The sequence below is a fragment of the Pipistrellus hanaki genome (genome assembly GCF_964339955.1).
Source record: "Pipistrellus hanaki genome assembly, chromosome: 9".
Lineage (NCBI taxonomy): Eukaryota > Metazoa > Chordata > Mammalia > Chiroptera > Vespertilionidae > Pipistrellus > Pipistrellus hanaki.
Window position 1 is genome coordinate 21,291,449 of NC_140511.1, and position 142,013 is coordinate 21,433,461.

The following is a 142,013-nucleotide window of genomic DNA, read 5'->3' on the forward strand; positions in this document are numbered from 1 at the left end:
CAATGGTCCCAATGAAGGGAGAGTTCTCAGCCTGACAGCTCATCAGAAACAGCGGGATGGATGCCAAAGACAGCCTCCCTCCCCAACGTTGTGAACAAGGTGCGAAGTGCTCATCATACGGACATGGTAATCCGGTCCATTTAAAAATGCACAAAACAATTGGAGAAATTAAATCAATTCCTGTTAGGGATGAGGTGATAGAATCGCCAGCATTCTGATGTATTTTATTTCTATTTAAAAATTTTAAATGTTTATTGATTTGAGAGAGGGAGAGAGCTAGGATGAGAGACAATCATTGATTGGCTGCTTCTCGCACACCCCACAGTGGTGATCGAACCCACAACCCCTGCATGTACCTGGTTCATAGATCCACGCTTAACCACTGAGCCACGCCAGCTGGGCTCTTACATTACTTTAAATGACTTTTTGGGTAGGACTAGGGATTTTTACTTTAGCCATATGCAGATAGGTTCTGATGAGATTTGACCTGCATTTAGAAATAATTAGGTGACAAATCTTTTAAATCCAGGTTGTGCATTCGGGATTGTATGTTAATTTTGGTTTGTTCTTAATTTTAAAGGGGTCACACACAGACTGGGCGCGTCCTTGTGGGGTTTCCTGGGTGTCGTGTTCGAGGTGAAAGAGACCAACATGCTCAAGAGCTGCCCATTAATGTCACCATCGAAATCTGTTGTCCTCCCTGACAGCCCCGGATTGACAGAGCAGCAGCCCCTCTGAGGGCCAGGCAGGAACCTTTCCCTGTGCTATGCACTTAGCCAACACATTTTTGTCAGTGGTATTTCCCTTCCAGCCTCCTCATGCTCTATTGCTTTACACGCCCTCTTCTCTCTGGCACCTATTCAGTTACTGGCCTGTTACTTTGATCTGCCCCCTGCACAGCCACAACCCTGGTGCTAGCCACCAGCGCTTTTCCGGGGACAACTTCCATGTAGTTTCCAACTGGTCCCCTGCACTACCCCCACCCCCATAGTGCAGTGTTCCACAGCAGCTAGAGCAATCTTCCAAGCACACTAGTGTGATCAATTACCCCCATTTGCGCCGAAACCGGTTTGGCTCAGTGGTAGAGTGTCGGCCTGCGGGCTGAAAGGTCCCAGGTTTGATTCCCTTCAAGGGCATGTACCTCGGTTGCGGGCACCTCCCCAGTGAGGGATATGCAAGAGGCAGCTGATGGATGATTCTCTCATCGATGTTTCTAACTCCCTATCCCTCTCTCTTCCTCTCTGTAAAAAATCAATAAAATATATTAAAAAAATTATCCCCATTTGTAAAACTTCAATGACTTCCTTTTTTAAAAAATTTTAATTTTGTTTTTCAAATATAGTTGACCTTCAATGTCATTTTATATTAGTATCCGGTATACAGCATAGTGGCTAGACAAAGGGATCCCCTGATAATTCAAGTACCCTCCTGGCACCATACATAGTTGTTACAATATTATTGACTATTCCCTATGCTGAACTTGACATCCCTGTGACTAGTTTGTAACTTTCAATTTGTACTTCTTAATCCCTTCACCATTTCCCACCCGCCTCCCCAAACCCCCACCCCTCTGGCAACCATCACTTTGTTCTCTGCATCTATGATCTTTTGCTGTTATGTTTGCTCATTTATTTGGTTCTTAGATTCCACATATAGCTAAAACTATATGGTATTTGTCATTGTCTAACATTTCACGTAGCATAATACCCTCTAGATCCATTCATGAACGTTGTTGCAACTTGGTAAGATTTCATTCTTTTTTTTATGGCCAAATAATATTCCATTGTATATATCTACCACAACTTTTGATCCACTCATCTATTGATGGTCACTAGGCTTGCAACCATGTCTTAGCTATTGTAAATGATGCTATAATCAGGCAAGGGAAACAAAAGAAAAATAAACAAATAGGACTACATCAAATTAAGAAGGTTTTGCACAGCAAAGCAAACCATTAGCAAAGGGAAAAGAAAACCCATGGAATGGGAGAACATATTTGTCAGTGACATATCTGATAAGGGATCAATATCCAAAGTTTATATAGAGCTCATATAACTTATCACCAAAAAACAAAAACAAAAAAATCCAATTAAAAATGGGCAGAGGATCTGAATAGACACTTCTCCACAGAGGACATACAGATGGCCAACAGACACGAAAAGATTCTCAACAGTACTCATCACGAGAGAAATGCAAATGAAAACCACAATGAGTTATCACCTCCCACCTGTCAGAATGGCTGTCATCAATAAATCCACAAACAACAGGTGTTGGTGAGGATGTGGAGAGAAGGGAACCCTCATGCACTGATAACTCATTGTAGGAATGCAGACTGGTGCAGTCATTGTGGGAAGCCGTATGAAGTTCCCTCAAAAAATGAAAAATGGAACTGCCTTAACAACCCAGCAATTCCACTTCTGGGAATAGATCTGAAGAAACCGAAAACACTAATTCAAAAAGATATGCGCACCCCTATGCTCATTGCACCTTCAGCGACTTTCCATCACTGTTAGGATTGAATTGCAAGCCGTCAGCATGGCTGGAGAGCCGGCTGAGCCAGCTCTGCTACCTCATGCTCCTCTCACTATGCTCCGATCACATCAGCCTGTGACTTGTTTTTGTTTGTAGTTTCTCCAGGGTGGATGGAAGCTTCTTTCCATTTGAGACTGTGGGGACATGCTGTTCCACCTGCCTGGCATGACGAGCTTCCGTCTCAGCTTCCCCTATCCTCCAGGTGTTGATTGACATGCATCCTCCTCAGAGAAGCCTCCCTTTACTCCCTGGACCAGGTTAGGACCAGGTTAGGTCTCTTTACACATTCCCATGGCTTCCAAACACGTTGAGTGAACATGATCACGATCAGCCGAAACCGGTTTGGCTCATTGGTAGAGGGTCTGTCTGTGGACTGAGGGGTCCCGGGTTCGATTCCGGTCAGGGGCATGTGCGTTGGTTGCGGGCACATCCCCGGTGGGGGAGGGAGGGTGCAGGAGGCAGCTGGTCAGTGTTTCTCTCTCATCGACGTTTCTAGCTCTCTCTCTCCCTTCCTCTCTGTAAAAAAATCAATAAAAATATATATTAAAAAAACAAAACAAAACAAAACAAAACAAAACAAAACAATGATCACGATCATAGTTAGGGAACTAAAAGGCTTCAGGCTGGCCTCTCCCTGAGGTAGTAAGCTCCATGAGGGCAGGATGGTTGTCGTATTCATTGCTCCAACTCCGCTCCCAGCAGAATACCTTATGCCTGATAGGAATTCTATACATTGACTAAGTAATAGTTTCTTCTATGTGGGTTGACTTACTCTCTGGTATTTATTTTACTCTCCCTCTACAAATTCATTGATCTTTTAAAAATATTTTTATTATTATTAATTTTTTTTTAGAGAGAGAGAGAAAGAAACATCAATGATGAGAATCATTAATTGGTTCCTTCCTGCACGCCCCCAACTGGGGATTGAGCCCGCAGCCATGTGCCCTTGATCAGAATCGAACCCTGGACCCTTCAGTTTGCAGGCCAATGCTCTATCCACTGAGCCAAATCAGCTAGGGCAATTGATCTTCTTTATGACATTATTCAGTCTCCTCCTAATTAGATAGACTGAGACAATTTCTCCAGAACTGTGAATGGTACTAGGAACAACACTGCTCCACTGAGGTCCTTCCTTTGTGGTTCTGCCACAGGCAACCACTGAGATCTTCTTTTGTTATTTAATATGTTTTTATTTCAAAGGGAGGGAAAGGAAGAGGGAGAGAGAAACATCAATGAGGAGAATCATTGATCAGCTGCCTCTTGCATGCCCCCTACTGGAGATTGAGCCCACATCTTGGGCATGTGCCCTGACCGGAATGAAACTGTGACCCACTGGTTCATAGGTCAACGCTCAACCACCGAGCAACACCAGCAGGACCCACTGTCTTCTAAAACAACCTGATTACATTGTCGTTCTGCTGCCACTGGTCTCCAGTGAGCCACACAGAGGCAGGGTGACACTGAGGAAACACTTTCCAAATGTCACTTCTGCTCATATTGGCTTGTGATGCCTGCACACTAGCTGGGGTTGGCACATCACTCAAGCACCGATATCAATCTTCTCGTGGGCAGTGCAGAGGAGTTTAGACTGGGTTTTTGCTTTAGCACACATGGAGGTACTACCCTTGGTGACGAGCCAGGCTATGACTTCAGTTCAACAATCCACCCCCTCTGTGGCCCTCCAAATGGGCTCACAGACTTTGACCTTTGAGTAGCTGTTCTTGATGGACTCATGAGATTTAGATTGCCCATAGATTTTCCTTGCTTGACATAATTTCACAAGTTGGGAATCTGCTCAGATACCAGTTCTATTTCTGTATGATAAATAGAATTATTTCTATTATATAGCAATTCACTGCCTGAGCAGGCAAGCTTGATTGTAATATTGGGGAAACAGGTTTGGTTGCCTTTGAAATAATCACCTCCCCTTCCTGTCTTCCATTTGCCAGGTAAAGAAAAAACTGACCCATAGTATTTTGGGAGTAAATCAAAGGTGCCCCCAGTTCACTGTTAATGTCTTGAAATGTGTATGTAGATATCTCTATATTTTTCTCTCTCTACCTGTGTGCCCAGCCCATTTTTGTTTCCCTTTAGGTAAGTGAAATCAATTTCCTTAAACTTTGATTTGATAGCATATTCTTTAAATAATTTTTGATAATATCGCCCTCTTCTTTAAAAGACCTTCAAAGGCTCTGGCTGGCATTCTCAGTGGGTAGAGCACTGGCCTGTGCATCAAAGGGTCTCTGGTTTGATTCTTGTCAAGGGCACATACCTGGATTGCATGATTTCTGACATGTTCCCCCTACTCTCACTCCTCAGGGTGTTTGGTTGTAACGGTCACTTAGGCTTTTATATATATAAATGGGGAGAGGTAAGTTACTTCGTGTGCAATACTGAGAGCAAGGCAAACACCAGTAGATCTCAAGTTTGAAGGGCAATTTTGAATTATTCAATAACATATATTTCTAAATAAGATAATACTGAGAAAAACCATGGACGTTAAAAAAGTTTTACTGTTAAAGTAAGTTTAACAGTTCACCAGTTACTCTTATATTTCATTTTGGTCTAAATAACCAGTGTTAGAGATTGTGTAAATTACACTATTTTTCCTTTACCCTTAATGGAATAAGCCTTATTTTCAAGGCACACAATAAATGATGGCAGTGAAACATCAACGGGACTGGGATAATTTGTTGCAGTTAGCAGGCTACAACTCTGTTGAGAATTTTGTTTTAATGACTTTGGAAGAACGATAGGAATTTGATCTACAGTTATTGGTTTTTTTTAGTTCAAATCAGTGTTACATTTCCTCAACAATATTCCAAATTTGGCCAAGGCTTACCACTCCACTCCCGATCAACAATGTGCCTTCAACAGGTGGTTCTGAACCGGTGCACACACACATGCCTGGTGAGCCACCGGCTGCTTTCTGATTGGACAGTTTATGGGCTCAGGCTGTTGTACTGAAAACCCATTGCAGACTTCTGCAGACATTCCTCTGGCCTAGAATGCAGGAGAACTACATTGTTCATGGTTTGAGTTGTAAAAGACAACCAATCTCAAGCCCACATTCTCCTTTGGCCACTCCCGTTGAGATTGTTTTAGAGGGATCAAGAGACTTCCTGGTGCCCGGAGAAAACACTTCAGCGAATGGTTTTCTTCCTAAGATATTATACAAGTGGTTTTGCACAGTGTGATTTTAAGCTGCTAGTATGATCTCTCCCTCCCCCCCCCCCTCCCCACCTCTCTCACAAAATCTAAGGTCTTGATTTATGGTCACCCCAGGAACCAGAGTCCTACAGTTACAATATCCTGACTTAGCATTCAGATCCTGCTGACCTACAGCCAGAGATGCTTCTGTTGAACCCTGGCTGCAGATAGGCTTAGCTTTTCATCAGTAGAAAGAGGTGACTAAATATGAGTTGCTATAAGGTTCTCTTAAAGAGAAATGATCTCTAGTCAAATTTCTTAGTTCAGTCATCACTGTTAGAGTAGCTGGCTTCAGCAGCTCATAGAAACAGTACTGAACTGAAATGCAACAGGGCTTTTCCCTCAGATTCTGCCACTTAACCCACAGCTTTGAGAATATGAATTTATCACAACTGTCCACACAGAGCATCATTTCAACCTCATGTAAATCCACTGTAACACAATAATTTATTTGTAACTGAACAAGTGGAATACTGAGGTGCGGTTTCTATAGCATCCCACAAAGCAAGTTATACCAAAAGGTGATGTTTAACTAAGAGAGTATTTTATATAGATTCTGAGAAGATCATGGAGACTATAGTTTCATCATAAAATAAACTTGGGATAATACATGAAGGAATATGGGTAAAGGTGTGTCATAACCCTAACAAATCAGTTAGCAGCCTTAACACGTTAAGCGCCATGTCAGAGACCGGTGACTGACACTATACGTTCCGTCCAGACCGGTCAGTCACTGGTGCCGCCAACATATCAGTGAAATCTGATACCGCGGGCTAACTGGAAAGGAAGACAAAACATGCTTGGCGCTTAACGTGTTAAATATGTGAAGGACGTCCTCCTGGTTTTGATCCTATTTGTTTTTTGGGTGATTTTTTAGAGAGGTTCCTTTTACTAAGAATCTAGCCCTGTCCACTCATTTATTTTTAAAAACCATATCAGTTTTACAAAGTTACAGTAACTTGTTTTTAATAGTTTTACATTAAAAACAAACATTACAATTACCAGATTACCTGTTCAGGAATTTTACAGTTAGACTAAGAGACTCTTTGGTCAGTTATCTCCAAATGCTGCTTTGAATAGCACATAGATATCAGTTTTGTTTTTTAACTCCTACAGGATTTAACTAGGTCACTGCATTTACAAGTTTTCTGTTAAAATATGGCAGATTAAAAAAATTCAGAGTACCTTTTCAATGCCATCTTGTTTTGCTAGTATCTTGATTCTGCAACTCTTTTCATATGTGGTAGCATTGAGTCTGCCAGGCTAAGGCTCTGCTTATGGCTGGGAAATTATCAATTTTGCTTATGTCAGAGCTCTTGTATCCAGGCAATGCGGCAAAAAATACTCTATAGGTGATTTGGGAAAACAACAGTTACTAAATGTCACAGGATTCTCATCTGACTTCTAATTCAATAAAATTTTAATCAGAATACTTAATCAAGTTTCTCATGGTGATTAGAATAAGGCGAGTAAATGCCAATGGTTGAAAGCAAGACAACTTGGCACAGACCCTGCTGGAGACACGCCTGAACCCAGCAGCACAGGAACCCAGTCAGAACTACCAAGCCAAGCAGGTTCGCAGTGTAACTGAACACGAACCGAATATAATGTACAGTTGCCAGGGTCAGGGATGGCCTGGTTGCCATTATGGAAGAAAACATGAGGGGATCCTTGGGGCTGCTCTCTGCACCCTCAGCGACAAGATGGAAACTGGGGGGAATTAAACGTAACTCAAGTCCTGCAGTTACCGCTTAGGTTTCCTTTTATTACTCGTTGTTATTCTTTCCCTCTCTCTGAAATAAACAACACGCAAACATCTGCTTATGCCAGCTGGCGATTCCTTTACTGAGCTATTTTAGTTTTGGGTCTGTCTTCTAAGAAAAACATCATGTACATTACTCAATATCAGGCTCTAAGTAAGATCACTATACTTCTAAATATTTAGAATGCCCCTCGTTCTCTCTAGAAACTTCTTCAATCCACATTAATGACCCACCCCTGTAAGCTTCCGAGTATTCTGCTGAACTACACTAAATCAGTTACCTAAAGGTTGTACACTTCTGGTCCACATAATCCAGAATGAAGGTAACTGGGCTTCAAGCCATCCAACGTAGGTATGGCCTGCAGGCACAGGTATAGTTTTGAACTAAAATGCATAGTCATACATTTTGCACAAGGCAAGGCAAATGATAAATTTCAAGCTACATGTTATTAGTGTTCTTCTATTGTAAAGAAATTGTAACAAAATATGAAGTTTTTAGATTAGCTTCTCTAAAACTGATGTTATCCTATATAATAAAACCCCAATATGCAAATCAACCTAGCAGCAGAATGACCGGTTGTATGACATGCACTGACCACCAGTAGGCAGACACTAAATGCAGGAGCTGCCCGCTGGTGGTCAGTGTGCTCCCACAGGGGGAGTGCTGCTCAGCCAGAAGCCAGGCTCACGGCTGGCAAGCCCAGTGGTGATGGAGGGATCCTCTCGCGCCTTTGCTGCAGGCAGGCGGTAAGGAGTAATGGGTCCCAGACTGCAAGAGAGATATCCAACTGTCGGCTTAGGCCTGCTCCCCAGGCAGTCAGACATCCCTCAAGGGATCCAGGACTGTGAGAGGGTGCAGACTGGGCTGAGGAACCCCTTGCTCCAGTGCATGAAATTTCATGCACCAGGCCTCTGGTTGAAGATAAAGCCCTAACTGATTTGGCTCAATGGATAAAGTGTAGGCCTGCAGACTGAAGGATCCTGGGTTTGATTCTGGTCAAGGGCACATACATTGGTTGTAGGCTCCTCCCCGGCCTAGGTCCTGGTCAGGGCTTATGCAGGAGGCAACCTATTGATGTGCTTCTCTCACATTATTGTTTCTGTCTTTCCCTCTCTTCCACTTTCCATAAAGAATCAATGGAAAAATATCCGTGGGTGAGGATTAACAAAACAAAAAAATAACTGACTATATTATATACAAACAGAAATAGTTTTCACCCTGGCAGGTGTTGCCCGTTGGTTGGGTGTTGTCCCATGCACTGAAAGGTTACTGGTTTAGTTCCTGGTCAGGGCACATGCTCAGATTACAGGCTTGATTCTTGATAGGAGAAATGCAGGAGGCAGCCAATTGATGTTTCACTCTCACATTGATGTTTCTCTCTCCCCCATTCTCTCTAAAAATCAATACATGTTTTTAAAAAACCATTAAAAAATAATTTTCAGAGAATCAAATCTACTTTTTAAAAAAATATATATTTTATTGATTTTTTACAGAGAGGAAGGAAGATAGAGCTAGAAACGTCGATGAGAGAGAAACATCGACCAGCTGCCTCTTGTACACCCCTGACCAGGGATGTGCCCGCAACCAACGTACATGCCCTTGACCGGAATTGAACCCGGGATCTTTCAGTCTGCAGACCGACGCTTTACTGCTGAGCCAAACCAGTTTCGGCCAATCAAATCTACTTCTTAAAGTTCAGAACCTACCACTTAAATTTGTGAGTTTTTTTATTTATAAAACATTAACTAATAATTTTCACTATTATAAGTGTTATATTTTTAGATACCAAGAGCCAATATTTTTGAGAAATAAAACCAAAGACTATTTTGAAAGAATATGTCAAGTTCTTCTGTTTCTTCTGTGTGTGTAGTAAAGCTATTTAAGAATGAAAGTGGCAATTCTGCTTACACACTACCATTGATGGGGATGGTCTACATGACGAGTGCAGAGCAGAAAACTCAGAGAATTCAATCTGTGCTTCACAAGTTCAAATGACAAGCTTACCTTACGTTCACCTCTGTACCAGTTACTACTGGAATCACCTTTTATTTTTTGATCACCAGTAGTTGTTATATTGGAAGTCGAAAAGCCAAAACATTTAAATATATTAATTGTTAAGAACAACAAAAGAAGAGTTTAAAGAATATATTTGAACCACATAAACAAACAAAAAGGTATTACATAAGAAAAAATAATGTAACAATTTATGTAAGTACCTAACATATGATAAGCATGCTCTTACATCTAAAACGAAAAAGGTAACATTGGTACTATATATATATATTTGACAAGTGTGCATTAAAGAATTCTCTAATATAAAACATTTAAAATGTGGAGGATACTTTCTCAAGATACAGAAACAATTGATAAGATAGACACACCCACAATTCTTATAAAAACATGCTGGCGGAAGATAAAGTTCATCTGAGCACTCACTTCTCAGATGTGCAAAAGCTATGAAGTTGTTAATCACTGGATATTGGCTCCCACTTTGCACGGTTTAAGTTTCAACACTGATTGGTATGAATTATGAATTACACAATTAATTACTGTTATTTTCAGTGTTTTTGCCAAGGTTCCATACAGAATACATCTATTTAATATGAATACTTAAAACAGCAACATTATTTATTTATAAAAGTCATTTCCTTTGTTCTTTTTTTTTTTTTTTAAAGGCACTATATTTAGAAAATAGTTATTATAGAAAATAGTGCTTTGGAAAATCTGAAACGCTAAAACAATGTGCTCCATCAACCGTAAGTAGATCTTAGCCCTAATTGAAAAGAACACAAATGTAAAAAGCTGATAAAATTTAAAGATTATAAAAACTGGTTTATTGTAAAAGCATTTCAAGAATACCCAGTTAAAAATCTTATCCCAATGCTACCCATAACAACCAAGAAGCAGTTAAACACTTTTACACTAGGAACAAGGACATAAAACAAGAAAGACCATACTGAGTCTGTGAAAGAGAAAGGACTCAGGCCTCCCTCAGGTCAGAACAGAGGGAGACAAGGTCAGAGTACTGTGCCTGTCTCGGACCACAGTGCTGCCACGACATTGAGGTATCACTGGGCAAATGAAAGTTGAGGGGAAATGAAGAACTCCATAGTCTCATTTTTGTGGGTGTGCTTAAGTGATTGAAATTTTAGGAATAGCTGCCTTCAATGACAGCAAGATGCAAGATACAGTCCTTACTGAAGAAAAGGTTATAAAGTTCTCTATCAAAGTCCCACTAAGTCTTCACAACCCCCTCCCCGCCCCTCCCTTACCTAGAGCTACTCTGCTGATATATACGATATGATCTTGACTTGCCGCTTACTGGCAAACTGTAGGCACTCCTTCCAAATAGCTTTATTTTCTACACGTTAAAAACCCAACATGCTATATCATCCATATACTCAATTATGCATTCTAAGTACAAATTCATTATTGCTCTAAAAAAAAAAAAAAATCAATGTATCTGCACAGTGGCCACTTTCCCCCAGACTTATTTCAAGATTTAATCTTTCTGGTGTTTTCTTAATAAAAAGCCTTAGAGTCAATTATTATGAGTGATTGACCTATTAATCCTTATATACAACATAGAGATTGCATTGTTTTTGAGCACTGAAAATACTTAATATGAAACTTTACTTCCAACTTTTGTACTTTTCTAAACTGAAGGGTCAAAATACTTAGATTTTGTAATTAGAAAAAAAAAAAATCTATCTTCCTAAGCTGAGGTTTTCATAACAGGTTTAGTCAGGAAAAGAGATTTTATGAATGTTATAAACCCTTGAAAATAAGGGTTACTCTAGGAACACTGAAAGACCCTTAGTCACAGAGGTGCTAGCTGATGCCACTATAACTCATACCCAACTATTCCTTCATAGCTTATACTGAAGAGTGGATGCATGCTCATTTTTTTTCCTTTAAAAAATACTCTTTGGAAACCATTATTACTCCTGTAGACACATACTCTAGTAATATCTCTTCCTGTAAAAATAAAAGTATACTCACGATTATCACTATTTCTTTGCTAAAGTCAACTACCAATATACATTTATTAATCTGACTACTTTATCAGCTAACGCATGACCGTACACGTACAGTATTATACTGTCCAGGGTCAATTCTCAGTATACAGAAGTAGGAGCAAGTCTTATATGAATAGTCTTGTAGGCAATATTTCGATGTAGTTAATGATCATTAACAAAATGACAACTAAAATAACTAGAATTTACTTCCAAAACTAAGGTAAAGGTAAAACTTCCAAAACTACAGGCAGGGGCATGACCACATAAAGCTTACTTCTGTCATGTACATTATGAACCTACTCAGTGATTGCCCATCAAGACTTAAAATTAGTTCGAGGGAGAAAGAAGGGGAAAATACAGCCATTTCCTGTTTGCTACTTTCAAATTCATCAGATAATATCCACAACAACAGCCTTTCTAGAACATGAAACTTCCTCAAACATCTGTGGACTGCCCCAACCAGATTTAAACTACCTGTGAAATATAAACTATCAGTCATGTATTCTAAATGCATAGATTCAAAACTACTACTTTAAAATAAATTGGAAAGTAGGGAAACCTAAAAAAAAAAAAAAAAAAAAAAAAAAATACATTCTGCTATCACACTATCATATAAAATTATGTGTGTAAGGGTGTGTGTGTATGTGTATGGTATAAGCATGTGTGTGTGTATATATATATGTACATACACACACACAAACATATATATACGGAGAGAGCAGATAATCAAGATTTAAATAAAAATGTAAAAAATCAGGAAATGTAGATGTAGATTTTACCAAATAAACTATAATAACCATCCCAGCTACAACTATAAACAGATTCACTACTATGGTCATTTGCCTCGGTTCCAGAAAAAAAAGCACACCCACAAAAACAAACAAAAACAAAAACAAAAACCCAATCAACCAAAACAAAACGAACCCACAATAAAACCCATCAAAACCTATACTAGAGTATGTGGCAATAATTAATATATTTCTATGGAAATTGTCTCATGCCTTATAAGCTCCTAAAATAAAATCAAAGTCAGTAAGTGACTAATGATATAGCACTAGGAGGAAAAAACAAACAAAAAAACAAAACAAAAAAACCCCACTGAAAGTAAAACAGTCTTCAGCCTTGGTTTCAGCTATCTCTCCAAATCATCATTAAGTACTTAATATCAGACACAACATATTTGGTTTATCAGACCAGTAAGCCATGTTTTTCCACTGGCCAAAAGCAGCTGAAGAAATAATTGCTTAAACAAACTAAATGTGGTGACATGAAGCATCTGACTTCCAGGTCTGTCTATTTAGTTAAAATAATTGGTGAACATCTAACTGGGCAAAAGGAATGGCATCCATCATCAAAACAGGCTCATTTCCCCTAGCCCCCAAAACAAACAGTAGTTATAATAGCAAAAGAAACAAAAAGTTTTGTGGCTTTGATTCTTTAGGGCCAACTATGAAAGAGGTCAGCAATATAGTAACAGCAGCAATGGACAAGGAAGAGCAAAATAGTGGATGAAAGAATCTTGCTGGACGTTTGTTCATCTTTTTCTGTATTAGCCAAGAGATCGCAACTGGCTTATTTGGAAATTTCTGGTATGTGTGTCTTATCTCCTTAGATCCTTCACAGATTTAGAATTCAGTCTACCTGAGGGCTCTATAACCATGTAAGGAAGCTTTCTTTATCTAGCTTGGTGGCAGCCAACACGGACTCCATGTCATTAAGGATGTCAGAACTCAGAGCTTCCTGCAGACTTGGCATCAATTCCTCTCCTTCTATGTTCATTCCATCTCCCTCCAGTGTTCCAAGGTCCACATTTGTCCCAGGAATGGCTTCAAGGTAGTCTGGAAAACGATTCTGTTGTGAGGGCAGCGTGCTTTGGTTGATAGTATCACCTAGTTGGAACAGAGAAAGAGACAGAATAAGGTTCTTGTGGAAAAGAACAGAGCTGTATCATGTGAGATCACTCAGAAATGCGTAAAGAAAAGCACTCCTGACTGACCTGAAATGATGCACAGCTTATTTTAGACCAAACAACTCATAAATAACAATGCCAAGGTTACCTCTGCGTCAACATTTGTCCACATATTTAACCAACAATTTGACTGCTTGCATATCACTATGTGCTGAGCGCTAAAGGAGGGGGAGGGCTAAAATAAAAGTAAAATTATATATAGCAAGGGAGAGGGAGCAAGCACACCACACAAGAGCGTTACTGCCTGATTCTCTTCCAGACATGAACACCAGCGTAAGAGAAAATAGGAAAAAATGATATAGTCCCATCTTTCCCTAAATACACTTTAGGAAACACTAAAATAAAGGACTGGATGAAAACTCTATTCCACTCTTGGAGATTCACATTTCATAATACAGCAAAGCAAGTCTCCCAAGAAGTCCTTGAATAAATAAACCCTCCTTGCTTTGCTTCTGGTTTCCCAAATTTGCCTGGCTACAAAACCCTTTTTGGGGGCACATGACAAAGTTAACATTCCTTAGAGCTCCAATTTTCAGAAAAATTAATATGAACCATTAAGTGCTATAGTGACTTGGAGAAAAGACAAACTGGGAACAGGAGTAAGGAAATGTGTTTGAACAAGACGGGTCTGAAGTGACTCCTAAGGATGACTGAAGATTTAGATAAGCCGAGACAAAGGGGGCAGGGGATTCTAGGAAGCATCACAGCCCTGAGCTGCACGAGCACAGGCTTTTACAAAAGACTTGCCGAACACTGTCAGCTGAGAACCCACTAGCTGAGAATGGCTGCACGTCCCTGCCAGTTTCTGCCCTCTGACAGCTGCCAAGTCCAGGGCAACCATGTGAGCCACAGGAGAAAGGGTTCCTCAATGACTCTGGGAGGCAGGTATTTCTCAGCACCTGCAAGACTCCTGTAACTGTTCTAACAGTAAAGCAGGCGAACCCCATCACCAAGCCTTCCCCACTTGGTTTTCTGAGCCCCATAACTTGGATAAGTTGGACCAAAGCCCTCAGAGAAAAGAGGGAGGCAGACACTGAATCACATATAGAAATCTCTCTCCAAAATTACAACTATAAATCTCTATTAATAGAGAATTCTAATAAGGTCCTGACTTCCCCTGCCAACTATTCACTACTTTAAATGCTAAAATAAGTCATGTCTTTGCCCGAGCAGGTTTAGCTCATCGGATAGAGCGTCGGCCTGCAGACCGAATGGTCTGGGTTTCATTTCGGGTCAAGGGCACCTTCCTCAGTTGCAGGCTCCTCACCGGGCTGAGCTCTGGTCAGGCCTTGTGCAGGAGGCAACCAATCAATGTGCTTCTTTCACATCGATGTTTCTCTCCATCTTTCCCTCTCTCTAAAAACCAATGTAAAAATATCCTCAGGTAAGGATCAAAAAATAAATAAAGTAAGTCATTCCTCATTTTGTTCAAATAGAGTTAAGATTCCATCACATTTAAAAACTGAGAAAAGGCTTAAATTACAAATTACCATAAAAGAAGGCACAATTTGAAGTTGAAAGAATTTTAACGGCTTCTTCTGAATAATTGTTGCTCACCGTTTATTAGCCCTGATAAAACGATGGTACTTGCCCGACAGTCACTTCCTCAGAGGGATATGGAATACCAACCTGTATCCATTTCATCAACACTGTTCAAGAAGTCATCCGGGGTTCGAGGGACACTGTAGCTGCTCATGCTCAGTCCGCTGTCTGTACTCTCATCTCGAGAGTGATAGGTGCCACTACAAAGAGAAATACAAAAACAAAAATGATTTCAAGTAAAAATGAACACCTCCTGAGCACTAGCAGGATTCTCCAAGAGGGTTAGTGAGAATTCCTGCCCTCCAACTGCTGAAACCAGCTCCCTCCCTTCAGGTTCCATGCACAGCCCTTGGTCTGTGCAGTGAAAGGGAAAAGGTCATCCTAATAGAAGCTGCAGCTCTAAGGGGCCAGCGTTTCTCTTAAATGTCTGGGCCTGATGGTTCTAGGGAATAAGAAAGATCTATTCAGTTCCCAGCTAACAAAAATTCTCTGACTAGGCTTCTCGCTATAATCCCATTTTGAATTTGGGAGATCCACATACTTATTTCAAGGTCTCCATTCCCCAAGTGGTGGAGGCACAGGTGTAGGTGGCAACACAGACTTTAGGTGGGCGGTGAGACATGTCTGCTCTAGAATCACATTAAACTCCCAGCTCTTCTGCGGAGAGCTTAAGCCAAGGGGGGAAATCAATGCAAAAATAAAGCAGAATTCCTGCTGGGACTAGGCCATGACAGATAAGTCACTGCCGATTTGATAAGAACTCCCGTAGCTTGATCTTCTTGCTTCTGTTTAGAGGGGAAAACCCAAACGCCTCAGAAGCCAGTGGCTCTGCAGACAGCAGCTGGCACTGACTGTAAAATGTGGGGTTCCACCAATTCTAGGAAATTCTATGACAAAGTGTGAAATATAGGCAACTGTTGTCCATGGATCTGTGACCATGATGTAAACTTTAACTTACCTCACAGCTTGGTCATGTAAGCAGCTATTTAGTTTACATAAATGTTAAAAAACAAAAACAGTCCTAGACGGTTTGGCTCAGTGGACCTGTGGACCAAAGGGCCCCGGGTTTGATTCCGGTCAAGGGCACGTACCTCAGTTGCAGGCTCCTCCCCGGCCTGGGCCCTGGTTGGGGCTCATGCAGGAGGCAACCAATTCATGTGTTTCTCTCACATCAATGTTTCTCTCTTCCACTCTCTCTAAAAGTCAATGGAAAAATATCCTTGGGTGAGGATTAACAAAAACAAATCAACAAACAAAAACAAACCAACAAACAAAAACAACTAAGCTTTATAAAGGAGCTTAAATAGTTGCCAAAGGTTGAAAGTTTGGTTCCCCCAAATTTCTTCCCCTCGCTCTGTATATTGCAATCACTGGTTTGCTCTAACGCTTCTGCCAGATTTCGGCAAGATTCAAAAGCCTCACACAGACCCAAGAAAACACTATTTTGCCTCTAAGACTGTTCCCACTGCTAAACATGGGCACACACTACACTCTCCGGACTCTGCTACGGAGCAGCTGGACTTACAGAGTGGTGCAGCTCTCTCCAAGCCACAGGGAAGCACAAGGCACTCCTGAGGACGGAGTTACAGAGCCACTTCCCTCACAAGGAGGTGCTTGCTCCCTGCACAACCCCATCGCCATGCCATAAACATACATGAGCATCTGCTACTACAGCAGGCATTAGACTAGGCTCGGATGCAGAGGAGGTTAAAAGCAATGACCACTAACACCGGTGCTTTCTGAGAGGCTCACACTTCAGGGCGGGAGATGAGCAAATAAAAGCAGGAACGAGCCGGGACCGGTTTGGCTCGGTGGATAGAGCGTCGGCCTGCGGACTGAAGGGTCCCGGGTTCGATTCCGGGCAAGGGCATGTACCTTGGTTGTGGGCACATCCCCAGTGGGGGGTGTGCAGGAGGCAGCTGATCGATGATTCTCTCTCATCGATGTTTCTAGCTCTCTATCCCTCTCTCTTCCTCTCTGTGAAAAATCAATAAAATATATTTTAAAAAAATAATAAAAAAATAAAAGCAGGAACGAATCACACAAAGGGCTATGCGAGCCCAGTGGCTTTTAGAACAAAGAGGAGGGAGCTTAAAAAGTGCAGTGGAAGGTTTTGTGGAGAGGACACCAGAGAGGGCCCTGAAGGCTCTCAGGGTAAAAGGGAGGTAAAGGGATGTTGCACCATTGCTAAGAGTCAGCTCCTTGGCAAGTTAGGGAAGTGATTAGAGCTTAAGAAATCTGTATGAGCTGAGTAACAGGCAATGGGGAAACCACCCTAAGTTTGTGGAAGAGAAATGGTGTAGTCAGATGCGTGTTTTAGAAATGGGGGTAGAGGCACTGTAGAGAGTGGACACAGCATTTTGCCCTTGGACTAATATCACTGACGATCTGCCACTCTGAGATCTGTACCAGAAATTACAATCTCCAACCGCAGCCCAGCTTTCGGAGGTTTTAAGAAAGAATCTTTACCAGTGACTAAGAAAGATATACATTCTGTTCCTTTTTCTAAATAGCCTAATTTTATCCCTGGATCAATACAGGCCTTCAATAGATGGGTTCTGGAATTATATTGATCTGAACTTCCCCTTATGGAGGGAACAAAAATTCTGTGGCTATGACCTTTCTTAACTAACTTCAGTTGAAGTTCAGAACTATAGTCTTATATAAATACACTCAGTTTTTGGCAGAACTTTAAACTGTATGTGTCAACGTGAGGTTAAAATACTGCTGAATGAGGTGAATGTTTTGTTACATAACTAGCACATTAAATTCCTGTATATTTCATGTAGGCCTGTTCTATATTTAGCATAGTCTTTTTACCCATGCTTTGTATCCCACCCCACCTTCCCTGAAATTAAATTTACTTAATAAACTCCCCCAAAATAAAATAAAGTAAAATAGACTATATGTTGTCAAAAGAGCAAAGTTTGTTTTTCTTAAAATCATAATGTTTTCAACTTAGTTGGTGAGAACTGAATGAGTAGCATAATAGCTTTCCTAAACTAAGGGACCTGTAAGTCTCTTAAAACTTGTGTTTAAAATAAGTTTAAAAAAAAAAATCATAAGCACAAAGACCAGAAAGTATTTGTTCCTTAACTTAAAAAACTGAAACTCTAAAATACCTTATAACTTAAAAGAATGAACTCTAGTCCAACCTTAATTTTAAATGGTTTTCTAGGCAACGAATACAACCTTGTTTCAGCTTGCAGTTTTTGACTCGGCTCTATACATAACATCGAAGGCTTCCTTCGACTGCATTTCAAATGCTGCCTCAAATATTAATGCCTTTTCTAAAAGCACAATTTACATTTCATCTCCTTTATGAGCACAAGGCCTTGCTGTGCTGCTGCGTGAAGCACTCAGGGTGAACACTTATGTGGAAAATTCCTTCCCATCTTCCTTCCAGTGCAGCCTACAGCCCTAAGATGCAGTTCATTTGCTTTCATAGAAAGGCATTCACATGTCTCCCCACGATTCTGTAATTTTAAGTAAGGGTTAGTCAACAGTATAGGCAGGAGCAACACGTGACTGTGAATTAAGTATCCCCTCTGCAAGTCCAAACAGCTCACTTCCTCTGCCAGGAGCCAGCTTTTAATCCTCGTTTTATTGTACCTGCCATTTATGGGAAGATTCCTTTACAGCTATGATTTTTGGCCCACACAGACGTTCAAACAGCTTATTACAGGCTCTAAGGAGAATAATCTCAAAGCTGTGATCTTTCTCAGACACTGGCCAGTAGCCACTCTCACCAACCTGTTGAGAAAGGGATCAGAGCTATTGGTCGTCATTGTTCTCAGTTCCTGAGACATCCCAGGAGAAGACACCGGGTTCGGAGTCCCGCCATCTGGCTCCAGAGTTGGTAGCTGGCTCCTGAGAGCTAATTCCTAGAAAAAACAAACACACACAAAATCAGTCTACAGACGAACAAACTTATTGTCAGGTTAAAACAATACAATGCACATTAGGGGGACCATGTGCATGTAAATTGAATTATTAACATCTACTTTAAAGTAAGGTTCCCAGTCAGAAAGACCAAGTTCTTCTATCCATTTCAGATGATTAAAAATTAAATCATATAAATGGAAAGATTTTCTAGTCTTATTACCCCCAAAACATATGTACCTTATTACCCAATTTCACCGTTATTTTCCTTACTTTGGCAGACACCCCTAAACCCTTCCTTGGGGTAGGATGGCAAATCTGGTCTTTTAAAAGGTAATTCTTCTTAATGTGCATTTTTACTCATCCACCTTCAATATGGTTTTGTGTGTTTGGCATCAGTAACCAAAACAAAGTCAGAAGAATGCTGTACTGTTTTACACTCTGTATCAGGTCTCTCTCTTTTTTACTTTTCTGTTAATCCTCACCTGGGGATATTTTTCCACTGGTTTTTACAGAGAGTGGAGGGAGGGGTAGAGACAGAGAGAGAAACATGATGTGAGAGAGACACACTGACTGGTTGCCTTCTACACTCGCCAGGGATCAAGCCCGCAACCCAGGTCCGTGCCCTTGACCGGAATCGAACCCGGTATCCATGGAGCCAAACCAGCTGGGGCTAGGTGTCTAACTGCGACTTCAGGTCTTTCTGTCTTGAACAGGGGCACCAAACAACAGGATGCCGCCCGGAAACCTGAGCCTAAGCCATGGGCCACCACCTCCCTGACGGCTCCAGGCCTGCCCCAACAGGCCTCACATATCCCAGCCTCTGCCAGGACCTGGGGCTGGTTCACTGCTGCTCTGTCCTTCTCTCACTTGCTGGTTCACTGCTCCCTTCCTTCAGTTTCCACGGTGCCTCCCAAGCTGTATAAACATTATCTCCACTGGAGAGTTAGCTTTCTCTCCCTTCAACTTTTTTGTTTTGGCTTCAAGTGTGGCTTTTTATCACAAAGGACCTGCTCTCCCCGGCAGCCTTCCTGGGCTCAGAGCCGAGCCTGCACGGAAGCACTGCCCACTGAGCCCCTGCCCAGCACCTCCAGCCCCGCACGGCCCCCGTTGTCACTGGGTCCTGAGGGGGCGGAGATGTTCTTATAACTACTGTGCGCTAACCGACTGCGCCACTGGAGCTCCGGGCGGAGATATTCTGAGCTTTGCACCATCACTTCTCAACTATGAATTCTTCCTCATGCAAAAACCACCTTTTTAAGTTCAGGTTTATGCCTTTTGTGGAACAGCATTCCTCAAAATGGGTTTTCTTCACCACAGAATCATGACAGAATAAAGAGGGCCTCTGAACTTGGATGGAGGAAAGAAAATTACACATTTTCACTAACTTCTGACTGAAACATAGTATTTCCTTTAATTACAAATATAGGCAACAGACAATAATATTTAGCGTATCGCCTTTTCATCAATAGAAGGCATTTTCATATTACACTGTAGCTGTGTCAAGTATGTTAAAATGCCATTCACCTCATCACCGTTTCAATGCTCTGGCAGATACAGAGACACAACGCTCTACCATCAGGCGGATGACTCACTCACTCAACATGACAGCTCCTTGACCTTCGGATTTCAATGATCACCATCGCCACCGACCTCAGTCATCCACTTGCACAGCTAAGACCTTGCTATTTAAATGAAGCCTGCCTCTAAAACCTTCAGTCATGTGTGTTCACTTCACTGCAACTGCATCAGTCACCCCAGACTTGTCAACATCCGTGCACAAAACCTAGATCCCTCTCATGGACTTTCCTGGGCCTCTAGATTGCAGTGCTACTGACGCCTTCACCATTATTCATTCAGCTTCACCCCTTCCGGGCATGCCCTGGAACTGGCTTAGAGACAAACCCCCCCCTTCCCCCCCGAAACCTTACATGCACTTATCCCATCACTGGGACCATGGTTTTCCTTTTCGCCCAGTTCCCGCATGATGTGGTTCCTACTCTACCAGAGCTACAGACCTATGACCTCAGGACTCCAGTTCCTTCTCTCTACCACTATTCAAGGGTACTGGCTCCCTTTCAGTATTTTTTTTTTTTTAATTTTATTTTCCTTTTTTTTTAAAAAAAAAACTGAGGTATAATTGACATATAACATTGTATTAGTTTCAGGTGTGAACATAATGCTACAGTATTTGTTTACACTGTGAAATAATCACCATAGTAAGTCTAGTTACCAGCCATCCCTATACATAATTACCAATATTTATTTTTCTTGTGATGAAGACTTTTAAATATAGTTTTATTGATTTCAGAGAGACAGTAACATCAGTGAGAGAATCATTGATTGGCTGCCTCCTGCACGCCCCACACTGAGGATTGAGTCTGTAACCCAGGCATGTGCCCTGACTGGGAATTAAACCATAACCTTCGGGTTCATAGGCTGCCCCTCAACCACTGAGCCACACCAGCTGGGCATAATGAAGATTTGTAAGATTTACTCTTAGCGACTTTCAAACTTTATAATACAGTATTATTAACCATAATCACCACACTGTACATTATACCCCCACAACTTATTTTAAAACTAGAATTTTGGCCCTAGTAGGTTTGGCTCAGTAGACAGAGCATTGGCCTACAGACTGAAGGGTCCAGGAATCGAATCCGGTCAAGTGCACATACTTTGGTTGCTGGCTTGATCCCTGGCCCTGGTTGGGCAATGCAGGAGACAACCAATTGGTATATCTCTCTCACATCAATGTTTCTCTCTGTCTCTCCCCCGGCTCCCCTCTTTCACTCTCTCTAAAAAAATCAATGGAAAAATATTCTTGGATGAGGATTAAAAAATATATATTAAAAACATACTGTAATTTTGTACCTTTTGATTCCTTTTACACAGTTAACCCATCCCCCACCCCACTCCTCTGGCAAGCACCAATCTGTTTCCTTAATCTATAAACTTGGTGTTTTTTTTTTAGATTCTACTTATAGGTTTACTTATTAGATTTAATAGTATTTGGCTTTCTGACTTATTTCACTTAGCATAATGCTATCAAGATCCATCCATGATTAAATGGAAAGACTCTATTCTTTTTTTTATGAATGAACTAGACGTTCCATGCATGAAATTTGTGCACGGTGTGTGTGTGTGTGTCTCAGCCCAGCCTGCACTCTCTCCAATTTGGGACACCCCTTTCACAATCCAGGACTGCTGGCTCCCAACTGCTTGCCTGCCTGCCTGCCTGCCTGCCTGATTGCCCCTAACCACTTCCCTGCCAGCCTGACTGATACCTAACTGCTCCCCTGCTGGCCTGGTCCTCCCCTCCCCCAACTGCTCTCCCCTGCAGGCTGGGGTCTCCCCCAACTCCCTTCCCTGCAGGCCCGGTCACCTCCAACTTCACTCCTCTGCCTGCCTGGTCACCCTTAACTGCTCTCCCCTGCAGGCCTAGTCTCTCCCAACTGCCCTCCCCTGCTGGCCATCTTGTGTCCACATGGAGGCAGCCATCTTGTGTTGGAGTGATGGTCAATTTGCATACTACTCTTATTAGATAGGACAGAGGCCTGGTGCACGGGTGGGGGCCAGCTAATTTGCTCTGAAGGGTGTCCCAATCAGGGTAGGGGTTCCCTTGGGGGGGGCGGCCTGGGCAAGGGGCCTGTGGTGATTTGCAGGCCGGCCATGTCCCCTGGTGACCCAAGTGAGGTTCTGGGATGTGGGATTTATTTATCTTCTATAATTGAAACTTTGTAGCCTTGAGCAGAGGCCATGGCAGGCCATGGCTGGCCATGGCAGGTGGGAAGCTTGTCTTCCTCCATCGCCAGGGGAAACCCAAGCCTCCTGCTTGCTCCAGCTCTGTGGCTGGCCACTATCTTGGTTGGGTTAATTTGCATACTTGCTCCTGATTATGGTGGGCATGGCTTGGTGTAGCGGAGTGATGGTTAATTTGCATGTTACTCTTTTATTCACATAGTATTCTATTGTACACATACATATACCACATCTTTATTCATGGATAGACACTTGGGTTGTTTCCATATCCTGGCTATTATGAATAATGCTGCAATGAACATGAGGGTGCAAATTACCAATTATTTTTTGAATTTATTGAGGTGACATTGGTTAATAAAATTATGTAGGCCATTTTGCTTGTTCAAAACTGTCAAAGCTTTACTTTCTGCTGCCTTTAACAACCAAATTTCTGTTGTCAGCAGACAATGCAGAACCAACTTACCCAAATTTACCAAGAAAGGTAATTTAGAGATGCAAATAAGAAGAGAAAGTATTCCAAGTTGCCTAACAAGATATCCAATTCCCTGAAGGGCTATGGAATATACTTTTCATCAAATCTATACTTGAGCCGTGCATGACTAAGAGTAACTAACCTAGGGATTCATCTGTACTGAACTTGAAAGGCTCAAGGAAAAAATGCCACTTTATTTTACTGGTGGTGGTAGGAGGGTATTAGCATCATCAATCAAAACAGGGAACAATTTGGCATGCAAACAAATACAACGTTAAAAGGCCAATGATAAAAAATTAATATATACAGATTATAAAAACCATATTTCAAGGTATAAATATTCAACTCACTTTTGACACTTCTACTTTACAGCAAAAAGTGTTGATTAGATTGCCTTTAGTAATTTTCTGAACAGCCTGAGGTACACTTTACCCCAAAAAGATACATTCTTACATAGCTCAGTATTTGCTAACAACAAAATAACTTTATATAATGAAAGCTGACTTGGTAATCCCTTCCCCAAGTCATTAATTCTTATGTTAATATTTTCACCTGCTGAGAATATGATTTATTTCGCAGGATTCAATTAAGATAATCAATTTCTGTTGCTATTTTAAAGAAATTGTCCAAGTAGGAAAGGGAAACTTTTGTATTTAGATAGGAAAACAAGCCAACTTTTCCCTCCTTCTTAGTCTATGACTTTGGAATTCAAAAGCAGTTAACTTCTACTTCCCACATAAACACACCCACCCGAGCATGCGTGCATACGTGTGCACCCCCCTGCCCCCATACACACACCACCCATACAAAGATAGTTTTTAAAGGCAGATCTTAGAGGTGAAATGGAAATTTGGAGAAGTGTCTTACTATATATGCTTTACCTACTCAGATTTTGTAGGAGTGAGCATGGAATCAGAGCTGGCTGAAAGAGTTCTTCCGTAAGCTGACCTTTCCCAGAAGGAAGAAATTACAGATTTTCTTGGGAGTGAGCTTTATTTGTAACCAAGGATTATAAAGATGAACGAGAACACATATATAAAATTAAGAATTTTAGAAATGAAATATTGAAAATTAGTTTCAGGGCTGTAGAGACATTTTGCTATTGACTCCAAAAAAAAGTAATTATTTTAATGTGGGTAAGTAATTATTCTAATGTTGCATGATCTGAATTTTTTTTATATAAAAAATGTATTTTATGTGAACTTTTTCCATTATACTGCATTAAAAAGTAAGCCTGTATATATTTATATATGTAAAATAAGCCCATCTTATTGCAATAAAGTACATTATATCAAAACAGATTCTGGATGAATATGAACACTATTTTGTAATTGGGCAAATCTGGCCTGGCTGTTTAAAAATAAGCCTCTGGGACATAACTGGATTGTCTACAAAAACTGATTTCAGCTGAAACATGAAATGTTGAAAGTTACGTTCATCTCTAACGAGGTTTTTTATCCTGAACAAATGCCTAAAATTAGAATACTGAGCTAAAAATATGTTTGTTAAGCTTCTTTTCCCCAAGGTAGTTAGAAAAAATAGTTTGTCAGACTCAAAAATGGAGAAGTAAGCAAGTTGATAGGAAATTTGGCCAAAATCGAATCATGCTTCTGTATCTCAAAGGTCAAATAGCTTTTCTAGAGTAGTATTTGACTTTTTGTAAGCAAAGCAAGTATTTTTAGCTCATTTTATTCTGTAATAATGCAAAAATGTGGTGGCTTTTCCCATTGAGCTTGTAAATCTTGGCTAATCTGGGACGCACTTAGAGCTCTCTGCTCTGAGTAAAACCAATGGTTCCAGCTGGGTCTGGAGGGAACTCTCCAGGATGGCTGATAAAGAAAAGCATGTTTGCCTGCTTTACGGAGTAGACTATTATGGACTCAGGACCCAGCCATAAGCCACTGACCTTTTTCTACTGCCCTGTTCCCTTTAAAGAGTGGTATTATTTCCCATAAGGTAAAAAGGCACTTTAAGATAGTATAACTGTTAGTTACAGTATTTTGGCCCATATAAAATGGATGTTTTGGTTCATATCATTTAGAAAATGAGAAAAGCAATAGAAATAGCAGTCTAGGAACATTTAGAACGTGTCTAGGTTATTACATTCTTGGGTATCTAAGATGAATGAAAGCATCTATCTACCAAAGTCACATAATTCAGAACAACCCAAATGTCTGTCAAGAGGTGAATGGTTAAAATAATTGTAGTATATTCCTATAATGGAATGCTAGTTAGCAATAAAAAGGAATGAACCTCAAAATAATAATGCTAGGTGAAAAAGTTATGATTGCTCTGCCAGAAAATTTGAAAAATACAAAGTCAACTTCACTTTCTTAAATCAATTTTGTCTTTAGCAAATTCTAAGCTATGTAATAGTATATCAATTTTTGAATAGTAAAGGCACATAAATGAAGATCTTCTCCACCCCATAATCAAAGGAAGATTACTTTAGTAAACTAGAAATCCAAACTTAGAAATGGAGAATAACTCTAAAAATATACATTTTATAAATAGCTTGGCTTAGTGATAGAAGTTTATGTTGACAATTCCAAAAATAGAGGGGAAAAAGCCACTTCTTCCAACTATGCAAGATAGGCCTTGCCATGCCCCATTTTCCAACACAACTTTCAACAATCAAATGTATTTCATTATGTTTGAAGTTATTAAAATGTTTAGCCAAGGTTTAGAATGTTTAAAAAAACACACATTACACTTAAAAAAATGTTTTTAAAATTGATTTCAGAGAGGAAGGGATAGGGAAAGAGAGAGATAGAAACATCAATGATGAGAATCTCTGATCGGCTGCCTGCTGCACACACTGGAGATGGAGCCCACACCCCCGACATAAGCCCTGACCAGAATCCAGCTGTGACCTCCTGGTTCATAGTTCGATGCTCGACCACTGAGCCACGCCAGCCAGGCTGCTTTGTTTTTTTAATGTTGTGCCTTTACCAAACTATCTTCAACTTCAGAAACATTTCTGACTAAAAAGTGTGTACATGTGGATTTGGGGATAGTTAAAACTGCAGATAATCCTAACTCCTGAGAAGTAATATCCAAACAGATGTGCAGTTTGGTGTGCCCAGCATTATCCTGAGGTTCACACTCTTCCTGACAGAGCTCTGGAGTTAGGTCCTTTGTAATTTTTATTACTTAGAAAAGTAATAGAAGTCATTACAGCATTCTTCAAGTGATGGGATCTTAATGGGGGGGGAGGGGGGGGAGGGAGGGAAGTAACCTATAAGCATATGCAACGTGTGAGGTTAAATCTCCCGACCCCTTTTATACAAAGAATGTCAGCATGCCCATTAAAAATAAAATATCCACAGGAAAATACATAAGTAAATCTATGGTTTATATTCCATATTAAGACTTCAAAAAGAGGCGAGATAATCTTAGGAGTAGGAGAAGTGTGCACTGGATTCTGAAACAGCTTTTCCAGCATCTACTGAGAAGAAAGACAGTGGGGTGGGGTGAGGGGTGCCAAATTCTTTGCTATTAGGAGGACAAAAGGTTGATTGTTATTTTTTCACAGGGCTGAACAGTATTTATTTTAGTCCATTTGACTAAAACTATGGACATCTGAACTTCTTTACTATTGTGGGTAATGGTGTAGTACATACAATATCTTCATCAGTAACACTGCGGGTTTTGTCACTCATTAAACCCATGACTGACCCTGATGTATACTGATTACTACTCGTAAGAAATGGCAAATGCAACATTCATTAGTTGCAAAAACATTTATAGCTATAATTTCTATGAAGATTAAAGCAATTATTTATTCACAAAAAAAGGGTATCTAATTACAATAGTCTTATATCTATTTCCTGGGCAGTTTCAAGAATTCAGATGAAACAACTTGGGGATGAGTCTTGACCTATGTCTTATAAGGAGAATCTTAATTGGTAAGAGGGAGAAAAGCTCCTGGCAGAATCGTGGTAACAATACAGGAGGGTACACTTAGCAGAAGAAGAGCAATTGGCTTAACCAGGCTACTGACCACAGACCATGAGCCAGGTTGCAGAGTTTACATTAATCTCACAGTTATTAGGAATCACATTCTTAGGCACAAGAAAAGTAAGAAACTTTCATACTCAGGGCAGACTATCTTCCCTTAAAATGTTTTTGTGGTTTTTTTTTAAACCTTGAAACAGAAGCTGGGATGCATTCCTTTACAAAAAAGCAACTCATGTATTAGAAAAAGACGTATCTAGAAAATTAAGCATTACATGCTCAATCTTATAGAGTAAGGATAATGTTTGTAGCTTTCAAGTTTTTTTTTTCCTGAGAATAAAAATTGCTTTTGAAAAATAAAATAGTGAATAATCAAAATGAAACTAACAATTTTAAGCTCTCTGAGGTCAAGTTTCTCTAAAATTATCCAAATAAATTAAGGTGATAATGCCCATCTTTAACTAAAAAGATACACTACTGCCTTTCAAGTTAAGATGTCTTAGTTTTTCAGAATTCTGTGTTAACCTTAACACAGAATTAGTTTACCTGACCAGAGAATCCTATAATATAGACATGTTTTGTTAATCTTATTAGAAAGTACTTCAAGGAATCCTTTGAAATGAGTGATTTGTAAACATTTTGAAATTTGGTACCTTCCCATATCCCAAAGCATGTGAGGTGTCTATATATATAAAACCTAATATGTAAATTGTCCCCTTGGGAGTTCCATCACTCACTATGACACGCACTGACCACCAGTGGGTGGTGTGGGACGAAGGCAGGCCCCGGCCAGCAGCCAGCAGCCGGGGAAGTGAGGCCCTGGTTGGCCGCTGGAAGGCCTGAATGCCCTGATCACTGCCAGGCCTAAGGGACCCTACCACGTATGACTCTAATGCACCGGGGGCCTCTAGTAGGGTTATAAAATAATGACTTCTTAACTCACCCGCACTCATTTCTATTGGAATAGTAAAAAATAAACTTTGGGCAACAGTGCCTAACTCTTTCTGACTTTCTTGATTATCCCGCTGACCCTTATCAAAAGCCATCTTCACTAAAATTATGACCCTTCTTTGTGAAATCTTTCCTGACGTCTACCTTAAGATCATTTACGAAATATGTAGGATGAGAAAAACACAAATGCTTGCTTGACACAAACACTACCAGATTCCACGTATGAGCTACTCCAAATTTAGCCCTATACTGGAATTTCACACTTTTATCAACATGTTCACAATTGTGCCGGGTAAATACACTGACAACTAAAACTTATATAACTAATCAATATCTTATTTTCCAGCATATGCAAAGTTGATTTTTTTTTTAAAGTATCTTTTGTAGGTTGCTTGCTCTGACTTAGACAAATCTAATAAATCAACTCTGCATTTTTAATACCATATAAATTGAATATAATTCTTATTACTTATAAGGCTCACCTTTTCTAACGTTTTAACAGTAAAAAAGTAACTAAGAACTTCTGGTGAGAATTTTAATAAGAATTATGATTTACTTATACTCAAGTTCGATATAAAAACTTAGAAGCACTTTGTTGATCAGATTTGAGGTTTAAAATCTCAGATTGGAAAAAAAAATTTCCCAAAAACACTTTGGCATAGAAGACTTCTGGCTCAAATTTGAGTTAATTTCTGATCCTATGTAAGTTTCCACTTCATTTAGTACAAATATGTCTTGTTTCGGCAACACTTCAGAGAAAAAGCAAGGGAAAAATGTCTTCACCACATAAAGACCCAATGCTACTTGCTCTTTCCAGACTATTGTGTGCTGTCAGTGGCCCTCATCGCAAGAATGTATGTGCTCTCTGCTTTACCAAAGACAATGTCTATGAGTTATTCCCTAACTTGATCTATTGATTAAAGGAGGCATTAATGAGATAAAGAACAGAGTTTCTTTCCCTCACAAAGTTAACTGGTCTTTATGAAGATGACATCTGACTTTATCAGCACAGTGACCCAATGGACAAGTCAACAGTATCCAAAACGAGTGACATTCTGCCGAATCCCACTTCCACAGCTGATTCTAACCCAATGCAAGAGAGCTACGTATCATCTGAGGGGCTTCCCGGTTGCTTTGCCCACCTGAGAGAAGTGCAATGAGCTCCTACCTCCCAATTCCTTCAAACCCTAGGAACCCTGAGCACTGAGAAGCCCTATGGTCTCAGGAATGAGTTTCTGCCCACGGATCAGATAAGTAGCTGTGCCAGAAGAAAGTATGGCCACAGTCTTTCCCTCTACGTAAGATACCTGCACAACCAGTGCTGCCTGAGGGTTCATCAAGGAAAAATGTGCTGATAAAAGCCAACAAAGAAACTCAAAACACTCCCCGGGGAAGATCCTTCTCTTCTAGTGATTTCGATATTGTCCCTTTGGAAGGTTCACTAGAAAGAATTTTCCCTTTTCTAACAGTATCATTATGACTGTTAATAAACTTTCCTATAGTAGCCTCCCCAAGTCAATATTCCTGTTGTTACTTTTCAAATTATCCATTTCATACTTTGTAAAGCTACACAATATAAGAATTAGACAGACTTCAAGACTGACAGAATGTACACCGGAGGCATAATACATTTCAAATAAAAAAAGACCTCTATGGAATAAAAATGAATACTCGCAGCAGAATGGGAGGAGCAGGAAGGGAACAGATAGTAGATTCTCTGGGAAGAGCAGCATTAACTGAAGTATCTTGGCAGAAAGATAGCTCGAAGTTTTACTGCGGGCTAATCTTTAGTGAGGACAGGTCCTTGGAGCACAAGTTTCTCTCTTTCCTAATATCTCTTTTCATTTTTAATGCTAAAACATCAGATAAGAGCCTACCTGACATTTTGGAGAATTTGCTGTGCTGGGATTGATATTCCGCATTGCCTAAGAGTGAAAAATAAGATGGATAAAAATTACTTCAAGCCACATGGTTTGGCTATGTAGGCTGACTTACAAATTGTATCCAGACACATCACCATCGCACAGAATTCCCAAGCTGGCCCGAAGCAGCAGACTGAGGAAGACAGGAGCCAATGGAGTCACCAGACAACAAACTGAAACCTCTCAAGCATTGCACAGCATCGAGGACAGGACAGCAAGACTAAGTGTCAGGACCCAGATCAGATTTGCAATTGGTCAGGTAGGTTCTTTGCTTCTGAGCATTAGGTGAAGCAGGAAAAACATAACTTGATGTTTTAGTGATAAGAGAAACTGTCAATGAAAGAAGTTCACAGGAAGCCAAAAGACTTAAGACATATGTTATTTATGCCGATTGCTAAAAAACAAAAACCCTAAAAACATAGACTATTAGTATAAGAATAGAGCAGTTCTGTCATTTCAATGCAAGAGAAGATAACGCAGTTGGAAGTAAAGAAGAAACAGAGCAAGAGGTTACCCAAGAAGTTACCTTCCAAGGAAATGAAGCTATTCTGCCAGGACCCATCACCCAGAGTCAAAGTGAAAATAGAAAAATTCTTTGGAAGGAAGCGTTTTATAAGGAGCAGCGTTCTGCCCACCAAAATACCACCAAAAAGACACCAAAAACAAGCCAGGCTGGTTTGTAACACACACCAAAACGATGAATACCCATTTCTAGACTTTTATATATAAAATTATAAACAGTAACACTTTGACATAAGTAATTAAATCACTTTAATGAGATTCCTTGGTTTTCAGAGTCTTCCATTCATATGTGAAACTAAGACTTGTACTTACTTAGACCATCTAGTACTCCATAACAACAAAACAAAAAGCAAGGGTGAAAACAGGCTGTGTAAAGAGTACCCTTAAATTACTTTACTTCTCCTAATGGGTCACAATGCCCCCCCCCCCCCTTTGTTCTGAAAATAAAGTGTTAAGTGAGAAATCTTTTCTTTAGAGTGATTTGTTAGAAAGTCATTAGAGACACCGTAAACGGGATCATATGCTTCCTGCCCTCACCTTCTCAATGGCAGATGAAGAAATATTTCTTGCAAGACCACTTCCTGACACCACCTGCTGGCACAGACTCTCCTCCCCTCTGGGGCCACCATGGTGCCAGCTACATTATCATTCACTGAGAGCTTACTGACAGCACACACACTTTAAAGGTGAGTCTGTCTGGGATTTCATGGCTTATTGTAATTCCTCAGCTTCCAGATCCTCAAATCCCAAATCAGAGTTCAATTTAGTTCATGCATTTCCATTAACACTCTAGTGATACTTTTTAAATATAGCCCTCGTTACAAAAAAAAGTACCTTGTTTAAATGCCCACTTCCTGGTAACAGACATGTAGAATATTATTTCTTAATATCTATACTTAGCACGCTATGATTTAGGTGGGGGAGGGAGAGTAGACACATGTATTTAATGTTTATAAACGAATTAAGAGTGTCCCTGAAAAAAAAAAAAAAAAAAAAAACACACAAAAAAACACACACACACAAAAGCAAGAAACTGACAGCTTTTTACCATTTATACTTATTTTTATTACCCCCAAAATTTATAGAAAACTTAAAAAATAAACTGCTTTGATAAGATCACACCCCCATTATCTAAACAAAGTAAATATTCATTTTTAGATGAGGAATTATCCATTCTTATGGAACATAAAGATCAACAATAGTTTCTGAAAGAAAACTGATGAAAAGGTCATAAATGATTTTAATATCTCTAATGTCCTTTCCTTCCCAACAAAAAACAAAAAACAAAAACCCCATTAGCAGGTAATTTTTACGGAATTTGGCACCTTCCAAACTTAGGATAACTTGTGTTATGTTTTAAAAATCTTAGATTGAGCCCTAACTGGTTTGGCTTAGAGAATAGAGCGTCAGCCTGTGGACTGAAGGGTCCCAGATTCGATTCCGATTAAGGGCATGTACCTTGGTTGCAGGCACGTCCCTAGTAAGGGGTGCGCAGGAGGCACCTGATCGATGTTTCTAACTCTCTACCTCACTCCCTTCTTCTCTGTAAATAAAAAAGTCAACAAAATATATTTTTAAAAAGATCTTAGATTGAGCAATACTGAAAGATAGCTGTCATATGAGAAATACCCTGGAGTATTTCCTCAGATCAACAATTCATTTAAAGTAAAAGATGTTCTTCCCTAAGCGGTAGCCCCAGGGTTTCCTTGTTAGGGAATGTTCAGAAGTAGTAATCTGCAGAAGCCCAGTAATCTGCAATTCCAGGGGCGTGTGAAGAAGCACCTTTGCTTCCTTCAGTTTTTGCGTGGCTGCGATGACCACAGCCCAAACCTGTCTCTGTGATACGTTTTACATGCTACATTCCATGTGATCAGAGCCCAGTCAAGAAACTAAACTAAGACAAGGACAGAGATGGATAGAGTGTTTCTGTGTCACTCTATACATCCAACTTCCGGTAGAAAAACGGACCCCAAAAAGTGGAAGGCTGGTTTCTAACCTGTGGCCTCACCTGCCGAAGCAGTTCTTGCTGCTTCAGTCGCAGCCTCTCTTTCTCCATCTGCAGTTGCTGCAGCCGCATCTGTTGCTGCTGGTTAGAGCTGCCGCCACCCAGGACTCCTCCCTGAGGGCTCTGGGGAGCCAGGGGTGGTGGCTGCTTCACTGGAGCACTTTGGCTGATTCTCTGGTTCATGGCTGAAATGAAACAAAAGATGCGTCCTAAAAAACTAGCAAAGGAAAGGGATACTTAGTTATTCAAAGCAACTGGGGATACTTAACTGAGGATATTAGTCCCTTTCTGTAGTAAATCTGGAAATAACCTAAAGACCCATCATCAGTAGTAAAATGGTTATGTTGTTTATTACTACTATTAGTCAGTCATGTTGTTATAAGCTGCGAGGCAGCCACAGAGAAAAGAATCAAGGGACAGCTCCAACGGGCAGCGAATGACAAGGAGCAGTCAAGGACACATGAAGTTAAAAGCGAAGTGCAGAGCAGAGAGTATAAAATAAAGGGGGGGGGGAGGGGCAAATGTACACTACATGCCTATCCAGAGAATATGAATTGAACAGCAGCCAATAAACAACCAATACACGTTGGCTCTGGAGCTGGGAAACTGTGTAACTAAAGGACTGAATAGAAGAGAGACATTTTTGGTAACTTTTTAAAGTTTGAATGGTATGAATGCATTGCTTATTACAAAATAGAAATGCATATTTAAGTTAAAAAGACATCTCCCACCCTGGCCAGGTAGCTCAGTTGGTTAGAGCGTCTTCCATATATACCAAGGTTGTGGGTTCGATCCTTGGTCAGGGCACATAAAAGAAACTAATGAATGCATAAAAAAGTGGAACAACAAATCGACGTTTCCTTCTCTCTCTCAAATCAGTAAAAAAACAAAACAAAACAAACTAAAAAACCATAAACATCACCCAAAGCAAGTGAGACAAAAGATTCTGAGCAGTAAAGCCCATCAAAACGATCCCTGGTGGGGCGTTGTCTCATACACCACAAAGGATGCAGGTTCAATCCTTGGTGAGGGCACATACAGAAGGCAACTGATGCTTCTTTCTCTCACTTCCTCTCTGTCAAAAGTCAATAAGCATATCCTGGAGTAAGGATTAAAAAATATTACCAACCTGTAATACATCCTAAAATATGTAACTCTTAGAGGTCTGATGCACGAAATTGGTACAAGGGGCTTGGCCCTTGCAGCCCCAGCTTCATCCGAAAAGTTGTCTGGAAGGATGTTCGGCTGTCCAGTCTAATTAGCATATTGTGCTTTTATTATTATCCTATATAGTAAAAAGGCTAATATGCAAATCAACCGTACAGCAGAATGACCAGTTGCTATGACACGCACTGACCACCAGGGGGCAGATGCTCAATGCAGGAGCTGTCCCCTGGTGGTCAGTGTGCTCCCACAGGGGGAGCGCTGCCCCGCCAGAAGCCAGGCTCATGGCTGGCTAGCGCAGCAGCAGTGATGGGAGCTTCTCCTGCCTCGCCTCTGCGGCATCCCCTGAGGGCCCCCAGACTGTGAGAGGTGCAGTCCGGGCTGAGGGACCCCCGCTCCGAATGCACGAATTTTGTGCAACATATAAAATCCTAATATGCAAATCGACTGAATGGTGGAATGATGGGTCACTGTGATGCTGACCACCAGGGGGCAGATGCTCAACATAGGAGCTGCCCCAGCCCCCAACTGACAGCAGCAGCGGGGGACAGGGTGGTGCCAGGCTAGTCAAGGCGGGTGCGAGCAGGGGCCCAATCACCCCATCAGTCATCTCACAGATCGACCCTGATCGCCAGCCAGGCCTAGAGACCCTACCTGTGCACGAATTTCAAGCACCGGGCCTCTAGTACACTTATAATAAAGTATATTACATTGATCTGCTGCATGCTAAAAATAAGCCTACAAACATCTGGATGGCAGAGAGCTATCTCGTTCAACACCATGATACCCCCAATACAGCCAGGTAGTCACAATTTTTTTAGATGAACCTACATTACACCATCTAACAATTAGAAATGGAATAGATTCTTATGCTAGTGAGTTTCAGTTACTGATACAACCACACTGTGAATTGTGGTAATCTCGGTAAGCAGATGGAAATTTTATTATGTGAAAATGTTAAGAGCGATGTATCACCTTTTCAGACGTTAAAATTAAAACAAAAATTCTTTTAGTCTTTATTGTTGAGAGTATTACAGATGTCCATCTTTCTCCCTCCATACCCCCTCTACCTGGTTCCCGCCTCACCCTAGGCATTCACTGCTCTATTATCTGTGTCCATAGGAAATGAATATATGCAGAAGACCTTTGCTTAATCTCTTCCTGGCCCCCTTTCCTTTGGGACTTGCCAGTGTGTTCCATGTTTCCATGCCTCTGATTCTACTTTATCAGTTTATTTTATTCATTGCATTTTTTGTTTAGATTTTTAGGTTTAATTGCTGATTGATATGTACTTATTGCCATTTTATTGTTCATATTTTAAAAAATACATTTTACTGATTTCGGAGGAGGCGGCGGGGAGGGAGGAAGGGAGATCAATGATAAGCATCAATGATTGGCTGCCTTCTGCATGCCTCCTACTGGGTATCAAGCATACAACCCAGGCATGTGCCCTTGACTGGAATTGAATCTGGGACCCTTCAGTCCGCAGGCCGACATTTTATCCACTGAGCCAAACCAGCTAGGAATATGAATATATATGAATTTATATATAAAATCATTTTCTTATTTTCTTCTTCCGCTTCTTAAATAATACCCTTCAACATTTCATATAATACTGATTTGGTGATGAAGTTCTTTAGCTTTTTCTTGTCTATGAAGCTCTTCATCTGATCTTTCAATTCTAAATGAGAGCTTTGCTGGGTAGCGTAATCTTGGTTATAGGTCCTTGCTTTTCATCACTTTCAATATTTCTTGCTACTCCCTTCTGGCCTGCAAAGTTTCTGTTGAGAAATCAGCTGGTCATATGGGTGCTCCTTGTAGATAACTAATGGCTTTTCTTTTGCTGCTTTTAAGATTCTTTGTCTTTAACCCTTGGCATTTTAATTATGATGTGTCTTGGTATGGGTCTCTTTCGGTTTCTCTTGTTTGGGACTTTCTATGCTTCCTGTACCTGTAAGTCTATTTCTTTCACCAGGTAGGAGAAGTTTTCTGTCATTTCTTCAAATAAATTTTCAATATCTTGCTCTCTTCTCTTTTTGATATCCCCATAATATGAATGTTGGTGCACTTGAAGTTGTCCCAGAGGCTCCTTACACTATCTTCATATTTTTGGATTCTTTTTTTTTCTTTTTGCTCTTCATTTATTTGAGTCTTGGAATCCTCTATTGCAGAATTCCTGTAAATTATTCTTTATTTCAGCTCTGCAGAAGCCACTTGGTAAACACTAAGTCTTTCATCTCAGTCTTTCCCAGAGTCCGTTATAAACAATAAGAACTGTCTTACCTCAGGACTTTTCCATTTGATATTTCTCACCGGACTGTAATTTTTTATTTACAAATTTGTGTATATACTCTCTTAGACTGGAGTGCCACAGCAGTGGGGACATAACCACATATATATACAGTAGGTCCTCGGGTTACATAAGAGATCGGTTCCTATGGCATGACGTAACACTATTTTCGCCGTAAGTCAGAACCAAGCTACATAAGCACCTACGTCACTCACACGGAGCACATACACAGCAGTAATGAAGTGAAACAGTAAAAAACATGTAAAAGATAGATAACAACTCCTGACCTTTGCTTGTGGTAAATAAATAATAAAAAACATAAAGCACATATGTACATATGTTGAAATGATGGAACTTTAAATAAATAAATGGGAGATGGCGACATAACCACGAAACGACGTACGTCAAGTCCAACATAATCCGAGAACTGCCTATATCCTTAGTGCCTAGCACAGGGTCTGGCACAAAGTTTGTACTAAAAAACCACTAAAACTGAGTTGAGTATTCACAATAATACAGAAACCCTACCCATTTCCCTTTAGACTTACCAACTCTTCTGAGTCCAGCAAGACATAAGAACCAAGGAGAGTAGAAGAAAAATTTTAGAGCAACCTCCTTCAGATGCCTTAGTTAAAATTCAACCTACTGATTCATAAAAGTTTCCCATTGTTTCGTCCTTCAGATATTTCTTTTGGTGTAAATAGTAAGATCACTGTGATTAAAAGTCACCTGAAATAATTCCTCTCTGTGTGACTCAGCCAACTCTATGTGTGGTTCACTTGACTTTGCTTTTGAATTTTAGAGACTTATTTTCCTTTCCACCCACCATCCCCCTACCCAAGAGATAACTGATACTATTTTGCTTATTAAATAGAAAAAGCAAAGTGGAGTAAAATATTCATAGGATACTAACATATATCTGAGAAGTTGCTGTGTCTTTACTTAGATTTTTAAGAATAGAATAATATATATATGAGTTCATTCCAAAGCAATATATAAAGGTTTTCCTCATTTTCTTTTTTAAATACTTGATTAGTATTCCATCTAAACAATTCTCTATTAGGTCTTCACTATTACTAAAGAGTACCATACAGAAGAATCTCGACATACACAATTTTGTATTCCTACTACTGTATCTTTGGGGTAGAGTCCTAGATTGGAGAGATTGCTGAGTTACCGGTTAAAAACTAAGTAACATTGCCAAGTCATCCCCCTCTTCCCCGTACATATAGAGGTTGTACTTTGTTGTAGCTCTATAAGTAATATATGAAGACTATCTTTTTATCCATCACAGCCTTACAAAACTTTTGGATTTTTACCATTCTGAAAGATGAGAAATGGTTTCACAATATTTTGCTTTGTCTTATAGAAGCTTGGTCACTTTCCACATTTTAAACTTGCATTTTTATATGAATCCTTTATCTTTTCCTTTTTTAGACAACCTTTATATACCAGGGATTAAAAAAAACAAACAAAAAAAACCTATGTCATATATATGTAAAAAGTAATTTCCCTCAGCTTATTATATCTTTTTAGTTTATTTTTTTAAGTTGTCAAATTCATCAATATATTTTGAAATTTGAGCTATAGTTTCTCCAATCCCAGGTGAAAGAGGAATTCATCAATCTTTAAATTAAAAACTATATGGTTCCACTTTATAAAATGTAATTCTTTGGCAATTCAATCCATTTTGGAATTAGACCGAATGAAGGGGCCTAATTTTATCTTTCTTCATGACTATCCATTAGTTCTGACACCACTCATAGAAAGTGTATCCTTCCACCAATCATCTTTAACAGGTTAAATCTCCATGTTTTGTTATTTTTGTTTTTGGATTGCCTATCTTGCTCATTAAGTGTGTTACTCTTATATCAGATACAACACTTTTAATCACAACCTTTATGTTTTAATAGCTGGCAGGGCAAGCCATTTTTTTCTTTTTGAAGCTAACTTACTATTGGGATCTAATTTAAGTGCATGTGGTTAAAATAGCATGTCTGCATACTGATTCTTGAAATTCATGACCTGACATGTGGTCAATACTTGCTTTTTGTACTAGCTTAGGGACAGTAGGTTCTACACATGGTTTCAGTCCCTCTTTCTTTGTTCTTAGCTCTGAGTTCCTGATATCCTCAGGACCTCACGGGCCCCTAACCCTGGCAGGCCCCTAGCCCTGCCCTGGCTTACTACTGCTTTGTGTAGTTTCATTTTTTCTGACCTAGAGAGATTGTGACCCCAGTTATGTCTTTTTGGTTATCTCTTTCAAATATTTTGTCTGGCAGAACAGAGAAGGATATCAAAATATGACAGACATAGTGTTTCATACTGTTCAAAGCCTTAATTAACCGTTTATGTGGAAAAAAGGTCAGACTTATTTATGAAATGTATTTACAAAGGACAAATTGCTAAAACTTTCATAACTATGGTTTATAGTTAATATTTTATAGGGGATACATAGGAAAAAGGCCAAAAAAAATTGAGAGCTAATATTGTCAGGTACCAATCAATAATCTCATTTAATACAATTGCTTGTATCTACCTACCAACATTAGACACACAACTGACAGGCATCATAGTATGCTATAAAAAACACAGCCTGTAGAGTCAAACCACAACTAGAATTGAGTACACCAATTTAGTAATTCATCTAATTTTCGGTTTCCTCAACTGCAGGGGTGGGCAAAAGTAGGCTTATAGTTGTGAATATGCAAAGCATAATTTATTCTTGTATTATTTAATTATTGAATAATTTTTACTGTTGAATAATTTTCCATAAACCTACTTTTGCCAATCCTTGGATAGCAGGGGATATTAACATTTTCATTTTGGAGTTACGGTGGGGATTAAGTAATATATGTAAGGCATCCTTTGTTATATTACTTTATAACAAAAGACTAATATGCAAATCGACTGACTGGCAGAATGACTGGTCGCTATGATGTGTACTGACCACCAGGGGGCAGACACTCAATGCAGGTGCTGCCCCCTTGTGGTCAGCGCGCTCCCACATGGGAGTGCTGCTCATCCAGAAGCCAGGCTCAGAGCTGGTGAGCGCAGCGGCAGAGGCAGAAGCCTTCCCACCTCCGCAGCAGTGCTAAGGATGTCTGACTGCCAGCTTAGGTCCACTCCCCTCAACTGCTGGGGAGTGGGCCTAAGCCATCAGTCAGACATCCCACGAGGGCTCCTCCCCCCTGCCATGCACGAATTTTGTGCACTGGGCCTTCAGTCTGTTATAATTCTGAATATGGTAGATACTCTACAATTATTAGTCTCCTCCCATTTCCAGAATAGTTCTTAAACTTTAAGATTAGTATGCCTACAGAAATCATCCTGGCTTGAATTCCCTTGATCCCTTCCCCTCTTTCCATTTGCAACTCATTGTTTCAAAGTATTCTATGATTCACAAAGATAACATATCTCTTGGAAGATCTAACTGGAAAAAAAAAAAGGGTGGTGGAGATTGAGCCTTAGCTCAACCCCCTTAGGAATCCTTCTTTTGATGAAACATGTTCCTGGCATTCCAGGACATTCAACATATTTCCGCAGAGAAATGTTTTCTACATTGTGCTATGTCAAGTTTGATAATATGAATCAGGGGCTGATCTGAGAATCTACCACATACATTGAATGTCTCATAGATTGAGGCCTAGAGCAGAAAAATATATTAGGGGAAAATGTTTTCACTTGTAAGCAATTAAATAAATAAAAATTTAAAAAATAACTGTTAGGAAATAGCTCATTAGTAAGTTGAGGATTGCTGTAATTGTAAAACATGATTTCAAAACAGGTTCTAGATCTATACACTCTCAAACATTTGATGTGTTAAATGGTTTTTATCAAATAATACAGCATTTAATATGTTAATAAAAGTAATATATATTCCTTGTGAAATCTAACTGGACAATGACAAAATTGCATGAAAACAAAGAGGTAAATATCCTCTCCTTCCCACCATAAGCAGTAATCATTGATGACAATGATCACATAATGAAGCGGTTGGTAAAATCTGATGCAAATTTTAGCTTATCTGGCGATTCAAAACCACATAAAAGAAAAAACAGGACATTACAAGATGAAGGAGGAACAACTCTGCAGAATTAAATAGAAATCTCCCCAAAATATGCAATAGAAACAGCCTCTCTGGCTAATAATGGTGGGCACTTTTAGGCTGTGTTTACCTACATGCTGTTACCTATGGATACAAGCAGTGCCAAGGTTTCCATATAAAGAGCTCACTTAAATGACCAATTCAAACAGCCTTGTTTATCTATTGAGGCAGATTTATCCCTCTCCAGAAGCATCCTGTTCTTTACCTTCTGAGTATCTCAAGCATTTCAACAAAGCACAGAGCTGTGCACCCACATGGGGTGCAGCAGACCTCACAAGCAGGCATGAGACAAAACAGGCTTTGTTTCCTGGGGGAAGGGGGAAGGGCAGCCAGAAAAGAACAGCATTACCAACTTCTTCCCCTCCATGATCAAGTGCTGAAATCCCAGTGCTTCCAGTTTTAATAAAATTTCTAAAAGGTAAAGAGAAAAAAAAAATCCCTCAAGTATGACAGAATTTTTTAAATTTCTATACGCTTTGCTTTAAAGTTCAGATTCTGTGCTGCCTGAACTATGAAATAGCAACCGTGTCAAGTTTTACTTAACAAATCAATCCTGACAGCTTTATGGTAGCAAACCATCCACTCAGCAATTACTGAAAAATAAGAGACCACCTTTCTCAACAACAAAGGAGGTCATCACCATGGGTCTCTTCTAAAACTTCATTCTAAATGTCTGAGTTTTGAAACTTCAGGCAATTTTCACATTTATATAATTTGTAACCTCAACTGTGGGATATTGCAAAGAATTACAGATCTGGTAATCCACTAGTATAAACTTTGGGATAAGAAATTAAATCCTGGTAATCTCATTAAGTATAAATTTAAAATTAGAAATAATTTTTGAACTTTTAAAACACTATCTTATAACAAACTCCCACAACAAAAGAAAGCATTTCTTTACTTTGTCTAATACAGTGATTTTCAACCTTTTTCAGCTCATGGCAAAAATTACTAAAATTCTACTGCACACCAAAAAATGTGGTTTTTTTGGTCAATCTGACAAAAAAAAATAGGTAGAATTTGTATGCATTCCTACCGAATGTCTATTGTTGTGCTGGCTGTTATAATTCTTTTACTTGACAATCTAAGGGAAAACAGGTCAGTGCTTCTGACTAAATAGTCAGGTATGGCATGCTTTAAAAATTCTTGTGGCACACCGGCCGCTGGTCTATGTTATCAAGTCTCAGATGCTGCATTTTAACATGTTAACATGGCTATATTAGTTTGTTCATAACATTTAGAAACAAATTTTAGATTTTTCCATACCTACAAGGGTACTTAAGATTATAAAATAGTAAAAAAAAAAGCACCTACTACTAGCTAAGTATTTACTACATGATCTAAGGGACTGAATCATCTACTATCTGGATAACTTATATACATATTTAGATATAAAACGATGGTTTTCCAGTAAACATTCTTACTATTTGACTCACAATGAAAATCTGTCTCTTATAAAAGGAACAAAAGATCAATGTGCAAATGATGTTAACCAACATTTAATAAAGCTATATATTTAAATGACAATACCATGCCTAAGAATGATTTCTTAAATAATACATTTACAGAGACTGAGATACTTCACATACTATAAAATTCACTTTTGTTTTTATGTATCCATAGTCTCCTATAATCTTCACCATTGTCTAATTTCTGAACATTCTTATCATATCCCATATGAACCCCACATCCTTAGCAGTACAACTCCAATTTCCTCTTCCCCAGTCATTGACAATCACTAATTACCTTGTTTCTATGGCTTTGCCTATTTGGACATATTATAAGTGGAACCAAACAATATATGGCCTTCTGTGATTGGCTTGTTTCACACAGCACAATGTTTTCAAGATGAATCCATGCTGTGGTATCAGCATTTCATTCCTTTTTAATGCTAAATAACATTTCATTTTATGGATATACCACATTTTGTTAGTCCATTCATAGATTGATGGTTTTTACTTTTTGGCTGTTATGAATAATGCCATTAGGAATATTCACATACATGTTTTTGTATAGACATATGTTTCAATTCTTTGGCATATATATCTAGGGATGGAATTTGTTCGTATTGTTATGTTTAACTTTTTGAGGAACTGCCAAACCATTTTCCAAAATGGCTGCGTCCTTTTTCTATCCCACCAGCAATGTATGAAGGTTCTAGTTTCTTCACAGTCTAGTCAACACTTGTTATTGTCTCTTTGATTTTAGCCATCCTACTGGGAATAAAGTGGTACAGTATCTTGTTTTGTTTTACATTATGTGGGAACCTAATCCTAACCTTCTCTATGACTTTAAGTCTTGTCACATTGTGCACTTCTCTCCCTTCCGAAGCATCAACCTCCAGGGCCCTAAAATTGGGTTAAAAGTACAGCAGGTCCTTGAATAACCAATGTCATTTTGTTCCAATGTTGATGAGATGCCGTAGAAACTTAACTCTTGTTTATATCAATTAGCCTATCCATGACTTACTGTATCTAAATTCTTCAAATTCTTGAAAAAATATATATGACATAATTATTTCGGTCAATTTCTTCTTTCTTCAATTCTCTAAAAAGACTGGCGTGAAAATTCACTATAATGGTATTTCTTCAAACAATACAATTATGGATAGAGCTTTAAAAAAAATTCAAGAGAACATTTTCTTCTCGTCACCTCATTAAGCACTTTGGGGCAGGACTCAGGGGTTGCTAGATGAGGTGAGGCGGAGGAGGGAGAAAGTGTTCTAACTAGCTTTCAAGCTCTCTCTGTCCCCAGAGCGCAGCCATGTTTCCCTTGTACCATGAAAATAAAGTTTAAAGACTAGTTTGGAGAGAAAGTTCAGATAATGAGACTACGGGTCTAAGAAGAGGTATTTATTATATTTTAAAATAAACCTGCCATCATGAGTTCATGTTAGATTAGTGAGTAAACAGTTCCATTAATAACAGCTTTATTTATTACTACATATAATCTATTACTATTAATGCTTTCATGGGAAGTTATAATTTAGAAGAGATACATATCTTCGTTTTTACAGATAAGCACAAAAATGGTCCTTTTTTTTTTTTTTTTTTTTTTTACAGCTGGAGCATGATCGGCTATCTCTCATCCTTTCATGTCCCTCTCTGAAATAGCCTTCCCTCACCATGCGTGCTCCAGCAGTTTCCCTCCAGCCCACATTATTCCCTTACAGGACACCTTGTTTATTATCCTTCATTGTATTTAATGCATTTTTAAAAAAATGATTTATTTGTTTGGTAGCGTGCAACTCCCTCCCTGATGGCTAGTTTAGTGCCTAGTACACAAATGGCACTCACGTGTTTATTGAGTGAATAATTAAGTACTGAAATAGTTTCTATCCTTAGTAGAATACTATTAGTAATCCACAGGAGAATCTCCAAGTTGAAGCAAATCCAGAATGAGTTCTAAAATGACCTCAGCAACCAGGGTAGCAGAGCAAAATGAGTATAAAACAAAACAAAAAATATGAGCCAGTCTACTTCAGCAGAAATCCATTTGACTTCTCTCTCGGGAAGTCTATAAATGCCTTTCTCTGCTTCTTGCATCCCGATCTCTGGGTTGCCACCAAAGTGGTATCACCAAATGGTTCTTCAGCACATTTTATAGGATACATGCTATTAAATATATTTTGCAACTTGTTTTTAAAATAAAACTATGTTAAGGTTTGAGTAACACAAATAAATAATTAATGTAAATGATCATTCAGTGACTTTGGTGATCTTACCCTTTTAGGTTTAAAAAATTCTATATGAATAAATTTTATAAGCAAATACAAAAATATTTCTTTGTTATACAATTACTTGCATCACTGAACCACTGTCAAGTAGAAATTAGATATTAATTTAACTTCATTAAATGTCTACTCACCCTTGTTAAGAGATTGCTTATCACGACTGATAAACTATTTTTGCATCCTCCTCCTGAATTTAATAAAATAAAAAAAGAATAAACCTCAAGTGTTAAACTAATTTTGATATTCTATAATCTTAAGCAATAAAATATTCATTTTGGTAAATGTCTGCTTTTCAAGTAAAAAAAAAAAAATGTAGAGAGCAACAATTAGAAATAATCCCTAAAAGTATGTTTTAAATCTGGCTTCAAGTAAGCCCATAACCTACAACTATACTTCAAATCAGCTTACACCAGACTATTACACAACTATATAGAGCACCATCTTTAAGGCAGTTAAGCTGAACCCTGCTACAGTAAGCGTGTCTAAACTCCAATGTGCTTCCTTAGGAGAGTTGGAGAGCACAGATAAGCTATTCCAGCCAGCTCTGGCCTTCCCCCATCAGATGTTTGCAGGGGCAGACTCACCATGTGATAAGGCTTATCTTTAGATTAAAGGTTGCAAGATCCCTGTCTCCTCTTCAAAAGTAATTCCCAGCTGCGACCAGAGAACCAAAAACTAAACTTAAAATGGTACAATAAATAGTTCAAAAGTATCTCTGAAACCTCAATGAACTCAAATCTGTAGGCGATTGAGAAGTAACTTCAAGCCAGGATCCAAAGCAGTTAGCATATTGTATTAAATTAAGGACTGAAAATATCCTTAAAAGCATCCAGTATAATCCAGTCACATTTTACAGATGAGTCCATTAAATCAACAGAAGTCAGGTATCTTTCTGAATAAGCTGGTTAGTAGGAGAACTTGAGTGTCTAACTCCCAATTGAGTAGGTAAATTTTTCTACATTATGGTTTAATTCTTTTGAATTCAATACATTAGGAGGTGAGCAAAAGTAGATTTACAATTGTTCTTATGAAAAATAACATAATAAATAAAAGAAACTCAACTACTCACAACTGTAAACCCACTTTTGCCCTAACCTGTATATTAACTACCATGTAGAAAACAGGATGCTAGTTAACTTCTAACTGTAAATGTAAAAAAATAGATTTTTGGAGGGGGCACAAAATAAAATGCCAGTTCAAAGAAATGCCATAACTATTTTTCTCATTAGATAATGTACATTTAGAATACTATATGAAAGGCATTCAGAGAAGAGTGAACTGTAAACTGGTACAGTACTCAGAACTTTTAACACATGAAAAAAAAATGGAGAAATCACACTTATAAAAGAATGCTTTTGGGATTAGAACTATATCCACAAATTTGAAGGGAAGTGAGTTTCTGAGTAATAAAGGAGAACATATGTTCTGGTCATCAGAAGTTCCCTTAAGTAGAATGAACTGCCTTGTAATGTGGTAAGCTCCCAGTCAAAGGAGAGGTCAAAGCTGAGGTTGGAAGACAAACTCTTAAAACTATAACAGAGGTGAGGCATCACAGTCTGCTCTAACCACACACCATATAATTCTCCTGTGTAATTAAAAACATTATTTTTGAGTAATATCCTCAAGATGAGTCACAATATAGTATGTTAGTAAATACATTATCCACAGTCATCTTTTTACATCTGAAATTTCCATATATTAGTATTTGTGAGTTGGGTGTATTTCTGAAATATTTCTTAAAATGTCTAGGTACAAAAGATCAAGTTCAGATTTTAATTCTGTCACTTAACTATGTAAGCTTGGACTGGTCATAATTTCCCTAGATCTTAGAGGAGCTCAGATTTGGGGCAATATTCCTTACTTCTCCCAGCATTAAACACACACACACACACACACACACACACACACACACACACACAACATTATTGGGGAGTCACAATGACTGGCTGGCACTACAGCATTTAGTGCCCAGGATACACCCCTACTCTTTTGAGAAATATTGATTAGAGGAATTATAAATTCTTCTTCAGGGCCAAATTCTGTGAGGTTTTTCTGTTAAAAATGTTTAGTTAGCAACAGCTCTTCTTACCTAAATCATAATGAAATATCTCCACCCCAATCCTCCTGCATTGTAAGTAGTTAATAATATAGTCCACAACCAAATACTATACTGACCATAACTAGGAAAGATTATAAGAGGGTAAGGAAAACAAAAAACACAGAACTGTTTTTAATGCATGGATATTAAAAAATTTACTTTAATAAAATTCAAATGATTAGATGTTGACATTCTATCTACACAAGGCTCCATTAATAGAGTTACAAGTTTAATTCCAATAGCTCTTAGTGTTTTCTTTTTCACACCTATAACAGAACAGACTTAGATATTTAATGGTCATTAGGTGCACTTTCATCAAAAGTAAAATATTACTCTAACAACTATCAGAAATATTGGTCTTGAAGAGAAAGGCTAATAAATGCCTAAACAGTTGTAATAAACCTCTAATTATTTATGGAAAAATATTTAACTTTGATAAGATATGCTGAGCAACTTTTGGCTTTAGAACTTAAATTATATATAGATATATATTTACTTATACATATACATATACTTACTATATATTCTAATTTCATTTTTTAATACTTTAGGAAATGATCACACACACACACACACACACACACACACACACAAAACATATAAAGTTTGGGGAAATTAAAACAAAGGACCAAAATCAACATCTGGATTTTAATCACCTTTGACATTTCCATGAACAAAATTTCTAGGCACAGAATTGTTATTAGGAATTAAAGGGTATTTTGTTTTTGCCATACTAAATTGTTCATTATTTCCTATAAAATGCAAAAGATATGCTTTCAGTCTAAACACTGGTTCTAATATTTTATTTACACCAAAAATGTCTTTATCCCAGTGGTATTATCAGTACTTATTTCCAGAAATACAGATTGCTAATACTATCAATGTCCTTTTATATAAACAATAGGAACAACAACATTACATTAAAGATCAGTTCATTGACTATCAGTGTTTGGGAGTAGATCTTTTATTGTGAAGAACAGAAATTCTAATATTTTTGTGTTTTCATTAGCGCTTTTACTGAAAAAATATTCATATGACTATATCATAAAACAGTAATTCTGCAACATACAAGGAAATGTTTATATCTGAGACTCCATGTTTACAAGTATAAAATCTCTAGGAAAAGAGTGTTTATGTGAAATAATGTAATGGCCTGCATAATACTTAAGCATCAATTTTCTTTAATACAAGTTTAAAAAAATTCCTAATATAATTCATAAAAACAAACAAAAGAAAAAAACACAAAAAACAAGCCAACAAAAGCCCTCTTTTTTCACCCAAAGTCAATAAGTATCAGTGAGTCCTTATTGCCACTTTATTTGTTATTAATTACTAATAAATTCTCTAAAATAATATAAATGTTGAATATTGGTTTTAAATGTTAAACAAGAAAATCAGATTAAAAAGAACCAATCCAGTCTCCTTTAAATAATCAAGGTAGCACAGATACATAGCTAAGAGGTAGAGAATAAATCAAAATCTGGTTATCAACTTCTAGTCCAATTCCTTTTCCACTTGATAGCCACTATTCAGTTAAAGCTGCAGCAAAGGAGACTAATGGTGAGGAAAGATGAATTCCAAAATCAGAAACAGTCCTGGAAGACCCCAAGGCTTCCCATATCAACCTTAATGATGTGCTCAAAATTCCTTTTACTTGGATTCTCTTAAATTACCTTGCAGCTAAATGCCTTGGGTTTCTGCTCATGCATAAGGCCTAGCCCTCCTGGCAAGATAATGCAGAGAATGATCACTCTAAAAAGACAAATGGACCTTATTTGGGGAGATGTATTTCCTATTAAGTCACTGACTTCATATATTGCTTTTTTATAAAATGTCTGACTTGATGAGAGTGAAATGAGAGCAAGGACAACTTCAATCGAGGGATAAAGTTTACCTGTGATAAAGAAACTTCTCCCTGTTGTCTACTGGCTCTCCTATGGGTGTGACCCTCTCCCTCAGAATGTCACTTTTAAAATTCTAAATTTTTAACAAAAAATAAAAATAACCAATCCACAAATTACTATTTAATTTCCTGAGATATATGGATTATTAACTTCATGCGAAACATGAAGAACTGATCAATTGTTCCAACATAATCTAAAGTATCTGATAAAGAATCCTATCTAATAAGAGTAATATGTTAATTGACTATCACTCCAACATACAAGATGGCCACAGAGGAGGGTCACACCATGTGATCAAAGATGGCTGCCCCCATATGGACACAAGATGGCCACCACAAGATGGCTGGCAGGGGAAGGCAAGTTGTGGGCGATCAGGCCTGCAGGGGAGGGAAGTTGGGGGGTACCAGGCTTGCAGGGGAGGGCAGTTGGGGGAAGGGGGACCAGGCCTGCAGGGGAGGACAGTTAGGGGTAATCTGGCCTTCAGGGGAGGGCAGTTGGGGGTAACCAGGCTGGTGGGGATGAGGGGGCGCAGTTAGGCATCGATCAGGCTGGCAGGGAAGTGGTTAGGGAGTGATCAGACTGGCAGTCAGAAGCAGTTAGGGACAATCAGGCAGGCAGGCAAGCAGTTGGGAGCCAGCAGTCCTGGACTGTGAGAGGGAGTGGGCCTAAACAGGCAGTCGGACATCCCTTGAGGGGTCCCATATTGGAGAGGGTGCATGCTGGGCTGAGGGACACACACATACCCTGTGCATGAATTTTGTGCACCGGGACTCTAGTCCCTCTAATAAAAGAATAATATGCAAATTGACCATTACTCCAACACACAAGATGGCTGCTCCCATGTCGCCACAAGATGGCCAGCAGAGGAGGGAAGGGCAGTTGGGGGAGATCCAGGCCTGCAGCGGAGAGCAATTTGGGGGGATCAGGCCTGCAGGGGAGAGTAATTAGGGTGGCAGGTGAGTGGTTAGAGAAAGATCAGGCTGGCAGGTGAGTGGTTAGGGGGCGATCAGACTGGCAGGTGAATGGTTGGGGGTGATCAGACTGGCAGGCAGAAGCAGTTAGGGCAATCAGGAAGGCAGGCAGGCTAGCAGTTGGGAGCCAGCAGTCCTGTATTGTGAGAAGTATATTCAACTGCCTGTTTAGCTTGATCAACCTTTACCTTAACTGAGCCTGTCTTTTTGCATCTATGATAACATACCCTTGAAGTGTCTGGGTAACTTGTAACTTCCTTTTTTCTGGACCTCCTGGGGCACAACCAAAAGTGCTGGGCACCAGGACAGATACCACAAATACCTTCAATATCTTAATTGTTCCTGCAACTACCCAATTATGAGTCCATCATTTTACTTTTTATCCAATCCCAGGGGTTTCCCTGCTTTGCTTTATCACAACTCCTTAATCTATCACCAATGAATTTCATGTAACCCACCTATGTCCCTCCTTTGATTGCAATGTATAAATACAGATGTAACCCGCCATTCTCTGGAGCATTATCTCCGGATTCATTGAGGTTCTGGTTCCCGGCATATGTCGACAGTTTGGCGCAAATAAACTAATAAAAATTATTTACAAGTTTAAAAAAATAATAATAATAAAAAAAAAAGACACAGGTCAACTTAATTCAAGCTAAGAATTTGCAAATATTTTAAATCAGATTTGGGGTATACAGGAAGGCAAACTCCCAAACCATAAAACAATATCGTACTATTTGTTTGTGTCTGCATGGCTCAAAAGGTCAGAAAGGGGATAGTTTATGTTTTTTTGGCAGAGATAAAACACACTCCACTATAGAACCTCAGATTTCAAGGAAAACTCCTTCAAATTCAGCAGCTAACAGCTTGTCTCTATTCCCTGTCACTCTCGATCAGAAAAACCCACACTTTTTTCTCTTTCCTGCCCCCTTCCAGTTATACTTGAGCTCTCTGACTGAAAAGGTCTGGAACAGATTAAAAGTTGGACTACAAAATAAAAAGCTTTTGGCATGTTGTCAAGCCTGTCTTGAATACACATACACAGTGGGCCCAAGAAGGGAAACTAAAGGCACTAAGATAATTTTATGAAACTCTTTTTGGCATATCTAACTATATGACTGTGTGTACGTATGTGTTGGAGGTAGAGGAGAAGCATTTTTTTAATACTTTCTGTGATTAAAACAAAGGACCACGCTGTGTGTGTAACTAATGGATCTACTTTAAGCTCACAGCCAAGTTGTTTTATTTCACTGTTTAACTGAAAATACTTTAAAAAACAACTTTGTCCCAATTTCTGATTCTGCAGTTAGCTAAGAGTTAATCATCATCTTTCATAACTGTATGTTGGGGGTGGGGTGGAGGGTAAAAAAAAACAACCCACAGTACCATTTTAAAAAGTTTCCAAAATGTGGACAAGTTGAATTCATTAAAGATGATTTAAGGAAACATGGCTGCTATCGTTCCAGTCTATACAAATGGCAACATTTATTAAATTCTCTACCTTAGTCGGTTTCCTGTTTCAACCACAAGAGCTTATTCAAGTATTAAACAGAATCTGAAGTTGCAAATTATTAACATGCCACGTAACTTTTTTAACACCCAAGTAGGTCCTGAAGCTCATTTAAGGCAAATCGGGTATCTGTCAAAATGACAGTCTCTGTCCTGATCCCACCACTAACATTACTTGAATAGGGGGTGCAAACCACAAAGCTGACCAGTTTAGGGCAAACCCCAATGTTGGGGCTGCTTAAAGGTATACATAAAGACATAGGAGAACAGTTCCTAACATTCCTGACAGGGAAGTTAATTTTACCCAACCAGCTCTGGACTATTCTCCCCGCCCTCCCCCAACCCCCCGTTGTGTTCTGATGGCATTCACAGAGTTAATTCCTCTTTCCCATAAGAGACCCACAGTTGTTGTTAGGTCAACCCCTGTAAAGCTTCAAAGGTTCCGTGTCCCCTCAGTCTGACCTACTCCGTGATCTGCACATTGTTTTCATTTAGCTGCATTCAGTCCAAGACAAAAACTACGAAACCACAATGATCTGCTGCTTTTTAGAGTCATTTTTCCATGGCTTTGGAAAAATATCTCAGAAACCTAACTGAAGAAACTGAAAACAGTGGGGGGGAAAAATTGGATAAAAAGGCAACAAAAGTGCTTGTACTATTATCAAAATGTGCACATTTGGGAGAGTTTTCCTTTGTGCAAATTAGTGATTCTGTTGTGTAATTTGGAGAGGAATATGGCTTTGCTTTTTGTTTCCTAAACGTAAAACAAAGGACCATTACTAAAAAAAAAAAAAAAAAAAAAAAAAAAGAAAGGAAAAAAAAGAAAGAAAAAGCCAGAGGAGACGGGGAAAATGTTGTCAATGGTCTTATTTCTAGGGCAAGAGTATACCCCAACCCCTCATTTATGACAGAAAAGATTACAATACTCAGGCCACAAAATGATACCAATTACTTTCTGAAATTAGGCATAAGCAGACACCAGGTCACTGACAAAATCTGGTATCCCACGTTTTAGATGCAATAAGGTAGCCTGATTGTAACTGTAGAAAGATAATTTTAAACAAATCACTGTGTCTCCCAAAATGTGAAAGTCAGTGATTCTAGTTAGTCAGCCACCACAACATTCCCTCAATCCCCTAAGAAGCTTAGACCTGAGTTTCTCAAGTTTAAAGTGAAAGGTATAAAATAGTACTGGGAAACTTGGGTGAGCAGTCATTTTTTTAACACTATAAAGCAGTGCAATTTTATTTAAATGTACCTCCCCAAATTCACATACAAAAAAATTATAATCAAAAATATCTAGAAAGGTTTTGAGATGAACCTTTACCAAAACGAGGGTCAAGCCTTGGGTCTAGCCAAGAGGTGGTCTTGTTCTTATGGTTTATATAGTAAATTTCTCCATCCTGAGTCATGGCTTGTTCCCATCCATCAGGAAGAGTACCTATAAATACAGAAAAAAAAAAAAATCATGGTTGGTTTTATTTGGTGCACCTAAAAAAGGTGGGAGTACTACTAATTAAAAATTAATAAAACAACTCATTAAAACAACCTATATAGCAGATTCTTCTCCACTAAAAAGAAACTACCAAATAATAAAATCTACATCCCCAAAGACACAGAAGGAAAAAAAAAAAAAAGATTTTCAAAAAAATCCCCTTGGAAGTCACAACCCAAATAATTATTATTACTGTTAGTACAAGACACAGAGTGTTGCAGCTCAGGTACTACCTGCCCAATCCAGTTTTGTGACAGTGCCTTCCTGGGGACGCCACGGTTCTTTTTAACAAGGAATACATGTGAGTGTTTTCAGAACATCTTAAGTATCATAAACAGTATGTTTAATATACAGCACATGTTAGCTAAGCTTGCCAAGCTTCATTTATCTCCATTATTTATGTGATGGGCTCACACCAAGGAAATTATAATAGAGAAAACTATAGTTGTTGCTTTTTTTAAGCTTATTTTTAAGCAGCTCAAAAGTTGTTTCGAGGTAGGAGCTGTGGCTGGGAGTTTAAGTTTGTCGGTTTTGAAACAGGGTAGGTAGCTTAAGTGCTAAAACTGTTTTAAGGCAAATTTCTCAGAAGCAGCTGTAGAGTGAGGAAAAAAGCCTGGGAGATAAGACTAAGAAACATAGCCAATCTAAGATTATTCTATCTTTGTGAGGGTACAGAAGCTAGACAATTGCTTTTGGTACGTAATGGCTATGAAAAAAAGCTATTAAACTACTAAATTCAAGCATATTTCCTCCTCAATTCCTTTTCTCCCCCTTCCACTTTCCTTCCCCACCAGGAGTCTGGAGAGGAGTGTAAATTGGAAATGGAGTAAATGCCTAAAATTTTTCTATCAATGAACCCACATGAATTGAGTGCTTATTGTGTGCTAGTTGCTGTTCTAAACATATTAACTCATTTAATCCTTACAACCACCAATGACATAAACAGCAGCATTATCTACATTTTAATGAGGAAACTGAGGCACAATCTGGTACAACCTCACAAAACTAGTTAGTGTTCAAGTGATAACTCAAACCCAGCAGCCTAATTCCTGAGCCTTTGTTCTTTATTACTACACTAATGGCCTGATGCATCGATTCGTGCACATTGAAAGGAAATTAATTAGAAGAAATATTTTAATATCACTATTCACCCTTTCTCTAAATCAGAGATTAAAGAAAATTAGTAAAATGTATATGAAAATATATAAATTGATGATATAACAATAACAAAGATATAAAAACAAAAAGTGATATAAAAACTACATTGATAAAAATGATTGATAAATTGATTAAACTTATTCTAATATCTCCCTGAATACCTCATTAAGAGTAAAAACACTTTCGGAGTGCTTGACTAATTTCCCTTGTGATTAAGTATTTACAAGTTTAACTTGAACGTCACACCTCTTCAACTTTGATGGCCTGGTTCTTATTGAATAGAGAAGATTCCGACACGCGTAATTATTATTACTGGGAGAGTTCACAACATTATGTGTTTAATAATTTTTCATGAAGAAAACACCAAAAGGGCAGGAATAAAGTATTAAGTAGGCTGTTCACTGTGAGCTTCAGAGAACCAGAATGATATCACATTGTGCCAAGTTGGTCTTCAGATACATTCTGTCGACAATGCTGGCTTCTTTCAGCTTCAGAGGTACACTGTGCCAATAGTTGTTCTTCAGACATATCCAGTCATCGATGTCGCTTTCTTTCATCTTCAGAGGTACACTGTGCCAATAGTTGGTCTTCAGACCAACTGTCGATGATGTGGCTGTCAGCTTCAGAATGTCAACAAAAACAACCAAATTCACAATCCACAATGACAGATCAAAACACATGCGATTGGTGTCAGCAAGAGCTTTATATGCATCGCACATGCACAAGTCAACATTCATTTCTAAATTGCCAGTGTGTGTCATATGTACCGGCCAGTTGGTCGATCGTATGGTCCGTCACTTAGCCTTTTATATATATAGATTTCTTTTTATTCATGCCCCACATCTAAGACAAGGGTTCTTATGCAAAAACATGGTTCCTTTTTTTTCTACATTGATAGTCCAAGACAGACTTATGAGTGATGCTGAATAATTAACTTTGGTAAAACAGGCAATTCATACAAGCCCATGGGACCCAAAGCCTAATTCTGGACCTGTTTCCTATGTATCAGGAATAGACCCATTTGTTATTAGACTGTTATCAAAAGATTTGCTTTGACGAGGGGCAAAATTCAGTTAGGAAATTCTAGAGAAGCCACTGGCGGAAGACAAGACCCGCCCCCAGGCCTGGATGTAGAGTTCTCTGTACATAATGCTAACCCTGCCCAGAGTTGGAATTTGCTGAAAGACACCCCATGTTTAGTAAAAGGTGAATGGAAGCAAATCAAACACGTTCAAATCAAACCACTTTTCTCAGTAGCTTTCACGGCCACTCTGAGCTCTATTTCCCCACAAGAAGGTAGAACCTCCAAAACTGACTATTAGCGTTTTGTTACCACTCCTAATTATAAAGATGGCTCAAATGCAAAATACTTTTGAAAAGAAGTAATTAAAATTCTAAGTTCCTAAAATATGTTGATGAACAAGTCACTGGATGCTTTTGGAAGCCTCAACTCAATTCCAGTAGACATCATTATAGCCTCCAAACCTGACTGAATACATGATGATTCTCTACCTCTTTAAAAAATAACATCACCCCTAACTGCTCACCCACTCCAGCCTGTATATGCACTTACATTCTTTCTGATCTGGTCTAGTCCATCTCTAAGAACTCAGTCATCAATAGATAGCACACTTTTACCTTACCCATACAGCTTCCTTCCTTGGCACCTGAGTTCTCAGCTCCTGCCCCATCCCAGTGTCTTCTATCCCACACCACCATGGTTTTCGCCTCACAATATTACCTAATCAACTTTTATATGTCATTCAATGCCTTAAAAACATTTCCCTTGCTCTCTCTCCCATTAAAAAGAAAAGTGCCAGCTGGACTCATTTTTCTTTTCTTTTCTTTTTTTTTAATATATATATATATATATATATATATATATATATATATATATATATATATATAAATTGATTTTTTACAGAGAGGAAGAGATAGGGATAGAGAGTTAGAAACATCGATGAGAGAGAATCATCGATCAGCTGCCTCTTGCACAACCCCTACTGGGGATGTGCCTGCAACCAAGGTACTTACCCTTGACCAGAATCGAACCCGGGACTCTTCAGTCCGTAAGCCGGTGCTCTATCCACTGAGCCAAACCAGTTTCGGCTGGACTCATTTTTCTTAGTAAGTCTTCACACACCCAATTCCCACCACCACTCCAACTTTTCCAAGAATTATGGCACCTCCTTGTATGTACTGTTGTGGTTATCACAGTCTTCCCTGCCCCTTATGAATGTACTCATCTTGCAAGAGAAAGAGCTCAAGTGTCACCATTTCAATTTAGTCCTCCCTGATTACCTCACACAAAATTATTACTTTCCTCTTCCACTCTGTATTAAAATTTAACAGATAACACTGTAATTACTTGTTTACATGTCTGTCCTCCTGGCAACTCGTATTTTAACTTGTAGGCTAGTATCTGAGTAATTGCTCAATAAATATTTAATGGAAGAATGAAGGTCCTGTCTTGTAATACTTAGAACTTTCTATAAATGAGCTTAAAATCATGTAGTACATCTACTATTTTCAATTAATGTTTATGAACAGAATATGTGAATGTTATTAATCCAGTGCCTTTACTCTTTAAACTCTGCGTTCATAAATGTATTCATTTTACAACATGTAAATTTCAAAAATGTTAAAAACTGCAGAAATGCATAATAAAAAAAGCAAAAATGTCTTACAACTTACTCCCTGGAGGGAAACTAAACAGCTTCAATTTTGTGAAGGGTTCTGGATTTTTCTTATGTACATTCCACAACATATGCACACCACCGACATCATGCTCTACCTGTACCATACTGCTTTATGCCCTTGAGACAGTATGGGCATCTTTTCTTCATAGAACACATAGGTCTCTCATTCTTTTTAATGGTTTTATAGATCTTAACTGTATGGAGATATTAGAATTCATTTATCCCTTTCCACAGTATTGGATATATCAGAGTTGTTTCTAAATTTTTTTGCCGTTATAGTAGTTCAAGGCACAACTCCTGGGGGTACCAAGGGCAGCAGCACCTCTATCACTCCTGGCTCCATTACTACCATCCACAATGGTGACATTATCACATCTAAATCTTCCAAATGGCTCTCCGAACTAAGCACTGTTCTTATCCCTAACATACAGATGGAGCACAGGGACTCAAGAAATGTTCCTCCTCTCCCCCCACTGATTCCTGCAATATTTTTTAAAATATATTTTTATTGATTTATTACAGAGAGGAAGGGAGAGGGATAGAAAGTCAGAAACATCGATGAGAGAGAAACATCAATCAGCTGCCTCCTGCACACCCCCTACTGGTGATGTCCACGCAGCCAAGGTACATGCCCTTGACCGGAATCGAACCTGGGACCTTTCAGTCTACAGGCTAACGCTCTATCCACTGAGCCAAACCGGTTTAGGCTAATATTTTAAAAACAAATAAAATACCCCAGGTCATAACAGTAAAGGTGACTCAACTTCCTGCTCTTGCCTAAGGACACTCTTGCATTAGTAATGACTAACAACCATCTGCAATTTCTAATCAAACAAGAAAGTCTTGATTACACCACAAGTTAGATGATCAATCTCTCCCTCTCACCTGTCCCACAATTCAGGAATAAAGAAGTCACCTTCGGATGCTGAAAGTTTACTAAACACACCACTGAAAGTTTACTAAACATACCTGATGAGTAGTTCAAAGTATAGGATTATGAAGTTGTTTCCTTAGAATGCAACGAGCTGAAAAAATAGATGCAATGATCTTGTGAAGGTATCGAATTCTGATCAATTTCAGTTTTTTTGACATTCTGGTCTCTTGTATTTATGCTGATTCATAAAGTGTTCTTACTATACGCGAGGCATTGTTCGAAGGTCTTTATAAACAAATATTAACTTATTTAACAGCCCCATGGCACAGGAACTATTATTATCCTCACTTTGATGAGGAAACCACGGCACAGAAAAACTGCCCAAGATTACTCCCCGAGGGTCGTAAGTGGCAGAGTTGAAATTCAACCCAGACAGTCCTAGTTTTCCAGAAACCATGTTCTTAAGTACCACACTGCAGATATGACAAACATTAGTCAAAAGTAGTGTTTTTAAAAAAGTTTTCTCTTCCTAGAACTTTCATGAAATCCCATAGCTTTAGTCATATTGATGTAGATGATTCCTACCTCTTTACTGCTTCTCACCGCGTCAACAATGGTCTTTCTTCTCTACCTAACTAGACATCACAAAGTATGTCCAATATTTTAGAGGATCATACTTCTATGCAATTGCATCTGTTCCTCCAATAAAACTTTAATGTGGACTTGCACATTTTCATGACTAATTTTTAACAGCAGCCCCCAAATTGGTCTTAATCAACTGCAAATTAAACGTTGTATGTGTGCCAAGATCATCTTGCCTCACCTCCTCTGAGAAAGTAGCTCTCTGACTTAAGGCTCCCCAGAGCCCACAGGAAAAATTTTCAGATCTTTATTGGGTCATTCAAGGTCCTCTATAGTCAGGCATTACATAGACCTGTGTAGGTCCTGAAAGCGTTCATTACTATTATTCAAACCCCTCCTCAGGACTCTGTCTTCTTTTGGTCCTTCAAACTTCTCCTCGCCTCTCTCTAGGACTTCCCTGCAGGAAATCTATCCACCCTTCTTGCTTTGCTAACTTCTACTCAGCCCTCCCCAATGTGAATGCCACTTCCTCAAGAGGGCTTTGCCTAATTCATTCCATGTTAGTTCTCCCAGCTGCATGGCTTGTTCGCTCCTTTGTACTTCACGTTATTGGACTTCACTGATATGTTGTTGGTGTGTGTGTGTGTGTGTGTGTGTGTGTGTGTGTGTGTGTGTGTGTTTTACAAGCTGAAGGCAAGGCCCTACACTAGAAAAAATATTAGGACTTGCTTTATTGAAACACACCTCACTGCAGTGGTGTGGAACCAAACACACAGTATATCCAAGGTCTGCCTGTCCTTAGCAGTGTCATGGACTTTTACCTCCACAGACATTACCAATGCCTTCCAGCCCAGACTGTCTCCTTCTGGCCTCCAATGTTTCTACCCACTGAACTTCAGTTCTATTCTCATGGTATTTCTGTGAAGCTTTTCTCAACTCTATACTACCAGCAAAAATCTTCTCCGCCTTGTCAACTGAAATTGCACTTTTGATTTTTTTTGGATTCTTACTGCAGATTGTCTTTGTTTTTCCACACTGAGTTAAATATATAGACCAGGTAGTATTATGAGAAGAATTTATCATTCTGCCCTAAAATAGAAAAAAAGAGTTGTTTTATTTCAAGAATGGAAATATTCAATTTCACAAGGCTGCTCAGGACAAAACGGCAACAGTAGAATCTGCATTTTACGAATTCCCAGGCAATTCCTCCACACATCACAAATTGAGTATCACTGACCTAGAATACAGAAAACTAATAAGGTTCACTTGTTCTATTAAACTCCTTTATAGAACTACCTACTATTAATTCTTTATCAATATAGCAAATAGACCATTCAATAGATTACTTGGTTAAAAAAAGATCACCTTTGATACATTAAATTAAATATAATTTTAGCCTTATTTTAAACTCTAGAAAGATAGCATAGTTAAGAGAAAACTGTAAAAGGTTTAGATTCAGACAGACCTTGGTTCAAAGCTTGGATCCATTATTTATTAGCCTTCCAACCCTGAGCAAACTCCTTAATCTGCTTGATGCTCACTTTCCTTGTCTAGAAAATGGAGATGAACACTCTAATTGTTGAGAGAGTTAAAGTAGAAAGTGCTTGATGTAGGGTAGGCCTTACAGTAGGTACCTTTTTATTTTTATTTATTTTTTTTAAATCCTCACTTGAGGATATTTTTTCCATTGATTTTTAGAAAGAGTGGAAGGGAGGGAGGGAGAAAGAGAGAGGAAAGAGAGAGTATCAATGTGAGAGATAAACAGAGATACACATTAATTGGTTGCATGTACCCCGACTGAGGCCGGGGATCAAATCTGCAGCTCCGGTACGTACCCTTGACTGGGAATCAAACTCATGACCATCCGGTGTGGTAGCCGATGCCCTAACCACTGACCCATGCTGGCCAGGACCAATAAGCACTTTTTTAAAAAGTCCGTTCCTTACTCTTTCTTGGAATAGTTCTGCCATTTTGTTGCAATAACATATTTAACTTACAAAACTCGTATATAAGAAGGCAGGTTTATGAGAAAATATACCCAGGCCTCAAACATGAAATGATTAGCTAACAAAAACAGAGAACCAAATAAGGTTTTCCCTTCCATAAAAAAAGGACTCTAGAGAAGATTCATGTCTTTAATGGTCTCCCAAATTTTTCAGGACAAAATGCAAATTTCTCAGTTGATCACACAAAAATTTTTTGTGGATATCCTCAGTCTCATCTTTCCACCATTCTACTAGTCATATGGTGCTGGGGGTTTCAGACCTCAGTGATCTCTCACTTACTGACTGTTCTCTTTCCCTTTCCTTTCCTTCAGCAATTTAACTCCTACTTATCTATTAAAATTCAGATCCTGAATCCAAACTTCTCACTACTTCCATCTCCATCACAATGGTCCATCCTTTCCTGAGTTATTGCAACAGCCCTCTAATTTCCCCACTTTTATTTTATTTTTTTTAAAGTATTTTTATTGATTTCAGGAAGGAAAGGAAGGGAGGGATAGATCAGTGATGAGAGAGAATCATCAATTTGCTGCCTCCTGCGCAACCCCTACTGGGGATCGAGCCTGCAACCCAGGCATATGCCCTGACTGGGAATTGAACTGGTGACCTCTTGGTTCCTGGGTTGATGCTCAACTGCCAAACTACACCAGACTGGGCTAATCTCCCCACTTAAAAAAAAACTTACTCGGATTTTATCACTTTTATGTTCAAAACCTCCAAGTCCCCGTGTCATATGGTTTCCGTGCTACTTTTCACCAACTCTGTTCTAGGTGCAGTGGCCTCTGCTATTCCCCAAACATGCCTCAGCACCTTTGAATGGCCTGTTGTGTTAAGTATGACACATTCCTCCCCTTTCCCCCGGATATCTGCATGACAGTTCATTCAGATCTCTGCTCGAAAGACATCAATTACAGAGGCCTTCACTGGAGAATCTATCCAAGACATCTCCCTTTAACAAGTTAGGTTTATTTTCCTCTTCCCATGTTAACTATCTGACACATATATTTGTTTATATTCTGTATTCTTGGGATTTAGAATAGTGCCTAGCACATATTAAGTATTCAATATTTGTTGAACAAATCAATAAACTTTTGACTTTTGAAAGATGTCTTCTCTACTCTCCTATTGATTCACATGTTCCTCATCTATTTCCTCAACACTTGGCATGTATGTCTGTCATAACATTTAGTGTTATAATTATATGGAAAAACTGTTTTAAACTGACTATTCTATGCTCCTGGCATACATTGCGTAGTATTACAAAGGAGGGCATTTTTGTGGTATCAATGTTTCTGAAAGGAAACGATTCAATTGTCTCAAGATGAAACTATGAGACTTTGTGAAAAATCATTTTCCTGTTTGTCTGTTACAGCTGAATGAACTTCCTAGAGAAAAAAGCCAAGTATTAGTTCTGAGAGCTTTCTAATACACAGCTCTTCAGACTTTCTTCAGGCAACTTGATACTTCTTGATTTTAAGTTAATAACTTAGAATTTCAGTAAATACATTTATAAAAGATTAGCTTTCTGTTAAGCTCATGTAGGCTTTAGAATGTGCAAACACAGCAATGACCTTTTGTTAAAATTTTAACCTAAAAGAAGTTTTACTACCTTCTTACCTTATTGAGATCAAAAGAAAATCTTATTTTGGAAAATTCTTGTCTATTGTTGCAGGATATTTTTCACTGCACTGATGCTGCCTATATATGGTAGTCTATGGATATCATTTTTAAAGAATTAGCATCTTAATCTTTCACACAAATATTCTTCTTATGAGTCATGTTATTGTAGCAATAGAGAAACTAGAAGGATTTAGAAATCAGTGGGGAAGACAAAAATAATATTCCAACATTTATCAAGAGAATAAAATACGCATTTGGTCCATAAATGTAAATAATTTGTAATCTCTTTCTCATCCTCTCTATTCCAAAGCAAAATTTGCAAAATTCTACAAATAATCACACAAAAAAAAAGTTGAATGGGTACAGTTCTATTTTTAAGCATCAGCTGCTGGCAATGATCCTAATATATAAAACATTTTTTCTTTATACTCTTTAAATAATGTCCTTTTACTCTTCTAAGTTAGATTGCTGGTTAAAATAAAAGAAGTTTATAATCTTTTCTTCGTTAGGTTCAGATATTTAACTAAGGTTACTAAAACCTTAGTAACTTTCTGAATTCAAATGAACTTACCAAACAATTACTTCAAATACTTTTAATAAATTTCTAAAAATATTTATTCTTTAATGTTATTCTATATATCTTTTCTTATGTTATAATATAATTTCTAAAATAAGCTAAAAGGGCAGGTTATAATCTGAAATAAGCAAGCAAATAACATATATGAACATCACACTCCCTAACACATTTGACATTTAAATAATTATTTTGGATATCATAATTACCAAATTGAAATGATCTTTTCAAAAATGGAACAGCAGCCGAAACCGGTTTGGCTCAGTGGATAGAGCGTCGGCCTGCGGACTGAAAGGTCCCGGGTTAGATTCCGGTGAAGGGCATGTACATTGGTTGCTGGCACATCCCCAGTAGGGGGTGTGCAGGAGGCCGTTGGTCAATGTTTCTCTCTCATTGATATTTCTAGCTCTCTCTCTCCCTTCCTCTCTGTAAAAAAAAAAAAAAATGGAACAGCATAAAAAATACTGCTATGAAGCTACTGAAAAACCAAGTAACTTTATACATCCACCTTTCAATTAATTTGGGTTTCTTCGTTAAAGGAATGAAAAATGTAGTAGATTGTACAAGTCAATTGTTTTGCTGCCTATTAACAGGAGGAGAGGTGTTTATTTTAGAAGCCCAGCTGAACAGACTCAGCTTAAAGAATAGCAATTTATCAGGCAACAACTATTGTTCCATTTGCCGAACGTTGCTGCTTTGCCCAGGTAATCTGAGTTTTTTTTAAATCCTTACCACAGGATATTTTTCCATTGATTTTTTAGAGAGTAGAAGGGGAATAGGAGGGGTAGAGAGAGAAACATCAACGTGAGAGAGGCACATCGATTGGCTGCTTCCCACACACAAGCCTGCAACTGAGGTATGTACCCTTGACCAGGAATGGAACCCACAACCTTTCAGTCCTTGGGCCAATGCTTTAACCACTAAGCAACCAGCCAGGACTGAGTTTTAATATTATGTAGAAAATACTGTTAAGTTAAAAATCATGACCAAATCACTTAACATCAAGTCATCCCCAGCCCGGCTGGTGTGGCTTAGTAGTTGAGCGCTGAACCATGAACCAGGAGGTCACAGTTCAATTCCCGGTCAGGGCATATACCGGGGTTGTGGGCTCAATCCCCAGTTGGGGGCATGTAAGAGGCAGCCGATTGATGATTATCTCTCATCATTAATGTTTCTATCTGTCTCTCCCTCTCCCTTCCTCTCTCTGAAAACAATAAAAACTTTTTTTTTTTTTTTTTTAAGTGATCCCCAGTGGAAAGGGCAAGAAATGCTCTCATAATCAGAGTAAAACAAGCCATTAGCTGCCCTGACATGAGTGGCATGCTTCATTAGGCAGCAAAGTCAAGAATCCATCAGTATTAGAAGGTGCCCTTGATTTAAGAAATACTTCAGAAGAACTATACTACTAAAGAAGATATTAATACTTGCAAGCTAACGCCATCTGCAACTTGATTGGGCATGCTCACTGAATTTTTTTTCCATTTCACAAATAAATATTTTTATTTTCATAGTCCTTACTTTTCATTTACAACTTTTATTAAAATGAAATGCACTGCTCCTATTTTTAAGCAACAAAAATGGTTCTTATTTCCATATTACTAATCATTTTTCAGGAACTTAATCATTAAAAAAAATCAAGAGAAACTATATAAAATAATTGAATTTCTTAAGAATTAGTTATGTCCCGATGGTGTGGCTCAGAGGTTGAGCATCGATCTATGAACCAAAAGGTCAGGATTCAATCCTGGTCAGGGCATATGCCGGGGTTTCAGGCTCAATCCCCAGTGTGGGGCATACAGGAGACAAGTTGACCAATTATTCTCTCATCATTGATGTTTCCATCTCTCTCTCCCTCTTCCTTTCTCTCTGAAATCAAGGTTTTTACAAAAAAAATTTTTTTTAAAGAATTAGTTATATTAATTCTAGATTATGCTTTTGCTTTTTACTATTATCCCCTTTGGCTACCTTTTCGTAATTTATCTAAATTTCCAAATGAGAAAAAGGAAACCAATTTTCATTGAAAAAAAGATATTTAGGATATGAGCTTAAGAATAACTAATAAATACAAGTCTCTTACTGCTTGGCTGGAATGGCTCAGTTGGTTGAGTGTCATCCTGTTCACGGAAAAATTGCCTGTTTGACTCCCAGTCAGGGCACATACCCGAGTTGTGGGTTTGATAATGGTCTGGGAATATATAGAAGGCAACTGATATCTGCCTCTCTCTCTTCTTAGTGTTCTGGGATGAAAAAACTCATTAAAAAAACCAATACAGTCTCTTACTACATTCATTGCTCTGATGTTGGGCTTTGTTATAATTTTATTCCTCTAAGTACTGTTGATATATTTCAGTAGAGCCTCATTCTATATACTCTGACTTCAGATTGACAATTTCTATTTTACAATATTCAAGAACTTCTAGATCAAAAACATTTTGACTCATGTAAATTCATGTAAATGTAGCCCAAAAGACAGTGTATTAATAGATTTTAAAATTATCCTATAAAGGCTAATATGCAAATACACCCAATGGGGGAACAACCAGAACAACCGAACAAACGGTCGCTATGATGTGCGCTGACCACCAGGGGGCATATGAGGCACACGGTGGGCATGGCTGTGGCAGGAGGGTGGAGCAGGTGAGGGTCCACCAGACCAAGGCGCCACTCCCTATCACTGGGGTGAGCCTCTGGTGGTTACTGAAAATTCCTTGCTCCTGTGCACCCGCTGCTGGCGCCAGCCCCACTTGCACCCACAGTGGCTGCTTGTACCCACAGTGGCGCTGGCACCAGTAGCTGTTGCTCGTACCTGCTGACAGCACCAGCCCCATTTGCAGGACTGCTGACAATGGCCCCAATCGCTCTGCACTGTCAGCATGTGAGAGCCAGTAGTGGTGGGAGTGGGGCCATGGGGGGATGAGCTGGACAGGGATGTGGAGGATGGGCTGAGACCCACCCTGTGCCTACTGCAGCCTTGTGGCACACAGTTCCTTTCAAGGTGTACGAATTTGTGCACTGGGCTCCTAGTTTTAAATAAAGAAACAGTGGCTACCAGTTCACATGAACTGATTAAATTGTAAATTATCAAATCATATCAGTTACTTACCTATTGTATATGTAATATGTTATACCAAGCATTGCATATTGTTAATAAGTCCTAACCATGTGCCAATTACCTTAAATAGTGTCATGTAATCTTAACAATAGCCCTGTAAGTTCAGTGTAATATTATTGTTATCCCCACTTTTCCAAGTGAAGAAACCAAGGTAGTTAGGAAGAGTAAGTATAATTTGTCGAAAAATCTTATAGGCAGTAAGTGAAAAAGGTGGGATTCAAATCCATGTCCACCACATTCTCAGAACCCTTGATATTATCCCCTATTCTTGATTCTGTTTCAGTTTACTCCAAAAATGAAAAGTAGAGCTTCAAAGTTTGTGAACTACAACACATGATGTAGGAATTATCAAATTCCTAAAACCTGCTGTCAACTTTCCAACTTCTCTCACATCCTTATCCTTTACTGTGCTTTTTCCAAGTGAAAAACCCTATACTTTGTCATTTTTACTTTTCACATCTATTCTGTCATTTTCCCTGGTAAAAAATTCTCTTTCCCATCTGGTCTCTGTGCTGACAGAGATTACACAGAGCAGGAATAATACAGCAGGAAACATGAAGGCAGTTCTGCACTCCTATGGCTGCCTCTCAGCATTTCACTCACTGCAATGAAAGTGTTTAACACATTCCTCTAACGTGTATCATCTGTCTCCATCAAGGAAGCACTTTCTACACCCATCTTGGGGTATTTCCTAGGGATCCCATGCAGGTTTATCGGGAATCTCAAAGTGCTACATTGGTAGGATTTGGGCATTGATTTAAAAAAAAAGATTTAAAACATAAATGAATCTTTAAAATGTACAGTAATAATGACCTTTGACTTTAGATTATTATCAAAGTTACATTTTTAAAAAGCATACATAAATGGGTTAATTGATTTTGCTTAATTTAAATCAAGTAAAAGAGCTTGTGATTTTTAATTTTTGTAAACACTCTTTGGTGTCAAGTTATTTTTGAATTATCACAGAGTACTTTTCTGACTTTATTGTTGCTTTAAGATTCAGCAATCTTATAGGTCACTGTTAACAAGCTACTACTAAAAAACTTAGTATCTTCATATAAAGAAATCTGGTTAAAAGAGAAATATCACTTTTCTATCCCCAAGTCCTTATTTTCGAATGTCTAACAAATATCACTAATATTTAACTAACAGTCAGTATGTAGATATATAAGACTCACGAATAGATCGAAAGGCTGTTATGTTAAATTAATACTCTATAAGCCTTAACACTTAAAAAAAATTTTTAAATATATTTTTATTCATTTCAGAGAGGAAGGGAGAGGGAGAGAGAGATAGAAACATCAATGATGAGAGAGAATCATTAATCGGCTGCCTCCTGCATGCCCCCAACTGAGGATGGAGCCCATAACCCAGGCATGTGCCCTTGACCAGAATTGAACCTGGGACCCTTCAGTCTGCAGGCCGATGCTCTATCCACTGAGTCAAACTGACAAGGGCAGGCATAACACATTTAATAGAACTTCTAAAGAGCAATCACCTCAAATAATTTACTAAAATAGGATTTGTATACTATCATTACATATTTCAATGGAAAGTAAAATAAACCATTATCTTATTGAATTATTCAAAATTCCTTCTATTTAATTTTCTTTGAAATTCTTTTCACAAAATTTAGTTATTTATTTGCCAATTAAATGGACAGAGAATAAAAACATCTTCAAAGGATCTAGTTACCGTATTTTCCGGCGCATAAGACGACTTTTGAAACGAAAAAAAAAAGCCTGCTCAGATTGGCAAGAGTCAGAGAGGCGGTCTATTAAAAAAAGAACTGGTGTTGCCTCGGAAGTGGGGGGTAGTCTTATACAGAGAATGTAGGCCTAAACCTATGTTTTAACTGTAAAATTAGGGGGTTGTCTTATATGTGTGGTCGTCTTATACGCCAGAAAATACGGGTAAGTCTTGCCTCTAGAATCCTTTCCAGTGTACCTTTATTTGTACTTACTAATAAAATTTGGGCAATCACAAACTACAGGTCTCCAGTCCAGCAACAAAATCCATCCTTTCAACCCTCCTGTCTTGAAAAACGACTTCTAAAACCAAAGTATAAGAATCATTTTGGCTAAACAATTATTAGACTGAATAAAAGAAATAGGATTTCTTAAATCTTAGATTTGGAGTGAAACTTGAAAGTTTATTCAGTCGAGCCAAACATTAAAAAGTAAGTCTGGGATCGATCCAAGATGGCTGCGCCCAGGTAAACACCTAGCCGCAGCCACACACAACAATTTCAATAAAATACAACTAAAATATAAAACGGACATTACCCAGAACTACAGGAAAGTTGACTGACTGGAAATTCTACAGTGAGAATCAAGGAGAAAACCAGAAGGAAGCGCGGAGGAGCTGGAAAAGCCCAAGGTATGGAGACGAGGCGCGCGGAGAGGACGGAGCCGGAGAGGACGGAGCCGGAGAGGAGGGAGGCGGAGTGCCTGGCAGGCGTTCCCTAGCGGAAAGGAGATAAAACTCCGACTGTGCTGGGCCCCCGACTGCTCTGAACCCCAGTTCTAGGCCAGACCCCGGGGACTCAGGCTCAGCTATAGGGAGCCGGGCTGTAAGGCGGAACCCCGGGAAGCGGCGAAAGGAGGTCCCGGTGGCACGCAAGGGACGGTCGGCTGTGCCACGGGATTGCCCTGACGGGAAGGAGACTGGGGCTCCAGACTGCTCTGAACGCCACCTCCAACTCCACTTCCAACTGAACTGAACCCCAATACCGGGCTCATTGTGGAAGAGCATAGACTGTTTGGCAGCAGGCGAAAATTGAGGGCACCTTTCTCTCAGAGGTGCCGGCAGCGAGCACTGAAGGACCCGCATAGGGCGGGGCCTACGGAAGCCAAAGCTGCAGGCTCCACCCTGAAACACCGTCCCATCTGTAACTGCGAAATGCGACAACAAAATAGATCACAAACGAAAGAAATGGAGGACAAAAAGCGTCTGGATGTAGAGTTCAAATCTACGCTTATAAGGTTTTTCAAGAATTTCCTAGAAAAGATGGATAAGACCTATGAGGATATGAAAAGAGATCAACTAGAATTAATAAGGAGTCATCAAGAAATGATAAGGGATCAACAAGAAATAAAGAATACATTGTCTGAAATAAAAAATATTTTACAGAGTCCTAAAAACAGAAGGGAAGATCACAAGAATCAAGTCAAAGATTTGGAACATAAAGAGCCAGAAGACACTCCTCCACAGAAGCTAGAAGGCAAGAGAATCCAGAAAATTGAAGATAATGTAAGAAACTTCTGGGACAACTTCAAGCGAACCAACATCAGAATTATGGGGGTCCCAGAAGATGAGAGAGAGCAAGATATCGAAAACATACTGAAAGAAATAGTGACAGAAAACTTCCCCCACCTGGAGAAAGAATTAGACTTACAAGTCCAGGAAGCGCACAGAACTCCAAACAAAAGGAATCCAAAGAGGACCACACCAAGACACATCATAATTAAAATTCCAAGAGCAAAAGACAAAGAGAGAATATTAAAAGAAGCAAGAGCAAAGAAGGTAGTTACCTATAAAGGAGCACCTATACGATTGTCAGCTGACTTCTCAACAGAAACCATGCAGGCCAGAAGGGAATGGCAAGAAATATTCAAGGTGATGAATAGTAAGAACCTACAGCCAAAGATAATCTATCCAGCAAAGCTATCACTCAGAATCGAAGGTCAGATTAAGAGCTTCACTAATAAAAAAAAGCTAAAGGAGTTCATCAACACCAAACCAGAATTATATGAATTGCTGAATTTGGTTCTTTCAGAAGAGAAAGTAAACAAAGATAAAAATTATGAACAACAAATACGTAACTATCAGCAAGTGAATCTAAAAACCAAGGAAATTAAAAAAAAAAATCTGATGAACAATAGTAACTGTTGAATATAATAGAATCAGAGGTATGGAAGGGGAGTGAACTGACGATTCTTGGGGAAAAGGGGAGAGGGGGGCGTGGGAAGAGACTGAACATAAACTGTGCACCTATGGATGAGGACAATGGGGAGTGGGGAAAGGGCAGAGGGTGGGGTGGGAACCTGGTGGAGGAGAGCAATGGTTTGGGGGGGGAGAGGAACATTTGTAATAATATGAACAATAAAAACTTATTAAAAAAAAAAAAAGTAGGTCTGGAGACTCTACAGAAAAATGACAATGTTTTATTCCTATGACATTCATTCCAAAGCATTTCAACACCATGTAGAAATCTATTATTTATTTTTAAATTTAAATGTCCACTGAAATGAAAGACAACAATCTCATGCATGTAATTCAGAGTAAAATGAGGTATTTACTATATCAATCTTATCAATAGTCTCAACTTGATTTGGTAGTTAAGCCATTTGTATTTGTGAACATACTTAGAATCCACTTGAATTTTCACATATACTTAATTTAACACCTTACTCTCATTTTAAAACTTTTGCTGACTCATTTTCTTTTTTACACTGTTTGTTTTATTTTTTAAAACCTTTTTGGTTTCACTAAACCTTTAATGGTTTTATTGATTTCAGAAAAAGAAGAAGAGAGAGGGAGAGAGAAACATCAATGGATTGCCTCTTAAGCACCTGACCCAAATGTGCTCTACCAGGATGGAATTGACTGGTAACCTTTTGGTGCATGGGACAATGTTCAACTGAGTCACACAGGTCAGGGCTCTTCCTTTCTTAATTGATCATACTGTCTGACCATCCCATTGAAGAAAATGACTTCTAGTGTCCTTGTTAAATACTCTTTCCTCTTTAAGGTACAGAGTCCATTTTATCATACACAAAATCTCTTTAAGCAAGCAACATCCCCACACCCATCACCTTCTGTAGAAAGTGTTCTCCAGCATGTCTACTGATGTTTTAAAACTAAAGGCCCAGTGCCCAAAATTTGTGCACAGTGGGGGATGGAGGGCCCTCAGCCTAGTCTGCACCCTATCCAATCCAGGACCCTTTAGGGGATGTCCAACAGCTGGTTTAGGCCCAGCAGTCGGACATCCCTCTCACAAGCTGGGATTTGTGGAATTAATCTTATTTCAAGAGTTTATATAAACAAAGTTTATAACAAGAAAATCTCATTCACGAACCTTGTCTACATTTACATTTTCAGCTGAAGGGAGAGGGGGAGAAATAGAAACATAATTGATGAGAATCACTGATCAGCTGCCTCCTACATGCCCCACACTAGGGATCGAGTCTACAACCTGGGTATGTGCCCCAACAGGAATTGAACAGTGACCTGGTTCATAGGTCGACACTCAACCACTGAGCCATGCTGGCTGGGCTGTTTTTTTAACTCATTAAAAATGTGTTTTAAAAAAAGAGAAGAGTGTGAAGGAACAGTAAAAAAATTCCAGCACACTGGCATCATCTTTAGGGGCAATGACATTTCAAATTCTTCACACTCTCAAGTCACACTGTCAACCAACTGCACAACCCTCCCCACTTCCATCAACCCCTTTCCAAAGGCTGCTGCTGCTAAGAAAACCTATAGTGCAGCTATAATATTATGTTGGTCAATTTGTTGGATAGGGAAGATGTATGAGCTATGAAGAAGAAAGTCTTGATGAAGGCGAGAACTGCCAATTACATCTGTGCCTTAAACCAGGGAAATAAGCAAAGGGGACAAAGTGTGGGAGTCAGAGGAGTGGTCAGAAACCCAGCCCAAATGCCTCAGTCCCTGATGCCAGGCATGGGGTTGCATCTGCACAGAGGAAGGGCCACCTTTTTCTAATACGCACAAAGATGCAAATGGAGTAGTTATGAACTTAGGCCCATATATCAGAGAAGAAAAAAACTTAACAGTATCTAACTTACTAGGTTAGAAGGAAATAAACCTTTATTTACTACCTACTATCTGTATTAATAAAAGGGTAATATGCTAATTAGACCATCCAACTTCCTTCTGGACAAAGCTATGGTGGTGGGGGCGGAGGCAGAGGTAGTTAGGGGTGATCAGGGCAGCAGGGAATGCAGTTGGGGCCATGAGGCTGGCAGGTGAGCTGTTAGGCGGTGATCTGGTAGGCAGGCAAGTGGTTAGGAGCGAGCAGTCCTGGACTGCGAGAGGGATGTCTGACTGCCAGTTTAGGATGGAACTTAAACCAGCAGACAGACATCCCCCGAGGGGTCCCGGATTGGAGAGGGTGCAGGCCTGGCTGAGGGACCGCCCCTCCCCGCCCCCATACACACACACTGTGCATGAATTTCGAGCACTGAGCCACTGGAGTATTGTAATAAAAGCTTTAGATGTACTGTATCATTTCCTTTAATAACTTCCTCTCTATAAGAAGGGGCAATGTCATTCCTCATTATGTAGATGAGAAAAACAGCAGATTGAAGTAACTTGCTAAATAAAAGGCAAAAAAAATGAAACAAGATTTATACTCACATTTATCTCCTATGAAAAAGAGGGAAAAATGCTCAATAACACATACTAGACCTAAGAAAAATGCCTTGGGGTTTATAAGTTTCTATTGTCCAGTTAATCTCAAGATAGAACAAATATCTGCTTTAAAAGGTTGGAGGTTAGGAACACCATAGCTTGGTTTCCAATCCAAACCACAGAAGGAAGGGGGAAACCTTCAACTTTAAAACCACAGACACAAGCCTGTCAAAGTTAACAAATATAGGAATTTGAGATACTCCAGAATTAAAACTTAAAAATCTGTTGCCTTTTAGACATCAGCCCCAGCCCCTTTATGTACCGAGGCCCAGTGCATGAATTCATGCACGGGTGGGGTCTGGCCAACCCCGCCCCAATTGGGGCCTGATTGGGGCCACGCTGACTCAGGGGAGGGGCTGCAGGTGATGGGCCAGTGGGCCCCGCTCCCGATTGGAGTGGGGGGTGCGATCTGGGGTGGGGCCAGCCGGGGGGGGGGGGGGGTAGTGGCTGCCAGCCTATGATGGTAAGGTGGGGCTGGCCAGGGGGAAATATGTTACTTTGAAATAAGTAAGTCTCCCCTGTGAAACTGAATAGAAAATAAGCATCACCAAGGATCCAGTTTTTTTAGAAGAATAATTACTGTTTTCCACAGAGAGTTTTACCAATGCACAAGCATTATTCAGAGTGATCTAATTACATCGTCTCACTCACCTGAGGCCGAGTTCATCATACTTTGCTGCACTGGTGGACTTGTGGGGGCTGTAACATTTATCTGGGTGAGCATAGCCTTCCTGGGATCCTGCCATGTTGTTGTCTGATCGATGTGACTGAGATAAAAAAACAACAACACACCAGTGCATTAGATAACAAATACCAAGTCCTAAAAACAACAAACCCACTTATCAAAATAGGATACATTACATGGGCTAATAGGCCAAGATTCTAATCTAGCTCTGCAAAAGCACATATCATGGCATCTCACTGCTCCTACCGTTCCTCCACAACCTTTATCCTTGTATCACTCAACTTTCACTTCTTAGATCTTACAAGTGCAGGATTGGAAAAATCTATGCCTGAAGCTTTAAGTGAAAGGAAACCGTTTTCACTGTGTAGACAATTATTATGCACTTCTAATTTAAACATAAAATGTCATTTATAAAGTAATAACTTGTAAGAGTGGTCATATGACTAAAATTCAACATTTTCAAGGGACCCATTCACGTTTTTTCTCTTAAGCTAAGAATGCAAATTAATTTTTAGACCTAAAACCTTTTAGGTAAAACACAAAGATATTAAGTCTTATTGTAATATATATCAAGGCCAAATTAAATTAAAACTTCATATGTAAGTTTTTCTTGTATCCTGTGACTGTTATTTGCTTACCAAAACATTTCAACTTTTTCTACATGCATTTAACTTACTGCAAAATATCTTAGACATATGCATATAGATTTTTTCACCTATAAAACTGGGATGAAACCAGCTAAAGGTTCCATAAAATATAATACTACAAGGCATTTGGCACAGTATCTGGAAGACAAGCATTCAATAAATACTAGTTTCCTCCGTCTAGCAAATGTTTAAGTGAAACAACTAAAAATACACGAAACTACTATTGATATTATCCTGGGGGGGGGGGGGGAGAGCCAGAGATGCAGGATTCTCTTCTGTGTAATTTATAAAAGCAAAATTTGAAAGTCAGCTAGCATCTAATGATAGGGATTGGTAAAATAAATATTGTTTAATATAATAGATTATAATGCAGCTATTGAAAATATTTTACAAGAATATTTAATAACATGGAAACTATGCATATAGCTTTTTAAATTAGACTGTAAAACAATACAATATGAGGCTTATTGTTTAAATATATGTGTGTAATGAAAACATATGGGAAGAATAATCATCAAAATGTAACAGTGTTTATTTCTAGATGGCAAAATTACAGAAATCTGCTTTGCTAGGTTTTCTTATTATTAAACAACCATGAACTCATATTATTTTTTAAACTGGTCAAGGGAGAATGGCTAGAAATAAGGCAGTTTTAAAAAGTAACCCTCCCAAATCATTTTTTGTTATGGCTGATTAAATTTCAAATCTGGGTTCTCTCTTCTTGAATAATCCCATGATAAATTCCCAAGTAAATGGTTAGGAAATGATACCCTGTCATTTACTTTCCTGACATGGAATTAGTACACTATCTTCATCAATAACATTATCAATAGCACAATAAAAAAGGATCATAGACCCTGGCTGGAATGGACCAAAAATATTATCTACCAGAGATAGGAAAATTCCTTTAGGTCCTAAGCAAGAGGATGAAATCAGGGAGGGAAAATATGGGAGATGTATACACTCAGGAATAAGATTGATACCTGTCAATTCAGCACTTCTTTCTGTCTACTGGTCATACATGTTTTTTAGCAGTAGCACTAGCATTTGTTCAGGTCTAGACAATACAGGCAAAACCTTATCCAAGTCTTGCTATGTAAGCACCCCATTCCAAAAGATCGAGCCCTTAACAAGCCCAGTAAGAGCTTATTCCTCTTCCTTTTCAATTCTCCGTATGAGCTGCCAAAGAAATTAAACCATAAAATGTTCTCTATATCTATAGTGTTTCCTTCTTATGCTATAGATGATAAGCAATATACATATGGTAATTAATATAGTCATACTCAAGGAAAGAAATTTAAAATCACAAAATTTAGAGAAATATTTCTCACTGTCCAATAGGGGCTCTTAAATTTCAATGAACCTTATGCCACTGCCGTATTCCTTGTCTCCAATACTTTTAAAAATCCCTAATATCTGTGAAGGATAAAGAAGAAGAGGGAATTGTACTACAAGCAAGTTTATGATCTGAATGCTAAAGATTTTTGAGTTGAGTTTCTTGAAAAACTAACCAGTTATAGAAATCATATTAATCTACACTAATAAAAGAGGAAGATGCAAATTGCCACACCTTCGTGACACCCACCAACCAATCAGGAGTGAGTATGCAAATTAACCCAACAAAGATGGTGGGTTAATTTGCATGCACACTCACCTAGCAGCAAGGGGGCAGGACGCAGACATTCCACACTGTCCCAGTCGTTCCGGGCCTCTGGGCAGTGTGGGAAGGCAGAAGGTGGCTCTGGGCCAGCGCAAAGGCAGTGCTGGCAGCCAGGGGAAGGAAGGCCCATTTTTGCACGGATCTTCATGCATCGGGCCTCTAGTCTATTTATAACTAAACTGAACTCCATCCAAGTTAGGAAGACTCCTTCTGAAGCACACGCTTCTTCCCACATATTGGAGCCAACCTATAAAGCTGTTCTTCAGGCTTCTTTCTCCTTTAAATAAATTAGGGTTTTTAATATAATGCATAGTATACAGTGAATGTATAGTTTTACTACTCTCAAAAGATCAATCATTTTGCTGAAATGATGTAAGTACAAATGGTAAAATTCCTCCTCCTGAAAAAGCTGTTGAACCCCACTAAGAGTCTCCTAGGAGAAACCAAGATGGTGGCATAAACACCTGAACTTGCAGCCTCACACAATAACTTCAAAACTACAACTAAAGGACAAAACGGACATCGTTTAGAATTACAGGAAGGCTGGCTAAGTGGAAATTCTACAACTACCCTGTTTCCCCAAAAATAAGACAGTGTCTTATATTAATTTTTTTCTCCCAAAGTTGCGCTAGGTCTTATTTTCAGGGGATGTCTTATCTTTCCATGCGCTAGGTCAGCGTTTTTCAACTGCTGTTCCGCGGCACACTAGTGTGCCGCGAGATGTTGCCTGGTGTGCCGTAGGTGCAGACAAGACAAGAATTTTATAATTTTTCACTATTTTGTTTACTTAATATTTCATAATAAAGTAATTATAAAATACTTTCTTTGTGTTTATTTGATTCCTATTCAAGAGAATTACTTTATATATGGTCAATATAGGCACAGAGTTAAATTTTTTAACATTTTCTAATGGTGGTGTGCCTCGTGATTTTTTTCATGAAACAAGTGTGCCTTTGCCCAAAAAAGGTTGAAAAACACTGCGCTAGGTCTTATTTTCGGAGGAGGTCTTATTTTTGGGGAAACAGGGTACAAGAGAAGAGAAAAGCACACTGAGACTCACAGGAGCTGCGGAAGTGCAGTGGTATGGAGGTGCGCATGCGGAGAAGGCTGGCAACTGAGTACACAGCTGGCTTTTTCAATCTGGAGGGAGGCACAAGCTCCTGACTGCTTTGAATTCCAGTTCCAGGCAAGACTCTGGGGACCCAGACTAATACAGAGAGAAACTGGACTGTCTGGCAGTGGGCGGAACTCAAGGCGGCTTTCTCTGAGGTGCTTGCAATGATTACCAACGGACACTGAGACCGGGGGCCTCTTAGGGCAGGGCAAATGGGAAGCCATTGCTATTTTCTCTGCCCTGAGACTCTGCCCCATCTAAGCTGTGCACAGAGGCTTTTGCATATGAATGGCCTGGTCCTTTGAAATCTAAACTTACCTAACTAACTGCAGCAGAGTCAGAAAGACCCAGAACATCCAAAAGAAGGCCCAAGACCCCACAGCAGCTTGCATTGCTTCACAGCGAGGCCTCATCTGGGCACCTCCAAACCCCAAACAAAGAAGAGGAATCTGCAGATCTCTCCATAGCTCCTGCTGGATGGCCTCAGACAGAGGCTAAATTAGCACCTCCTTGGAGATCCAAGAACCAGTGTACCCAGGGATCAGAGTGAGACCATCCAAATTACAACTCCTCAGATCCATAAGGGACACCAGCAGGGTGCAGACTCAGTGAGCACCAAAGCCCAAATGAAGCAAGTCTTGTCTCATAATGGTATCTCCAGCACAGAAGTTCTCCCATCGTAGATACTGCTGATCCTCACAGCCAATTGGCCTGGAGGTTAATTCCTCCCAGGGATACCAACAACAATCAAGGCTTAACTACAACAAGTCTGTGCACACAGCCCACAAAGGGGTGCACCAAGAGTGTGCCACATAGAAGAGACTGGGGAGGCTGAGCCAATGGGCCCTATAGGACACCTAGCATACAAAGCCACTCTATCAACTCAGGGAAGCAGCCAACATGCGGAGACAAAGAAACAGGTTACAAATGAAAGAAATGGATGAAAGCAAATGACTGGATATAGAGTTCAAAACCACAGTTATAAGGTTTTTCAAGAATTTTCTAAAAAAGGCTGATAAATTTAGTGAGACCCTCGAGGACATGAAAAAGGATCAACTAGAAAAGCATATACTGACTGAAATAAAAAATAATATACACAGATCCAAGAGCAGACTAGAAGATCACAAGAATCAAGAAATACAAAGAAGCAAAAAACACCCACTGGAAAAGAAAAAAGAAAAAATAATCCAAAAATATGAAGGTAGTGTAAGAAGCCTCTGGAACAACTTCAAGCATACCAACATCTGAATTATGGGGGTGCCAGAAGAAGAGAGATAGCAAGATACTGAAAGCCTATTTGAAAAAATCCACAACTTTCTATGGAATAAAGATGCCATTATTTAAATTGCCCATCTACAAAAGCATGTGACTATTTAGATCTAAGAAAATGTGAAGTAAAATTAACTTCAGTATTTTTGTCTTCACTTAATCTATGAAATGAAATTATGAAAAATACTATTTTATCCTAATGTAAGTCCATTTTCAACAGCATACCCCAAAATACCCAGCTTTCCATTTTACCACAGTACAAGAATCTTTATAAAAACATTTCATGCCACAGAAAAGCATTTTTGCTAAGACCAAATAAACCGTTTGCCAGGCCTACTCTTCCCCAGATATCTGCCCGTGACCTTCCCTTACCTCCATTTGGTCTTTACTCAGAAGTCATGTTCTTAGTGGGCCTTCCCTGGTCATCCTATCTGAAGTTCCAAGAATATAGGGACTTTTATTCATATTATTAGCTACTGTATCTTCAATGATTATAGGAGTACTTGACATATTTGTCAATGAATTCTTTTTGCCCTAAGAACATCAAACTTTCTCCTTAAGTCATTATAACTCTACTCACCTTAAAAAAATAATAATAAAATGAAATTACAAGTAAGGATTATAGATCCACTAGAATTAGCAATAAGGAGCTTATTGGTGACACTGGCAAGGTAGTGTCAGTGGCATAACGAGGGTATAGTGAATACAAGGTGAAGAAGCAAACAACTTAAGTGTATAGGTAGGAAAGCAAAAATGCAACTGGATGAATATGAGCTTTTGCTTTTTCAAGAGGAGAGACACACATGTTTAAATGTAAATAGAGACAGAATAGTTGAAGATGTGCTAAGAGATCACTGAAGAGTTACAGTCATACATCCACTGGTGGGGAGAAACATAATGTAGACATTGCTTCCATTGTAAAAGGAGGTGAGAAAGAATAGGACAGAAGCAAATAATTTCACTGGCTAGTGAAAACTGAGTGATTTCTGATATAATTTCTACTCTCTTAACAAGGGGTATAACATTGAGGTTGGCATTACTGGTATGCCCCTTATGCACACAGAATATTGAGGAATTTGCACATGGACATATATACATACAGTACAAAAAAAGAACTGCATCTGGTACCCAAGAATTCTGAAAGCAATTTCTGTACAAGATGTATCTGAAAAGCATGATACTAAAACATAAATTCTTTGTAATATATATTGAATAACAAATATATTTCCTAAGTACTAAAAAAGGACACGGCCAGCATGGCTCAGTGGTTGAGCACTGACCTATGAACAAGGAGGTCATGGTTCAATTCCCAGGCAGGAGGAACACACACTGGGATTTCAAGCTCAATCCTTAGCAGAGGGCATGCAAGAGGCAGCCAATTGATGATTCTCTCTCATCGTTGATGTTTCTATCCCTATCTCCTTCTCCCTTTGTCTCTGAAATCAATAAAAAAATATTTTTTAGCTGGGACTGGTTTGGCTCAGTGGATAGAGCGTCGGCCTGCGGACTGAAAGGTCCCGGGTTCGATTCCGGACAAGGGAATGTACCTTGGTTGTGGGCACATCCCCGGTAGGAGGTGTGCAGGAGGCAGCTGATCGATGATTCTCTCTCATCGATGTTTCTAACTCTCTATCCCTCTCTCTTCCTCTCTGTGAAAAATCAATAAAATATATTTATTTAAAAAAAAAATATATATATATATATATATATTAAAAATACTAAGAGGGAACAGAGTTAAAGGTATTCAGCATTTAATAAAAGATAAAGAATATTATAAAATACTATTTCTATTCCCACTAGAATATAAGCTTCTTGAAGGATGTGCACCTGGGAGAGTGTCTGGAACATAGTAGGGCTCAACAAATATGTGCTGAAATGAAGATTAAAGCAGTGTGCATTATTTAATAATGTGATGACTAACAATTCCAATTCTAGTAAATGCTAACCTGGAAAAGCATTAAAATTTTTTTTATCACTTTGATTCTTACAAATGTCAAATTATAGATAACAGAATAGAAATATAATGACCAAATAGATAAAATGAAGGAAAAAAATCATAAAACAGTAATTTTAGAGTTAGAGCAGGGGTAGTTATAATGTAACACAGAAAATAATTAAAGATTTAGTTTATCTTATTCCTAAGAATAGTGTAGCTGGTGAACTTACTACAGGAAAATAAATGTGAAATTCTACATATACTTTAATACCTAAATTATTTTTGCTGTTATTTTGGGAAAGAAAAGGTGCTTGGACTTATGACCAATGTAAACTCTATGACCTCACCCTGGAGCTGCTATGGATGGGAAACAATGAACTTGTCGAAGTTTAGATTGATGCAAGATAATCAGCTGTACTTTGACCAAGGCCCATGTCTTGAAGCAGTTTCTGCTGTGTACACAGGGCCGCCTCTGCTGTTGATTTTTGTCTCTCTTATTTTACACTGCAGAATCTGGTCTTACATATTGGATGACTTAGTAAAATGTATATATAGAACCTAAAAGGACAAAAACCAAGTGTAGCACTGGAAAGCACTGACTTTTTCATAATACCACAGGTTAACTCAGGCTCTGATAGCAATATTTAAAGAGCTTCATATCCTCCTATGAAATGTAAATCTTATGCAACTCAAACCTGGGCCTTGAACATGCAGGGATTCTGACCTTATAAAGAATAATAGCCGAAACCGGTTTGGCTCAGTGGTAGAGCGTCGGTCTGCGGACTGAAGGGTCTCAGGTTCGATTCCGGTCAGGGGCATGTGCATTGGTTGCAGGCACATCTCTGGTAGGGGGTGTGCAAGAGGCAGCTGGTGGATGTTTCTCTCTCATCGATGTTTCTAGCTCTCTATCTCTCTCCCTCCTCCTCTCTGTAAAATATCAATAAAATATATTTTTTTTAAAAAGAATAATAATATTTCTGCTACATCTTCAAATTACTGGGGAAACCATAAAAATACTAAATGCTATCTGAAGCTTCCATGGAGAGAACCAAAGACCTTATCTTCCCAGAAACAACTTTCAGAGAGAATGAAAATGTGCCATTGTTTCATAAGTCTCTTGCAAAAAAAATAAAATAAAATAAAATAAAAAAAGAAAGAAAAAAACCTACAATTTATTAACATTAAGTGATATGTCCAAAAGCAACTGACCAGTACATAGCTGTGCTAAGATTTAAACTCAGAACTGACAAAAAATCTGTGCTCTTTCTCCTACATGAGACTTCCCTCATATGTTGTAAGTGCATGTCATGTGTTGTTTACATTTCTTAAGACTAATCCCTACGTCACTGCCTCCCCTCCAACCTTTGCAATAATCTTTAACAATAAAAGCACACTATGCTAATTAGACCAGACATCTAGACAAAGCGGGGGCTGCAAGGAAAGCCTGGATCCCAGGTGCCCGAGGGAAGGCCTACTTTTGCAAGAATTTTGTGCATCGGGCCTCTAGGTAAGTATAAAGAGGCAAAAATCTCCTGTGCAATAACACCTAGTAGACCAAAATCCAGGCTCTCAGTTGGGGGCTCCATTGGTTGGGGCTCAGAATCCTTATTTTAAATGCTTTATTTTTCAATTCATTAACTGTTAAAACTAATACGGGACAAGCAAATGAGCCAAGAGTAACACGTCAGATAGAAATCTGTTTATCATACAAAATGCACAACCATTAGAAAATGTTAATGATTAGTTAATTGATGGCACTGGTAAAGAGACATTGGTTATGGGGATATTATGCTTACTATTTCTTTTCCTTTAAATTGGTGGTTTGCAGCTCTAAAAAGTTATGCTGACTTTTATTTTTTTTTACTTTTCTTCAGAAACAACATTTCTGGCACTGATACAAATTAAGATATAGTTGTGATAACCTAGAGTTGCTTTCCTATCTATGTACTGACTTCTAGTTATACTTCAGTGTCAAATCTCCTATAAAAGTTAGTTTCAGCCTGGCTGGTGTGGCTCAGTGGCTGAGTATCGACCCATGCACCAAGAGGTCACTAGTTCAATTTCCCATCAAGGAAAGTACCCAGGTTGCAGGCTCAATCCCCTGCAGGGAGCGTGCAGGAGGCAGCCCATTGATGTTTCTCTCTCATCCAAGTTTCTATCTCTCTTCCGCCCCTCCTCTCTCTCAAAAATCAATAAAAGTATATATGTTTTTTAAAGTTGGTTTCAAAGACTCCTGGTAAACCATCTCTCAGAATCTCCCAAAAGTAACTCTTCCTATTGTTTATTTCAACATATTGTATATTGCCACAAGGCAGTGTAAAAAAAAACACAAAACAAAACAAATGTTTGTTAAAGAGTAGTAATGGATCCATTTTGGAAGTAGGTCATAGAGAGATGATTTAGACAAAATTTATTACTTAAAAAAAAAAAAAGACTTTTGCAAATCAAGTATTATCAATACTATAAAATCAACAAGTATATAAGCTTGGATGAACCTCTGGTTTTTAAAAAACATCTGCTACATTTCTTGAGACTCCTGTTTTTCCTCAGGTAATCTTTTCCCCAACTGGCCCACAAAACACCCAATTTCTACCCAATATTTCAAAACCCAGATCTCTGCCTTTCAGAAGCCTCCTTTGTGAATAGTAAGAAAAGTAAGGAAGACATGGATTCAGATTCCAGTTCTGCCAATCATAATCTGGGTTGTACAGGCAGGTCACTTTATCATTCTGTTTTATCTTTAGTAAAATTGAATTCATTTATTTACTTCCTTCCTAGATTTGTGAGGATTAAATTTGGTAACATTTATAAAAGCAACTAGTACTATAGTTCCTTGTACACACAAAATGCCCTCAAATATTTTTCCTGACATCTTTTCTGTGCCAAGTCCAATATTTAAAATAGTAAACACACAAATAAAGAATAAAATAATAATAAATAAAACAAAACAAAATAAAATAAAATAGGAAACACTACCTGGTGAACGGCTGGGACAAGTCAAGAAAATGTATAAGAATGAGATTTGAGTTCAACTTTCACCTTATAGGTGATAAAGAGATACAGTAGGCAGACACTACAGGTGGAAACTGAAATGATAAATAAATGTTCCTTCTGGACCATTAGATCAACTTTCACAGAACTATCAGCATAGAGGAACAATGAACTAGAAGAGGAATCATGCAAGTATAGAGATACTGGCTCTTAGGGAAAGCACCCCAAAAGAATTTAGGAATAAAATAATAATCTCATTCCTATAACCAAATTCTTAAAATATTCATTATTGAAAATCTCTTCATACAAATATATGTATTTTTAAATTAAGCCATAAGACAATCAACTCTGTCAATTTAAACCAAGGCAAAGAAATAGCAGTATTTCTTATGTACCAGTCAAGGTCCATCCTAATAAATTCTAACATGCTCTTCAAATTCTTGGCTATATGTTGTATTACTAAATACTGAATTCATTACCCTTACTAAAAAAAACAACACACAACTGATTAACATAATGGAAAGTGGGTTTTATAATGATAGAAAAATATTGATGACTTTCTTATATCTGTCCTTAACATTTTAGATTAGCTTTATGTTGCTCATTAGTGAAAGCATTAGAGAACTATGCTAATGTCATTTAGTAAAATGATTAACATTCTCACTGATACTGTGATAAAGTTTAGAAACCTCAAAGAATAAATAACTAACAATTCCCGTATACTTTGTTCCTCAAGAGTGTGGGCCTCCAGCCACATTAACTTCTGGGAGGGAGTTGGTTAGAAATACAGAGCCTCGGATTCCAACCCAACCCACTGACAGAGAATCGGCAACTTAACAAGATCCACAGAGATCTGTGTGCACATTCAGGTTTGAGAAGCTCGGCCTACAACTGTGAGACTTGACCTCCAACACTGAGTTTTAAGGATGACTAATGCCTGGAGGGTAAATATTGTGTTTAGATCTCAGACTTAAATAAAGCAAAACCAATAACCTGCAGTAAATATTCAAAGTTTATTCTGCATCATTACTGCAGAAAGTACACTGAAATCCACCAGCTACCGATCATATTGCAGTAAGTACCACCTACATCGCAATGACACGGCCTTCTCACTCCTTGTTGCATCACTGGCTGCAGTGGCAACAGTTTACTCCTTTATGCTTACTTTTAATTAAAAAATAAAACAAAGAGCACTGCAGCCTTTCAAAAATTGATTTGATATTGTACTATCAATACCACACAATTTTATTCAGCAATTTTCAACTTTTTTCATCTCATGACACACATAAATTAATTGGTAAAATTCTGTGGCACACCAAAATATATCAATTTTGCCAATCTGAAAAAAAGGGGGGGGGGGGAATAATTTTGATTCATTCACATCGGAGGCTATTGTTACGTTGGCGGTTGTCATTTGATAATCTAAGGCAGTGGTCAGCAAACTGTGGCTCTCGAGCCACATACGGCTCTTTGGCCCTCTGAGTGTGGTTCTTCCACAAAATACCACGTGCAGACACGCACATACAGTGTGATTGAAACTTCGTGGCCCATGCACAGAAGTTGATTTTCGGCTTTCAAATGAAATTTCAATCATTGTACTGTTGATATTTGGCTCTGTTGACTAATGAGTTTGCCGACCACTGGTCTAAGGAAAAAGAGCTCAGTGCCCCTGACTAAATAGTCAGGTATGGCATGTTTTAAAAATACTAGCAGCACACCAGTTGGAAATCGCTGATTTAGATTAATGCTTATTAATTTAGAATCTAGATGGGAGGACGCATTTATGGTCATTACAGTCCTATAAATATTTAATAAGGAGACAGTACTGAATGCTAGATTTCTGGCAACGCAGTACATGACTTCCACAACTCTGGAATGTCCTGCCAGATATCCATGTAGGAAAAGGCCATATTTACACACAAAACTCCACAAAGTGTTTTTGCACAATTTTAATTATTTAGAAGTTTTTTTCAGAGGAAAGGCTGGGGAGGGCAGGTGGGTGGGAAGAGAGTAACCAAAGAACATGTACGTATATATACATAACCCATGGACATAGACAATAAAGTGGTGAAGACCTAAGATAGGCTAGAAGGGGTAAATGGGGGGGGGGGGGGGGGAGAAGATGGACATATGTACTTTCAACAATAAAGATTCTTTTTTTAAGAAAATACATTTTATTGAGTTTTTAGAGAAGAGGAGAGAGGGACAGAGAGTTAGAAACATCGATGAAAGAGAAACATTGATCAGCTGCCTCCTGCACATTCCCACAACTAAGGTACATGCCCTTGACTGGATTTGAACCTGGGACACTTGAGCCCGCAGGCTAACACTCTATGTACTGAGCCAAACCGATTAGGGCAATAAAGATTCTTTTTAAAAAATAATTTAATAATATAATCTAAAAACTATATAAACAGAAACTTTAAAAAAAATACACCTGCCCTGACTGGTTTGGCTCAGTGGATAGAGCGTAGGCCTGAGAACTGAAGGGTCCCAGGTTCAATTCCAATAAAGGGCATGTACCTTGGTTGCGGGCACATCCCCAATGGGAGGGCGGGTGTCCAGGAGGCAGCTGATCAATGTTTCTCTCTCATCGATATTTCTAACTTTCTATCCCTCTCCCTTCCTCTCTGTAAAAATATCAGTAAAAACATATTTTAAAAAAAATATATCTGACAAGTGTTTAATCTAACACACCTTTTAGACTTTCTTCATTGTACTGCAGTAAGAGAAAACCAAAAACAAAGCAAATGTTTTGGCAAGAGTGACCTGCTTAGACTCTGATAAAATGTATCACTGTGAACTCATTTTTTAAATATAGCTATTAAGGAAATTGTTAGAAATTCCTAGCCAGTTTGGCTCAGTGGATAGAGCATTGGCCTGTGGACTGAAGAGTCCCAGGTTCGATTCTGGTCAAGGGCATGCACCTTGGTTGTGGGCACATCCCAAATAGGAGGTGTGCAGGAGGCAGCTGATCAATGTTTCTCTCTCATCGATGTTTGTAACACTCTATCCCTCTCCCTACCTCTCTGTAAAAAATCAATTATATATATATATATATATATATATATATATATATATATATATATATATATATATATTTTTTTTTTTTTTTTTTTTTTTTTAAAGAAGAATTTCCTCCAATAAAGGTGAACAAAGATGACTGTTTTTAAGCTAGAGGCATCTTGGCAACCAAATCACCACCATGCCTGAAGAAAGTTAGAAAATACTTAAGTATATGTAAGATCACTAACGCCAACTAAAGATTGCTTTATTTGAAAAAGTTGTCTTTAGAAAACAACGAAACAAGCTTAAAACTGGAAAACCAGGAATAATACAAAATAGATGTGTGGAACATTTTAATTTAAAAACTTCTGTTACTGCTGTCAGGCCCTCAAAATATTATGATGGCAGGGCTTGTTCTAAAATTCAGAAGAGTGGGCAGTCAGCCCAGATTTATTGCTTACTTATCAAGCCCATGTTTGTTGTGCAAGTGTTATTTATAGAGTCACATGCTAGAGGCTGTACCCTGTCTAGCTGAACCTACACGCCTAATTGACTCTAGGAACAATGATACATTGTTCAATCTAATCCTTCTAAGAGCTGAAGTTCCTAAGCCACAACCATATGCTTTTTATGTTTGCATATGTCTACACTGGACTATTTTTTGAATCCTCAAAAGTTGCACATACTGTAATTTCTTGATAAGGATGAGAACACTCACAAACTTTGCCTCTATGAAAACAGTTTTAATATTACTAGAAATCAAAATCTTACATTGGAATTTAAATAATTGGGCTATCACTCAAAGCTATTATAATATGGGTTAAAATTATGAGCCAAGTATGGACAGAAACACATAAAAACAAAGATGACAATTGATTATACTCTACAAACTGTACACCCCACTGCAATGTGACCCTACACCACTCTTAGGTTGAGTAAATTTAACATTTGCCCACAAGTATGAAATCAATTTAAACACAACTTTACCATGTTGCCCGACAAGAGTGACATGCTTATACTATACATCTCCCCTTGGAAATGCTTATTCCCTAGGGAAGGGGTGAGGATGGAGCAATTATGAGAATAATGCCAAAGCTCAAGTGGAGGCTTCCTGAAACAAGCACACAGGTCTCTCAATCTAGATCTCAGGTGGCTTTTATCTGTAGTTGTGCTTAGCAACAATCTTTGCATAATGACTAAGAACATTCTCCCCAAAGTTAAAAAATAATTTATTTGTCATCACAGTATGAACTGAGACTCATGGTTGTATTACTAGAAGGATTGGAATTCCAGTCCCTTGATTCTCAATTATAAAGTCTACCTGCTCCTTTCATAAGAATAATCTTACACACACACACACACACACACACACACACACACACACACACACGAAAAAACAAATATCAGAACTATGACCAAAAAAAGAAGAAAAAAAGAGCTCTGAGTAATTTTAAGACACAGAAAAATCCCATATAATAAAAGGCTAATATCCAAATTGTCCTCTTGGGCAGGAGTTCGACTGACAGGGAGTTCAACTAGGGGGTGGTGCCTTCCAGCCAAATGGCCCTGGCCTTGCTCCCCTACCACTCCTACTTGGCCTGGCCCCCTCATCCCAATTGGGGGCAGGTCCGGCCAGCCAACCTTCTGCACCCCTTCCTCCCAGCCAGCCTGGCCTGACCCAGGCAGGCTGACTGGACCTCACATGAGCATGAATTTGTGCACCAGCCTCTAGTCTATAAATATTATTCAAAATGTGATCCTTAAAGCACTTGCATCAGAAATACCTGACTTATTAGCTTCTTTGTATTTCTAAGCATAGTAAGATTGGAGAGTAATTAATCTAACAATTTTACATATTCTTCCACAATCTGAGATCCTTGCATACAACCTAATAAGACATTTATGTACTCAGAAGAGCCAGATAAAAAAATGCCATCTCTTTTTTCTTGAATGTTGTTTTCATTGATTTTTAGAGAGAGAAGGGAGAGGGAGAGATGTGAAAGAGAAACATTGATCAGATGCCTCCTGCATACACCATGGGGAACAGACCCACAACCTGGGCACATGCCCTGACCAGGAATAGCACCTGAAACCTTTCAGTGCACATGACAACGCTCAACCACATCAGCCAGGGCTTTAGGAGATAGTTATTTTTCTCATATTTCACTGTTTTGTTTAAATTGATACTCCTGAGCAAATAACTATTTTAAATGAAACTATTACATGACAAATGTCAAAGAGAAATGAACCTTTTCTTATATATGTTGTTAAACCTTTATAGTATTAGTCTTTCATTTATAATTGCTGTTACAGCAGGAAATAAAATCTGTGTGTGTGTGTGTGTGTGTGTGTGTGTAGAGGGGCCAGTGAAGATAAGGCACAAATGTGTTCAGTACCAACTCTGACCTCATATGCCATGACATGATTTAGGCCTGAGGCCCTCAACCAAGCACAAAGAAGGGAGACAGGTTTAGGCAGCCACACAAAGCTATAATCAACTTTCTGTGTCTCATCAGACACCAGCAGCTTCCAAATAAGGATCTGTTGAGTGTGTTGGCTCATGTGTCTATACTGTGAGGAAATCACATTTAGTTAAAAACCTGGAACCATATTCATTCCTTATTTATGGCAACATTCAAGTTTTCAGCTGTTATCAATGCAACAAGGCTCCAGTCACCCAAAATATTAAGATAGGACAAGTCTAACAGTTCCCAAATGGCAATTACCAGGAAGACGCTGAGAAAATCCATAATAAACACTTTTAAGCAAAGTAGGCAAATGGCCCTACTACAACAAAACACATGTAGAACTTTTGTCAGCATCCTCTATCCCTGCCATTTTGATTAAATTAATACTTGAATTAGTTACAAATCTTACATATTTTCTCTTTAATTTTCATTTTAAACAATAGTTTGATAAAACTATAGAATGTTTTCAATCATCTAAAAATATTCATATTGAAATTAGCAAAATAACTTGAGGGAAGACCTCAAAATCTGTAAGTTAACTTTTATATATTCTATACCACATTTTCAGAATGAATGTCGCAAAGGGGTGCAGGGTTCTTTCATCATAGCCAAGTAGTCATTTACCTTTCTTCCATCCATTAAAAGTTATTTTTGAATGCTCATGCCATGCTGGTAATTTTTTTTTTTTTTTTTAAGAAAAATGAATACTACATACTCATCCAAAACAGGCTTACCTTATTAGGTAGGGCTGGCTTACATAGAATACACTCAGTAGTCTATCAAAATTAAATTATAACATACAGATTAAATGTCTCCCTCCCTCTGTCTCCTCTGGACTTAACACTCATTAAGAGAGATGTATGTACACCTGAAACTTATATACAAAAAAAAAGTCTTTTTGCAGATTCTGCAGTTCACTAGAATCAGAACAGTTGTTCAGGCTGAAAACTAGGATTTAAATCGCTCTTCTAAGTTATAACTGAAATCTAATCCTGTGAGTAAAAATACAGTTTTCTTCTTTGAATCTTTCAAGTTAAATAACTATGAAATTCAATTATACTATGAATTATATTAACACCTTTTTGAAGGAGTTTTTATGGATATGGGTAGAAAATGTGACAAATGGTCAGTAAAAGGAAATTAATAAAAGGTTATACTATAAACACTAAGTAACATGATCACCTAGGACAGTGCTTCTCAACCTTTTTAATGCCGCGACCCTTTAACAAAGTTCCTCAAGTTGTGGTGACCCCGAACCATAAAGTTATTTTCATTGCTAATTCATAACTGTAATTTTGCTACTGTTATAAATCGTAATGTATGTATCTGTGTTTTCCGATGGTCGTAGGCGACCCTGCTAACAGTTCTCAACCTGTGGGTTGCAACTGCTGTAGAGCCTAAAACCATTGGAAAACACAGATATTTACATAACTATTCATTAACAGTAGCAAAATTACAGTTATGAAGTAGCAAGGAAAATAATTTTATGGTTGGGGGTCACCACAACATGAGGAAATGTATTAAAGGGTCGCGGCATTAGAAAGGTTGAGAACCACTGCTATAATGTATTAAAGCAAACAGACAGAGACTCTCCCCACAGAGCCTACTTTGGTGGGAAGGAGCAGTGGCTGAATGGCAATAATGTCTGCCTAATATGAATCACTCATATCTGTGAAATTGTGGAAAGTTTTTGTCACTATTGCTCAAGAATGACATAATGGAACTGCTGGACAAAGACAAATTAGTAAAATGGCTTAAGGGGTAGACCAGACTAAGCTTAACTGGAATGCCTAAATCTATAAAGATGGAGATGTGGAAGATTCTGAAATTCTCAAAACATGAAAATCACTTCACACCCGAAGGTAAACTTTGGCCATCCATCAGTATTTCATGACTCTATGACCGTGCTCACATAGTATCCTGGCTTCAATTCCTTTTCCCCTCTCCTATCAAAACCCTTTGAGGCCAGCAGCTCAAATGCCTGTTTCTAGGAAGAGTTCCTGAGATCTCCCCCACCTCCACTCAGCCCTTAAAGATCCAACTGTGTCCTCCTGTTTTCATGAAAATGTCTTTAGAGTTACCACTATACTATGTCTTTAAGCTCATTCTAGACTATAAGTTCATTTAGGCTCAATACTCTCCAAACATGGTATACATCCATAATGTTTTAAGGAACAAGAGGACATTCATGAAATCTTGTAGATTTATGAAGCTCTATGGAAGTGAGAGGCATTGTGGGGCGTGGGACGGGAATACTATACCACCGTAACAAATATGAAGGCAGAGAATAAATCTAGGAATCTGAGTCAGTAGTATGCCAAACTGATTCTGTCATATGAATCTTTTCAGATGTATAAATTAAATTAGAAACATCTGTGTTAAGAGTTTTTATCTGATCAGCCAACTGGCAAGCAGGCAGAAGACCTAGTATTAGAAGAGCTCAAGATCTCAGAATTACTTGATCCAACATACTCATGTTACAAATTAGGAAAATGGCAAACACAAAGTAAAACTGACATTTTCTTCTATAATCAAACAAGTCCACATAAGTAATATATGATGGATTCTGTGGATGGGGGAAGGTGAGAAAGAATAGTTAAAAAACAAACAAACAAACAAAAACACAGACAACTCCTGCCTCTCAATTCAAGCAATCTCCAAACTATAATAAAGCACTAAAAAACCATCAACAGAAGGCCACATATAACATCCCAATCTGCACAGCAAAAGAAACAAAATGAAAACACAACTTATAGAATAGAAAAAAAAAATATTTGTAAACTATATATTTAATAAGTTAATATCCAAAATATACAGGAAAGCCCTAGCTGGCCTGGCTCAGTGGATAGAGCGTCAGCCTGCAGACTGAAGAGTCCCAGGTTCAATTCTGGCCAAGGGCACATGCCTGGGTTGTGGGCTCGATCCCCAGTAGGGGATGTGCAGGAGGAAGCCAATCAATGATTCTCTCTCATCATTGATGTTTCTATCTCTCCTCCCTTCCTCTCTGAAATCAATCAATACATATACATATACATATACATATACATATACATATACATATACATAAACATATACATATACATATACATATACTTCTTTAAATAATTCAATAATCCAATTTTAAAAATGGGCAAAGGACCTAAATAGACATTTGCCCCAAGAATATAAGGAAATGAAAGTGAAAATCACCTCACACTTGTTAGAATGGCTAGCATAAAAAAGATAAAGAATAAATACTGCCCAGGATATGGAAAAAAGGGAACCCTTGTTTGTTTGGACACTGGTGGGATTTGTGAGTTAGGGCAGCCATTAAAAAAAAACACAGTATGGAGGTTCCTCTAGAAATTAAAAATAGAACACCATATGACCCACCAATTCCACTTCTGGGTATTTATCCAAAGAAAACAAAAACAATAATTAGAAAAGATATAAGCATCTCACCTCCATGTTCATGGCAACATCATTTACATTAGGAGTCTTCAAACTGCGGCCCGAAGAGGAGTCTGATCCAGCCCGCCAGGTTTTTTGGGCAGTGAGCGCAGCCAAGGTGTTACAGTAGTAATTAGTAGTTCATATAGTCCGGCCCTCCAGCTCTCTGAGGGACCGTGATCTGGCCCCCACTTTAAAAAGTTTGAGGACCCCTGATTTACAATAACCAACCTAAGTGAACATCTATGTAAAAATGGATAAAGATGTTGTGGTACAGGTTTTTCCAACTACCCAAAGTGCAATGTTTCTACAAAATCTCTGAAAGCTGAAATGGCCCAAAGTGAAGAATATACTACTGTGCTAATGTAGGTCTTACTTGTGAGACCTGAAGATGTGAAATGTGAACTGTCAGAAAGCAGGGTATAGTCAATGAAATATTATTCACCCATTAAAAACAAACAAACAAACAAACAAACTGAGGAAACCTTACCCTAAGACAACACTGGATGAACCTTGAGGGCATAATGCTAACTGAAATATGTCATAGCCAAAAAACAAATACTGTGTGATCTCACTTATATGAGGAATCATAAAAAGAAAATAAGAAAAAAAAGCTGAACTCCTAGTAAAAGATCAGTAGAAAAAGATCAGATTTGTGGTAATTGGGGGCAGGGATAGAGGGAGAGAAAAACTGTGAATGTGGTCAAAAGGAACAAACTTCCAGTTATAAGATACATGAGAACTAGGAATGCAATGTACAGCATGATACCTATAGTTAACACTGCTATATGATACAAATGAAAGCTGTTGAGAGTATGTTCTAAGAGTTCTTATCACAAGGATATAAAATCTGTATTTAAAAAATATAGAATATGCATTATATATTCCCAGATGGGCTGTTAAACTCTCCCTTCAATCACCCAATATAGTACAACTTATTACTTCTACTTAATGAAGAACTAGAGGCCCAGTGCGGGGGGTTCCTCAGCCCAGCCTGCCCCCTCTCACAGTTAGGAAGCCCTCAGGGGCAGGAGGTGACCTGGTGATCAAGGGAAGGTGTCGTCCCTCACACCTCTGCTGCAGCGCAAGCCTCGGCCGGCCACGGTTAACTGAGAGTCAGGCCGGCCCTGGGAGGCTGGGCAGCTGCCAACCGAGCCTTGCCTGAACCTTAGTCAGTGGGGGGTGCAGGAGGACCCAAGGCCCCGACGGGGCTGAGGGGACTCCAGCAGCCAGGTGCACAGAGCAGCTGGCCCTGCTCCCATTTTGGGCTTCACCATCTTGTGATGGCATTGTGGTCAATTTGCATACTACCTCTTTATTATATAGGATACCCTAAAATTATATTCAGATCATTCAGTTATGTTCCAGGCTTACCTGAATCTTTTACATCAATAACTGGTGGTTAACACAAAAAAGCGATTTGCTAAAATCAAAGAGCAACTTCACACAATACTAGTAGAGTACCATGTTTGCACTAGAAACAAAATTGTGGACCATCTGACTAATTGTGTCCTTTTATAGAAAAGAATGGACAGTCATTTAAGTAAGTGCTTGCAATGAGACTAGAACACTTTCTGACTCACAAAGTAGCATGACTTCCTCAGCCAACACCCAAACTGATCTCTTAAATCAAGGAGCCTGGTCTAGAGAGGCCAGAATGAAAGGTACCCAGGCAGTGCCTACCTGTCAAACAACTGCTAACATTGAGGTCACTGGTAAAAGCAGTATCTACAACTGCTTTTGATGCTAATGACTCAGAGGTTGAAAAACAACTCACAACAAAGCCATTTCATCAGCATCTTGAAGCTCCTCTTCAGCCAGGTGCGGATGTTTACTGAACACTGATTGTGAACCAGATTAAATGAGAATACTTCCCTTATTCAGGACATCGATAAAGATGTACCCTCCAAATTACTTCACAGATAAATGAAAGAAACTCTTCATTTGGACTCTCAGTGTTAGGTGTTTATTTACTATTAACTATTATTTGTACTCCTGCCTTAAATTACAGGGAAAATATCTAGAAGTTACACTATGGCCTCTTCTTTCTAGTTCTGAACACACAGTATTCAATAAGACTCCAGTTAAGCGTGTGGTGATATACTGCTTATACAGGGTGAATGCTACTCTTGATCATGTAAATTCGACAGAACTGAGACTCATGATGGTCACTCAATCATCTGCCTAAGATCATGACATTTAAGTGGCTGGTAGAGGCAGAATTAGAATTCAGATCTCCTGTCAATCAGCTTCTCTTTCCACAACTCCAACTCTTCTCCCATACCAACCTCTCTGCCCAAGGCAAACAATATTATCTGAGCTACAGTTCATTTAAAACAATTACTGTACATCTACCAAGTGCTGCTGACATAAAAATAAGTAAGTCATAGTCCCTGACCTGGAGAAGTTCCTTTTTAATAGAGAATATTCACAAAATTTTAGTAAAAAATGATATGGGTCCTAGCCAGTTTGCTCAGTGGGTAGAGCGTCAGCCCATGGACTCAAGGATCCCGGGTTTGAGTCCAGTCAAAGGAATGTACTTGGTTGCATGCTTGATCCCTGGCCCTGGTCGGTACATGTGGGAGGCAAACCAATCGATGTGTCTCTCTCACACTGACGTTCTCTCTCTCTAACTCTCCCCCTTCCTTCCATTTTCTCTAAATATCAATGGAAAGAAATATCCTCGGGTGAGAATTATCAAAACAAAACAAAAAAAGATACGGAGGCTCACAATGTTTATGGAAAAGTTCTTTCTTGGTCCAACCTACAAATACAGAGAACACACAGAAGAAATAACCTCTGACCCTAGTGCTGAAGAATCTATAAAATTAGCTAGCTGAAGAGACTGGAAAAGCATTCCACAACACGGGGGAAGAATGGACTAACTAAATCACAGGTGTGATTTTTGTCCAATTAGAGCTGAAGTACATTTCAATTAAACAAACCCTTCTGGCTGAAAACGATTTCCTGTGGTTCTAGTAATCAAATTATGTCTCTCCAAACATGATCAAATGCCCCAGGAAGAGAGAGAAGACAAACTAACCCTGGTTAAAAAGTACAGCTGTAATCTTAAGAATAAAGATCATGCTCTATTCATCGTTGCACCTCTAGCTTTCAAGCATTCCTTATATGTGCAATAATGTTACTTCGACTAAGCTATCTTTCTTAATTGTATTACTAACATGTTATTACTTAATAGATATTAGGCATGATATGTATATGTAAAACAAATATACATTAGTGCTTTATAATATACTAGTAGCCCTGCACACGAATCCATGAGTCAGTAGCTCTCTGCTGGGCCTGGCCACTCAGCGCCCGCTGCCCAGAGGCCCATCCATTTTATCTGTTATACCGTCTTGGTTCTGGCATTTGCATGTTCAGTGTAGCAGGAATGGGAAGAAAACACCCCATTCACTTGTGAAGTGCCCAGAGTGGCTGTGTCTCCATGAGCTGTGTCTTTTGGATTTCCCCAAGTGGAGTTCTGTGCATCTCCTTGAGCCTCCAGCACCGCTAGCTTGCACACCTCTTTCTCTCCAATTAAAATGAGTAAGCCACAGGGATGACATGCTCCTGTCTGCACTCACACAGGTAAACTGAGTGCTGACAGAAGCCCATCCTCTGCTGGGTGCGAATGCTGCATGCTCTCAGCAGCCACCCCCCAGGACTGGGGGACTCTGGTGGGGCTGAGAGGACTGGGCACCGCCAACTTTGTGACAGTGACAGTTAATTTGCATATTGCCCTTTTATTAGGTAGGATAGTTATAAGTAAATATGTATAACAAATGCAAGACATATATATGGAAGAATTAAAAATATAAGAATAGATCCAGGAATACATGAATCACCAGAATAAGGATGGTTATGTGTCTCTAAGGAGTATACACAACATCTAATAGTAAGAACTGACATGCTTCAATTTCCATTACTTCAGGAGATTAGAAAACACTAATGATCTTAATACTTACTTATAAAAATGACATGCTACAACATTAATTCCAAATTTAGAAGTCCCTGTTATCTCTATTTGGCAGAAACACTTACTGATCACCAAAAACATCCCCAAACGCTTCCCCACACTTCCTATGCCCCTTCCAGTGAGGAGGGATCTAGTGACTCCATCTTGCCAAAGGGCTATGAGAAATTCTCTTTCATTTTCAGACCAAAGCATAGAACGGTATTTTCCATGTTTCTCTTCCCTTTGTATGACAACAAAAGAAATGTTTGGCAGGTCCTCAAAAACTTAAAGCATAAAATTACCATATGATCCAGCAATTTCACTTCTAGATATATACCCAAAGGAATTGAATCCAAGGACTCAAACAGATACATGTATATCAACATTCACAGTATAGCCAAAAGGTGGAAAAAACCCAAGTGTCCATCAACATATGAACGGGTAAATAAAATGTGATATACAAATACAACAGAATATTAAGCCATAACAGAATGAAAGTCTGATATATAAAAGAATAGCGTAATACTAGAGTCCTGGTGCACAGATTTGTGCACACTGAAAGGAAATTAATTAGAAGGTGGTCGTGGGTGGGACTAGGCGATTTGGGATTTGTGCACTGGTGGGGTCCCTCAGCCTGGCCTGCGCCCTCTCACAATCTGGGACCCCCGAAGGATGTAGTAATGCCTGAAGAGGCAGGCGGCCAGGGAGGAGCCTGAGCCTGGCCAGGTGCTGCACTGCTCCTGTTCATCCCGGTCCCACTGCACTTGCCACCGCTTCCACTTGGTAGCACTGCCATGGAGGTGGAAGAGGCTCACACCACCACAGCTGCACTTGCCAGCCATGAGCCCAGTATCTGGTACCCAATCGTCAGCTGAGTGGTGCTCCCATTGTGGGAGCACACTGACTGCTAGGGGACAGCTCCTGGGTTGAGCATCTGTCCCCTGGTGGTCAGTGCGTGTCACAGCGACTGGTTGACTGGTCATTTCGTCATTGGGTCATTTGGTCAGTTGGAATTCTGGCTCTGCCATCTATCAGCTATATCATCTTGGATGAACCGTGCCTTAATTTCCTCATCAATAACAGAGTTGGAAGATTAGATGAGTTACTCCATATAAAGGACTCAAACCAGTATCAGCACATAATAAACATTCAACAAATGCTAGTCATTATTATTATTGTTGATATATTTTAGAACAAATAATGCCCTTGAAATTTAACTGAACATAGTAAAAGCCAAGTAAAGTATTTCAAATTTCATTCAACAACATCTGAGCAGAAACGATTGGGTGTTGTGCTGGCAGAGGAATTAAAGATATGGCCCCAACAAGGAGTGCAAGTTCCAGAACAGAGGCAACTACAGAACCTCAATTCTGTCTAATAAGTACCAGAACAGAGAGGTACCTTATTTAATCAAATCTAAGGCCCCATGAATTATAAGAAGAACCTTATTTTCACAGGTTAAAATGTGAAAAATACACATATTAGAATCAAAGAAATGCTATTGAAATAAAAATGAGTGAACATCACAAAAATTGAGATGGGAAGTTCAAACACTGACAATGAAAAAACTACAGAACAATTTGTGCCAGTATCAGAGCTGGAGCTGAGCCTTAAATGGTAAAATAAAAATGGGGAGTTTGGGGAGACCTTCTTGGATAAGTAACCCAAATAGTAAGAACATGCTGTGCGGTTACAAATGTGTGGCTGTGCGTGGTCACTGCAGTACCGGTGATTGGTGGTGCATGGTGGGCAGGAAGAGGGTGAGGGGAAGAGGTGGTAGATAGAGGCCAGAAAGGAGGTTTGAGTCTAGGCTACTGATCTTAATCTCTAGGCTAATCGTTCCACTGACTTGTACATTACATAAATGTGACTTAATTTAACTAACCAAACTAATTCCCTGACTCAACTAAACAGGATTGCATTTTGATTAAGTAACCTACCCAACAACTATGTGGGTCAGGTAATAGGGCTTCTCTTCTGTATCTCTCTGGTGGACCGCAGTTTCACAAACACTTTTGTTCTGAAAACACTCTAACCTATTGAGGTTTAATTACACTGCAGATTTTGAAAAGAATAAAGAACAAGCAAAAAGAGCAGGAAAAGTAGAAATAAATATAAAGCAGCTTAAATCTGAGAACAAGAATTCTGAATTCATTAAGTATTAGTAATCTTGTTCACAAAATGGAGACCTCTGACCTGGCTGGTGTGGCTCAGCTGGTTGGGCATCATCCTGAGGACAGAAAAGTTGCTGGTTCAGTTCCTGGTCAGGGCACGTGCCCTGGTTGCAGCTCGATCCCCGGTAGGGGGTGGAGGAAGCCTATTGAAATTCTGCTTTCACAATGTTTCTCTCCCTTTAAAAATCAATTTTAAAAATCTTAAAAAATAAAATAAAATGAAGACCTATGAGGCCTGTTGTGTTTTAATTTTGAACAAATAGGTTGAAAAATATGGCCAACATTTTATTAATATCCCATGCCTCACAAATGAATCTATTACTTCATGTTTCCTAATAATCTTTCTTAACCTTCAATTTTCCCCCCTCAGTTGAATATTGATGGTTTCTCGGGCTTATGTCTTCAAGGATGAAAGACTTTTATTGAAACATGAAATACATTTATTATATGTTTCTTTTCAAATTGCTTATAGTTAAGATAAAAATGTATACTTCTTTTCATGCTTGAAGATAACTTCTATGGGGTGAGAGCTAAGGCAGGTCTTGGGTATCAGTGGTGTTTCTTGTGCATTAGAATTCCTTCCCAAACTCTCTGAAGAAATTATTCACATCTTGCCTCTTTTCTCCCTACAAAGAAATACTTGCTTGTCCACTCAAAAGACATACGAAACCAACATGTGTATCTGGGATTTAGCCAGTTATTGGAGAACACCATAAGCACTGAGTCAAACTCCAATCACTGAGCAGAGTACTTCTATTCTTAGGAAACAGCAGGGTTTTGTTCCGCTGGTAACACTCCTGGCCTTTAAATCAAGAGGCCACAGTCTCACATTTCACATAAGAACTCCAGTTTACAACCCTTGCTAACACTCCTACAGAATAATTCATGAGACATTAAATGACAGTTCTATCAAAAAAACAAGTATCCAGTAAAACTTCAAATCTAGAAATGTGCAAATAAACGGGACATACGAATCTTTCTTTTAAACAAAGGCTGTGCGCTTCGAAATTGTAGCAGCGGTAGGGGTGGGGCTATGACGCGGAGGTGGGGGGAAGGAAGGAGGGGGAGTGGGCTCGCCCACACATGTATGCACGTGTATTTTGGCCAAAGGTAGGATAAATGAGTTATATTTAATAACTACACTGACATCTGCTCTTAAACAACACCCTGTTCCAAAAAGACTAAGGCAAAAATCTGCAATAAAGGTTTTATTAAAAGTAAACTCCTGGTCTCTAAATATTTCTATTAAATAATTTAGCTTCATACTAGGGTGGTGGGCTAAAAATATAAGGAACATTTTTGCAGAAAGGAGAGGCCATATCAAGTGATTTCATGTAGACAATCCACAAGCACACAACTCAGACAGGGTGGCACCAAGTGATTAACAGCCCTTTACAAAAATAGATAAATAATGTTGCAATACATGAGTTCTCATTTGAAGCACTAGGCTGAATTCTTAAAAGCAGAAGCTTATTCTGTACTTTCAAAATAAGCATCCTAGTTAAATTAATAAGCCTCGTTTAAAAATTCATACAACAGGTGTCATAATTTACAGAGGGTCCTAAAACATAAGCTAAATTTCCTTAAATAAAACTGTTTTTCCCCTACTTAAAATTATACAATTAAATATTTTACTTCCCTGGTCATGATTCAGCCCTAATATTATAATAAAAATTATATAACTTGGAACTAAGTTTGTAATTGGGAAAAATTATATGTGTGTGAGTATAAATAGCCTTTTTATAATACCATTAATTTTCAGTTTTCATTTAAATGGGCATGCGTGGCATTATTTTCAGTGTTCAAACAACTTTAGTTAAAAACTCCTGATCACAGGTCCGGAGTCAGAATATACCCAGGTGGTCGCCCTCTTCTCACAATGGATTACGGATGCTGGAGTATCTTCTACCACACACCTGCCAGTCTGCACTTTTGCTTAGTCTTCTTTTTATATTTAAGAAGGTCACTTTTTCTTAATCAGGTACTATAAAAGAAATCATTCTTACTGCTTAACATTCGCAGAAGTAGAAATTCCAATGAGGACAGTTCTATTAAGGAAATTATAATTGTTGATTTCAATTTGCTACTGTTTTCAGTGTTATATAAAAGCAGAGCAACGTGAGCCTACATGAAATCCTTTATCAAATCCTAATCCAATGCATAAGTGCTAACATAATTTATCCAACTGAAATACTGGTTTACAGATAAAGCAAGGTCTCTACGCAGCCTCTGTTCCCTAGGTGCCTATGCCATGTGACCTACTCTTAGTAATAAACAAGGTCAGGTAAATAACGGATGACATTTATATGGTCTTTTACCAAGTTTAGGTGATATTCTCACAAACTAGCACAAATATATAAAATAATAGTCATTCAACAACTATTTGATAAGTGAATTATCAGAATCACCCACGAAGCTTTTGAACAAGTAGATAGTTCATCCTTACTGGTGTCATTTCTTTTAAGGAACATGGTAAAGAAATTAAAGCATCATAGTTTAATTCAACAAGTACTTAATAATCACCAAATGAGTATGCAATATTGAATGAGACTATGAGAAATACAGCACAGATTTAACTCAGTCTACAAAAAAACTTTATTGATGGTAAAGAGACAGCCACAGATTTAATAGAAATAGCTAGTGCTATGGAGTTATGCAGGCATGGATGAGTATAAGTTACTTCACCTCTTCAAAGCAGACTCCCAATCTATAAAACATGTAATATTTAGATATTTAAGACTATGGACAACATTAAAAGAGAACACATTGTAAGTATTCACATGCAAGTATTCAAGACATGGTGATTCTAAGCAGTTATGTTAAATGCAGTACATAGAACAATTTTTACAAGTTCAAAGGAATTTTAAATGTTCTTCTCTGAAATTAAATCTAAATCTAAATCACTACCCTATTCACAAAATATTAACATTTTTTTCATACATGGAATAATGAAGCAACTAAATAATCATCTGCAAATTGTATTATTGGCTACAATGGGTTAAAAAAAATCTGTTGTATCAAAACAGTCCAAAATTAAAACTGATTGTGAAGAAGAAATTCCCAAAGATATAAGAAGTGTCTAGGCCGTAGGCAGTTTGGCTCAGTGGATAGAATGTCAGCGTGAGGACTTAAGGGTCCTGGGTTTGATTCCAGTCAAGGGCACATGCCTGGGTTGCAGGCTGGATCCCCAGTGGGGGGCATGCAGGAGGCAGCCGATCAAGGTTGCCAATTTTTAAAGATGTAGTAATTTTGTGAGCACCCTAGAAGGACACTATTCTTTTTCCTTTTAGTCTGTGTTGTTGTTAATTATCAGGGTTGTTGGAGGGAAGGGGCGGGAGAGGGTAAAGTTATACAGACAGTAAGTTAGGGAATACTAATCTCTTATAATGTCCATGACTAAAAAACCATTTCAATTTCTATATTATTAAAACACTTTCAGAGAATTAGAATTAAAAGCATATTTCAGCTACAGAATATGCAATTTTCTCAAGTGCACATGGGACATTTTCAAAGATAGACCACATAGGACTCAAGCAAAGTCTCTTCAAATTCAAAAAGATTGAAATCATATCAAGATTTTCTCAGACCACAATGGCATAATATTAGAAATCAACTACAATAAAAACAATAAAAAAAATTTCAAACACTTTGGAGGCTCAATAGCATGCTATTAAACAATGATGTGTTACCAACGAGATCAAAGAAGAAATTAACAACATCCTGGAAACGAATGACAGTGAAAATAAAACAATCCAAAAACCTATGGGACACAGTGAAAGCAGTCCTGAGCAGGAAGTTCATAGCTCTACAGGCCTACCTCAAAAAATAAGAAAAAATGGAAATAAATTACCTAACTCTAGAACTTAAAACTTTAGGAAGAGAGCAACAAGGAAAGCCCAGAGTGAGCAGAAGGAGATAATAGAGACCAGAGCAGAAATAAATGACATAGAGATCAAAAAAACAATACAAAAGATCAATGAAACTAAGAGCTGGTTCTTCCAAAGGATAAACAAGATTGATGAACCACTCTAGCCAGGCTCACCAAGAAGCAAAGAGAGAGGACCCAAATACAAAATCAGAAATGAAAGAGGTGAAACAACAGACCCCACAGAAATACAAAGGATTGTAAAAAAAAAATACTATGAACAACTCTATTCCAACAAACTAAACAATCTAGAGGAAATGGGCATATTCCTAGAAAAGTACAACCTTCCTAAGTTCAACTAAGAAGAATAAAAAAATCTCAACAGGCTGATAACGAAGTAGGATATTGAAGCAGTCATCAGAAAACTTCCAGCAAACAAAAGCCCAGGGCCAGATGGCTTCACAAGGGAGTTTTATGAACTGAAGAAGAACCAAAATCTAGCCTCCTCAGACCATTCCAGAAAATCCAAGAGGAAGGCACACTTCCTAACTCTTTCTATGAAGCCAACATTACCTAATCCCAAAACCAGATAAAGATACCACAAAGAAAGAGGCCAATATCCCTGATGAACATAGATGCTAAAATCCTCAACAGAATTCTAGCAAATCGGATCCAGCATTACATTAGAAAGATCATACACCATGACCAAGTAGGATTTATTCCTGGGATGCAAGGCTGGTACAATATCCAAAAATCAATTGAGAGGCAAAAATCACATAGTCATATCAATTGATACAAAAAAGACATGACACAATCCAATATAATTTCCTGATAAAAACTAAGCAAAGTGGGAATTGAGGAATCATACCTCAACATAGCCAACATCATATTCAATGGGCAAAAACTAAAACCATTTCCACTAAGAACAGGAACAAGACTTGGATCCCACGTCATCATATGCTGTTATAATTCACAAAGGAGACCACTTAATTTATTTTCTATAACTTTTTTTTTTAAAACAACTCTCTAGAGAAATGGTGTTTTCATAGGTAGGCAACCAAGTTATCTAAAATCTGAAAATCAAACACCTCTCAAACATAGACTCCAGGTCTACAAAATGTATAGATTAAGCTGAAATCCCTTTGATAGACAACTCCTCTAACATCTGTTTTTGTGAACTTAAGTAAAACTGCTGGACAAGATCTGCATTTGATAAGATGACCAGATTTTAATGAACTAAAAGGGAGTGAGGGATGGGGAAATTGTATTCTTGGATGCTGATTTCCTGAAACCTCAAAAACAAGCTTATATCCTATAACCTTTTAATAATGTAACTGTTAAGAAAGTGAGTTTAGAATGCATTTAAAAAGTAAGCAATTGACAATAACTTAAGAGGGCAAACTTTGCATGGCGGTAGTTCTGAGCTCTTATCCACACAAGCTGCAGGATGGGGGCCTTTGACTGCTGGCATGTAATCACTTGCTCAGCAACTTTGCTGTAATGGCTTCAAATTGCAGGCCTGAGGAAATGCTCCATAAATAGCTGCTCTTTTTTCTTGTGAAGCCTCTTCATAGACCCAATACAACTCCACTACCAAAAATGGAGGAGTTGCCAGGGACCATTTTAAAAAACAAAACAAAAAGTCAAGAGAACAACTATAATTACTGATTGTAGTAGTATGAACCGCAGTGCTAAAATCTAATTCACTGTTTAAATTCAACTTTTAGGTAACTAATTACAAAGAACTAAATCAGTTTCTTATAATCATTCAATTTCATGAAGAGGAGGAAAAAACCACCTTGCTTTTACAGGCCTTTATTAAAAGAGGCAGATGCTTAGTTTTGAAATCAAATGTTTGAGAATGTCTTCAGGAACTCCCAGTGAAGCAGTGATCCTCAACTGTTCATTCATAAATAACCTGGTAACCTAAACACATGTGGTGTGGTCACGGAAAGCACTTCTGGAACGCAGAAAGAACAAACGTTCCAAAATCACTGAGTTCTCACCAATTGAGTTACTTATATTTATATGTATATTATATACATATACAGCTTGATAATTCTGCTAATTTACTAGTCTGTAAATTAATAAAAATTCAATGAATAGCCAGTTAATAAAGTCAAATCTATGAGCAACAACAATAAAGATTTTCCTCAATTTAATTGAATTCAGGCAGGGGGGAAAAAGCAATGTAATTAAATCAAACACAAATAGGTACCAGAAAATACCAGGTTCCATTTCCACTGTATGTTCCATGAGAGTTCATGCATAAGTTAATCTAAAGATGATGTAAAAAGAGGCAATTTTTTGAAAAAATACCAGAGTCAAATTCTAGAGGATAGCTGCAACTATGGTCTTGAACCATAAATGTAAATTGTAATTCCAAAGTCCATATTTTATCTAACCTACTGAATGGTTTAAAAATAACTTGACTTATTTGATGGCATCTCAAGAGGGAAACACTTATCAACTTATATTACATTATTCACAAAAAATGAGAATTTACTTCTTAAGAGTACAAACACTTTTCCAGTGACATTATGTTCTACCCCGAGTTTTTTAGGTCCCAGATGATCATTCACCTATTCTGAACATTTTTTTTTTTAAAACTTCCTGTTTAAGTGTGGTAGACTTAAAAACATGGCCACAGTATTTTGCAACTTGGAACACCAAGAAGCAGAGCTACTTCCCAAGCAACGCCCTCCCCCCCATCTGTGCTGATTCTCACCAACAGGATGCAGTAACTTGTGACATAGGTAACTGTGCAGCTTTTGCATTCATCCTCTTAAAAGGCTCCCACCAATATGTAAGGAAACCTCTGTGCACACAAGAGGAGAACACAACAAGGGACAGTCGCCTGCAAGCCAAGGTAAGCCTCAGAATAAAACCTTTGCTGGCACCTTGATCTTGGACGTGGCAGCCTCCCTAATTGTGAGAAACACTGGGTGCTGTTTAAGCCACCCAGTCTGTGGTTTGTTATGGCAGCCCCGCTTATAAGACAGCCAGTAACAGTAAATGACCTCCAGGTGACTTACCATAAAACAGAGTTGAAATCTTAACAGCCTAGTATGTTTCTAACTATATTCATTTCTTAATTATTAGCACTCCTGAAACTCCTAACTTCCTTCCAAAACCAAATTAAACCGAGTTTAGGTAAAGAATTCTGACTGCTCTGTGTCCCAGGAAAGTTTTATTAATAAATTTAAAATCCTAAAGTGTTTTAAAAGACAAAATTTAGTTTCCACAGTAACTTCTAATGGTGATAAGCAGAGTACCAGATTAGCTTTACAATTTATTTTAATATAATTGATCAACAAACAAGCTCTCAAATACTTATCTGGTTTTGGTAAAGTAAAATGGACTAATCCAGCTGATTATGCTTGCCTAAAACAAATTTAAAAGTTTAATTTTAAAAACTCTTTAAGCTCTGAAATGTTTGTCATTAGCAGCTTTCACAAGCAACTTTAAAAATTAAAAAATTGTAGCTTTTACACTTATTTTACTATTAATTCAAGTTGTGCAATGGTATGCAAAACAAAAATAATGCATGTAGTTTTATTCACTTTGTGTAATTCTAATAAAATTTACTTGATAAACAAATGAACATTAAGCTAAATTTAAACAGTACCAGAAAAAGTAAAAGAATTCAACTAGCATTTTCTGACAATGTCAAAAAGTAGCAAACAAAAGATTTTTAATAGGCTGTAATATCAAAATAAACTTTTAAAATGCATACAGAATACAACTGTATTTGACAATGTTCATGTAATAGATCAGGGGTCTTCAAACTACGGCCCGCGGGCCACATGCGGCCCGCAGAGGAGTCTGATCCGGCCCGCCAGGTTTTTTGGGCAGTGAGCGCAGCCAAGGTGTTACAGTAGGAATTAGTAGTTCATATAGTCCGGCCCTCCAGCTCTCTGAGGGACCGTGATCTGGCCCCCACTTTAAAAAGTTTGAGGACCCCTGTAATAGATGGTCCTTCCTTATGAAACATTTTTTTTCAGTGAATAAAACCAAATCATTAAATGGTTTGGTTTTGATATCAGAACTGTTTTTCAAGTGTTTTGATATCAGAACTGTTTTTCTGTTGTTGTTGTTTTGTTGTTGTTGTTAATCCTCATCCAAGGACATCTTTTCCATTGCTTTCAAAAGTGTGGAAGAGAGGGAGAAGAGGAGAGAGAGAAAAATAGATATGACACACTGGTTGGCTGCCTCCCACACTTACTCCAACTCAGGGCAGGGGTTTGAACCCGCAATGGAGATACCTGCCCTTGTCCAGAAATCCAACTGAACCCAAGACCCTTCAGTATGCAAGCCAACACTCTAATCAATAAGCAACATAAACCATTTAAAGAACTGGTTTTTTAAATGCCCAATGTGAGAGGGAAGATTTAACTACAATTAACAGCTCATTTTAATGAAGGGAGGAGTCTCTTAAAATACAAATGTCATCCAGGTAGGAAGATCAAAGCCTTTGTTACCAGTCAACGATTTTTTGCAGTTCAATGTTTGCCTCCCCACCTCATCAACCCTTATTCACAAAATTGAAAATGCTAATTCCATAATCATAACTTGAGTTCCATCTCTTCACCTGAATTCCCATAGTAGTCTACTCAACTGGTACCACTTCTACAAAAGAATTTTTTCCCTAAATATTCCCTTCCCTGGTTACAATGCCCTCAGTAGAACTGTTATTCAATTATATCTACACAAGTATATATTTTAAAAATAGTTCTACTTAGGAGTTTAAGAATAATCTCAAACTTATAAAATTAACTCTAGAATATACAAGGCAATACCCTATTATCTTTTTTAGCATGAAGTTGTATCACATTAATTTCAGGGACTGAAGTGAAGGCATTAATCAGGGTGACTATCAACCAATAGACTGAAATAAATCTGCCAATAAACATATCAAGAGCTACATACATAAAACTGAACAAAGAGGGCAAAATCTATCTTTACTGAGCTTATAACAGCCTCAACAGGTTCTCCAGGGAGACAGCAATGAAAAGGCAAAGATGACTTGAATGAATGGAGTCTTGAGATCCAATTTAATCCATCAATCCACTCCATGGATTAGGACCAAGTGAATCCTTAAAACAGTATCTGTTACATAAAACCACTAGGTAGGTTTTTATGAAATCAAGACACCATTAAGCACATATAGTAATTTTTTTTTAAATAACTAAAAAAAAAAAAAAAAAAAAAATCAGCCGAAACCAGATAGAGCTTCACTCTGTGGACTGAAAGGTCCCAGGTTCGATTCCGGTCAAGGGCATGTACATTGGTTGCGGGCACATCCCCAGTAGGGGGTATACAGGAGGCAGCTGGTCGATGTTTCTCTCTCATCGACGTTTCTAGCTCTCTATCCCTCTCCCTTCCTCTCTGTGGAAAATCAATAAAATATATTTTTTTTAAAAATCAGGGAAAAAGAAACTATATCCACATCAATGCAAGTGACCAGAACCAAGTAGTTCTTTGAGAAAAAACACCCTGTGTTTGAGGGAGTAGAAATAGTAAGGACACACTAATGGATAAAGTGTGCAAATTCTTATCTGGAATGTGATGGGCACTAACTGAAAACTTAAGAATAGGCAGGTACACAAAGAACACGTTCTGTCTTCAAACAGAGGACAGTGATTACAATTTTACATATCATTGTCTGAAAACAGTGATTATATTTTGTCACCATAAGAGGAGATTTGTACCAGTCCTAACAGGAAAGTCTGCACACCCTCCAGCTGGGAGGGGATAAAAGTGATCCTATTACATCATCTGGAGCCCATCCAAACTACACAGTTTCTGAAACATAACCTATATCAGTCTGAACATGTGTAGAGGAAAAACAGAAACATCTGTATTTTGGCCAACTCTTCCCCAGAGGTTGTTTTTTTAATTTGTTTTTAAAAAAGTTATCCAGGTGAACTTGGTAAATTTTAACTGTGACCCTATCGCTAGTCAGTCTCAGTTCCAGGCAGGGTCTCAGAAATCTCCGTTTATTTATTTTTTTCACCTTAGCAATGGACTATTTTAACAAATTTCCTTATTCTATATAGTTAACTAAGACGTATGGATTTTATTCTCCTCCTCTACATTATTCAACATTTCAATGCCTTTTACAACTCCAAAGTATCCTCTCTTACAGTACCATTTAACCCTTTTCACTGATGGCCCGGGTCGGGTTTGGCATTGGTCACTTAAGATTCTATGTGGTTTTAAAAAGATTTGCTTCCTCCATTCCACAAAACATTTCCATGTATCTGCTTTTTAATCTAATCAAGGCAGAGACTGATGAAAGGAACTCTGAAGAAATTCAACTAGAGATCAACAACAACAAAGGGTCCTATCCTAACACATCTCAGCCACCCCCTCTGGGCGAATCTATTTCAACCTAAACCCAGTTTTCATGAAATCCGTAAGGACTCACATTTCCATGTCAGGGTTAGTTCATAAAGAAAATACGCTCTCCAAAATAATACTGAATGTAAATAATTGAGAAAATGTTAATTTTTTAAAAGTGAAAATAGAAGTAAAATTATCCTGTAAAATAAAAAAAGGAAATTCTCTTTACTAATATTATCCTGTGACACTGAAAGTGGCCTATTGAACACAGCACAGGCTACTTTGCTGAGGTATCTATTGAAGAGCACTGACCAGAGAAGCAACAATCTATCTTAAAGTAAGTCAAGTTATATACCTCGGGGGTTAAACTACACAAGTATACCAGTAATAACTTAGTCAATTTAGATATGCATATTTTCCTTATCTTATCATCATAAATGTTGATGGAAACTAGACAGAAGGAAGGAGGGTAGGAGACACATACTTGCCAACTTCATAAAGCTGTTTTTCTTTCAAGTCCTACTTTTAAGAGCTATGTATACTAGAAAATGACGTACAGATTTGATTATCTCCACTTTTTCAGAATCCAAACTCTCAAAAAATTTTGTCCAATGCCCAATGCCAACTGCTCTGAAAGTATACAGATCCCCCTTAGGGAAATCTAACACATGAAGATGTAAACTAGCAGAACTGACATGAAATGGAACAAATGTGCTTGAATTAACCATCTGCCTGGTAAAAGCATTTACTTAAGTATTATTTAAAAAATGACCCTGTGATATTTAAGTCAAATCATATGAAACTATCTAGCTACTGTTTGGGACTTGGAAAACTGCAACTTTACATACCAAGTCAACCGAATAACCACAAATTGGATTTACTAGTACAAAAGTTCAGCCTACATACAACTTTTAAAAACCTATTGCACACTCCAATCCCCGCCCAAGGAGATGGGGAATGTTATGTTCCCAAGAAAGGGAGCCAGAGCATGGACTGATACCGGGCGCAGCCAAGAGCACGGAGGAAGCCCCACACTGGTCAGCCCAAAACACCAGCGGTAAGTCTGACACCCATCACTCCAATGCTCTCTGGAAAGAGGATGGCAGCCCGGCCAGCGTGGCTCAGAGGCTGAGCACTGACTTATGAACCAGGAGGTCACAGTTCCATTCCCAGTCAGGGCATATGCCCAGATTGCGGGCAAACAGGAGACAGCCAGTCAATGATTCATTTTCATTCTCATTCATATTCATTCTCTCTCTCTCTCTCTCTCTCTCTCTCTCTCTCTCTCTCTCTCTCTCTCTCTCTTTCTCTCTCTCTCTCTCTCCTTCCTCTCTGAAGTCAATAAAAATATATTTTTAAACATTTTTTTTAAAAAGGACTGCAGTTTTTTCCTGGAGAAACTGGCCACTATAAGAGAACCTAACTAAGATACTAACAGTTAGGGACCCCACAACTTCAGGGTCTGATTGGTCCCCGATCTATCTGAAGCTCACTTGAGACACTGAAAGAAAAAAATTTAAAAAGGCACACCTGCTATATCCTCAGAGAAACATTTTATTACTACTTCTATGAAATAAGTAGAACATGTCATTAAAAATAACAACCCTAACCTGTTTAGCTTAGTGGATAAAGCATTGGCCTGCGGACCCCAAAGGGTCCCAGGTACAATTCTTGTCAAGGGCACATACCTTGACCAGTCCCTGGTCAGGGGGGCATGCAAGAGGCAACCAATCAATGTGTTTCCCTCTCTCTTTCACTATCTCTGAAAATCAGTGGAGAAATATACTCGGGTATATTAACAAAAAACAAAAAAATGAACAAAATACACAAAGAAACAATGAGCTCAGAAAAGGGTCCTTGTAAATTATGAATGATAAACACCTTTGTGGAGAAGGGGGAAATCAACTGAAAAGTTAAAAATTAAAGTTAAATCTCCCAGAAAGCATATCAACAGGCTAATAAGTGTAGGAAAAAACAGGGGTAAAGATAGGAAAATCAAAAAAATTATTCTGACTAGTTATTCTAGGTGAAGAGAACAGATAAAACAGACTAGAAGAAATTACACAAGACCTAATTAAAAAAATATATATCTATCTTTCCCAGGACCAAAGGAGAGTTAGGGCAACTCCACTGCAAAATGTTCCGAGGGCCCAGCCAGCATGGCTCAGCGGCTGAACATCTACCGGAATGAGGTTTCGGGCTAGATCCCCGGTGTGGGACAGGCAGGAGGCAGCCAATCAATGATTCTGCCATTATCACTGATGTTTTCATCTCTCGCTCCCTCTCCATTCCTCTCTGAAATCAATAAATACATTCTTTTAAAAATTAAGAGCCACCATTCACATTGAAGAGTTTCCAAACCAAGTAATCTTTAGAATGCATAAAAAAAGGTACATACCAAGGCACACTATGAAATTTAAGACCACCACCCCCTGCCCAAAGACAAAGAAACAAAAAACAAAAACACTACAATCCCCAAGGAAGCCAAGAATAAGAACACTTTCCATAAGAAAACTGGAAGCTAGAATAAAATGATGCATTGGTTTTCAAACACCAAGGAAAAATAACTAAATTTTATTCTCGACCAGACTGCCCATCAAATGTTAACAGATAAAGATATTGTTAAGCATAAAAGATCTCAATGCCGTTACCTACCAATGTATCTCTTTTCTCAGCCAATTCCTGTGGGAGAAGCCTCCTTAAGCCGACTCTAAGAATGCGCAAATCAAGAAAGAAAAAGCAACAAATAGGGTAAACAACCAACAAGAGTGAAGCAGGACCTGCCAAGATGAGAGTGAAGAAATGTCCCAGTGTCAACATGAACATGTTATTTTTGTAATAAAAAAACGTACACCTTGTTAAAAAGCCGTAAAATCTGATACAGAGGGGAGGAAAAAGAGGGAGGACAGCCTCATTAACATAAAAACAAAAGAATCTCCACTCATGCTTGTACATTTAAAAAATCCACACTTTACCCTCATCTCCTAGATGGTAAGGTAGGTTCCTTTCCAGAAGCCAACTCCATGTTACAGTCACTTCTGAATATGTGAGAAGTTAAATTTCTAACAGCTTTCTAGTCTACATTTAATTTTGTGAAAGCACATAATAGCACTCTGAAGAAAGTTGTCTTCACTCAAAACACCAAATCAAGTACTCTATCGTAAGTTTTCATGAATGTATCAAAAGCACATCTCTCTAAAGATACTTACGGGTCAACTAAAGACCTTACTTTAAAAACAAACGAGAGACCTGCTCCCTGTAGGATAAGTAAGCAATTGCAAGAGGAAGGAAGGAGCTCTTTACAAAAAGAACCTTCCCCACCCCCAAATCAGGACCCAGCTAAAGGTTTGATAAGGCCCGTGAAGAGAGAGATCCACTCTAAAAGTGAAGACAGATAAGTAATAGAGCTAGCTACAAAAAAAAAGCATGGTAAATATTTGGTGGAAATAAACAGCAGTATTTTAATAGATATTCCTATTTGCGTTTTTTTGTTAATTTGCAACATGATTCAGAAAAATATCATTTAATGTATTAAAGATTATGAAGTGCCTGGGGAGAGGTCAATGGCGGGAAAAGGAGACATATGTGATACTATATGTAATACTTTAATAAAAAAGATAATTCTCAAATGAGAATTAAACTACTGACCACTTTTTCTTGTCTAAAATACTAAAAGGGGGGGGGGGGGAGGGAAGACCTTTGTGATTTACACCAAACTTCTTTGTCTGCTTTTGGAAGGGGTCAAGCCCTCCCCAACAGAAGTGTTTCCACTGCGGCAGTACTTGTTCCCAGGAAACTTGGTGCTTGCTACAATCCTTGAGCAACCAGAACCATGAAGCAATTCTTCTTCGTTAAAAACAGCAATGCCCCTTTCATGGCTTGAAGTTCTGATTAATCCGAGAATCAGAAGCCCTTTTTGTAAGAACTGCATCACTTAGTAACCATAGTTATAGCACCACACAGATCTTTCTACAATGCTACTCAACTATTATTAAACTTTCAAGCCATAATTAATGGCTAAATTATGCTATTACTGAAGGTAGCAAATTAAGTTTAAATAATCTAAGTCATAATTACTGATTTTTTAAGTGATTTAACTTTGATGTGCCTTAAGACTAAACTTCACTATGCATTTTGACAGCTAAAAGGTTAGGTTTAGAAGTTACCTCTTCCCCAAAGCCTTAAGGTAAAAGGCAATTCAGAGTTATTTGCATATCAGCATTACTATTTTAGGATGCCAATTTGCACTATTTTTTCTAACTACAAAGTAAAATTTATTTTTCCACATTACTAGTGAGGACTGATCTCAGGATAGTAATAACATTTTTTTTAATATTTCAATTATTCAAAAACTATTTAGGTTTTTTTCCTTAATAGTTAACATGAGACTTGGAGGGATATATATATATATATATATATATATATATATATATTAAAAAAAATACATACATATATATATGTATTTTTTTTTTTGAATGTTATTTCTTCAAGAAAATTAGCCTACCATCTTGTAGCCCATTGAGAGTTTGCTGCATTTAAACATCTAGCTTGTTAACTAAACATCTTTCTTAGTTCACACTCAAAATACTCATTATTTTCCCCAGGAAATACATTAATCTCCATGTTCTATTGACTCTGTCACATCCACTATCTTCCCACTGTTTTTCTTCTGTCACTGTATTCAGCAGTTCCTCCAGAGCTTTTCTGCCTAAATCACTGTGGCACTGCGGGCCATTCTTCCCGAGATGCCCACCCACTGAGCAGAAGCAAGCATTTTTCCCTAGAGCTGAGCGCATACTTTCATCATCTCTCCCCACTCAGCCTCAACAGCAAGACAGACAGGCAGAGGCCGGCCCTGCCTTCAGACAGGGAAATATTTTGTGATTATAATTTGAATTGGGATGTTTTTGTTATTGTTGTTGTTGTTTGTTTTGTTTTGTTTTTGCACAGCTTAATCAACATTTAATGGCAATATTACAAGCTTTTCACTTTTAAAAGGAAATCATATCAAGTTAACTTGATATAGCAAGAAACAAAACCAACACCCGCCCCCCCCCCCCCCCCCCCCCGCCCCCAAATAACTTTATTCTTTTTGAAACTGTTCCTTTTAAAAACATCTAAACTTTATTGTAGTAACAATACACATTGCATTTGTGTATAGTCTTTTGCAGGGCAAGTGTTTAGAAGCATAGATCAAATTGTAACAAGAAACAGTTTAATTCATCTTTAATTGATACATTTTAAGGTAGCTTTAATTAAAGCAGTGGAGCATTAACTTCTGAAATAACATAAAAAAGAATCAAAGCATTTATAGTGATCAATAACATCTGTAAGGCAAGTTCACTTAATGTTGTAAAACTGGCTGATTTATATTGCTGCTGCGCAATGTTGAAAATCTCCGAACAAAATACTCTTGGATCAAGATACTCAATAATGACTTTTAATCAGATCGCAGCCACATGAAACCTTGAGTCTTCAAGCTTTAAAAACACTCAGAAAGTGATAAATAGTAGAAATGAAACAAAATGATCTTTTAAAAATTAGAACATTATTAAAATAATGCGTATTTACAAACTTTTAAAAATCACCGGATCAGATTTCTTAAATCAAAGTATAAAATCCTATATGGTACATTATATACAAGAAGTTCTTTGTACATGGTAATAGTTACAAGGTATCAGATTCAATAAAAAGTAAATCTGAGAAAAACATTCCTTGTAACCAGAGATATTACAGAATACTAATTCAGGAAGTTATTCAGCAGCTTATAAAGAAATAGGAAGTTGTTGACCAACTACTTGAAGAACTATTTCCTGTAGGAAAACTATAAGAAAGCTGAAGAAGGCAATACTTTTCAGAGTAATAAAGAGAAATGATTTAAAAAAAAATAAAAGCTCAATATACAACTCTGAGGAACTTATAGTTTTAAACAGTAAATTCAGTAGATCAAATATTATACATAATATCCATGCTAAGCTTTTTTTTTACATACTTCACAATTATACAAGAGCTTAAATATGTATCATTGATAAATGTAGGTAGAATCATCATAATTCACTTTATCACTTGTCAAGCTAAAGTACATGTCTTTTCCAGAGGATCTCATTGACCTAGGAAGAGCTTTAAAAATACCAATGGTTGCCTGTCCATAATCCTTCTTCAGTAATTACTCTGCCATGAAACAAGAGGATGGGCCAATTGACTTCAAAGTCATTCATCTGTGGTTACAAAGCAACAATTAGTTGCTTCTAAAATCAACATTTGTAAGTTTTCAAACACATCACATCACCTTCTAAGTTTGGACCTTTATGATCAGATTTCTTCATGACAAGTATAAATCTTGATAAAGTATATACTTGGTGTGTATGTACTTGGTGTTATTTTTTAATCTTCACCTGATGATACTTTTCCATTGATTTTTTGAGAGAGAGGGAAAGATGGAAAGAAACACATCAATTGGTTGCTTCTTGCACACATGCACCCCGACCAAGGGCTCAGGCTGGGAAGGAGCCTGCAACAAAGACCCATGCCCTTGACTGGAATCGAACCCAGGACCCTTTGGTTGGCGGGCAGATGCTCTATCCATTGAGCAATTTTTTTATATATTTGTAAGTGGAAAGTGAGTTCTAACCTAAAAAGATGTTAAAATATAATTTTTTCTCTAGTTGTAAAATATGCAACTAATTTTTCATTCTACATTTAGATGGCAAGAAGAATTTTCTTTAGCCAAAAAGGAAAATATGTAAGTATGGATTGCAAAGAGAGCCTGACTTTGAAACATTAAGACTTGGATAAAAATGAACTTTGATAGAAGCAACTTTCCAAACGCTTCATTCATTATCATCTTTGACTCATAGGACAGATATTAATCATTTACCCGTGCAGTACACAAAAATAAGTTGTTTATGGCAACTCAAAGAGCCAATAATTTCATGGAAATAGCTAACAACTGCATGTGAACTAATCTTTTCATAACTTTCCTCCAAACTGCATATTGTTCATAAAACAGACAACCTTTAGAAGAACAGAACAATACCCATCTTCCACATCCAATTCTTAGGTGCCTTCTCTATAATTCCTGACAGGTACCAGCTAACCCATGATTATGCCTGCTTTTACTGACCAAGATCTCTCTCTCAGAAAAAAACCTCCTATTTCTTAAAGATAAGAAAAGAGAAAATTATTCAACTGAGTCAAAAATCCTAATATTTTTTAACATATAATAAGCCTAATTTTACTTCCACATGAGTTCCTCAAAAATACTTCCCCACCCCATTTTTTAAATTGAGGTATACATACCTCATTACATATAACATTACAGGTGTACAACATGATTTAACATCTATACATATAAAAGCCTAACTGATCGTCCAACTGTTTGACCGATAACTATGACCTGCAATGACCACCAGGGGGCAGACGCTCAATACAAGAGCTGCCCAGCTGCCATGACTTGGCAGCTGCAGTTCTCAGGTGATGCACCAGAACCAGAGAAGGGAGCATGATTCTGGGGTGCTTCACCAGAGAACCGCCCTCTTGCAATCCAGGACCCCTCAGAGGATGTCAGAGAGTCAGTTTCAGCCTGATCCCTGCAGGTCAGGCAGAGGGATTTCACTGGTGCACAAATCCATGTACCGGGCCTCTAGTTTACACACACACACATACACACACACACACACACACACAAATATAACAAAATGATCACCACAATAGTCTAGTTAACACCTGTCACCATACATAGTTATAGAATTTTTAAAAATATATTTTTATTTATTTCAGAGAGTAAGGAAGAGGGACAGAGAAATATGGATAATGAGAGAAAATCACTGATTGACTCCCTCCTGCACAGCCCCCATTGGGGATCACAACCTGGGCTTGTACCCTTGACCAGAATCGAACCTGGGACCCTTCAGTCTGCAGGCCCAAGCTCTATTCATTGAGCCAAACTGACCAGGGCCAGAATTTTTTTTTTAAACTTTTTAACAATTTTCAAATAATGAAATTCAAAACTTTTGAAGAAAAATCATGTTTATCTCTCTTTTTCACAGGTTTTCTTTCTTTCTTTCTTTCTTTCCCAACTGAGCTTCTCTCCACTCCTGCAGCCATTACTCATGTGGCATAATTTTCATATTACTTGGTCTGGTGCACCCTCCCTGCGGGCCGCTGGAGTGGGGTGCTCACAGTGATGTGGTATGTGTACACACTCTTCATTAATCCATCTTTATCAAATATCTTTAAGAGAAACACTTCTCAAAGGAAGAACCATTGGAGGTTTAAAAAAATAAATTATAGGTTATTTATTTCTGCTCAAAACAAAAGGATTACTCAAAATGAAAATATAGGCAGATGTCACCAATAAGCAATTACTACAAAATACAAAAGACTGAGGAGAACAAAAATGTTGCTCTTTAACCTTATACTTTCATCGACAGAATCAACCAAAGAAAGAAGGTAAGCTGGCTATTAAGCTGTTTAAAAATCTCCCCAGGTCAGCATGTGACCCAGCAGGGAGAGGTTCAAAAAAGTACAGCCTTTCTTTTTCCGCCTAACAACCTGGTTTGTTTCCACTCTTTTTCCCTTAAAGACACATCCTCACAGCTAGCAGCTCTTTCAATCATTTACTTTGGACGCCTGCTTGAGAAGAAATGATCTTGCTCATGCAGATGAGTTTGCCAGACTTGTGTGTACTTTCCAGTCTAAGGCCCTTTATTGTTCTGGTTGAAACTTGACCCTTTGAAATGGATACCAGGACATCAGAAAGCGAATTAAAAGAAAAAAGTTGCAGTCAAGGGAACAAAAACTGTAGAAACTTTTCAAAATCAAACTTTTTCCTCTGCTCATCCCCTAAATAAGCCTGTCTGTCACAAAACTGTATCTCATGTTACAAAGTAACAACCTACCCTAAGAGTCAATTAATATAAAACACTAAGACTCACACAATAAAACAGTATCATTAATTGTATTATCTAATCTAATAAATATATGTTACATTTGCCTTAGGAGTAGATTGCCAAGACAGATCTCAATCAAAACAGTTTTTCACTCTATTATCTCAACCTGATTAAATAGTAATAAGTAAACTACTTTTTTAAAACAACAATTTCAGTCTGTAATAAGTACTTTTAGAAAACATTTTGTACACACTTAAACAAGCCAAGCCAAACAAAAATATTAAGGTCTTATCTATAATTTCAAAGCGAGAGGGGATGAAATTTTATTTTGATCTTTTCAATTTGATGAAATTTTACCATTTTGTTAAGCACAGAAAGTCTGATAAAAATAAATAACCCAATGGCCTTATTTTTCACTTTTCCAAAGGAGGAATTCAATTTTGAAGACCTGCTAGTACGTTTGCCACTAAGAGGTTGTATATTAAACCTAAAAATTCTGTTTCTCTTTACATTCTAGGGGTGGGGATGTGGTGGGCGGGAAACCCTGATAAATCACATCAAACTGCAGCTTACATGGTTTGTTATTTCACAATCTAAAATGCTGTAAAATTATACTCCCAAAAAAGTCCTATTTTGAAATTCTTCTTTACCAGTAAAATATTAATTTAAAAAGATATTAGTACTATACATAACTCATAAGGCTATGCCAGTCCTATAATTATTACAATTTGAATTTTCTCATGGTATTCTTTCCGTTTTGAGCTAGATTAATAGGTCTGACGCAAACTCAAAATGAGAATACCCAAATTGCCACATGAAATTATTAAAAGGCTCTGAAGCACAACCAATCAAGCTTTCAAAATATACCCAAGCTAAAGAAGGTATTAGATAATACCAAACTGGGAGAAAATAATTATGGAAGTTTAACTGAACTTGACAGAAATATTAAGTAAAATAAAAAATAAATGGCTTTTTAATTCCTGATACCGTTGTACAGTGTTTTCCAAAATACATTTTCCTTGGAAAACTATCTCCCTCCATTGTGTTCACTTACTTTAAGAAGTATCTCTGACCAGAAGACGTCTTCGCCATCTCCCAGCCCGCTGGCAGAGGTACATCATCAGGAATTTCAAAAGAGGACTGCCGAAGGTGCTGAGCAGTGGGGGTGGCTGCCGGGCCGGAGACGACTCCTGTGGGGGTCAGGGTCCCAGGAGACACCGCTCCCAGCTGCAGCGAGGCTGGAGAGGAATGGGCTCGAACATGCTGTGGAGTCAGGGCTCCTGCAGTGCCTGCATCAGTACTGGCCTATAGGAATATTAAAATGAAATTCTTAGAATTGTTTTTAAGTAGTCCCTTTAAATTTCCTAGACAGACTTTCACTGCAACCAAATATCTAAGTACCAAAGGCAAATTTCAACTTTTAATATGTGACAGAGAGCAATACAGGTATGCAGGTGGATATTTTTTAAGGTTTTATGTAATTGTAATATGTACTTTTACATTTATAATTTTGTTGATGAGAAATATATCTAAGTGAATTTTCTATCCACTACACTTTGATGTGCTCTTTCTACATATTTTAAAGACAAGTTGTACAGAATAAATGGAACATCCCTAAGTTAATAGATTTTGAATTTTAAAACCTAATTTCTATAAGGTCAATAAAGTATGGGTGCTTTCCCAAGTTTTAAAGTGTCCCAGGTATAAATGTAAGCCAAGGAATATAACTGCAATTTTTTTCACGAGTTAATATTTTCCCCAAGCTAAACCCTAAACACATGACAACAGTCATTTTTCTTTTCTCATCATGGACAAATGACATCAGTAAAACAACCATCACAAGTTATATAACTTACAATGAATGCAAAAGATTTAGAACTAGCCAAATGTTCTTAAAAGCCACATAACGAATAAAAATCCAACTATATTATCTGTACCTAGATAATAAAGATGTCAACAGTTCCATTACAATGTAACTTAAGAACTTACACTTACACATACATATACATATGAATGAATTTACATCCAATAGTTTGTGGATATTCTTTACAACCCACACACTATTCATAATTCGGTTATTTGAATTCCATTATTAGAATTAGGGGTTGATTATCAAAAAGTTAGAATTTCATATATGCAAGGAAGGGAGAGACTGGAAGCAATCAGAGAGGCATTTATGCCTTAAAATCATGTACATTTCTGAGTTTCCAATCAGAATATATTTGAATTAGGAAATCATTAGCAAAAATAAAACTTACAGATGCACATCACTTAAGAAATTTATTAAAAACAAACAAATCTATATTAGACAATAGCATAAACCAATAAACTCCTGGATATAAATTCTTGTGCAATTAGAGTATACTTTTTAGCTGCAATTGCATGTAGGTGCCACAAAATGGGGAATTCGATCTTCTCCTGTGTGTAGTATGCTTTCAAAACATGTTAACTAGCGGCATAACCCTACTGAGTGCAATGCCAACACACATTTTCCCATGAGTCTAGAAACCCACTTCCAGGAGTAAAAGAAAAAAGCATAAAGCCTACTTCTTACAAACTGAAGCATTTAAGCAAACAGCTAAACTGTTTTTTCCTTTCTCCTTCTTAGCCCAGGTTTTTGCCAGCAGGTCAAGTGAGTTTTTCTGAATTCCAAAACTCCCTTGGTCTGAGGCAGGAGAACATACAACAAACAGGCTTGCAAGTAGGTGGGGGGAGGGGAGGCGGGAATGGGGCGACAACTCTTCTCTTCACTCAAGTTACAGCCCCAGCGAACGAACTCCATCGCCGTCTTTGGAAAACCAATTAACTTTTGGGCAAAGTTCCTAAGCTGAAAGTTAGCCTGAAGCAAGTTCTTTTTTTTTTTCTTTCTTTCTTCTTTTTTTTTTTGATTAAGAAACAAAGGAAAAACCTACACGACACAGACCGCCTGGGACCTATCGGAATGTTAGCACTGCTCTAACCGTTTCGCTTCCATTGCGGCTGCATCCCAGTGGACAAAATAATCGGCCGCCGTGCATGGGACACAGCCCCGCTCCTGGCCTCGGCAAAAGAAACTAAAAAGCAATGGCGAACGGGCCTCGCATTAGTCATCGCTTCCCAAACAGTAACTTTTCATCACAGCCCGAACCGGGCAGCACTCGGCCTATGAGTCAACCTGCGGCGGCGCGTTACCGCGGCTCGTGCTGCAGCCCAGGCGCCGGGACGCGCAGCTCGGGCCTCGGGCCCCGCAGATGCAGCTCGTCTCCCCGCGTTTCAGCGGACTGCAAATAATAGCCTGCACCCGGGGGACCTCCACGGGAGCCTTCTAAGTCCGATGCGAGCGAGCGAGCGAGCCTGCCCCATAGAGTGTCCAAGGGAACTAGGGGAAGAAGACAAATGGGGGTGGAAAAGCACTGAACTCCATACACAACTTCCAGGAAAGTCTGGGTCCCGTAATCAGAGTTTAAGGGCCGGGGCCCCCGCGCGGAAAAAAAGAAACGCTTTTGGGAGCGGGAGCGGGAGCGGGAGGAGCAGCCCGAAACCGCAGGGACGGGTCCCACCCCCGCCCCTCCTGGACGCCGGGAAACAAGAGAACAATTATGTGCCCCCCGCCCCCACCCCCGGGAGGCCCCCGGGAAAGGGGGAGGGGGCCCCGCTGGCAGCGCACCCACGGGGATGCCGGGCCCCCCTCCCCCCGGCGGCGGCGGCGGCGGCGGCGGCGCGCGCATTGTGCAGCCCACCGCGGCCTCCCCACCCCCTTCCTGCCGACACCTCCCCCGCCGGCCCGCCGGCCTCCCGGGAGCCCCGGGAAGAAAGGAAAGAAAGGAAAGGAAGGAAGAAGAAGGGGAAAGCACGCCCCCCGCGGCTGGCAACCGCAGAGCCCCAACTCGGAGCGGAAAAACAAATCTCGGCCCGGGACTCCGGGAGGAGCGGGCGCGGGCACCTCCCGGGTCTCCTCCGGGGCCCCCGCCGCCGCCGCCGCTCCTGCCCCGCTAGAGCCCCCAGGACCCCCTCCCTCCCTTACCCTCCCCCCCTCCCCCCCCCCGTCCCGGGCCCGGGGCCGCCCGGCGGCGAGGTTACCTGTCGGGAGTGGGACTTGGGCTCCGGCGGCTTGAAGAAGGAGTCGGGCAGCTTCCGCAGCCTCATGGGCACCGTCTGGGGCACGTTGGCCGTCTTGGGGTTCATGACGGCGTTGAAAAGCGCCTCCAGGTCCGTCTCCGAGTCCCCCCGGACGTGCACGATCTGGTGTCCGGCCGGCGGGGCCTGCGGGGCGGCCTGGGAGCCCGGCGGCGCGGGCGGCGGCTGCCCCGGCCCGGACGGCGGGCCCTGGCCCTGCGGCGGGGGCTGCGCTGGCGGCTGCCCCGGGCCCTGCGGGGCCGGCGGCGGCGGCTGCTGCCCGGGATCCATGGCTCCTGCTTCCCCGGCGCGCACACCGGACCAGGCGGGCGAGGGGAGGCTCCGCCCGGCGCCCCGGAGACTCGACGGGCCGCCCGGACGCGAAGGCGGCGGCGGCGGAGGAGGCGGGCGGGCGAGCGGCGCTGGGCGGCGGAGCGACGCGGCGCTGCGCTCAGGGCCGGGGGGCCTCGCGGCGGCCCCGCATCCCCGCCCGGCGCCTCCGCCCCCGCCCGGCCCCAGCCCCCTGCGCTCCCGGACGGACGGGCGGGCGGACGCGGGGCGGCTGGCGGCCTGTGCCTTCCTCCCCCCTTTTTCTCTCTCCTAACTTCCTTCCCCGGTTCCTCCTTCCTTCCTTCCTTCCTCCCTTTCTTTCCCCCGCGGCGGCGGCGCCCGACTGAGACACCCGCTCGCCGCGGACGCCAAAACTAAAGTTGAGAGAAGCGCCCGCCCGCGCCGCCCGCCGGCCCCGCCCCCTCGCGGCTCTTCCTTCCTCCGCGCGCCCGCCCGCGCCGGATCCGGGCCGAGGGGGCGCTCCCCGCGGCCGCCGCCGCCGCCGCCGCATTCCTGCGCACGCCGCCCCCGCCACGTGACCGCCGCCCGCCCGCCCGCCCGGCCCCGCCAGGCCCCGCCGGGCCGGGGGCCCCCGGTCCGCCCCGCTCCGCTCCGGCCCGGCCGGGGTGGGAGTCCGGTCCCCGCGGAGGACGCGGCCGCCCTTGGCCGCAGGAAGCCCGGCGCGGCCCCGCCCGGCCGGCCGGTCCTCGGGAAGGGTCCCCGGGGCAGCCCGTGGGCCCCGAGCTGCGCGCTGGGGACAGTGTCCAACCCCCCGGGAGGTGCAAACCCACGGCCACCCGCCCGCGGGAGCTCCCCTCACCCCCAGCCGAGGGCCGTGCGGGGGCCCAAGCCTCCGGGAGAGGTCGGAGTTCGCTGACAAACCCGCGAACAGGCATTGATTTGGATAAGAGTCTATTCTTTGTAAAGTCAACTTGATTTGTTTCACTTTGTGCAAAACCAACCCCCCACCCCCACCCCACCCCCCTGCAAACGGATGAACGGTCACTGTGCTTCCAAGTTTGGAGAGTAGATCTGTGACTGGTGTGATTTACTTAAAAAAAAAAAACCAAAACAATATTGCCTTTTTTTTAAAAAAAAAAAAAAAAGTGAAAACTTTTAACACTGAAACTTGCAACGTAGACCTGAAACCTCAGCGAAAAGGAAGTCAGTGCTTATGGATTGCAAAGATTCCTCTGTGTACCTGCCTCTCTCTCGCCCTCCAGGGGACTGGAGTCCACCCCCACCCCCACCCCCTTCCTCATCCCTGTGCCTGGCACAGGGTGGACTCCGGTGAATGTCCACTGAATAAGGAATGAGAGGAGCTCGCCCCAGCCACCTGGTTGTCTATGTGAAATCATTCAAAGCAATGAAAAAAACACTTTTAATTCATACATTCTGATTTTTGAAATAAGCAACTTTGTTGAGCTATAAACAGACTATGGGGCTCATCCATTTAAGCAACTCTGTGTTTTTAGTATATTCACAGGATTGTGCAACACCGCTCTGATTTTAAACCCGCCAGCCCATTCTTAAAGAAGCCTAACTTGTTTTAATGATTTTGTCTGCAGCGCCAGGGGAGCAGATGTATAAATAGGTTTAAGCAAGAAAAGGTCCCCTGAGCAAAAAGATAATCTCCCTCCAGCCAGGACATGCCCAGGAGAATTCTGAGGAAGGATCTGGATCACTTGGTGTGAGAGGGTGGGGCCCGGGGGAAAGAGGCTTTGGGCCCTCAAGATTCTAAAGCAGGGTTCTTCTGCTCAACTGCTCTGGACCCCAATTTCATCTGAAGAAAGGGATTCCCCTTGGTGAAGCCCCCAATGCTCCTTAGATTTATCTCCACCCCATACCAACATGTTAAGTGCATTTAACTATACACGTGTAGGTTCTGCAGTTACAGCGATCTGAGTTCAGATCCCAGTTCCACCATTTACCAGCTGTGAGGCATTGGGCAAGTTACTTATTACCTGTTCTTTAATTTCTTTAATATTGTGGTCACCGGTAATAACAGCCACTTCATACGTGGAGGCATTAAATGAGTCAGTGGACATAAAATAACTACTTAGCTCAGGTTTTGGCCTATGAGTTCTGCATAAATGTCAGCTCTCATTGTCCAGGTTCACAGTTTACTTCACATGTAGTGACATGACCTCTCTTTTGCAGCAACTTCTCCCCGATCCCCACCCCCCTCTTCCCCCCACGATCCTGTTGGCAGTCCCTTCCTCTCATGTCCAGTAATCAGCCCACACAAAGCCTTTAGACAGAAACTACGCATTAAAAACTTCAACTGAAAAACAAACTTTCAAGAACCAAAGTGATTAAAAACCTGGGGTTGTAATGGAAGCTGTCCCTTAACTAGAGCATTTACAACTACAAACACTATAATTAAAGGGCTTAGGGTACCGCAGAGGTTGCTTTGTTCAATATTGTTTCACCTGCCATTAAAACGAGAACAAAATTGCTTTGATAAGTGGATTAAAAGACTGTTTGGAGTGATTTTATGCTCTGTAAGCACTGCTGAAGCATCGACCAAGATTTTGTAACTTACTCGGCCTCATCTATAAAATTTCAATCACCGGTTAGTGTGGAATAACAATAACATGAATTCAATCCTTTGCCCCTCTCTCCTTTCCAGCCCCACTTTGGGAGCAATTAGCAATTTAAGGGACCTTGAAATATGGAGCTGCCTTCCTCAGACAAACATCCACCTTTTTCTTGGGTCATTTTCAATGTCCATGGAGATCACTAGTCTCGCATTTACCTGACTTCTCAGCTACAATGGACCCTCATCACCACGCCACTCCACTCACCTACTCCTGTGTCCACACCCCATCATTGTCCAGAAATCTATCAGCTATGAAATCCAACTATGTTATACTATTCTCTCAAGAACCATTTGGTTCTCTGGTTTCATTACTCACGCCTCATTTATTATTAACCTCTCTCTTTCCCACCAACCTATCACTCCTGTTTTCCTTTCTTTCCCAATTCAGTTTAGAAATCATAACATTGCTTCAACCTCTCTGAGTCATCTATGCCCTCAATTCCGTTGCCTCATGTATTTCAATGAATCTTTTAAACTAAATTTATCCAGTCATCTCTGTCTTTCCCATCCAATATCTAAGGTTTATGGGGGCCTGGACCCACATGTAGACATTTTGTCAAACTGAGATAATACTATCATCCCAGAGATCTATGCCTGCACCATTACAAGAAGGCATTCATTGTAGAACGTTCAACTTTGTCCTGTTACCAGATGACTCTCTTAAATGCATTACAAATTAATGTTTTAAGTAAATTCTGTAATTATCTGGCGAATAGCACAGTTACACTGCATCGTGAGCATTGTGTGTTAAAAGCATTAATTGGCTGAGTGTAAACATTTGAAACATACCTTGGTTTTGTAACCCTCTCAACATTCCAGCATGCTGGAGTAGACTGGGGTCTTGAGAAGAGGAAGCCTCCAGCCCTCTCTCAACCTCTGGAAAGGTTCCGGGGGTGCTGGAGGGAATCGCTCAGGTGCATGAATTGGTGTCTTTCTATATTTATAGAAAATCTCTAGCCATCTTCCCTGTGTCTGCAATCAGCATCTCGCTCACGTGATATGGCTATTCTAAATTTGACTGCTCTCCTCGTCATGGTTACCGGTATTCACCATCCCCTTACCCTTTAGAAAATCCCGTCACCTCCAACTACTCAGAGAACGGAGACCACCACGCACCAAAGCCCCTACAAATCTCCCCCCAACCTATAGACACACACATACAAGATTTTGCTTGCACATGTACAATTTTTTTTGGAAAGAGCAGTCCACGTGCTTGCTTTTCACTTCCTCAGCTTTTATTCATTTACCCTCTGACTCAACACATCCAAAATTGAACTCTTTACCTCTACCCTCTTCCACCTCCAACCACACACACACCCTCCCAAGCCACATCCTCCTTCTGATTCACCATCTCAGTTAATAGCATCATGATCCACTCCCTTATTCAAGCCATAAATGCCCTTTTAATCACTTCCCTTTACCATAAGTTACCTACAACCAGTTAATTATTTGTGTTGTTCTTTCGTATCTCTGAAGGTCTGCTGCCCAGCTCCACGTTCATTTCTATTTTTTTTTTTTTTTTTTTTTTTTTTTTTTTTAATTTATTTATTTATTTATTTATTTATTTTTTACATATTTTCTTGATTTTTTTTTTTTATTGCCCCCCTCCCTCCCTCCCACACATCCCCTCCCTCCCCATAGTTTTATGTCCATTGGTTGTACTTATATGCATTTATACAAGTCCTTCGGTTGATCTATTATCTCCCCCTGATATCCCTACCCTCCCCACTGTAATTTGACAGTCTGCCTGTTGCTTTACTTTCTCTATATCTGTCTCTTGGTTCATCAGTTTATAAAGATCTTTATCATCCACCGATGTGTGAGGTCATGTGGTGTTTCTCTTTCGTTGATTGGCTTATTTCACTCAGCATGATGCTCTCCAATTCCATCCAGGTTGCTGCAAATGATGAGAATTCCTTCTTCTTTATGGCAGCATAGTATTCCATTGTGTAGATGTACCAAAGTTTTTTGATCCAATCATCTGCTGACGGGCACCTAGGCTGTTTCCAAATTCTGGCTATTGTAGATTGTGCTGCTATGAACATAGGGGTGCATATATCCTTTCTGATTGGTGTTTCTAGTTTCTTGGGATATATTCCTAGAAGTGGGATTACTGGGTCAAATGGGAGTTCCATTTTCAGTTTTTTGAGGAAACTCCACACTGTTCTCCACAGTGGTTGCACCAGTCTGCATTCCCACCAGCAGTGCACGAGAGTTCCTTTTTCTCCGCAACCTCGCCAACACTTGTCGTTTGTTGATTTGTTGATGTTGGCCATTCTGACAGGTGTGAGATGGTACCGCATTGTTGTTTTGATTTGCACCTCTCGGATACTTAGTGACTTTGAGCATGTTTTCATGTGCCTTTTGGCCTTCCTTCTGTCTTCTTTTGAAAATATTCTGTTTAGGTCCATTGCCCATTTTTTAATTGGATCATTCATCTTCCTTTTATTTAGTTGTATAAGCTGTCTGTAAATGTTGGAGATTAAACCTTTATCAGTGGTAATATTTGCAAATATGATCTCCCACACCGTGGGCTTTCTTGTTGTTTTATTGATGGTTTCTTTTGCTGTAAAAAAGCTTTTTATTTTGAAGTAGTCCCATTTGTTTATTTTCTCTTTAGCTTCCATTGCCCTAGGGGCAGTATCAGTGAAGAAGTTATTTTGGCATACGTCTGAGATTTTGCTACCTGTGGATGCTTCTAGTATTTTTATGGTTTCCCGTCTGATGTTTAAGTCCTGTATCCATTTTGAGTTTATCCTTGTGAATGGTGTAAGTTGGTGATCTAGTTTCATTCTTTTGCATGTGTCTTTCCAATTTTCCCAACACCATTTATTGAAGAGACTGTCTTGACTCCATTGTATATTCGTGCCTCCTTTGTCAAATATTAATTGAGCATAGTGATTTGGGTTGATATCTGGGTTCTCAATTCTATTCCATTGATCTATTTGTCTGTTCTTGTGCCAGTACCAGGCTGTTTTGAGAACAGTGGCTTTGTAGTATAGTTTGAAGTCTGGTATTGAGATCCCTCCTACTTTACTCTTCTTTCTCAGAATCGCTGTGGCTATTCGGGGTCTTTTATTGTTCCAAATGAACTTTTGGAGAGTTCTTTCTAGGTCAGTGAAATATGTCGTTGGTATTTTAATGGGGAGTGCATTGAACCTATAGATTGCTTTAGGAAGTATGGACATTTTGATGATGTTGATCCTACCAATCCATGAACATGGTATGTTCTTCCATCTCCTTACATCTTCCTCTATCTCTTTTTTCAGTGTCGTGTAGTTTTCCGCAAATAGGTCCTTTATTTCTTTAGTTAAATTTATTCCTAGGTATCTTAATTTTTTTGGTGCGATGGTGAATGGAATTGCTTTTTTAGCCTCTGTTTCTGTAGTTTCACTATTGGTGTATAGAAATGCCATGGATTTCTTGGCATTAATTTTATATCCTGCTACGTTGCCAAATTCATTTATTAAGTCAATTAGTTTTTTAATGGAGTCTTTTGGGTTTTTTATGTACAATATCATGTCATCTGCAAATAAGGATAACTTTACTTCTTCTTTTCCAATTTGGATGCCTTTTATTTCCTCCTCTTGTCTAATTGCAATGGCTAGTACTTCCAGAACTATGTCAAACAGGAGTGGCGAGAGTGGGCATCCCTGTCTTGTTCCTGTTCTTAGAGGGAATGGTTTTAGTTTTTGCCCATTGAGTATAATGTTGGCTGTGGGTTTATCATATATAGCTTTTATTATGTTGAGGTATGATCCTTGTACTCCCACTTTTTTAAGAGTTTTTAACAGGAAAGGGTGTTGGATTTTGTCAAATGCTTTTTCTGCGTCAATTGATATGACTATATGATTTTTATCTTTCAATTTGTTTATGTGATGTATCACGTTTATTGATTTGCGGATATTGTACCATCCTTGCATTCCTGGAATAAATCCTACTTGGTCATGGTGTATGATCTTTGTGATGTTCTTCTGGAGTCGATTTGCTAGAATTTTGTTGAGGATTTTGGCATCTATGTTCATGAGGGATATTGGCCTGTAATTTTCTTTCATTGAGTTGTCTTTATCTGGTTTTGGTATTAGGGTGATGTTGGCTTCATAGAAGGAGTTCGGAAGTGTTCCTTCCTCTTGGATTTTTTGGAATAGTCTGAGGAGGATAGGTTTTAGTTCTTCCTTGAATGTTTGGTAAAACTCTCCTGTGAAGCCATCTGGCCCTGGGCTTTTGTTTGCTGGAAGCTTTTTGATGACGGTTTCAATTTCTTCCCACGTCACTGGTCTATTGAGATTTTTAGATTCTTCCTGATTGAGTTTTGGCAGTTTGTATTTTTCTAGGAATATGTCCATTTCCTCCAGGTTGTTTAGTTTGTTGGAATAGAGTTGTTCGTAGTATTTTGTAACAATCTGTTGTATTTCGGTGGGGTCTGTTGTTATTTCACCTCTTTCATTTCTGATTTTGTTTATTTGGGTCCTCTCTCTTTGTTTCTTGGTTAGCCTGGCTAGAGGTCCATCAATCTTGTTTATCCTTTCGAAGAACCAGCTCTTGGTTTTGTTGATCTTATGTATTGTTTCTTTGGTCTCTATGTCATTTATCTGTGCTCTGATTTTTGTTATTTCCTTCCTTCTGCTTACACTGGGCTTTTCTTGTTGCTCTTTTTCTAACTCTTTGAGTTGTAGAGTTAGTTCATCTGTTACCATTTTTTCTAGTTTTTTGCAATAGGCTTGTAAGGATATGAACTTCCCTCTCAAAACTGCTTTTGCTGTGTCCCATAGATTTTGGATTGTTGTGTTTTCATTGTCATTTGTTGCCAGGATGTTTTTAATTTCTTCCTTGATTTCTCTGGTAACCCAGTCCTTGTTTAATAGCATGTTGTTTAGTCTCCATGTATTTGATTTCTTTGGATTATTTTTATTGTAATTAATTTCCAGTTTTATGCCACTATGGTCTGAGAAGATGCTTGATATGATTTCTATCTTCTTGAATTTGAATAGACTCTGCCTATGTCCCAAAATGTGGTCTATCTTTGAGAATGTCCCATGTGCACTTGAGAAGAATGTATATTCTGTGGCTTTGGGGTGGAATGTTCTAAAGATGTCAATTAATTCCATCTGGTCTAGTGAGTCGTTTAGGATTGATATTTCTTTGCTGCTTTTTTGTTTAGATGATTTGTCGAAGGGTGACAGTGGGGTATTAAAATCTCCTACTATGATTGTATTGCTATTAATCTCTCCCTTAATGTCCTCCAGCAGTTTTTTTATGTATTTGGGTGCTCCTGTATTGGGTGCATATATATTTACCAGGGTTATTTCTTCTTGTTGGATTGTACCCTTTAGTATTATGAAGTGACCTTCATTATCTCTTGTTATGTCCTTCACTCTGAGATCTAATTTGTCAGATATAAGTATTGCTACCCCAGCTTTTCTTTCCTTTCCATTTGCCTGGAAAACTTTTTTCCATCCCTTCACCCTCAGTCTGTGTGCATCTTTTTTTCTGAGGTGGGTTTCTTGTAGGCAACAGATGTAAGGGTCTTGTTTTCTTATCCAATCTGACACCCTATGTCTTTTGATTGGAGCATTTAATCCATTTACATTTAAGGTTATTATTGATAGGTACTCATTTGATGGCATTTTTATTCTATACCCATGTTCCTTCTTCAATTCCTATTTCTTTATTTTTACAGTAGACCCTTTAGCATTTCTTGCATTGCTGGTTTGGTGGAGATAAATTCCTTCAGTCTTTTTTTGTCTGTGAAGCTCCTGATTTCCCCTTCAATTTTGATTGATAGTCTTGCTGGGTACAGTATTCTTGGATTCAAACCCTTCCTTTGCATGACTTTGTATATTTCATCCCATTCCCTTCTGGCCTGATATGTTTCTGTTGAGAAATCAGTTGCTAGTCTGATGGGGGTTCCTTTGTAAGTAACTTTCTGTCTCTCTCTGGCTGCTTTTAAGATTCTTACTTTGTCGTTGTTGTTTGCCACTTTAATTATAATGTGCCTTGGCGTCTGTCTTCTGGGATTCATTTTGCTTGGGACTCTGCGAGCATCTTGGATTTGTGTGGGTTTTTTCTTCTCTATCTCAGGAAAGTTTTCTGTCATTATTTCTTGAAATACTTTTTCCACGTCTACCTCAGTTTCCTTTCCTTCTGGAACCCCTATTATTCGAATATTATTTTGTTTTGTAATGTCCCAAAGCTCCCGTAGGCTCTCCTCCTGCTTTTTAATCTTTTTTTCTAGAAGCTGCTCTAATTGGGTATTTTTTTCCATCTTGTCTTCTAGCTCACTGATGCGGTCTTCCGCTTCATCTAGTCTACTCTTGATGCTTTCTATTGAGTTCTTCATGGTAGCGATGTCATTTTTCATTTCTTCTTGGTTCTTCCTCAATTCCTGATGGTTCTTCCTCATTTCTTCTTGGTTATTGTCAAATTTCTCTTCCATTCTTTTTAGCCAACCAATAATCATTATTCTGAACTCTTGCTCTGGTAGGCTGCTTGCCTCTGGCTCGTTTACTTCCTTTTCTGGTGATGCCTGCTTTTCTTTCATTTGTGGGGTGTTTCTTTGTCTTCCCATGGTATCTCTTTTCAGGATGTCTGGTTATGTGGTGTTCTTTCTCTTGCGTTAATTTATAGGTGCAAAATACAACACTACCATGTACAACACGAGAGGCACTTAACAGGAATGTATTTACAATATTAATAACCTCTAATAAAGGTAACCCCTAGCGATAGGCAAATTAGGGTATAGGAGAGAAGGAAGGAAGGAAGGTAAAAATAAAATAAAGAAAAATTAAAAAAAAAAAAAAGTCAAAGAAGAAATAAAGTAATGACAAAATGAAGTTAGAAAACAGGGAGAAAAAGAAGAGAGAGAGAGAAAGAGAGAGAGAGAGAGAGAGAGAGAGAGAGAGAGAGAGAGAGAAGAAGCAAACTAAAAAAATGGGAAACAAACTATATATATGTGGAGAAAATTGCCATAGATCAACCACTGAGCCCAGCCAATGCCGGTAACAATACTTGGAGATTAATACAAACTACAATACAATATCCACTATTATTAAGTAAGGTTATGATATACAGAAGTCAAAGAAACAAACAAAAACAGAGGATTTAAAAAAAATTACAAAGCAACAATAACAACACTGGAATAAGCATAACAATTTCACTGAAAAGCACCAATATTCACAATAATCAACCTTCACTCAAACAATGAGAAAAGGATAGAAAGTAGAACCGTTTTTTTTTTGTGTGTTTTTTTTAACTAGTTAATATAGTGCAGAGAGTGATATTTATACACTTGTATCAGGGGTTGGAACTTAGATCTATGAGTATAGTGAGAGCTTTAGCAGGGGGTATACAGAAAGAATAGAGGAAAAACTAAAGCCGGAAAGGGATAGGATAAACTGGAGACTAAAAGGTTAAAGTTTAGTAAGAGAGTGATGGGGTAAAGGTCGAATTGAGATAGGGTTGAATGATGCTATAGTAGAGATTAAAATAGAATGAAGGTTACTCCCAATGTAAAATAAAGACGAAGTAAAATGGTACTGGGGAGGAAAAGAAAAAGAAAAAAAAATTGCAAAATAGCAGTAGTAATAGTGAAGATAGAGATTGAAAAATGTAATAATTGAAAAGGTAAAATCAAGTAAGGAAAAAAGAAAAAAAATCGTTTCTGAAGTAAAAGATGTAAAAAATGAAAATTAAATAAAAAATGTAAAAAATGAAAATAAAATAAAGAATAGTATAATTAGCATAAAATTGTCCAGTAGAGTTCAATCACTTCCTCTGTTATTGTATTTGGTATGCCTGGTTCTTGGATCAGAGAGTCTTGCAGTTCCCAGCTTTCCACTGCACCTCAGTTTTGTAAGGTAGTCCTTAATTTTAGGCAGGCTATATCTTAGTTATTTGTGTCCATTTATTTATTTTTGATTAATTAAAAGAAAAAGAAAAAGAAAAAAGAAAAAAAAAAAAAAAAAAAAAAAAAAAAAAAAAAAAAAGGCAGTTTGTAGTTCAGCCCTTAGGTGTCAGTGTTACTGGTTTGACCTCCCAGACTTTGGTTGCTCTGGCCCTCTTTCTCTCTGGGGGCGGGCCCTCGCAGCTCTCCCGGGCTACAATATAGGCGGGGCCACGGCCGCTCTGGGGGCGGGGCCTCGCGGCGCTCCGGGCCGCGGTGCTCTGGGCCGCTCTGGGGCCGGGGCCTCACAGCGCTCCTGGTGGCGCGCTCAGGGCCGCTCTGGGGGCGGGGCCTCGCGGCGCTCCGGGCCGCGGTGCTCTGGGCCGCACTGGGGCCGGGCCTCACGGCGCTCCTGGTGGCGTGCTCAGGGCCGCTCTGGGGGCGGGGCCTCGCTGGAGCAATGGCGCTATCGCAGCCTGAACTCTCAGCCTAGCCACGCAAACTCTGACCTTTCTGTGGGTGGTTGAAGAGCTTCCTTGAATCCACCCGCTTGCTCCGATCGGGGCGCCACAGGTGCTCGATGGACTCCTCGGCTGTGGGTTTTCCAGGCCTCAGAGAAGCTGCTCCCTTCCTGGTAGGGTGGCGCCGCCTTTGCGCTGAGCCCGGAGCTCCGGGAGAAGTCGGGAGTGCTGGCCGCTTGGTCAGGAAAAATTGTCCAGCGGACACTTCCTTACCTTCCTAGAGTGATCCGCTGCCCCTTAGCTGCTAATCAACATTCCCTGAGCGACTCAGATGTTGCTTCTATCTGTTTTGGGACCGGGGTCAGAACAAGTCCGTCTGTTCGGTCGCCATCTTCAAGCTCCGCCCACGTTCATTTCTACTTGAGTTCCCACCAGTTTGTTTGTTTGTTTTTAAATATATTTTATTGATTTTTTTACAGAGAAGAAGGGAGAGTGATAGAGAGCTAGAAACATCAATGAGAGAGAAACATCGACCAGCTGCCTCCTGCACGCCTCGCACCGGGGATGTGCCCACAACCAATGTACATGCCCTTGACCGGAATCGAACCTAGGACCTTCCAGTCCGCAGGCCAACACTGTATCCACTGAGCCAAACCAGTTTTGGTTTCCCACCAGTTTTTACAGAGCTTCCGAAATCATGTTCCTGCTTCTGTTTTTACATGGCTCCTTCTGGTTTTACGGGACTCCTAGTTTTCCATGGCTTCATCAGACTTCTGTGGTATCAGAGTGATTTTTCTAACATGCGAGTCCGATGTGGTGTGAAACCATTCAGGACAAATTCATGGCATAGGACCTTGATCATGGCATAGAACCGTAACCATTCTAGTCCTTGCTTCTCTCCTCAACTAATCTCTTGCAACTCACCTATAAGTGTCATGTTTTCCGGTCTTACTGAACCACTTGTGATTCCCTGAATAAGCCATTTTCCCCCTCCTCCTTTGCCTTCTGAAGATGCGGTTCTCGCTGTCTGGAACTCCCTTTTCACCTGGTTTCCCTTGTACTCAGCCTCCAACCTGTGTACCTCCCTATGACAAAAAGCCTCCTGGGCTTTCCCCTTCTCAGGGGTCCCCACCCCACACACTCTGCGAGAGGCTTCTTTTCAGGGCTCTCACATAGTCCACCCACCTCCTCCATCATGGTATTTACCACAGTTTTTTGTGTTTATGTGTCTGTGTCCCCAGTGCCACTCTGGGTCTCATGCTAGCAATGTTGGCAATAGGTACTCAGCAAACAGAGAAGACAAGGAGCGGAGGAAGGTAAGGGGTATCCAGAGCCCAAGAATAAGACGTAGGGGTTTGAATGTCAAGCAACTAACTTGCTGCCATGGTTCCAATTTTGAAAATTCATTCCGTTTCCACAGGTCACACAGATGTGTCTCAGTCATATACCGCTTAGACTTCACAACATTTAATAAATACTAATGAATTCACTTGTTTTCGAATGCTCTTGATGAATAAAAGTAACAGTTAATATTGTGTCAGTTGTTGGGCTGATTGCTCTAAATGGAATATCCCATTTAATCCTTATAACAATTCTTTAAAACTAAAATTAGAAACAACCTCTTATAGCCCTGCAGTGTGGCTCAGTGGATGAGCGTCTCCTGTTCAATTCCTGGTCAGAGCACATGCCCCACATGTTCAGGATGTGGGCTCAATCCCCAGCAGGGAGGCAGCTGATCAGTGTTGATCTCTCTCTCTCATTGATGTTTCTCTCCCTTTCCCTACTCCTCTCCAGTAAATAAAAAATACATTTTTTTAAAAAAACAACAAAAACCTCTCATAGATGAGGAAACTAAAGAACAGAGAATTAAATAACTTGCCCAAAGTTGTACCGGTGATAGAACTGAATTTGAATCTACATTCCTGTTCCAGAGCTCAAATGCCCCATCAGGAATATTATATATTTAATTTCATCAGACAGTTCAAAAAGGTTATTCACAAATTTTTGAATGTAAAAATTCAGGGGTGTAGAAACCCTGCCATTTAAGGATTATTTTATTTTCTATCAACCAATAAATGCTGGTTTAAACTTATGAAGTCTTAATGTTAAACATTAAGGATAAAGCTACAAGTAGGTTGATCTCTGGAAAGTCAGATTGAAAGTGTGAGGAGACAGTCTTTCATTCCAAAAGAGTTTAGAAAAACATTAATGGACAATATACTTTTTAGGGGTTTTCATTCTGCAAGGGATACAGATTACCTCAGTTAAGGAAGCTCTACCCTCAGAATTCACAGAAAGGGAGCCCAGCCAGTGTGGCTCAATGGTTGAGTGTCAACTTAAAATTCAGGAGTTCACTGTTTGATTTTCATCAGAGCACATGCCTAGGTGACGGGTTCCATCCCCAGTGTGTGGCGTGCAGGAAGAAGCTAGTCAATGATTCTCTCAACATTATTGATGTTTCTCTCTCCCTCACTTCCTCTCTGAAATATATATATAGAGACTAGAGGCCCCAGTGTACGAAATTCATGCACTCAGGGGGTTCCCTCAGCCCAATCTGCACCCTCTCATAGTTTGGGAGTCCTTGGGGGATGTCCAACTGCAGGCAGTCAGGCATCCTTAGTGCTGCCCACCACCATTGCTGTGCTTGCCAGCTGTGAACCCAGCTTCTGGTATACTGACCACTAGGGAGCAGCTCCTGTGTTGAGCATCTGCCACCTGCTGGTCAGTGCACGTCATAATGAGTGGCTGAATGCCTTTAGCATATCATTAGCATATTACATTTTGATTGGTTGACTGGCAACCAGACAACTGGACACTTAGCATATTGGGCTTTTATTATATAGGATAAAAGACTAATATGAAAAGTGTCCCTTTGGGAGTTTGACTGGGAAGCCAGAAGTTCAGTCGCTTGCTATGATGTGCACTGACTACCAGGGGGACAGTACAGAACAAAGGAAGTCCCTGGCTGTCATCTGGTAGCTGGGGAAGGAAGGTCCTGCCAGAAGGCCCCAATTGGCTCTGATCACCAGCCAGGCCTAGGGACCCTACCCATGCATAAATTTCATGCACCAGGCCTCTAGTATATATACACTGAGTGGCCAGATTATTATGATTTCTGAATGCATAATAATCTGGCCACTCAGTGTATATACTATATAATAAAAGGCTAATATACAAATTGTCCCCTCGACCAGGAGTTCAACCAGCTGGCAGACTGGCCAACCGCCTATGCCCCCTCCCCCTGGCCAGGGTGGCCAGATCCCACCCAAGCATGAATTCATGCACCGGGCCTCTAATACACACACACACACACACACACACACACACACACACACTCTGAGTGGCCAGATTATTATGCGTTCAGAGATCATAGTAATCTGGCCACTCAGTGTGTATTCACAGAAAAGGAGCAACAGCCCTAGCATGTGGAGCTAGGTTTCGTGGATCTCTGTGTCTTGCTCAGGATTCACTGTAGTTCTAACCACATTGGTGATGATCTCCCCAACTCCTAGAATCAATTTTTCTCTGTAAGTTCTCTGTCAGAGTGATCCACTACTGGGACTCGGCTTCCCTTTCTGCTAACACTGGAGAAGTTGCCATCTCTCTTGCCCATGATTTTATTCACTCGTGGCTTCAATAGCCTCAAAGCCTCTGCTTATTCCCTTCTGTTTCTGGGTCTTCCTACTCTCTGCTAGCTATGTGTCTGGCACTGAGTGGATGAAATTAAGATGAAACATTTATATAAGTACTTCTAAAGTGCTGATTATGTGCCAGGAATTGGCAGTGATTGATATAATTATGCTTATTTCACAGGATAATCATGAGGATTAAATAAGAAGTTTGAATGAGTTTTTATTATTGTATTATGTAGATTTAGAAACCCTGATTTGAATTGACTTGGTATAATTGTGTGATGAGAAATTAAGGAAAAGTTTGCTAAAGAAAGTTCTCCTAGACCTGATAGGACTTGACTATTCAACTCAGAGATATTATTTCAGAGTTCCCCACTTTAATATTTAGAAGATATTTTGTGTGTGCCTGAGAATTAACATTGCCCTGAAATTGTTTTTATTCTAATTCATGTTCTGAATTCTCAAATATAAAATGTTTATTATCACAGCCTTTAGCAATTATTATGCATTTTCCACATTAAACACTAATCAGTAATTATGAGCTAGACTCTGGCTTGAAGGAGATCCCTTTGAAATAGCTAGAAACTACTGGGAACAATAAATGTATAAGGTAATAATCAAGAGCTTTGTTGGTTTTAAAAACTGCTTTTCAGTCTAGTTATAGGGAGAAGAGAATCTTAAATCTCATAGCTGCACCTCTAATTTATGAACAGAAAATACCCACTTTAAAAAAAATTAAAAAATAGTATAAATTATTGTCCATATTATTTAACAGATATTATCAGAATTGAAAAATAAATTTAGCATACAGGTAGATATTTGAAGTCAGGGTCCCTGCAAAGCTATATATGCAACTAAAGGGTAAGTTCTGCAACTCCTGGGGTGATTTATTTATTCAGAATCCATTATTTTGAGTTATGTTATAAAAGGTATTGTTAGACTGGAACTTTTAAAATTTTACTAAGGTGTTACATATATGTTCTTATTCCCTCTCTTTCCCCTTTACCTCCCACCTCCCCTCATGTCCTCACCCTCCTGGTGTCTATGTGCATTGCTTATGCTTACATGCGTGCATACAAGTCCTTTGGTTGATCTCTCCCCCTTACCAAAATAAGTCAGTCAGAGAAAGATAAATATCACTCATTTGTAGACCAGAATTTTTTTCCTAGGCCATTAGCTATAGGCCTAAATATATAAAAAAGAAAGACAAAGTCTCAAAGTGTCATTTATTTACCAATTTTAGCGAATAAGCAATTTTAAAGCACTTTAGAAATGAATATTTACATGTAATTATTTAAAAAGAACACACAACAAGATCATGTTCATCCCTGTTGAGTTATGCAATATCAGTTGGGGTGGAGAACTGGGAATAGAAGAGAGATAAGCTACAATTTATGATAATACTTCTTCGTAAAAAAAAAAAATTATGCCAACTCTTCACCCATTGAAGTTGGCTTCTCTGACATTTTTCCCTGATAGCAGAAAAAATATATATGAGCAACTCTACTCAGATTACTATCCGGTGAGCTAGTTGCCTAAACTGATAAGCATACATCAGGTTCTGACAACCTTCCAGAAAGAATTGGGGGCACAGGTAAAATGCTCAAACATGTTTTGTTTTTTGTTTTTTGTTTTTTATATCTTGGAGGACCTGTCACACCTATTACAGAAAGACCCACTCCTTTTAAATATTATATGTATTTTTCATATTTTACCACAATAGATGCATTTTGGTTAATAGGCTTCTCTTTCTCTCTCTCTCTCTTTTAAAAAATAAATAAATAAATAAAAATATATATATGTATAAAATTGATTTTTTTTACAGAGAGGAAGGACGAGGAATAGAGAGCTAAAAACATCGATGAGAGAGAGACATCAATCAGCTGCCTCATGCACACCCCCTACAAGGGATGTGCCCACAAGGTACATGCCCTTGATCAGAATCGAACCTGGGACCTTTCAGTCCTCAGGCTGACTGACGCTCTATCCACTGAGCCAAACGGGTTTCTGTGGCTTCTCTTTTTTTAAATAAAATTTTATATATACTGCAGTAAAATAATCATTTTAAGTCAGATTTATTTTTCTTCTACAATCTAGCTAAAGTTGTCCATAGGGGAGAAATTAGTTTGTTCTGAGAGCTGGAAGTGAAGAATGTCAGACTAGAAAGCCCTTCAGGCTTAGGGCAGAACCGAGTGCAGCAAGTAATGGAGACCCCAAAGAGCCACACCCGCGCAGTGAGCAATGCAGACTGTCACACTCAGGCTTGTGCTTTCTACATCGAGGCTTGAGAGTAAAGGCCCGTACGTCTCATCACTAATCACACTTTACTGAGTTACACAAAACATGAAAAGGTTATCTTCTAAAAATACTAAACTATGTTACCTACCAGTGGTTCTCAAGGTATAGTCTCCAAACCAACATCAGCATCAATGAAAATTTGTTAGAAATGTAGCTTCTCAGGCCATAAGCCAGACCTACTGAATCAGAAACTCTGGAGGGAGACAAGGCAATCTGGGTTTTAAACAAGTCCCTGTCGGTGATTCTGATGCAAGCTAATGTTTGAGAACACTACTCTATAGTATATTCCACATTCTGTTTTTGTTCTATAAATATTGCTTTGTAAACATCATGCATCAGGTAAAATCCCTTTACAATTTTATAGATAAACTGAAGGCCCAGTGCATGAAATTTGTGTGCAGGAGAGGTGGGGTCACTGAGCCTGGCCTGAATGCTCTCCAATATGGGACCCCTAGGGGGCTATCCGACTGCCTCTTGCAATCTAGGACCACTGGCTCCTAACCACTTGCCTACCTGCCTGCCTGATTGCCCCTAACCCCTCTGCCTGCCTGCCTGGTCGCCCCTAACTGCACTCCTGCTGGCCTGAAAGCCCCTAACCACCTCTGCCTCACCCCAAACCTGTGATCCAGCATTTCCTCCTCCGGCTAGTAGCAAGCACCCAGGACCCAGGCTTCCCTTCCTCTAGCCAGCCCCAGGCACCCAGGACCCAGCCGGCTTCACCCGGCCAGCCACAGCCACAGGGGACCGCTTTGCTGCTGCAGGCACCAAGGACCGCGGGACCAGTGGCTGGTCCCTCTCCCAGGCTGCAGCCTGGCAGTTTCCCATTCCTCTCTCAAAAGCTCATTTGTGTCTGGCTGGTCCCCATTCCTCTCTCCCCAGTGTTGAGCCGTTATCGTGTGATGGTGTGAAGGCATATTTGCATACTAGCTCTTTATTATATAGGCTATCCTTTTAACCTCATTACTTATTATATATATATATATATATATATATATATATATATATATATACACACACACACACACACACACACACACAATGTTTTTGACAATTGAAAAAAAAATCTATTTATTTGATAACATTCATGTTGTAATGAATCTCAAAAAGCAATGTCTTGATTCTTACATGAAAGGTAACAATGAATTCTATTTTCAAAGTTCTCTTAAGCAGTGATTCCAATACGTTTGCAGTTTTAACATTCTGTGATTATTGTTTCAACATATGCATATCTTCAACTAGACATGGGGCACAAAAATGTTTTTAAAACCATTAAAGAAGAAATAAGTTAGATAATAAGAGACACATCAGAGAGGTTGGTGTATTCTTCAAAGACAGTTTTTAACCTAATGGTTTTGAAAACATTTTTTGTGTCCAGTGGCTGTGGCTCAGTGGTTGAGCAAGGGCCCATGAACCTGGTCAGGGCACATGCCTGGGCTCCCGGCTCAATCCCCAGTAGGAGGCATGCAGGAGACAGCCAATTGATGATTCTCTCTCAGCATTGATGTTTCTCTCTCTCTCCCTTCCTATCTCTGCAATCAATAAAAAACATCCTATCCATAGAAAGAATATGCAAATTGACTATCACTCAGTGTCAAAAAATATGGTGGCACCCACAGCCAATAAGGAGGGAATATGAAAATTGACATGACAAAGCTGGTGGCAGCCAGGCCAGGACGCTTGTGTCATTACCATGGTGACGACACAGGCGTTCTGCCCTGCCCTAGCCACCCTGGGCCTCTGGGCAGTGCGTGCACATGCAGGCGCACAGCATCCAGGGTAGGGGGGGGATGCCTGCTATGAAAAGGGGGTGTGGGGGATAAAGCGAGTTACAGGAGGGCAGCAGGATTGGAGTAAAGACAGAAGGTGGCTCTGGGCTGGAGTGAAGGCAGAAGGTGGAGGCCAGAGTGAAGGCTTGGGTCCTGGGTGCCAGCAACCAGGGGAAGGAAGGCCTATTCTTGCATGAATCTTCATGCATTAGGCCTCTAGTTAAAAATAATAAAAAGAAAAAATGTTTTGTGTGCTACATGTCATGTTAAAAATGTGAATATGTTACCAAATTACTTTAAGTGGATTGCTGCCTATATAGGTTATGGCAGGTGTTTTAGTTCCATCTCCCTTCTGGCCTCCAGGTACTTAACTCATATATATATGTAAATGTGTGTGTGAAGGAGGGAGGGGGGGAGGCGGGGGGTGGGGGGGGGGGAGGGAGAAGGAGAATGGGTTTGTTTACTGAAATGTCTCCAGTCCTTCTGACCTTCCCAGAGGCATCAGACACTTTTCAGCTCACACCTCCATTCTTGGCTGGTCTCCCAGGCTCTATCCTGGTCTTTCCCACTCCCATCCATCTTCTATGATTCTACACCCATTTCCCTCAAGTGCCATTTTCACCCTTGCTCTCCAACTCAAAGCTGCAGGAATTTCTATATAGGCAGCAACCCACCTAAAGTAATTTTCTTAAAACCTTGTTGGGGTCAGGAACCATGCCTAGCACAATGCTTTGTACAAAAACTTAAATGTTGTAGGGAGGGTAAGTAATCTATCATATTTTGCCTTTTAAAAAAAAAGGTATGTTGGGATCTTTGGACCAGGAACTGGAAGTTCTGGTTTTAAGAGCTTTATGGCTTTGGGCAAGTCATTTAACCCCGTGCTGCCCAATAAAACTTTCTGTGCTGGGGGAAGGAACGATCTGTATCTGTGCTGTTTAAAACCAGCACTAGCCACATGTGGAGCTACTTGAAATGTGGCTAGTGTGACTAAGGAATAGAATTTTCTGTTTCATTTAGTGACTGTTGTATTAGACAGAGCAGAAAACCTCTCAAGGACCTCACGTTCTTGCGTAAAAAAGAGAGAGCTGAGCTAAGTAATCTCCTGGGCTTTTTAGTTCTAAAATGCTGTTATTCTAATTCAGCACAACAAATCCGTATGCACATTTTAAGAGTTTAACTTGTAACTTCCTAAAACAAAGTACAGTTCTAAGGAATGTTAAATTATACGCTTTGACACATAGAAATTATGTAAATAACGATCATCACAAATTGTAATCAATTGTGTATAGATGACTCTTTGGACAGCAGGTAGCACATACTGAGAGACTGACAACTGGAGGACATGCGGTACTTGGAGAGGACTTAGCAGCCTGAAAGATGATTGAAGAACTGAGGAACAAGACATTGAGTAAAGGCGAGAGATGTGGGATGGTTTAGAAAAGTGACTGTGGGAAGACTTAATAATTATATCCAAGTATAGGAAGGGTTTTCAGACAGAGATGATGTCCAGATGTTCTCCATTTACTAGACACAATAGACATTAGTTGAAGGATCCACTTTTCAAGGCATATCGGCTGCTGCATTCAAGACAATTTGTAATACCACATGCATTTTCTACCTCTACACTATTAGCGAGGAGCATTCTCTCTGCCTGGAAAGCCTTTCTCCCCTCAGCCAATCCGTGACTGCTGTTTCTTTAAGGTCCCTTCTCAAGGAAGTTTTTCATTGTGGGCCATCCTTGACAGATCTCTCTGGGTCCCTCAGAATGGCAGTGCTATATTTAACCTTATTTTATATGTATGGAGTATTTTAAGAATAACTTTTATTCTACAATATGTTACGGGCATAGAAGGGTGCCAGTTGATAAAAAAAAAAAAAAAAAAAAAAGAAACATTGAATAAAAGTCTATATTGCTATAGGTGTTTTCCATTTCTCTCACACACCTTTCTAGTAAGGAAAAAGAAAAATAATTTAGATTCTTGGTGTTTGCTAAAGCTCAGTGACATTTTCTCTTTACAAAAGAAAAAAAGATAAGATAAACAGGAATGGTCAGTTTCAGCCGTATTTAAACCCAGGTCAGCCAGCCTATTCGAATGAACTTTAACATGTGTGCCAAGTCAGGAGACTGAAGGCTTACGTTAGCGGATATCAGGTAGACTGGCTGCGAGAGTTTGCCAGTTGGACACCGCTAAATGTGGCCCTAAATGCAGCTTTTAGTACTAATTAATGCAGCTTTTACAGTAAGAGACAGCATACTTCCCTGTCTTTTATTCTCTCCTTTGTTTTTTGCTTTTCATGTATTCTTTCTCCCCTCTCCTTTTTTTTAAACTAGAAAAAAGTAGAGTAGAGCAGTGGCTCTGAACTCTGAAACTGCCTGTCAGAATCAATACACGTTTGTAAGACTACATAAGATAATGCTCTATTTTGTATAAAAAGTCAGAGCAATTTAAAAAATAAGTATCATTTCACATCCACCAGATTGAAAAATATTTAAAAATGTGTCATTTTTCTAATAAAACCTCAAGTTTCATAGTTGGGTATTTCTCTCATTGCACCGAACACTGTTATGAGCACTAGAATGTAGACTTCCAAATATAGAAAGTTTTGTTTTGTTTTGTTCATTGCTTTATGTGCAGCGCCTAGAAAGTGCCCAGCACACAGACGGTAATCAATAAACATCTGTGGAAGAAAGAACGATAAAAACTAAGAAGCCTTCAGGATCAATAGTTTTCCTAAGAAACCTCCAGTCAGTCTTTAGAAACTTCAGACCCAGGTTTTCGAAGTTGTAAGGACCAAGGTTGGTTGAGCATGGCCTGGGGCAGGAACGAAAGGCCGGACGAGGGATTTCCCCCTCTGACCGCATCTTCCTACCACAGTTCCCACTTCCCTGTCCTCACTACCTCAAACACCCAGCACTTCGTAACTCACCCAGCCGCTAGCCTTTTGGGGCCCATATTTCATTTTTTTTTTCTAATCTGCATTCTGTTGTCACATACTTCATGATCCCAAAAAGGGTTTCCATTGCTATTAACTCAGATCAGTCAATTCTGTGCTTTGACAACTACTATAATCTCCTGTTTGATCTTTGGACTTTGGACTTTCCTTACCCCAATTCATCACTGCCAGACTAATCTTTCCAGAGTATCACTTTCATGATGCTACTACCCTGCTCCAAAGTCTTTAATGACTGCTATATGTCATCTATTTAAAAGATTTACATTTCTTAGCTTTGTACCCACAGCCCTCAATGATCAGTTCCCCATTAATCTGTCTTCTCTGTGCCATTACCCAGAACTCCTGAGCAGGACTCCTCAGTTCCAGCTCATCAGGTATACGCATGTCCCCCCAAATCACCTTGTGTTCTTCTGCCTGCTTTTTTGCTCATGAGACAGACCTAACCTAAGTGTCCCATGTTCTCCAGTTTTCACCCTGAATCCATTTTTTGAATGTCCAAATTATAATTCCGTAAGCCTTCTCTTCTTAAGCCATTTTCAGAATTTCTGAAAAAATGCTGTCAAATCCCAGGAAACCATTGTGTTGTCATATGTCTCCATGGTCAGTTTCTCACTTCAGAATAATACTCTGTCCTCAGTTGATCACATCTTGCTCTTCAAAGCTGGCTTCTAAGGCAGCTGCTGTTCTCCAAGGATAATTCGTCCCAGGCTGCTTGTC

At 39.3% G+C, this 142,013-nt stretch overlaps 1 protein-coding gene across 12 annotated transcripts; it reads right to left on the minus strand.

The window, feature by feature from the left end:
- Nucleotides 1-9,635: 9,635 nt before the first annotated feature.
- YAP1 (Yes1 associated transcriptional regulator) lies at nucleotides 9,636-120,101 on the minus strand. 12 transcript variants are annotated; one of them, XM_084893588.1, is made up of 9 exons: nucleotides 119,335-119,883; nucleotides 116,330-116,580; nucleotides 71,489-71,604; nucleotides 51,613-51,726; nucleotides 32,500-32,693; nucleotides 29,937-29,984; nucleotides 18,789-18,919; nucleotides 15,123-15,235; nucleotides 9,636-13,413 (listed from the first exon to the last, which is right to left on the minus strand). In XM_084893588.1, exons 1-9 carry the CDS (start codon nucleotides 119,659-119,661, stop codon nucleotides 13,175-13,177), a joined length of 1,533 nt encoding a protein of 510 aa, XP_084749714.1. In that variant the 5' UTR covers nucleotides 119,662-119,883; the 3' UTR covers nucleotides 9,636-13,174. The 12 variants fall into 12 exon arrangements, with proteins under 12 accessions (XP_084749714.1, XP_084749715.1, XP_084749710.1 ...); XM_084893589.1 differs by having other exon boundaries at nucleotides 32,512-32,693; nucleotides 51,607-51,726; XM_084893584.1 differs by having other exon boundaries at nucleotides 51,607-51,726.
- Nucleotides 120,102-142,013: the final 21,912 nt, after the last annotated feature.

Coding starts and splice junctions, on each gene's coding strand:
- YAP1 (XM_084893584.1), bottom strand. CDS start 119,661: ATGGATCCCGGGCAGCAGCCGCCGCCGCCGGCCCCGCAGGGCCCGGGG. Junction 18,920..29,936: donor CAAATTCTCCAAAATGTCAG/GTAGGCTCTTAT, acceptor TGTTTTTTCTAG/GAATTAGCTCTCAGGAGCCA. Junction 13,414..15,122: donor TGTTGATGAAATGGATACAG/GTTGGTATTCCA, acceptor TGTTCCAACTAG/GTGATACTATCAACCAAAGC.